The 144,179-nt window shown below is 45.2% G+C and overlaps 1 protein-coding gene across 2 annotated transcripts; it reads right to left on the bottom strand.

Moving 5' to 3' along the window:
* Positions 1 to 45,075: 45,075 nt before the first annotated feature.
* TBX15 (T-box transcription factor 15) lies at positions 45,076 to 143,774 on the bottom strand. 2 transcript variants are annotated; one of them, XM_045817246.1, is made up of 8 exons: positions 143,100 to 143,774; positions 86,753 to 86,966; positions 82,599 to 82,700; positions 80,735 to 80,906; positions 79,511 to 79,678; positions 70,407 to 70,471; positions 56,761 to 56,858; positions 45,076 to 47,531 (listed from the first exon to the last, which is right to left on the bottom strand). In XM_045817246.1, the coding sequence occupies exons 1-8, from the start codon at positions 143,302 to 143,304 to the stop codon at positions 46,747 to 46,749; spliced, it is 1,809 nt and encodes a 602-aa protein (XP_045673202.1). In that variant the 5' UTR covers positions 143,305 to 143,774; the 3' UTR covers positions 45,076 to 46,746. The 2 variants fall into 2 exon arrangements, with proteins under 2 accessions (XP_045673202.1, XP_045673203.1); XM_045817247.1 differs by lacking the exon at positions 143,100 to 143,774 and adding an exon at positions 99,477 to 99,763.
* Between the last annotated feature and the right edge of the window lie 405 nt (positions 143,775 to 144,179).

Below are 144,179 nucleotides of genomic sequence, written 5' to 3'. Positions count from 1 at the left end.
AGTTTCATCCATGTTGTCACACATCAAAGCGGGCTTTTAAGTGTATATTACTGTCACTCCCCTGCTTAAAACTCTTTAATGTGTTCCCATTGTGCTTAGAATATGAAATCTCATTCCCTTACCATGGTCTATGAGTCCCTGCACAGCCTGCCCCCTTCTCACCTTTTCCTCAATTACTTCTGCAGTGAGCCCCCTGCCACTGCCCCTTCCTCACACGCACTGGCCTTCCTTCAGCTTCTCGGCATGTAAAGCTCACCGCAGAGCTGAGGGGCTTGCCGTCCTCTCCATCTTCATGTTCTGCCCTAGCTTCTCACGTGGCAGGTCTTTTCTCATCCTTTGGGTCTCAGTTTCAGTGTTTCTTCCCAGAGAGGCCGTCTCTGACCATCCTTACATCTAAAATGTGACCCTCCATTATTCAATATAGCTTCACCCTATTTGATAGCTTTGTCCCGTCTATCTCAACTTGTATTGCCTTTATTTAGCTAATTTGCTTGATTCTCTTCTAACGAAGACTATTAGCAGCATGAGACCAGGGACCATGACTGTTATACTCAGCAATACATCCCCAGCTCTGTGTCTGGCTTATAGTAGATGCTCAAATATATTTGATGGATAAATACACTGATGAAAGAGGTAATTTCATAGCCAAGTAAATGGCCATACCCAAAGATTAGCTAACGGACATGTTTTTATTTTACAATGATGTAATGTAATAGGGTGTTTAAAGCAGGGAGAGAGTGGTATATATTAAAATTTTTTATCCTCCTAGTGCAAACTGAGGAAACACTAAGGGGCAGCAGCTAATGAGATGCTCCTGAAATCTTGCCATAGGTGTCTGTTACTTACCCTAAGGCCAACCCTGGGAGCCTAATTAATTAAATTAGTTAATTTAAAGTTTCTCCTCACTCTGTCCCTGTACAGTGCTTGGCCATATCCACAATTGGAGTTAACTAAATTGGCCACCAATAAGATGTATTGAAGTGAATAAAACAGCCATCAGGCGGGACAATGGTTACTGCAACCAACACTTAATGACCTGTGGCCTCCGTGTAGGGTGTGTACGGAGTGGGTGAGGCCCAAAGAGGTAGCTCAACTAAATAAAATCCACAGATGCTAGTGATCCATTACCTCGTCTCTAAGTTACTTCTCCCAACAAACTTACACAAGAAGTGTTGGCAAGGAGCCAGATGGGCTGATGGGAGTTCCACACCCACTCACTCCTTCCTGAGCCCAGGTCTCTGGCAGAGGCGCTAATGAGCAGTGAAAAGGCCAGAAGGTGATAAGGAGGAGGGGAAAAGAAAGCCTGGATTATCCATGACCTGTATAATCGGTCTCTGAGGATTTGGCTTAACTAGACTTTCAGAATACCCTTTCCACCCTAGAGCAGGTGAGAAATCCAGAAGAGATGGTAAAGTACCAGGAGTTGAGACCTGGCCTTGTTAAGAGTGTGCAAACATTGACACAACTTCCACAAAAATGTGAACTGTAGGGGACTGAGGATGGGGACTCAGTGCATGTCAATGGGAGAGCTCTGGCTGCGGAAATTTTTATGGCTCATTCAGTCACAGAAACTAGCATGACATTATTTAGACAAAGGTTTCTGGAAACTCCCTTCACCAGTCCCATCACTTAATTCTACGGTCTTCCTCTTGAGGGAAGTAGTTGGGAAAAATACAACATGCAAAGTGGTAAAATCAGGTCTCAAAGGGGACAAAGGCATTTGTAAGATTTCCACGGTGTAAATATACAGGATTTCAAACCACCAATGTGATGTCACTGAAGGCAGAGTTGGGAAGAGGTTGGCAGAATGGATAGTCACAAACTGGTGTGAGCTGCCTCCATCCTACCACTGATACACACGTGGGTTTTAGGAACCAAACAGATTAAGCCTCAGTGCCAGGTCTGCCCCTTACTAGCTGTGTGACCTTGGACGAGCTACTTAACCTTTCATATACTTCATCTTTTAAACACAGATAAAGCAAATAAAATACTTATGAAACATACAGATATGAAGAAAACAGTGCCAGGCATATGATAGGTGCTCAATAACTGATAGAAGGTGGGTTACAGATGATCCATAATCATTGGACAGAACTGATGAGAAGTGAGGGGCTCCATCTTGGAAAGACTCACATAAATTCCAACGAATCTAACTGTGGAGGCACAATGGTCACTAGACTGCCAGCATCTCTCCTGAGAAAGAATTGAAGAAGGAAAGGAAAGTGTAACTCTTCACTAAAGATACAGTTTGAATTTGTACAGCAAGGATCAATTTATGTTTTAAATGTATAACTGTTTTTCATTTTTAAGAAAAGTGATGGAGAGAACACTCCAGAAGCAACACTTTCAAAGTGGTAGAAATAAGCAATAAACTTTAAGATTGCCTGAGAGTTGAAAATTATATACAACTCATTTACCGTTATCCTTTAATATAGATCCCGAAAAAATTCCTGGAAAACTTAGAAAATTGAACCTGGGTGATGGGATACAGCAAAAACATAGGTTCAATGGAACCCCTGGAGGGAATTCCCACAGATTAATTGAGGGGATTCATCCTATGGAAATTGTAAAAAATAAATAAAAGAGTAATGATTACAAAACAAATTGAAAATGAAATCCAGTTGGAAAGCTACTCATAGTAGAAAAAAATATCAAGATAGTGCTGAGTGAAATACATTAACCCTCCTAAAACCACTCTTGACAGATATCCAGGTTTATACAGCAATAACTCATCAACTTTAGGGAATGATTTGTACTGTTTATACGGACATCTTACAAAAGGGAGGAACCAGGATGGTGAATTTCGGTGACTGAGGAATGTGACTGAAAGAAATTTACATTTCACAATGACACGGGCCCGGGGATTCCTGGACAGACATTTCAGTCGGGGAGTCAGATCATCATTTATTGGCATGTAAGCCACTGAAGGCTGATCTGGGGCCAGAAGTCAGCTCTGTCTGAGAGGTAGCACCGCACTATGGTGGTCCCTGGGGTATCCTGGGATGAGTCTGAATGCCCCCATCACCCAGCTCCTTCAAGACCTCCTGAGTTGCAGCGGCTCACTCAGGGGCCAGACTGGAAACAATGCCCCCAATAGGGTGTTTGGATATTTTTTGCCTCCCTTTCATCTTGGGAGCAGTGACCCCAAGACTCAGGTGGCTGTGCAGTCTCCAACACCTTGACCAGAAACCTGAATGATCGACTACCGCAGTGGAAACTCTGGACTTGGCCTTGTAAAGTATAGTTGACCCTTGAATGACACAGGCTTGAACTGTGCTGGTCCACTTATAGGCAGATTTTTTAAAATAAATACTTTAAAAACTAAATGTATTTGTAACATTTTCTTTCCTCTAGCTTACTTTATTGCAAGGGTACAATATATATTACATTTAAAATACAAATATATTTTCATTGACTATTTATGTTATCAGTAAGGCTTCCGGTCAATAGTAGCCTCTTAGTAGATATATTTTTGGAAAATCAAAAAATAATAGATGAATTTTCACCATGTGGGGGCTCGGCGTTCCTGTCACATTGTTCAAGGGTCAACTGTAGTAAACAGCTGGAGTTCAATGACAAGGGAGGCTGCAAGGAAACCAAGATGCAGCCTGACCCAGGGCATCGAAGTGAGTCTACATACTATGCTGGTGGGACCACTCTGAGAGAAGGTGAGATGTGGAAATCTCAATTGATTTGGAAGGTAAACCAGGACTTCATTACTCTTGATGCAAATTGTTCTCTAGAAAACTACTCAGAATATGCTTATTGTATGTATCCCATTCTCTGCTACTGTTCAAAATATGCTTGATTCACAAAAACCAAATCCATCTACCTTTCATTGAACATAGCTTTTGCATGAAGTTTAATGTAGGTCTATTTAAATGAATTTAAATACATGAAATGTGATTTTGGTTAATGTTCTCCTTGGATAATAGCTTGATCTGGGGCCCAACAGTTTTCATAAAGACGAAGGTCAGTTCTAGTTCACACTGATTCATTAGGAGCATCTCTATTTCTTTGGTGTGCATGTGGGTGTTTGGGGGTTTATTCTCTTATTGTGGAGGAGGCATCACTTCAGTTCAAAGTTCAGAGAGAGATTCATAGGTGGTTCCTTGGTGAGTTTTGTGATTCAGCCAGGGGTCCTGGTCTGGTTCAAGCCCACTCACCTACTTCTGCATTTTGTGTACAAGGATGTGTAAGTGTCAAGCATGTGCATGTGCACAAAGAAACATACCTTGATTTTTATCCAGGTTCATGTCACCCTGTCACTAAGCACTGAGCTTGATTGTTGAAAGACACCTCTGGGTGCACAGGACAGTCTTAAGCTTCACAGGGAGATGAACAGTTCCCTGAGTAGAAAGGCCTCCTGGACAGCTGCCTCCTGGGACAGCACCTCCCCACACACACGCATGCTCATTGCTTCCACAGTCTCTCAGGCAGTGTCCCACTGGCTGCTGCTATGCCCCCACCTCTGACCTCTTTCTAGAAGAGGGAAGACAGGGCAATGACCTCTATCAAATTTAACCATTCAGTAGAGAGTTGAGCATTTGGTGAGGCCAAGCCCTATGCCAGCCTCTGAAGACTCAACAGGAAACAAGGGAGGTACGTTTCCTGCCCTTGTGGAGCTCACAAGTGCTCTCTGCTGAGACACAGACTTCTTGACTTACCATAATTTTCAGCAGCGGGGCAAGGTAGGTGATATATGTTTGAAAGATAAGGGTTGCTACTATTTGGGATACACGGTTTAATCTTGCCTCTTGTCAGAAGTCCAGAAGGCCCCCTTACCTGGAATCCACTATTAAATGAGATGAATTTGAGATGAAAGGACCCCAAAATGCCTCTGAAATGCAGATGATCCTGGGCAGGGCTTGAGGTCTATGCTACTTTTATATCGAGTGTAATAATCCTTGCCTTCAAGAGTACTGTGTGTTCAAATTTGTTAAAATATCCATGTGAATAGATAGTACAGTGGATTTGGAGAGAAAAGTGACTTAAAAATGAAAATTTTATTCATTTATTTTTAGAGACTGAGGGCAAGGGAGGGAGAAAGGAAAGGAGAGAAACATCAATTGGTTGCCTCTCGTACACGGCCCGGCTGGGGACCAAACCCACAATTCAGACATGTGCCCTGACTGGGAATTGAACCGGCAAGCTTTAGGTTTGCAGGACAATGCCCAACCAAGTGGGCCACACCGGCCGGGGCTTGGCTTCAGTTTCAATGGTTCAGGTTGGGAGAAGACTGCAGAAGCATACAGATGTAGCTTCATTGAAGGCTCCATGGCAGTCCTCGAGGAAACGAAGGACCTGACAGAGGTCAGTGTTTGGCAGGACGTCCCAGATCCTCCCGTACGGTTCTGACTCGGACAATTGCCAAACCAGGTTTCCCTTCTTCCTTTTTTAAACTTTTTTTCTTGGTTACTTGTTAAACCCTGGGTATTCTGTGGGAAACTTAATCCATCTGTTTCTGATTCTTTCTCAGTTAACTTATCAAATTGTTATTTTGTAAGAACCTTGGGATAGCCAAGCGTCTTTCAGTACCATTTCAATAAGCCTTTTAAGCCTATTTACTTTGGAGCAGGAAGTTGCTGTTTTGCCAAAAGAACATGGATCTTGGGCCTGAAAATCCTATTTCAAGACATTCTGCCAATGTCATGGGGTTCCACACCTGACCGAAGTATCTCCCCACTCTGGTACTCCCAGTTCTGTGACTTTATAGGCAGAATTGGTCCAGTATTTTCTTGTGTTTGCCACAGAGGTCACCTCACCTATGAGATCAATCAGCTTCTTGGCATGTTTAACTTACTTAAAGCACCAAAGGAAGTGAGCTCAACGTGCAATTTTCAAGTTTCCAAATCAGATTTCTTCAAACAAGGTAACTCAGAGGAACATGTGGATACCCATCTAGAGGGCAGCTGCCTCTCCAGTTTCCCTCTGGGCATGATGTCAGCACCCACTTCTTCCTTATCTGTGCGTCTCCAGCATTTATCGCTGGGCTCCACCTAGGACAAGGGCTCAGGACACGTGTGCTGACTGACTGGCGGCTGGCCCAGGGGTCAGTGTGTGAAAACAAAAATCACAGAAGCTCTCTTCAACCGAACTCAGTGAACTAAACCTTCTTTTAAAAAATGTCTCAAGGGGTCCTTGCCTGTCTGGATAGTAAAATATGTTTCAGATCTTAGAGGCAAAGTTTTTACCTCTACTGTATAAAGAAAATAATTAGTGCTTCAATGAAAAGAATGCTTACCAGAATTCTATGTTTAATTTCCATGAGGGAAGATGGATGGGTTTGAAAAATATCACTGTTTTTCCTATGGAAAGTGAAAAACTTGTTAGATTGAATTGGTTCATGGTACCTGGTCTTAAGACTTTTACCATCATAATTCTGATTAGACCAGTTAGAACTTCTGGGGCACATGAGAGTTGGAGATACAAGTGCTTCCCATCTGAGGGAGCACAGACCATGAGCAAAGAGAAATGAGACATTGGTCATGGACAGAGGCATCAGAGAGAGGAGTTGGCCCCATAACACTGAGCTTGATGAAAATGGCATATGCTTATTAAGCATTTACTAGCTGTAGACACAGTTGCATGTGTCTAATTTGCAACGTTTGCTTTAATTCCCACAACAACTTTAGGAGCTAGGAACTATTACTTTCTCCATTGATCAGTGAGGAAAGCAAGACACAGATGCTGTCGCTTGCCCAAAGTCACACAGCTGAGGCAGGATTTGATCTCAAGTACCAGAATTCTAGAGCCTGTGCTCCTAATCCCTGCCTAGTGGTCCCTGCACTGCTTCCCAGCCATGCAGTATTGAGAAGGGCACTTGGAACTCTTTGACACCTGACACTCAGGGCTACAACAAGCATAGTACCAATGATAATAATAATGATAACAATAATTAATAATTGATTTGTCTACACGGCAGGATAATTCTCTGGACCATTTCAGGTAATGAATATGAAAACATTTCTAATAAAGCCTGAGACACAAGTGCCTATTCCAGAGTAATAGCTCAATAAATATTTCTTAGTAATGAAATGAGGAAGAATAGATTTATAGTAAAGTAAAAGTCACTTTTCACCCTGACTTGTGCAGTTTAGTTGGTCGGGCATTGTTCCACAAAGCGAAAGGTTGCTGGTTCAATTCCCAGTCAGGGCACATGCCTAGGTTGTGGGTTCAGTCCCTGGTTGGGGAGTGTATGAGAGGCAACCAATCGATGTTTCTCTCTTACATCAATGTTTCTTTCCCAAGACTTTTGGCCAAGATGGAGGCTTGGGTAGACACACTGTGCCTCATTGTACAACCAAGGAAAACAACAACAAGCTTAAAAACAAAAAACAACTAGAAATGAGAGAAAATCAAACTGTATGAATTCTGATAACCAGGGAGTTAAAGAAGCAATATTGATCCAGACCTGTAGGAGGGGCAGAGACCAGCAGCCGGGTGGGAAGGACTCAGGGTGAGGTGGCAGCTTGAGGGCAGGGGTGGGCAAGGCAGTGGCTGGAGGACCCATTGAGGTGGCAGCTAGCAGAACAGGCAAGGCAGCTTGCTGGTGGAGCAGGTGGACCCACATTCACATGCAGAGAAACCTGGAGGAACAACTTGGGAGCGAGACAGACTATGCAACCTGGCATTCCAGCGCAGGGAAAGAAAGACTCAAAGCCTCTGGCTGAAAAAACCTGTAGGGTTTCAGGCAGCAGCAGGAGAAACTCCCAGCCTCACAGGAGAGTACATTGAAGGGACCCACAGGGTCCTAGAATGTACACAAACCCACCCACTCTGGAATCAGCCCAATTTGCTTGTGGATATGGGGGTAAATGACTGAAAGCCTGCAGAGAGCTAAACAGGCAGCACTGTTTCCTCTCAGACCCCTCCCCCACAGCTCCACAGCACAGCAATGCCGGTTGCCCCACCCTGGTGAATACCTGAGGCTCCGCCCCTTACTACTAAAAGATGTGCTGAGGCAAAAAAGAAAAAAATGGTCCAAATGAAAGAACAGATCAAAGATCCAGAAAAATACAACTGAGCCACAAAGAGATAGCTAACCTATCAGATGCACAGTTCAAAACACTGGTAATCAGGATGCTCACACAATTGGTTGAGTATGGTCACAAAATAGAGGAAAAACTGAAGCCTATAAAAAGTGAAATAAAGGAAAATATATAGGGAACCAACAGTGATAGAAAGGAAACTGGGACTCAGATCAATGATTTTGACCTGAAGAAAGAAATAAACAGTCAACCAGAACAGAATGAAGAAACAACAACTCAAAAAAATGAGGAGAGGCTTAGGAACCTCCAGGACAACTTTAAACATTCCAACATCCAAATCATAAGCATGCCAGAAAGAGAAGAGGAAGAGCAGCAAATTGAAAACTTATTTGAACAAATAATGAAGGAGAACTTCCCCAATCTGGCAAAGGAAATAGATTTCCAGGAAGTCCAGGAAGTTCAGAAAGTCCCAAAGAAGTTGGACCCAAGTAAGCACACACCAAGGTACATCATAATTACATTACCCAAGATTAAAGAGAAGGAGAGAATCTTGAAAGCAGCAAGAGAAAAGGAGAGAGTTACTGACAAAGGAGTTCCCATGAGACTGTCAGCTGACTTCTGAAAAGAAACCTTATAGGCAAAAAGGGTCTAGAAAGAAGTCTTCAAAGTCATGAAAGGCAAGGACCTACATTTCAGATGACTCTATCCAGCAAAGCTATCATTTAGAATGGAAGAGTAGATAAAGTGCTTCCCCAATAAGGTCAAGTTAAAGGAGTTCATCATCATCAAGCCCTTATTATGTGAAGTGTTAAAGGGACTTATCTAAGAAGAAGAAGAAGATCAAATATATGAACAGTAAAATGACAATAAACTCACAACTATCAACAACCAAACCTAAAAAAATACAGACTTGGAAAATAACTAGGACAGGAACAGAAATACAGAAATGGAGATCACATAGAGGGTTATCAGTAGGGGAGGGGGAGGGAGAGAAAGGGGGAAAAGGTACAGGGAATAGCAACATAAATGGTAGGTAGAAAATAGACAGCAGGAGGTTAAGAATAGTAGAGGAAATGTAGAAGCCAAAGAACTTATATGTACAACCCATGGACATGAACTGGGGGTGGGGGTGGAGTGGGGGAGGAAGTGGGCAGAGGGGAATAAAGAGGGGAAAATGGGACAACTATAATAGCATATCAATAAAATATATTTAAAAAATGAAAAAAGTTTCTCTCCCTCTCTCTCTAAAAATAAATAAAATCTTTCTTTTAAAGTCACTTTTCTCTCCAAATCTACTATACTATCTATTCACATGGATCTTTTAACAAATTTGAACACACAGTACTCTTGAAGGCAAGGGTTATTACACTCAATATAAAAGTAGCATAGACCTCAAGCCCTGCCCAGGATCATCTGCATTCCAGAGACATTTTGGGGTCCTTTCATCTCAAATTCATCTCATTTAATAGTGATTCCAGGTAAGGGGGCCTTCTGGACTTCTGACAAGAGGCAAGATTAAACTGTGTATCTCAAATAGTAGCAACCCCTATCTTTCAAACATATATAGCCTACCTTGCCCCGCTGCTGAAAATTATGGTAAGTCAAGAAGTCTGTGTCTCAGCAGAGAGCACTTGTGAGCTCCATGAGAGCAGGAAAGGAATCTCCCTTGTTTCCTGTTGAATCTTCAGAGGCTGCATAGGGCCTGGCTCACCAAATGCTCAACTCTCTACTGAATGGTTAAATTTGATAGAGGCTATTGTCCTGTATTCCCTCTTCTAGAAAGAGGTCAGAGTTGGGGGCATAGCAGCAGCCAGTGGGACACTGCCTGAGGGGTTGTGGGGACACTGTGTGTGCGGTGGTGGTGGGGTGCTGTCCCAGGAGGCAGCTGTCCAGGAGCCCTTCCTACTCAGGGAACTGTTCATCTCCCTGTGAAGCTTAAGACTGTCCTGTGCACCCAGAGGTGTCTTTCAACAATCAAGCTCAGTGCTTAGTGACAGGGTGACATGAACTTGGATAAAAATCAAGGTATGTTTCTTTGTGCACATGCACATGCTTGACACTTACACATCCTTGTACACAAAATGCAGAAGTAGGTGGGCTTGAACCAGACCAGGACCCCTGGCTGAATCACGAAACTCACAGAGGATGAATCGGTGTGAACTAGAACTGACCTTCATCTTTATAAAAACTGTTGGGCCCCAGATCAAGCTATTATCCAAGGAGAACATTAACCAAAATCACATTTCATGTATTTAAATTCATTTAAATAGACCTACATTAAATTTCATGCAAAAGGTATGTTCAATGAAAGGAATCAATAAAAGAAAAAATTTGGAAAGAAAAATGCAGTCAAAGGCCCATTAGTTGTGTAGATCCATTTTGTAGTGTGTGCCCCGTGGACCAATGGGTCTAGGAGATTGAGCCCCATGCCCTTGCTCCTACCATCCTCCCTGCCCAGCAGGGAGGCCCTCACTGCCCCATTAAATCCCTCATGTCTCTCAATGCCCACCCTCCTTGCTTTGGAGACATTTTCCTGGACTCTCTTTCAACCAGGTCTACCACACAGGCTGACAACTGCACTTCTGTTAGTGGCTCCAGACAGCTGCCACTGAAGAGAAATCCTAGCTGTCCACAACCAAATGTAAAGCAAAGGCCAGTGAGCACTTCTCAGAACTAAGTCTGGACTCCAGTACTCGCCATTGCACAACTCCAGGGGACAGTGCTAACATTGTAGTTTATGAGAATGGCACCCTTTGTAGCAAAATACAACGTGTAGGATGCCTCCCGGGCTAAAAAGTCCACCCTGCTGTACTCTTTGTGGCCCAGCCTCCTCACACTTAGCCATGCACACTGATGACCACACTCCGCAGACACAGCAGAGACAGGAGCACACACTGTAGTGGAGAGAAGGTAGGACCCAGGAGACTCCACAGGAGAAACCAAGATGTGCAATGGTCTAATCACAAGGATAAGTTTTTATTTATTTTAGAGAGAAAGGGAGAACGGGAGAGAGAGGAAGAGAGAGAGAGAGAGACATTGATCAGCTGCCTCCCACACGTGCCCCAAATGGGGATCAAACCAGCAATCTAGGTGTGTGCCCTAACTGGGGCCAAAACCTGTGGACTTTTGGAGTGCGGGGCAACATTCTAATCAACTGAGCCACCCAACCTGGGCCATGTCAGTCCAGATTTGATGTAGCCCAGTGTTTCCCCAAAAAATATCCTGTGGCATGTTTTGAAGTGTCATACAAAAATAAGATTCTCTGGTCCAATTAATTTAGAATTTCTTCAAGATTTCTTAGCACATGTAATATGCTGTTTTGCATTGTGAATTTCCTAAGTGGGAGTGGATAATTGGGTGCAATGTCTCCCAGACTCATTTCATCAGGGGAACCTATTTTTGTAGAGCATCATTGTGGCTTTCTTCTTTTTTAAAAAAATTCAAGTAGAATTGGCATACGATATCCTATTAGTTTCAGGAGTACATCAGAGTGATCCGATATTTATATACATTATGAAATGATCACCACTGGCACCATACAGATTTATTACAATATTATTGACTATGTTCCCTATGCTGTACATTACATCCCCATGACTTATTTATTTTATAATTGGAAGTTTATAGCTCATAATTCCTTTTACCTATTCCACCTGCCCCCCACAACACTTCCTCCCTCTGGTAACCACCAGTTTGTTCTTTATATCTATGGATCTGCCTCTGTTTTGTTTTGCTGATTTGTTTTGTTTTTTTTTAGATTCCACATATAGGTGAAATCATATATTTGTTTTTGTCTATCTGACTCAGTTAATTTAGACTAATACCCTCTACATCTGTCCATGTTGTCACAAGTGGCAAGATTCCATTCTTTCTATAGCTGAGTAATATTCCATCTTTATGTAATATACCACATGTTTTTTATTCATTCATGTCAGTGGACACTTTGGTTGCTGCAGTGAACACAGGGTGCATATATCTCTTCAAAGTAGTGTTTTCATTTTCTCTGAATAAATATCCCTAAGTGGAATTCCTGGATCAGCTGATGGCTCTATTTTTAACTTTTTGAGGAACTACTTTCTATATTGGTAGCACTGGTTTACATTCCCACCTACACAGCGTAAGAGCGCTCCGTTCTCTCCACATCCTCACCAACACTTGCTATTGTTTGTCTTTGATAACAGGTGTGTGGTGATATCTCAGTGTGGTTTTGATTTACATTTCCCTGATGATTAGTGACATTGAGCATCTTTTCATGTGCCTGTTGGCCATCTGTATGTCTTCTTGGAAAAAAAAATGTCCATTCAGTTTGCCCATTTTTAATAGCTGTTCTTTATTTATTAACTTGTATATGTTTTTTATAAATGTTGGATATCAATCCCTTATCAGATGTATGATTTGCAAATGTCTTCTCCCACTCAGTAGATTGCCGTTTCATTTTCTTGATGATTTTCTTTGATGCAAAGGCTTTTTATTTTGATGTAATCCCATTTGTTTATTTTTGTTTTTGTTGTCCTTGCTAAGGGAAGACATATCCAAAAAAATTATTACTCAGGCTCTTGTCAAAAAGCTTACTGCCTATGTTTTCTTCTAGTATTTTTATCATTTCTAGTCTTATATTTAAGTTTTAATCTGTTTTGAGTTCATTTTTTAATATGGTTTAAGAAAGTGTTCCAGTTTCATTGTTTTGCATGTAGCTGTCCAGTTTTCCCAACATCATTTATTTAAGAGACTGTGCTTTCCCCATTGTGTGTTCTTGCCCCCCTTTACATAGATTAATTGGACATATGTGTGTAGAGCTATTTCTGGCCTCCCTACTCTGTTCCATTGATTTATGTGTCTGTTTACATGCCAGTACCATACTGTTTTGATTACTATAGATTTGTAGTATAGTTAAAAAGCCAGGGAGTATAAGGCCTTCAGCTTTTCTTTCTCAAGATGCTTTAGCTCTCTGGGGTTCTGTACAAATTTTAGGATTTTTTTGTTCTGTTTCTGTGAAAAATATCATTGGTATATTAAGGGAATTGTATTGAAACTATATATCATTTTAGGTACTATGTACATTTTAATATATTAATTCTTCCAATATATCAGCATGGTATATCCTTCCATTTAGTTGTATTGTCTTAAATGTCTTTCATCAATGTCTTATGTTTTTCAGAGTACAAGAATTTTACTTCATTGTGGCTTTTAGAGAAACACATAAAACAAGAGAAGATAGGGTTTCCTGCCTTTGTACAATATCCTGCCTCAATCTAACCACCTCACTTTGATCCCATAAGTAAGATAAATTCTCTACCAAGCTCCTCTTCAATCCCTTAGTGCAAAGCAGTGGGGGGTTGGGGGAGAAGTTTCTTTTATGACCAGGTAAATAAGTATGTAGAAACAAACTCAAGAACATAAATGTTTATTGTAATATTATCATCCCTTTGTCTGTAACAAGGTGAGTAATGTTCCTAATTTGGCCCAGGGTCTTTTCTAGGCAGGATGTGGCATTTCTACTTTGAAACAACTGGTTTGGCATTTAACCTCATGGTTAGATTCTGGTTTCCAAGGCCTTCACCTCACCCTCTGCCATTCCTCCAACGGGCTGGCTGGCGAGGGCATGGATGGCAAATCCATTGAAGGGGCCCCTGATGCCCTCAGGCACCACAGAAATGGGCCTCATTGTACAGGAAAAGGATCCAAGAAAAAATGAGGGAGTTCAAAAGATCAAGATGCGTTTTCATTGATCTTGGACTTGTAAGAGCTACACCATCAATCACAGTCATTTAAAAATTCGTATTAATGGCCCAGAGTGCTGGGGCTCCCATATGGTTTGTCTTTGTAACATTTGGTTTGGGCATCTCTTTGGAATCAGCATGAAAATCTGTCACTGTCAGATTCAGACCTGTGCTTACTGCTTTACTCCTAGGCAGCAGTGTAAGGGAAGAATGGAAGGCGTGTCCTTAAATTATGACTCAGGACAATGGATATCTGGGCTCCTGTCCAGAAGACCGGGAATCCTTTGTCTCTGGGAGAGAGCGGAAAGCTGATTGAGGTTGAGCCAGGCCAGGGTCCTAGAACACAGTGAGGAGGAGCCTGTCTGGAAAGGAATTCCGTCCCATCCCATCCACCCCAGAAGTGCTGGTAGTACCAGGGGCGGGGCTGGACCTGATGCTCCCGGGTAGAGGGCCCGGGGGTATTGGAGGAGCTTTGTGTTTAGGACAACTCAATAGGAATTGAGAGAGCACCGGCAGGCACAGCACAAAGGGCAAAGATCTTCCATCTTGCTCCCTCCCTGCCTCCACTGGCAACGCAGCGCTCACCAGGTGGACACGGGGAGAGGGGAGCTCAGCCCCACGCCATCCTAAATGGAAGCCACTAGTCACAGGTGACAGTGGAACACCTGAAATATCTAGTCTGAATCTGAGACATGCTGTACATGAAAAATACATGTCAAATTTAGAGACGTCATATAAAAACCATTGTGAAAACATAGCATTAATAGTTTTATATTGATTATATGTTAACTATTTCATTTTTTGGCTTGAGTCTTTAACAGCTTTACTGAGGTATAACTGATCAAAGGAAAATAGACTGTAAACAATTTGCTGAGTTTGAACATACGTGTGTACTCATGAAAGCCTCACCAAGGTAATACACATGTCCATAACCACCAAAGTTTCCTCATGCTTTGTCATGTTGTTGTTGTTTACTTTGTGGTAAGAACAAAGCACGAGAGCTACCCCCTTAACAAAAGATTTGGGTGTACCATACAATATTGTTAACTATAGGTGCAATGTGGTACATATCTCTACAATGTATTCATCTTGCAGAATTGAAGTATGTATTAAATAAAATATATTATTGAAATTAACTCACTCTCAATTCTTTCATGCAGCTACTAAATATTGAAAATGACACACATGAGTCACCCTGCATTTCCGTTGGACAGCATTGTTCTGGAGCACAGCTATCTCAGTTGCCTAGCTGCCACGACTCGCACCACAAACCGGGCGGCTTCAAACGACAGAAGGTAGTCTCTTCCTGCTGCTCTGCGGCCAGAGGTCTGAAAGCAGGTGTCAGCAAAGTGGGTTCCTTCTGGAGAGCTCTGAGGGAGGGTCTGCCCCTGTCTCTCTCCTAACTTTCAGTGGTCGTTGACAACCCTTGACATTTCTTGACTTGTGGATGCCTTGCTCCGATCTCTGCCTCTGTGGTCATGTGGCTTCTTCCTGGTGCATTTGTGTCTTTTCTAATGATAGCCCTATTGGACACAGAACCAGACCTACCCAGCATTCTTTCATCTCAACTGATTACATCTGCTAAGACCGTTTTCAAACATGATCACTTTCCAAGAAGGACATGAATTGGGGGGATAGTATTCAGCTTAGTATATTGGCAAACTTGTTCTTTTAAGGAAACAGGAGCTCACACCTCACCTCCATGGAGAGCACACTCATTACAGAGTGGTGTGAGTGTCACGTCCCCTTTCAGACTCACGCACATACCCTGAACCCTGACAGACCTGCTGTCTGGTGAAACATACTCTGGACTGGAAATCAGGAGAGTTGGGTTCTAACCCTGGCTCTGCCATTAACCGCCACAGTGGTCATTAGCAGAAACACTACTCAGTCTAAGAAAGGATAAAATAATGCCATTTGTGACAACATGGGTGGATCTTGAAAATATCCAGCTAAGCAAAATAAGTCAGATGGTAAAAAACAAGAACCATATGATTTCACTCATATGCGAAATATAAAACAGAAGGCAACACACAAACAAATAAGAGAAACAAAAACTCATAGACAGAGACTGCAGGACGGTGGTTACCGGAGTGGGAGGGGAGCGGGGGGAGGCTGGAAGGGTCAAGGGGGGTAAATTCATGGTGATGGCAGGGGACTTAACTTTGGGTGGCAAGCACACAGTGTGAAATCCAGACAATGTATTATAGAATCGTACACTCAAAACACATAACCCTATTAACCAGTGCCACCCCAATAAATTTAATACAATTTTATTTTTTAAAAAAAAAGCAATGTAAAACCACTCCAAGACTCAGAGTTTCTCTATATCTGCAATGGAAATATAGGCCCATACACTTCCAGATGCACGAGATAGCTGGAAAGATCATGTAGATAATTGTGAAAGTGCTTTTAAAGGTACAAATAATCAATATGCAAACGCAAGTCTATGCCGGTCTTTTCTCTGTAGCTTTGACAGAAACGGGAGAGTCGCTCTGATGTGGGAGGAGCCGGGATCGCTCAGCCTCTGGCACAGAAGGAGCCGTGACTGAACCCCACAAAGTCCTCCCTGCTGGACTCCCTGCCCCCAGAATCGCCCCTTTCAATCCAGTCTTTCTACTGGATTCTTCATTAAAAAAGAGTTATTCATTTAAAAAATGATAATAAGACAATGGTGTCAAATGGAAGAAGCATGGGGTCTGTGTGTCACTGGTATTGTGAAGCCTTTTACAAGCTTTAAAACAAAGTTCACCTTAGGTTGTCGTTTTTAAAATAACAATAATAATAATAATAATTTAATTATGTCACTTACTCTATGCTTAAAAGCTTTTACGAAAGAATATGCATTTAAATGACGAATTCATGAGTGACTCAGAGCTGGCCTGCTTCTGATCCAGGGAGAGAGGGAGGCTGCCATGGTCTTTCGCTGGACCCAGGACTGGAGTCCGGCAGAATAAACAGAAGATCCCAGCTGACGAAAGGTTTGAGAAAGTGTCTGAGGTAGGACGGAGGAAACGGGCACTGTGCTCCCTGGAATACATGCAGCCGGTCCAGAGGAAACCCAGGCCGCGGAAGCCAACCGTGGGCCAGGCCCAGTCGGCTGGGCAAGGAGCAGCAGCTTCGGCAAGACCAGGGCCAGTGGCCCATCAGGGAGAGGAGACCCAGAGGAAGCCTGAGTTAGAAACATTTGCCATTTCTCGTTAGGCCTAAGAAAGTTATTTATTTTGTTTTTCCCAGGCTGTTTTATTTGGCACATCCTGGGTGAAATGGTATCCTCTTTTCCCAGGGTCCTCGAAGCTGCTTGTTTGTTTTTGCGATTGGCCATTTTACAAGTAGGTGTCACGGGCACTCACACGGAGACCTGATGTCACGTGTGACCACATTATTGCACTGAAATACAGGGCTTGGACAGGGTCAGCCGAGCCGCAGAAGGCCGGGCCCGAGGAGGCGGATGCATTTCCCGCCTTCATTACGGATGGCTACTGTTTGCAGCTCTGCCAAGGTGCCTTCCAAAGTCCTCCTCCCTCACTGCGTACTGGGAATCTCTAAGTCTGCTGAATTTGCTCTTGATGCCTCCCACATTCTTGGCAACAGTCTCGATCAATTCCACCTCCTCCCTAAAAATTTTGGTGCTCCAGAGCCACATCATTCAGACTGTACTGGGAGAAGCTAAGCTTACGTCTTCTTAGAGTGTAATCAGACGTCCCCAGTTTACCTGAGACTGTTCCAGTTTGTACTTGTGCGAATGTAATAGTGCCCCCCTTTCTCTCAAAATTGGCTTGAATGACAAGTTATAAGGACAATCTCTTACAAACTCTATTTTCTAAAGAGGGTTCTTTTGAATGATTATTAGCAAAAGATGCCCAGAGCAATAAGTTTCCTTAGGCAATAAATTTCCCTAGGCAATGAGTTTGGGAAATACTACACAGCTTCTCTTAGTCACGGTTTATGTTTGCAAATTAAGGGCTCTGAGAAGTCCCTGAGGGTAACGGTCTGTTTAACTTTGTTTAACTCAATGTCCCCAATATTAATTAAACCACAGCCTTGATTTTTTTTAATTATCTTTTAATTTTTATTTTTATTTTATTTTAATTGTTGCTCAAGTACAGTTTTCTGCCTTTCCCCCCATCCCAGCCCACCCCCCAGCCCTGATTTTTAATAAACACCTGTTAACAACTTATTGGAAAATGCTCCTCTGAAGCCCTGGCTGGCATAGCTCAGTGGATTGAGCGCGGGCTGGGAACCAAAGTGTCCCAGGTTCGATTCCCAGCTAGGGTACATTCCTGGGTTGCAGGCCATAACCTCCAGCAACCGCACATTGATGTTTCTCTCTCTCTCTCTCTCTCTCTCTCTCTCTCTCTCTCTCTCTCTCTCTCTCTCCCCACCTCCCCCTCCCTTCCCTCCCTAAAAAAAAGAAAAAGAAAAATGCTCCTCTGAAGTGTTAGAAGCGCAGTGTGCTACTCCTCTCAGATACCAAGTTTCGAAGAGACCCTTCAGGGAGAAGCACAGGATCATCTGAAGTGTAGATGGTGCCCATTGCAAATTATCCTTGTTGGACATAACCGTATTTTTTGAACTGAAATTCAACACAATGGCATCTGACGCACAGTTTAAAAATGAGACAAGAGACTTGAAATCAGGACAGATCTGAATAAATGTGAGTTTTCTTTGCAAAGTCCTGCCTCCCTCCTCCATCCTGGTCAGCCACAGGACAGAGTTTCAGCCCCTCGGTAAGAAGCTGGTGAGACTGGTGCCACTAAGGCGCTCCAGCTCCTCTCGGAAGTTCTCCCAGGGCAATAGTGACCCGCCATCGCTTCTTCTTCCAGTCTCGCCTGCTGCACTGGGCAGAAATCAACCACTAATGAGGCCAACTGACGGGACACAAAGGGAGCTCACACATCCCTGCAGAAGCCTCCCTCCACGGGCACAGCAGCCTCCTCTCTGATTCACAGGATAGACATAGAAATGGTTAGATGTGACCCACCCACCCTGTAATCGTCGTCATGGAAACAAACCACTGACTGTTGTGCATCCGACAAATCTGGGCGTCTGAAAGAGCTACAGCCCGATCCCGTTGTGCAGTGACCAGCACATAAGAGACATCTGCAGACATTACAGGCTAAAACACTTACAACATGGAGAGCTGGGCATCTGTGTTTCCTTAGTCATAAATTTCGAGGTTTTTCTGCTTTTCTTTTACAGTCATGTCTTTTATTTCTCTGTCGAAAAAATCTACACTAATGAAATGTTTCTGGCTTTGAATAAACTTTTCCCGTTTGTTACAATCTTGGTCATGGTCTTACAGATTATCTTTACTGCTCCTCTGAAGTCTTAACTGATACCTAGGTGATGTGCCCGCGTTTTCCTCTTACAAAATGACTTTCCATGCCACTCCAAAAAGAGCGAGATTGAATGGACTCTGGACATTTCTCTGGCAACCTGCAAACTATTATCATCTGTGGAATTATTGATGCCATTGATACACCTTATCCTGGGTCTTAACGCATAGGTCCCCCTTTGATCTTTGGGGGAAATTTTTCTTGCCCAAACTGGACACATACTACCCTGGAGAACTTCATAGAGCTGGACACTTCTTGCCCTATCTGGCCACACTGACTGCATTCTGGCCTCCTGAATATCGAGGACTCAACCGGAAAAATGAACCCTGTTACTGGTACAACTCATTCCTGTAGAAATCTCTGGGAAGAACATTGGATGTAGCTGAAACGCTTGAAAAATTAGGCCTGTATGTAATTACTAAAGAGACAAGGATTGTTTCTCTGTGAGAGGAAAAGGCTGAGGATGATCTGTACTTTTTTATACAGAGATCATGTCTACACGTCCACTAAAGCCAGAATCAGAGAAAGTGAGACCAGCAAACAATTTGGTTCTGTGGAAGGGTGCTGGGAGAGAAACTCTGAATGGGCCGATTCATTCATTCTCTTCTTATTCATTAATCACTTACTGAAATTTCACTATGGTTTGGACACTGATGTCCTCAAGCTTATGGAGACCAGGAAGAACAATTCCAGTTCTTTAGATATTCATGGACTCATTGGGACAACAAAATATACATGAAAGATGAATGTATGAGTTAGTTTAAGAGGATGGAGCAAGCAACAGACATTTCTGAGCCACATCTTCCTCACATGGACAAAGTAGACACGGGTGTGTTCCCGGCCAATCAAGCGATCTCCACAAGAGGAAACCAGTGTAAAACAGTACGGCATTAGTTAGCACAAAGGCCAAATGGGGACGTGCTGAGAGATAAAGGCTGGCGCTCGATTGCCCAAAGGCACAGGGCTGGACAACTGAGGCCCCCGCCATTTAATAACGCTAAGATTCATGACTATTTTCCTCCAGGCTGTCACCAGCTTTTATGCCCCAAAATGACAGAGTAGCTCTGATTAACCATGTCAAAAGCTCAAAGCGGAAGGTCAGACCCAAACAGGAGAGGACAATGCTGATGGATTTCCCTGCCCAGTTTAAGAGGATCCGTATGCTCACTGGAAACCAACTGCACCAAGGACCAGGATGGTGAGCATATATACCTTGCACTGCCTACAAGGCAGCTCCTGTATGTTTTTCCAGACAAATGGATGCCCGACACAACCAAAGATACTCCCAGCCACTGGAGAAATCATACCAGTGTTTTGCCTGCCTTAAAATGTCATAATCATACCATATCCAGGGACCCTTAATGAGGCTGCCTGAATCTAAAGCACAGAACCATGGTGCCACCCATCTGCAACGTGGGTGTGAGTTTCTGCCAGGCCAAAAATAGGATTTGCCCCATATTTTGAAGAAAGCAGCACTGCCCTCAGGAGAGCAAGCTGTCTCAAAACTGAGCCCACAACTAATTAAGCAGGCAAGGCTTTATGGAGCCCAATGGGAAGGCAGCAGAACCTGTGCTTTTCCATGAACTTAAACTTCGAGGAGAGGCCCCAGATGTCTTTAGAAAAAGCCTGGGCATCCAGCACCAGAAACAGCGGAGATGGTAAGGAATTATAAGGGCACATCCTGCCCTCTGTCCCGTGCTTTCCCATACAGATTATTGCATCCCTTTGGCTCAGAAGTCTCTCTTCTGTTTGAAATACATGGTGATTTCTCCCAAAGATAGCCAGGGGTCATTTCTGCGGCATTAAGAGTCCCAGGGAGCCAGGAATTTTTGTCTACATTCTCTCTCTGAAAAACCAACTTCTTGATTTACTCCCCTAGAAAACTTCCCACCAGCTCACTTGGACTGCCCCTGTGTTGACAATGCTACTGTTTGCAGGGCTGACTTCTCGGGTCCCACATTCAGATGGGCCCACACTGGATTCACTAATTCTCTGCTGTGCCATCTTGAAATCTCAATAAATTTCAAACATTTCCGTTTTGCACTGGGTCTGCAACTTGCATAGTGGCCCTGACTGCAACCAACAGAAATAATACTATCTGGTTCGGGAGTGATGCTTTCTTACATTTTCAAGGTGACTTTCCGTCTGTTATCTCACTTAATTCTCACAATTAAGCAGCCAGAAAAGGTGAGAACATGATAGAGAAGACATAACCTTGAAGTCAGAGGAGACCTCAGTGCAAATCCAGACGCTGCGGTAATCCTGATTTAGTGATTTAATTTTTCTGACCCTCAGCTTCCTCTTCTGTGACACGGCAGTACTACCTGGCTCAGCAGAGCTGATGTGATAATTATGTAAAATAATGTATGTGACCACGTCTGGCACATGCTAGATACTGAATGTCTTTCCCCTCTTCTCTTCTAGCTCTGCTCTTTTCCCCCCAACTATCGCAATTTGGACATTTTAAGAATTGAAACCAAGAGTTTTAAATGATCTGCCAAGTGTGTTTTGCTGGCTCCTCTGAAAAGCAGAACTCGAACTTGGATTAAATGTGCAAAGATGTTACTAGGGGAAACGCCTGTGTGCGGCAAATGGGAGGGAGCCAGGAAAAAAATGGACGAGCCACCAGACCAAGTAGCCCTCAGACCAGTGGCAAGTCTGACCCTGAAAGAAAGGGAGAGTGAGAGAAAATGGGGTGGAAGTGTCCCAGGTTTCTGTGCAAAGGAAGAAGCATCAAGGCAACTGGGGAGCCCCTGAGCCAGTGAGTCAGCTGTCAACTGAGCCCCACGTCTCCCAGTAACAGTCTTGCCTTTGTATCCTAGCCATGCACAGTTATGAGCTACAGCAGCTCACGGGAGGTGTGGCCCAGGTGCACGCGAGGCTGTGGATTTCAGCGTGAAGTACTTAGGTCCTCGGTCATTATTCTCTCTGTATTTGGAAGGCTCTGAGATGCAGTTCCCTGGCTGCCACCTCAGACTCCACTTTGTATTAGTGCCAAAGCCGGATCTACTCCCGACTCTTACCTGCAAGGGATTCAATTAGTCCAACATCTTCCTGGAATGTGAAGGAGGTTGTCCTTGAGCCATTGGTGTCTGTTGGAATCGACAGTTCGGCCTGGCCCTGGACACCGAGCATCTGTCTGCTGAAGATGCCTTTGTCCTGTCTCTCAAAGAAGTGGAACGCCTCCACTGAATGCTTCTCTCACGGCTCAACTCCACTCTGGGCTTTCGGAGCTCAGGAGAGGAGACCCACCCAACACGGAAACATCGGTCCTCCCATGCATTAAGGGTCATTCTGGGGAAATTGTTCAAAAGTATCTTTTAGCTGCAGAGGCCCATGAAATAATGTTTAAAGAAATGGAGGGGAAAAAAAAACAAAGAAAGGGGATGGAGGTGAGGGAGGAGTAAAGCAACTTCTTACAAAGAAAGTTCACACACTCTGCATCATTGACCCATTACTCTGAGAAGTGTGTGAAGACCGGGAGGGTGATCTTATTATTCCCATTTTTAAAATATGGGAGTTTAAAGGTTAAAACTCTTGCTTAGATTTCCATAGCTCATGAAAGGCAGAGCTGGGACTCCAGCCCATGGCTTCTGCCCTCCTCCAGCAAGACTGGATCTACACAACACCAATAAAGTCCTTCAGATGACTAATAGCAAACATTAGTCATTTCAGCAAATCATTATTCTGCCAGTTCAATGCCCTCCCCCGCCTTCCTTAGGGCTCTGGAGCCCAGGATATATAACCACGGCCACCATTTGTGGGAAGAAAGGAAGATCATAAAAAAAAACCCAAAACCCCATAGTCAGACTTAATCAAAAGCAAGCAGATAGTGGACCAAGGAGAAGAGGAAGGAAGGAGAATAAGGAAGAGGCCTAGTCCTAATTAGGCATGAATCCAACTATAGGATATTTCCAAAGTAATTCAGTTTTACCTTACTGTTTTCACCTATGTGAAATTTTAGTAGGAATTCTTCAAAGATTTAACTATGGAAAGAAAATTGTATGTTTCTCATTCACTCAAATGGCCCTAATTCAGATGGCCCTAAAATTCAGTTTTTCATGCTTAGAACAGGGCCTCAAACTTGGTTTGCATTTCCAATACATATTAAGAAAGATGGTTTAGTGGAAGAAAAATACAAGAATAGTGGGGAATTTTCTATTAACTCCCTTGAATAAAAGATAAAAACCATTTATCCATTTATAAACATTGATTTAGTTGCCTGAAAAATGAACATACACAGTAACTTAGGCTTATTCACTAAAAACATATAAAATGAGGTAAGATTTAGCCCTGGCTAGTGTGGCTCAGTGGATTGAGTGCCAGCCTGCAAACCAAAGGGTCACCAGTTCAATTCCCAGTCCAGGGCACATATCTGCGTTGAGGTCCAGGTCCCCAGTAGGGGGCGCATGAGAGGCGACCACACATTGATATTTCTCTCCCTCTCTCCCTCCCTTCCACTCTCTAAAAATAAATAAATAAAATCTTTTTAAAAAATGAGTTAAGATTTAATTGAGTTAAACATTACAGGATAAAACCTAATTTCTTTTAAAATATATCCTTATTAATTTTTTATTCAAAGCAGCCTTCTTATATCCTACCTAGTTCCTCTTTACCACTACCCCCACAACTTCCCACACACATGCCCTTCGTAGTTCATCTACATTAAAGACATTTTACTGTGTTTGCATGGTAAATTTGTGGAAGCCTGTTTCCATCCAAGATGCCAAATGAGAAAGCGGAGGTCCATGGCAAAAATTTTAACTAGGCAGCGTGTCTTCTTTTTCCCATCTCATAAACTAATGGAACCAAAGCTTCTGCCCAGTTTGGGAGTCCCTTTAACAATATTCTTCAAAGATACTTCTTCTGTCTCCACGGGAACTCTCTAGGGTCAAAGAGCCTTTAGAAGCCATGCCAGGAGCCATGACTTTATAGAGTGACTTCAACCTCTAGAAAATAATTTCTTTTACTTCTTGTTCAAATCAACTCTTTAACTATTTGAAGATATTTATCCTGGCAACCATGTGCTTTTTTCTTTACAAGTTTTACATAAACAACTCTGCAAACTCACTGACATCTATGAAGAGGTTGGTCCTATTTCTTTGAAACATGTCACTTATCATTATTCTTCTCTAAGTATAATACACAGATCTGAACTGTGCCACACTAAATTGGTCTTTCCCATCTTTAAAATGGGGTTAATAGTGCTACCCACCTCTTAGGTGTGTGGTGGTCCAGACTATGAGTGCTGACCCGTAGTTGCGTTCTGTTCATCCTCTCAGACACGCAACTGGAGCACATGTTCCAGTGTGCCTTGCAGTTGGCAGAGGCCATGTGACTGAGTTCTGGGCAATGGAAAGTGGGCAGAGGTGATACATACCAGTTCCAGATCTATTCTCTTCCTCCAAAAAATATTCTTGTGTGACAGTTCTTCTCTTTTTTATCATATATTTTATTGATTATGCTATTAATCAAAAGTCCCAATTTTCCCCCTTTGCCGCCCTCCACCCAGTATCCCCCATTCCTTCTGGCAATCCCCCCTTAGTTCATGTACATGGGTTATGTATATAAATTCTTTGGCTACTCCATTTCCTATACCATTTTTAACATCCCCCTGTCTGTTCTGTACCCACCAATTTTTACTTCTTCTTTTAAAGATTTTATTGATTTATTTTTAGAGAGGGGAAAGGAGGGAGAAAGAGACAGAGAGAAACATCAGTGTGTGGTTGCCTCTTGTGCGCCCCCACTGGGGACCTGGCCCACAATGCAGGCATGTGCCCTGACTGGGACTCAAACCAGTGACCTTTTGGTTTGCAGCCACACCAGCCAGGGCCCAATTTGTACTTCTTAGTCCCTGCATCCTTTCCCCCATCCTCCCCTTTCCCCCTCCCAACTGATAACCCTCTAAATGATCTCCGTATCTATGATTCCACTCTGTTCTGCATGTGTGCTTAGTTCATTTTTTAGATTCAGTTGTTGATGGTTGTGAATGTATTGCCATTTTAATGTTCATATTTTTTATTTTTTCTTAAATAAGCCCTTTAACATTTCATATATAATAATGGCTTGGTGATGGTGAACTCCTTCAGCTCTAGCTTGTCTGGGAAGCACTTTATGTGCCCTTCAATTCTAAATGAGAGCTTTGCCAGGCAGAGTAATCTAAGTTATAGGTCCTTGCTCTTCATCACTTTGAATGCTTCTTGCCAGTCCCTTCTAGCCTGCAAAGTTTCTTTTATGAAATCAGCTGACAGTCTTATGAGAACTTTTTTTGTAGGTAACTATCTGCTTTTTCTCTTGCTACTTTTAAGATTCTCTCTTTATCTTTAACTTTTGGCATTTTAATTATGATGTGTCTTGGTGTGGTCCTCTTTGGGCCCATCTTGTTTGGGACTCTCTATCCTTCCTAGACTTGGATGTCTATTTCCTTCATCAAATTAGGGAAATTTTCATTCATTATTTTTTCAAATAAGTTTTCAATTTCTTGCTCTTTCTCTTATCCTTCCAGCAGCCTTATGATTTGAATGTTGGTACCTTTGAAGTTGTCCCAGAGGCTCCTTACCCCATCTTCGTTTTTTGGGGATTCTTTTTTCATCTTGTTGTTCTGATGGATCATTTTTCGCTTCCTTGTGTTTCAAATCATTGATCTGATCCTCAGCTTCATCCACCGCAAGTTGATTCCCTATAATTTTTTCTTTATTTCATTTAGCATAACCTTCACCCCTGCCTGGGTCTCATTCATGCTGTTTAAGTGTCCAGCAAGTTCTTTGAGGATCCTTATCACCAGTGTTTTGAACTCTGCGTCTGATAAATTGCTGATTTCCATTTTGTTTCATTCTTTTTCTGGAGTTTTGTTCTTTCTTTCATTTAAGCCATATTTCTTTGTCTCCTGGTTTTGGCAGCCTTCCCATGTTTGTTTCTATGTAGTAGGTAGAGCTGCTTTGACTCCTTGTCTTAGCTGTATGACCTATTATAGAAAAGCACATCTGTAAGCTGGATGGGGTGGAACCTTCAGTAATCACCAGGGTAGGGCAACCTGCATGAACCAGGCTGATGGAGTCTCAGGTATGATGTCACTGCTCTGTGGCTTTGTGTGACAGAGAGCTCAGAAAAAGGACAATGGCTGCTGCCTGGCCTCTGGAATTTTGTCTGGGAGAAAGCTATCCCCAGACACTTACCCTGATTCCAGACAATTTAGTTTCTTCCCCTATACCACTGATACCCTTCCAGCTGCTGCCCAGGTGCTGGACCCAGAGGGAGTGAGTCTGCATAAGTCCTAAGACTATTGTGGGCCCTTTAAGAGGAGATACCTGGGAATCCTGCTATTTTTCTGTCCCAACCCCCACTGGTTTTTACAGCCAGAAGCAATGGGGACTTGTCTTTGTGACACTGGAACCCTAGGTTGGGTGGTCTGGTGTGGGGCTGGGATCCCTCGCTCCTGAGATATCCTCAATTTTTATCCACCACATGTGGATATGGGACCACCATTCCATGTCTCCCCATTTCCTCATGTCTACCCCTCCTACTTGTTTGGATGAATATGATTTCTTTAATTCCTTGGTTATCAGACTTCCATACAGCTGGATTTTCTGATGATTTTGGGTGATAGATGTTTTGTAATTTAGTTGTAAATTTTGCTGTGATTGTGTGAGGAGGTGACAAACTACACCTCCATCTTGACCAGAAGTTTTCTTTTCTTTTTTCATCTGCCTATTGAATGAAGATTATTCCAAGTACCTAGAGGAAGATGGAACTACAAGGGAAAGAACTTGAGTCTTTGTGTGGCTGCATCCCCTTGCCCCCTCCCCCTGACCCACACAGCTGTGTAACAGGCAAAAATAAAACTTTATTATATTAAATCACTGAGATTTTAGGGGTTTTTTTCAGCCATTAGCCTAATACTGCTTTGCATGTTAAGCTAATTCATTCATGTAAAAATATGGTACCAGGTATAGAGAAAGTGCTTGATAAATATTAGCACCTAAATCACTACCACTACTCCAATTACTCCTATTGCAGACATAGTCTGACTAGAGTCCAATGTATTATCTCACTGTCTCACTTCAGCCTGAAATTGAATCCACTACTTTAGAAGTCACAACATACTTTGACTTATATTAGAATTTCCATCAACAACTCCAAACAGTAAGAGAAAACCAGATCTCTTTACATGTGCTTCTTTCACCACAGTTTTCCTCCTTTTTATACTTTTAAGGACTGAACGCTAAAATTTAAAACTCAAACTAAATAAGAACCTCTGATGAGTTTGCTGATTTTCATCAGAACCTCTGATGAGTTTGCTGATTTTCATTGGCCCATTGAAGAATAGCAACATATTGTTGGATCTTGATTCCTCATTCAGTATATTATTTACTCTTAGTTTTTATATGAACTATGAATTTGTCTGCCATATCATTTATTTTCATCTTAGTTGCTGATGAAGATGTCAACAAAGGTAAGACCAAGTAGAAGACCCTGTGGCATAGCTGGAGGGGTGGGGGAGCTCCTTCAAGAATTGAGAATGGTCTACTTATGAACAATATTTGACTTCTACAAGCTTGGACTGTGTTGTCATTCGACTCAAGCCTCACTATCTTAACAAAATATCTTGAAATCTTTGTCAGATGTTAAACCAATGGTGTGATTAGCTAATCCAAAGTGTTCTCCTAATTAATTAGCTCAGTAACTTTGACAAAATGTTAAAATGGGACTTGTTTTAGAATAACTTTTTTCTTAACAACCTTGAGCTGACACCTAGTAATCATTATTTTATTGTCTTTAATAAACCATCTGCTGTTTTTTTCTAAACCATTTTCTGTCTTCCTTTCAAACCATCTGCTTATTAATATATTCCAGAATGTTGTCTGGATTTGACAGCAAGTCTCTAGTATTTAAACTCTCTTCTAATTCCTCTTCCAAAATAATAACATCTGCCCTTTTTCAATTTTTCTAGGACCTTTCTTAATATTTGTGATTTCTTAACCATTACCAAGGATAGTTTCTACGTCTCATCTATAAATTCTTCTGGTATTCAGGGTCTGACCATCTGCATCTAAAGAATTCAATTTGCTGACGTCTGAAGTTCCCTCCTCAAGTCACAGAAAATGCTTGCACCTACAAAATACTGTAACCATGACTACAAATACTCCCAGAGATAGGTCAGGAAACCTAATATTATTTATGGAGCACTTCCAGTCTGGGAAACCTGTGTGTCTACTCAGCTGTGTGCTGAGGGTCTGCTATATGCTAGGCATTTAACATACATAACTCATTTAATCCTAACCATGAAAGCTGAGGTTCAGAGAAGAGAGCTGACCAAGGTTACACAAGTAGAATCAGGCTGAGTCAAGAGTCCAACCCAAGTCAGTCCAAGTCCAATACCTATGTTCTACACACCCACTGAGCCATACCTACCTTGTTATTAGGATTCTCATTCTGTCTTCTCACCTATCTTGGCCTTCAATTCCCTTCTAATTATATTTATTCTATACTTTACAGTATGAAGACATTCTCATTGGTGAAGAAAATGGAAACTTGTTAGAAACAGAGGTCTTTGCCCCCTCTCATGTCTACCATATATTCCAAGCATTCATTAAACAATAGAGCACATTAGCAAAAGGAGATTTATAATTTTTTCACCAGCTTCAGTTTATCTTGTGCTTTTGTGTTGATGCCAAGCTCATCCCCCATCTTTCACCTAAAACCCTTTGATCACATTGGAGATCCTTGGTTCCTGTAGGTCCTCAGAGTACCCATTCTGTTCCTCATCAGGAGTCCACATCTCTTGTATCAACACTGTCCTTTGGTTCTATTCTCCTAACCACCAGGGCTTTCCCCTGCCCAGTTCCAATCTTCAACTAGGAGATTCTTCTCAGTGTCCTGCCCACCCTCCTTCAGGCCCTTTCTATACCCGCCCCCCCGAGACTTATAAACTAAAGATATAGCTGTCAACTATGTGTGATTCCTCACTCAGTATACCAGCTGAACACTCCAAGTGTCCCTTTATCTAGAGGCATTTTCATCTTTGGAAGGGACTGGGGAAGTAAGGTATAGTGACTCTAAACACAGCTTCTAGAAAGACACTGCCTGGGTCCAAATACTGACTCTACCACCTACTACCTCTGTGACCTCAGACAATTTACTTAACCTCTCTGCCACAGTTTATTTATCTGCAAGAGAGAGATAACAAATCTGCTAGGATAAATGTTGGCTCTTATTTATCAACAAGTGAATCTTAATGCTGGCATTTTTGCCCTCTGTGTAGATAAAAGAAGGAACTATTTGAGAGTCAGGAACACTGCAGATTGCCAGTAAATTCACACTATGTGAGGGGTTACCTCCTCTACTTAGCAATACATAGTAACATAATTTCTGAGCTGTAAATGTCACCACATCCAAGAGAGAGGCCAGAAGTTATAGACACAAAGGCCAGGGGGGCAGACCTGATGAAGACTGTCAAACTGGAGAGCTCATGACCCTTCTGAAGAGCGTGCCACATGAAACTGTGCCCACAATGTCAACAGTCTTCCTTTATTTTTTTTCCCAAGAGATACCCAAAGTCCAGACTTTCATGTAAAATCTCCCAATTTTTAAATGTTGGTAAATAATTTTTTAAAAATATTTAGAATTTTCCATGTTTACTAACAACATACCAGCAGTTTGCAGGCTCTGGCCTAAAGTCTGAAGGCTGAAGCCCCAGAAAGGACTTGTAGCTACCACATGCTGTAACCATGACTACAAATAATCCCAGAGATAGGTCAGGAAACTTTATCTTATTTATGGAGCACCTCCAGGCTGGGAAACCTGCGTGTCCACTCAGCTATGTGCTAGAGTCACCCTTTTTTTGTCACAGATATTAATTTACCACAAGACTGCTCTTGTCAGATCCCCCAGAATCTCCAGGTCAAATTCCTGGCCCATCCCAAGATTCCAGGCACTCACCGGTGATCTTATTTATGGTGTCACTTACTAATGGTGCTGAGATTAAGAAGCTGGTGAGACAGATGCCAGGCAAGCTGTTGCTAAAAATTGTCTATGTATGGTTAGCAGGAGAACCCACCCCTGCCCTCCACGACTATGGGAGAGACACAGAGGTTGCCAGAACCAGCAGCCACTGTGTTCATGGTCAGGTCTGCTGAAGCCCACAGGATGGTCCATGTGGGGGTACTGGGGTTGGTGGCAGCTGTTGAGTAAGCCTCAGTCACTTAAGCATTATGCTGGAGATAAAGGAGCTTTCATAGGTCGCTAAGAGCCAAGTCTATCTTTGGAATCCAACATAATTTTCCAACAGATTCAACACACAAAGGCTATAGCTAGGTTAAGCTAAGATTTAATGCCTACAAGTGGCCAAAACATATATTTAAAATTTCCATTTCACCATTGTTTAGATTGGCATAATAGATAGATAGATAGATAGATAGATAGGTGAATAGATATATATGACCTATATGTTTATTTGTAGAAAACTGGATAAAAATTATAGTACATTTATCTATGAAACAGATACAGAAAGCTATGGGATGAATGAAATTAATTTTTAAAAGCTATCTATAGCCTTGGCTGGTATAGCTAAGTGGATTGAGCTCGGGCTGTGAACCAAAGGGTCACTGGTTCATTTCCCAGTCAGGGCACATGCCTGGGCTGTGGGCTAGGTCTGCAGTGGGGGCTAAATGAGAGGCAACCACACATTGATGTTTCTATCCCTCTTTCTCCTTCTCTTCCCTTCTCTCTAAAAATAGATAAAATCTTTTTTAAAAAAGTAAGAATTACTTTAAAAAATAAAAATAAAATAAAATAAAAGCTATCTATAGAAAAATGTGTATGATATTGTCACTTTTTGCTTAAAAACTTTTAAAAACAAACAGAAGGCAGTACAAACCTCTGTGAATGTATGTATAAGTGTAAGTAGATATATGAAGAGGTGGGCTGAATGGACTTAGAAAAGAACATGGAAAGACACATACCAAATGAAAAAAGCATGCCAGAAAAAAATATATTTGTATTGAACATATTCTGTAGTGTTACAAATAGCAGGAAGTCATTTTGTAAATTTAAAAATTGAATATGTAAAGAAAATATTGAACTCATATTGGATAGTCAACTCATAATTAATTTAGCATCTATTGTGACTCCAATATTGTGCTAAATCCCATAAAGAAAATAAAAGAGAACTTCTTCCCAAGATGGAGGTGTAGGTAGACACACTGTGACTTCTTGCACAACCAAAAGGACAACAACAAATTCAAAATAAAAAACAACCAGGACTGACAGAAAATCAAACTGTATGGATGTCCAACAACCAAGTACTTAAAGAAATAATCATTCCAGACCAGTAGGAGGGGTGGAGATGGGCAACTGAGGGGGGGAGGACCCATAGCAAGGCAGTGGCTGGAGAACAGGGGTGGGCGAGGCAATGGCTGGTGGAGTGAGAGGTACCACATTTGTGTGCAGATAAACCAGAAGGCACAACTCGGGAGTAAGACAGACTGCACAACACAAGGTTCAAGCATAGGGAAATAAAGCCTCAAACCTCTGACTGAAAAAACCTGTGAGGGTTGAGGCGGTGAGAGAAACTCCCAGACTCACAGGAGAATTTGTTGGAGAGACCCACAGGGTCTTAGAACATACACAAATCCACCCACCAGGGAATCAGCACCAGAAGGGCCCAATTTCCTTGTGGGTAGCAGAGGAAATCACTGAAAGCCTGCAAAGAGCTGAACTAACATCATTGTTGTCTCTGGGACCCCTTCCCCAAACACAGCTCCACAGTGCAGCAATGCGGGTTGCCTCACCTTGGAGAATACCTAAGGCTCTGCCCCTTACTACTAACAGGTGTGCTGAGACAAAAAAAAAAAAGAAAAAAAATGGCCAAATGGAAGAATAGATCAAAGATCCAGAAAAATACAGCTAAGCCACAAAGAGATAGTCAACCTATCAGATGCACAGTTCAAAGCACTGGTGATCAGGATGCTCACAGAATTGGTTGAGTATGGTCACAAAATAGAGGCAAAAATGAACCCTATAAAAAGTGAAATAAAGGAAAATGTACATGGAACCAACAGTGATGAGAAGGAAACTGGGACTCAGATCAATGGTTTTGACCTGAAGGAAGAAATAAACAGTCAACAAGCACAGAATGAAGAAACAACAATTCAAAAAATGAGGAGAGGCTTAGGAAACTCCAGGACAACTCTAAATGTTCCAACATCCAAATCATAGGGGTTCCAGAAGGAGAACAGGGTGAGCAAGAAATTGAAAACTTATTTGAAAACATAATGAAGGAGAACTTCCCCAATCTGGCAAAGGAAATAGATTTCCAGGAAGTTCAGGAAGTTCAGAAAGTCCCAAAGAAGCTGGACCCAAGGAAGCACACACCAAGGTACATCATAATTACATTACCCAAGATTAAAGAGAAGGAGAGAATCTTGAAAGCAGCAAGAGAAAAGGAGAGAGTTACTGACAAAGGAGTTCCCATGAGACTGTCAGCTGACTCCTGAAAAGAAACCTTACAGGCAAGAAGGGGCTGGAAAGAAGTCTTCAAAGTCATGAAAGGCAAGGACCTACATTTCAGATGACTCTATCCAGCAAAGCTATCATTTAGAATGGAAGGGCAGATAAAGTGCTTTCCCAATAAGGTCAAGGTAAAGAAGTTCACCATCACCAAGCCCTTATTATGTGAAGTGTTAAAGGGACTTATCTAAGAAAAAGAAGAAGATTAAAAATATGAACAGTAAAATAACAACAAACTCACAACTATTAACAACTGAACCTTAAAAAAAAGCAAGCAAGTAGAACAGGAACAGAAACACAGAAATGGAGATCATATGCAGGGTTATCAGTGGGGGAGTGGGGGGAAGAGAGGAGGAAAGATACAGGGAATAGGTAACATAAATGGTAGGTAGAAAATAGACAGTGGGAGGTTAAGAAGAGTATAGGAAATGTAGAAGCCAAAGACTTATATGTGTGACCCATGGACATGAACAAAAGGCAGGGAATGCTGGTGGGAGGTGGTGTGCAGGATGGAGGGGAATAAAGGGGGGCGGGGAATTGGTCAACTGTAATAGTATAATGCATAAAATATATTAAAAACAAAATAATACAGAGAATAAACAAAAAAAGAGAAAATTAAAAAAAACTCCTATCCTTGAGTATATAATTCACTAGGGGAGCATAAATATAGGTACGCATATATACATAAATATGTGTATACATAACATATATGTGTGTGTATATATATATATATTTTTTAAATATATTTCATTGATTATGCTATCAGTTGTTGAATTATCCCCCCTTCTTTTCCCTCCACCCTGCACACCCTCTCCCATCCACATTCCCCACCTTAGTTCATGCCCATGTGTCATAAGTTCTTTAGCTTCTACATTTCCCATACTTTTCTTGCCCTCCCCACGTCTATTTTCCACCTACCATCTATGCTACTTATTCTTCATACCTTTTCCCCCTCTCTCCTCCCCCCACTCCCCTGTTGCTATCCCTCCATGTGATCTCCATTTCTCTGGTTCTGTTCCTGTTCTGGTTGTTTGCTTAGTTAGTTTTTGTTTTTGTTTTAGGTGTGGTTGTTAATAATTGTGAGTTTGCTGTCATTTCACTGTACATTTTTTACCTTCTTTTTCTTAGATAAGTCCCTTTAACATTTCGTAAAATAAGGGCTTGGTGATGATGAACTTCTTTAACTTGACCTTATCTGAGAAGCACTTTCTCTGCCCTTCCATTCTAAATGAAAGCTTTGCTGGATAGAGTAATCTTAGATATAGGTCCTTGCCTTTCATGATTTTGAATACTTCTTTTCAGTCCCTTCTTGCCTGCAAGGTCTCTTTTGAGAAATCAGCTGACAGTCTGATGGGAACTCCTTTGCAGGTGACTGTCTCCTTATCTCTTGCTGCTTCTAAAATTCTCTCCTTCATTTTTACCTTGGCCAAGGAGTGTTCCTCCTTGAATCCAACTCCTTTGGGACTCTCTGAGCTTCCTAGACTTCCTGGAAGTCTATTTCCTTTACCAGATTGGGGAAGTTCTCCTTTATTATTTGTTCAAATAACTTTTCCACTTGTTGCTCTTCCTCTTCCCCTTAGGGTACCCCTATAATTCAGATGTTGGAACCTTTAAAGATGTCCTGGAGTTTCCTAAGACTCTCCTCATTTTTTTGAATTCTTGTTTCTTCATTCTTTTCTGTTTGATTGTTTATTTCTTCCTTCTGGTCCACTCCATTGATTTGAGTCCATTTTCTTCTCATCACTATTTGGTTCCCTGTGCATTTTCCTTCATTTCACTTAGCATAGCCTTCATTTTTTCATCTAATTTGTGACCAAGTTCAACCAATTCTGTGAGCATCCTGATCACCAGTGCTTTAAACTGTGCACCTGATAGGTTTGCTATCTCTTGGTGGCTTAGTTGTATTTGCTATGGAGCTTTGATCTGTTCTTTCGTTTGGGCCATTTTTTTTGTCTTGTCATGAATGTTACGTATGAGGGGTGGAGCCTTAGGTGTTCACCAGAGCGGGGCAACCCAGTTGCTGGGTTGTGACACTGTATGTGGGGGCGGAGTCAGAGAGGGAACACTGGTGCTTGCTCCCCTCTCTGTTGGCCTTCAGTCCCTTCTACCCCTTCCCCCAAGCAAACTGGGCCTTTCTGGTGCTAATTACCATGTGGGTGGGCTTGTGCATGTTCCAAGACCCCATGGATCTCTTCAACGAACTCTTCTGTGAAGTTGAGAGTCTCTCCCTGTGCCTCAACCCCCACAGGTGTTTGCAATCAGAGCCCCGAGGCTCTATTTCTGGGCACTGGGACCATGGGTTGCATGCAGTGCCTTGCTTCACAATCACTGCCTTGCTGGGTCTACTGGTTGCCACCCCACACCAGGGTCTTCCAGCTGCCGCCTGCCCACCCAAGATCTACCTGCTGCTGTCTTGTGTGCCTGCGATGCCTTACGTGCCCAGTCCCACCACTCTTTGTACCACAACCCCTCTCTGCCCCGCTGCCCGACTCCACCCTTCCTACCAGTCTGGATGAATGTGTCTATTTTAACTCCTTGGTTGTCCGACTTCCATACAATTCAATTTTCCGTCAGTTCTGGTTGTTATTCTGTTTCTAAATTATTGTTGTCCCTATCTTGGCTGTGCGAGGAGGCAGTGTGTCTACCTATGCCTCCATCTTGGCCGGAAGATGTGTGTATATATATTAAACATAGGTTTAAACCTACGTTTGCCCTACCTTGTATTTATACTACACTAATGGTGGAGATTACATACACACACACACACACACAGACACACACACACACACACATATATATATGCTTAACCAAAGTAATGTAGTCCTTCCCCTTTCATAGGTAAGAGAGCTACAATTATTCTTATTTTATAGATGAAGGAAACTGAAGTTCAGAGAAACTGAATGATAGCAAGTGAAAAAACTGGATCCTGGCTCTAAATCTAGGGATCTTCACCACTAAATGCTTAAAGATCAATGTCCTCTTTGGTGTTTCATATTTGTTGGAGTGTTGTGGCTATGAAGAAGCAAGGATATTTCAACACGAACTAAGAATCAGTTAGAAGTACTCAGGCAGAGATGAGACATCCAAGTTTCAAGTCTGATTTGTCACACAAATAAGATTTGTCAGGTTATTGCTGATCTTGCTTTTCACTTATTTCTTTAAGCAGAATCTACTCCAAAGATTGACCAAAAATCATGGGCACAACCCAGCTAGTTTTCATAGAGCAGAGACATTAGAAATCACCTCCTGTGACATCTCTCTTTTAAATACAGGAAACTGTGGCCCAGAAAGGGCTGAAGACCGTAATGCAGCCACCTGGGACTTGGCAGGGCTGGAACTTAAATCTATTACCCTTTGGGCCCATGCATACCACTGTCATCCTCATGAGCGACCCAGTGAGATGCCAACCTACCATTCCTAGGTAACCCTGTTTACCAGGCAGATGCGCCCACCAGGGTGCAATCTGATGTAGACAAGAGTCTTACTGGCTCAAAGCTCTTCAGATCAGCTTGAATGGAACCCGCAGTCACACCATTCTAATCATGTCTTGTTTGAAACAACTTTTGCTAACTTGTTATTTTCTATCAGGAAGACAGATGGATGAACACTGTCACAACCAGCATTTATCAAGTGCCTATTATACGGCCCTTATTGAGAGCAGGACTTTTGATTACATGCTCTTTTAACAATCTGGGAGGTGGATTATGATCCCCATTTCACAGCTAATAAACAATAGAATCAAAGGCTCAAATCCAGGCCTTTTGAAAATGTATCTAGGGCATGTTCCCTGTGTGCTGCCCTCCATGATGTGGCAGGAAAATCACTGGATATAGCCCAAAAACTATAGCTTCTTTAGAAGCAAAACCTGCCAACAAAACCTCTGCTTCCAGGGGGCACTCAATGGAAATTAAACAAGAGTGAATTTCACTCTGTCGTCTCCTGACCTATAAAAGTGAGTCAGAAGACCAGACTCTTGGAGAGTCGCTGCCTCTGGGTCCTACAAAAGTCTCTGCTCATTTCTTGTTGTTCCTGATTTCTGGGTCTGGCCTTCATGCTGGCTTCCTGCTCTCTTCTGATCACAGCAGCACTCCGTCCTGAGCTTGGACAGTCCGTGAAATCTGTGCTCCCTTGGAACCAATGAGAGGTCTTAGGCTTAAACATCCTGTACATCTCGTCCCCTGAGTTTCTGGAGGTTGGCATTCAGGAGATCTGAAGCCAAAAATAGGTGCTCCTCATTTAAGTCTAAGGATTACTCTACCACCCTCTGACCCCCTTCTTAATGTCTGCCAGTTCTGATCAGGTCTACTGCTTAATGCAGTGGAGAATAAGGGTGGTTTTGTGCACCACAGCAGGTCCCATAGGAACTTGTGATCCTGTAGCACAACTCTTTGCAAAGCATCATTTTTCCCTGAGATGATGAGCTGGAAGGAATACATCCCCTACTACTGATTCTTCTTTAATTATTTCTCTAAACAGAAAGAGGACTATGTCATTGAAAGTCTAAAATGCACCTAAAAAAATATTCTTCAGTAAAGCCCAATAGAATCAAGGTGTGACATCCCCAAGAACAGCCAAGTCACAAAAGAGCTAGTCATGCTGGAGGCCAAGTTAAATAACTCATAATTTTTGATCTCTGGGCTCTGCTAGCACTCTTGAGAGTGTGGACTTATGAAATGCCTGAACAGGCAAGACGGCCCCTGTTGAAGCTTGCTTGGCTTGGCCCTTGAAGGGGTAACTCTTCTGTGATTTGGCTCTCCCCACACATCTCACACCTTCCCACAGTGACCTTTTCACTCTGTGCTTGGCTTTTCTGTGGTAGGTTAAGTGCCTGCATACATTCTCATCAGCAGGTTCCTGGTGTGACGATGACATGGCCATACACGGTTTTGGTCTTCAGATATGCAAGAGGGCTGAAGTTCTGCTTGGGTTCCTGCAATCCTTTCTGGAATAATTATGGATAAAAATGACATAGCAAGATGATATGTGCCCCACATGTCTCTATGTCTCCATGACACGACCTCTTATATCTCCTTGAGCTAACCAGCACTTTTAAAAAAAATCAAACTGAGCTTCCACATACTTAATGGCACCTCATCCCTTGGACTCTAAATGTTAGAGTGCACACTGTCATTCCCTAGCTTTCCAGAGCCATTTCCTCTTACAGGAAGTTTCCCGGAATTCCACAGTCATACTGTCTTGTGTGGCAGTGGGCTATGCGTTTCTGAGGAGCATTACTGCAGGCCACCCTGGTCTTCAGCTTATCCTATGTCTCTGCTAAGCAGTCTTGCTTTTAACCATCATTATCTCCAAGAGGTCTTTCTCATACTCTGGATTGACCCATCTGTTTCTCTTTTTTGCTCCCACAGCACCCATGTTGCTCTGTATCATAGAATTTCCTCATGATAATAATTGTTTCTGTTTCTGCTGTCTCTATACTAGGCTGTGAGCTCCTAAATTATATGGGCCAGCTTTTACTTATCTATACATTACCAACACCTAGCACTATGTACTGTACAAAATATATGTTCATTTCGTGTTGATGAGCCACTGTTGCAGGTTTAGTTGACTAAGTGTGGGTGAATATTATTTCCAGGCCTGTGGATCAATTCTATTTCAGAAACTCTTTTTGCTGCCAGTGTTGCTCTGTCATGAAATATTGACTATGGCTTGTGTCGACACTCAAATAGAAGAACACACAGCTGGATGAAGTTGTCACCACGGAAAGAGTAATTAGTTTAACACTCAAAGGGTAACTTTATTTACCAGGTCTTGTGGAGGGCCACACTGAGGGGGGTGACTGACTCCCCTCTTGCTTTCACCTTGTAAGACACGAGCCATTTAGCAGCCGCTTTGGGCTATCCTTCAGTTGAGTCCACAGCTCACTACCGTCTGGCAATATCTTCCTTAAGCCCCCCCAAAGGGATCTGCTGGGCTTCGTGGGCATTGTCAAATCATCTGACATGACATATGGACCCCTCACCTTCTGTGTCAACTTTCCAGCTACTGCACAAGCATGTGTCTGTCTTAGAGACACATTGGGTGCCCCAGACGATCTTTGCCAATCTCAGCACCATCGGTTTGCTTTAGGGTAGCTCCGTTCAGCTACATGAGAGAGGATGTCTCTGGGTGATGAAGAGTCCTGTATCATGGTTGTTTAAGCAGACAACTGAGTCTTTCTAACTCTGGATCTTCTGGCTTTTTTCCTGATTATTTCACTGAGGCCTCAATCTGCTCTGCTTTTGAATGGTTAAGAAAGGCCTTCCCTGGCCTGCGTGAATGAGCCCATGCAAGGGTGACACTTGGAGAGCTTTAATGAAAAGACGTATGCAAGCCCATATTGTGAAGAAACAAAACCAGCACTGAGGAAAAAGTCTCCCCAGACCAGCAGACCCTGGAAGTGGGAAGTGAAACCTGTGGCAGTTTGCCCACGTGCTTCTGGGAGCCATTTCTGGATGAAGGGATTGCTGAACTCATTTGTGTGCTTCTCCCTCTGCTCCCTTGGTGGAGAGGGCCCGTGAGGATAGTGGAGCCAGGGAGGAGCCTGGTTCCCAGAATTACTGCTTGGAGAAGAGCCCCCTACCCAGGAAGCCCATGTTGGAGATGGGTGGGAAGGAAACACCAGTGTATTAATATGGGTTTTTTTCTGGTACATCATCTAGAAAAAGCTCAGGAGGGGCTTTACCTTTCTTTGGGTGGAAGAAGGTGTGCAGTGTGGAAATAAGGGGGGAACTCCAAGAATCCTCTTCATGGAGTCCAGAAACTTCTTCTAGACAGAGGAACTGCTGGAGGGTCAACTCGGCAATCCTCTGGCAGCCCCCTTTACCCCCATTTCAGCTTTATTGGGTGAAAATATTAAAAAGGACTCAAAACCTCTTTGCTTTTCTGTGCCTCAGCAGAACCTGTCATAAAGTCTAATAGAGGCAGAGAGTGTGAGCAGGAAGCATCTGAAGTGGGAAACGCCATTAGGCTGGCCCATAAAAGATGAGTGCTCTGGGCAGTAAAATGAACTAAGAAGGAAAGCTTGATGAATGCTTTCTCCGCCTTAGGCAGCAAGGTCCCCTTTCCCCAGCCCACGTGGCACTCATGCCTGGCTGCGGGGAGCAAGGGGCCATGTGCAGAGCTGGCCTCGGAGGGCTGCAGTGCCCCTCCCTCTGGGGCCCTGTGGGGTACAGGGGGTGCGGGCAGCTCTGTTGCAGGGGATTTAGCTTGACCATCACCTCCCAGTCCCTACTGGTCCTTCCCAGGGTGAACGTTCCCAATGAGACACGATGGAATCCTGAGCTGCCCAAGTTGCAAGGCTAAGACATCGCACATAAGAAGAAGGAAATACAGAGCCCTAGTGTTGGGAGCAGCAGGGAGAATTTTTTCTTTGTTTGACTTTCAGAGATTTGAGATTTGACTGCAGAGGGTAAACACGCTCTCCCCCAACCCCACCGCCACACCTCATTGTCCCACGTGGAGAATACTTGTCTAAACGGTGCTGCTCCCCACCCTCACACCAGGACACCCTCCTTTCTCTTCAGTTCATGCAGGTTTGATGAATTCTTCCCAGAAAAACTCAAGTTCAACCTTCTCCACCAACACTTCTCTCTTTATTACAGTCCCTATAAATCTAATTTTTAGAAGAACATAGGAGTGGAAGGGCTGGGTTGGAGCCCTGTCTTTGTTGCTCGGAAGCTCTGTGACTTTGTGTGCATTGCTGACCTCTATGAGTTTCAGTTCCCCCATCCATAAAAGAGGGGTTGAAATACAAATCCTACAAGGTAGTTGCAAGGATTAGAGGATAACTTTGCATAACGTGTAACATGTAATAAACACTCAATAAAAATGTGTTCCCTTCTAAAATTGTGCCACTTAGACAGACCTGCCTCAGAGATATTGCGGGTTTGGTTCCAGACCACCACCATAAAGTGAGTACCGCAATAAAGCAAATCACATGATTTTTTTGTTTTTGCCAGGTATATAAAAGTTATGTTTATACTATACTGTGGCTTATTAGGTGTGCAATAGCATTATGTCTACAAAATAATTACATAACAATTTAAAACTTTTTATTGCTAAAAAAATGCTAAACATCACCTAGGTCTCCAACAAGTCATAATTTTTTTGCTGGTGTAGGGTCTTGAGTCCATATTGATGAAAACCCAGCATCCGCAAAATGCAGTAACACAGAGTGCGGTAAGAACAGGTGTGCCTGCATGGTCTTTACCACCAATCTAGTACGTTTATTGTTCTCTGTTTTGTATGCAGAGACCTTGACTTCTTAACCAGGCGGAAATCTTCCTCAAGGTAAAAATTTTCTATATCCCCATAAAACCTAGAACAGTTCTGAGAAAATTGTAGAATCCCAAGCTGTAGTTAATATGTTTTCTTCTTAATTATTGCTCAGTAGTAATCTGATTGATATTCATTGGTTGTCTGCTTACTAGTTTTAACCTTTTAATAAAGTCTGATAGAAAGAATGATTTTCATCCCTCTGCCAAGGAATTCATAAAAATAGGACTTTATTAGGACCACGCAGAAATCAGGGCACAGAGGAGTCTATAAATAGCCCCAGTCCCAGAAGGCCAGCAGCAGGGCTTCAGTCAATATCAGCACCAGCAAGCTCTTGGAAGGTCAAAAACGCCTGGCCCCAGCCAATGCAAGACTAGCACAAAGCATCTTCCAGGGAGGGCGTGGCCACCCTTAGTGTACGTACATTCTAACATGATGGCTGCATTGGTAGAAAACTCTGTCTGAGTGAGCCATTATTTTTACTCCTCAATCACTTTCTATCATCCTATTATTTTTAAATTCCTCAACATGAATTTTCCATCTGAAATTACACTGTTCATTTGTTTGCTAGCGTACAGTAGTCCCCCCTTACCCAGGGAGGGCACATTCTAAGACCCCCAGTGGATTCCTGAAACCAGGAATGGTACCAAATCCTGTATCTACAGATGCTCTGTGACTTACAATGAAGTTACATCCAGATGAAACCATTGTAAATTAAAACATCATAAGCTGAAAATTTGTTTACTACACCTAACCTACCAAACGTCATAGTTTAATCCAGTCTGCCTTAAATGTGCTCAGAACACAATACCCAAACATGCTGGCAACACAGTACACTGTGGAGTATCAATTGTTTACCCTCATAATCTCATGGTTGCCTGGTAGCAGCTCACTGCCCAGCATCACGAGAAAATATTGTACCACATATCGATAACCCAGAAGATCGAAATTCAAAGCAGGCATCATAAAGTTGAAAAATGTAAGTTGAAACATTGTAAGTTGGGGACCATCTGTATGATGTTTTTTCCTATAAAGTTTAATATATAAAGTAGGCACAGCAAGAGATTAATAATAATAACTGATAATAAAATAGAATAATTATAACAACATATTGTCATAAAGCTTATGTGGATGTGGTCTGTCTCAAAGTGTCTTATGTGCTGTTCTCACCTTTTCACTTAAAGGAGCACTTTACAGCTTTCGTTTGGCATCCAAATTGCCAGTATCGGTATTTGGGGATCCTCGTGAAGTAAAATGGGGATTACTTGAACACCAGCATTACAATACCACGACAGTCAACCTGGTAACTGAAATGGCTGCTGAGTGACTAACCCGTGAGTTATGTACATGGTGTGGCAACACTGAACAGAGGGATGACTTGCGTCCCAGGCAAGATGGAGTGGGACAACATGAGGTTCCATCACACGGCTCAGAACCCCGCATGATTTAAAACTTGTGAATTGTTTATTTCTAGGGTTTTCCACTTAAGATTTTCAGACCTCAGTTGACCGTGGATAACTGCAATTGTGAAAGCAAAATCACAGATAAGGAGGGACTAATATATTCCATATCAGTCTCCCCCTGGACCGTGAGCTCCTCAAAAGCAAGAATGTGTCTAATGGTTTACTGCTTTAGCCTCATCCAACAGTGGTGCTTGATGCAGAGTAGGCATTAAATATGTATTGAGTTGAACCAGGTGAATCAGGAAAGCTGGCCACAGGCATGGCCCTTTGTGGAAATCAGATCTCCAACGGACCATCATAAGCAGATAAGCTTTGTGGAAACTTATCCTTGTGGCTGGGTGTCCTTCGGAGGTTAGCCTATTAGATGCAAAGCGGCACTGCAGAGCCTCTCCAGGTCCTCAGCCCAGCAAGGACTCCCACAAGTGGCATCTGCCACACAGCTCCGCCCGTCAGCCTCAGCCCTCCAAACTCTCGCTATCATTTTTCTTCTAAGCTTGACTTTTAAAATGTGATTTCATTCTTAGCCTGTTGTTCCTTACCTCTGCAAAAATCCTGAGCATCCTTCAAAGCTCAACCAAGTTCTGCCTCCCCAGTGACAACAACCCTGCCCTCACCTCTTTACACGGAGCACCTTCTGGATTTGCAGAGAGCACCTTCCAGCGTTTTCCTCACATGTGCGTGACCGCAGAGAAGGGAACCTTTTCAAGAAAGAAACAAGACATGTATTTGTTCTAACTCTCCCTCATGTGTAAGGTTGCTGGCAAGCTAGCATCTTAATGAAATTTACATTAATCTGTCAAAGAATACAGCATGAAGAACAATACATCCTTGTTAACTAAGACCCCATTAATTTGGAGTGAATGATAATTCAGCCACGCAACCACTTTGCACTATCCTTGAAAAATCAGTTTGGTTGATTAAACTCAGCAATAATAATTAACACATGTTGAGATCCAATAATAGGCCAGGAGTTTTCCTAGTCATTGTGGATGCAAAAGGAATAAAACAGCTTCACCTCAAGAAACATGAGTGAGAGTGAAGCACCTTAACTTATAGGTGAATAGTCCTTCTACAGAACTTGGTATATAATAATATCTAATAGCCCTTTGTATGTAGCCAGTGGACCAATTACAATGAATTTTCCCCATTCCATTTAAGAGAACTAATTGGATAGAGCATACTCTTGACAATTCTTTATTCAGTTTGTGTTAAAATAAATATTTTTATTACCTCTTAGTTACAGATAGAAACATATGCCATAATTCAGATGGAACCGATTTGGATTATTCTAATTCTGTAAATTTTCTGTGCCAAATACTCTTCAATAATTATCAAAATTCTTATTCTTACTAGTAAATGACAATATAAAGATTTCTAAGTCAAGTTTGCTACTCATTTTGATGATTACCAAAAACCTCAAACACAGACCCATAAACGATGTTTGGTGTGTGGTATGCTGCTGAATCAGAAGGAAATAACCGTAAGCTCCACATGTTAGGTCTACCATTGTAAAGTCAAAGGCTGATTAAAAGATTTCCAAATAGAAGAGTCTTTCCAAGCCTTGAGGCACAGCGTGCCCAGAGAGCCTACCGACCATGGCGGTCCCCAGTCAGCCATTGTCCCAGCTGTGTTGGCAGTGGTCTGGTGGCTCACAGAATTGACTAGCATGCCACTCTTTGAAGTTACTTATAACCAAAGCAATGATTAATTAAGGTTTTGCTCCCCTAAACCAATTTCCATTTCCAGCGAATGAGCCTGGGTGTCCTCAAGTCAAGTCCCCCAAATCAAGCTCTAGTGAAATGGGTCAGTGGGCTCCCAATGTAGCTGTCCACCGGGAAGCAGTCCAGGGCAAGGGTAAGAACAGGAGATTAAAGTCCTGGCTCTGCTGCTTCCCAGCCCTACTTAAATACAGATGTGTCCCAGTCTTCATAACCCCAGAGTCCCATTCACAAAACAATACTTCCTGCCCTGTCCTCATCTCATGGTTGCTGCAGGGTTCGAGTGAGATAATATGGGAACGTGCTTACATGTGGAAGAGCTATAGGCACACTATTAGTCTTTTAGAAGTCATCACTTTGTGCAAGACAACTCAAAGACAACAACTGCAAGACAGCACCCCGTGCTGTGGTGATACATTCAAAGGAGAGGGTATATAGTTATCATTAAACACGCGAAGTAAATCCAGCCACAGAGGCAGGCTTGGCTCCACCCCAGGATGGATGTGTCCTCCTTAGGATGTATCGTCCTTCCCAATTGTTCCTCATGGGGCTGACGGGGCTCCAGAGGGACTCAGTGTGAACTGCGGTCAAATTGCCAACTCAGTCACTTGATACCTGAAGGCCTTGGTCAAGAACTTAACCTTTCAGAAGCTTATTTCTGGATCTATAAAATGATGATGAACATAGTACCTATCTGACAGAATGGTGGCACAACTTGATGAGACAGTAATGTGATGTCTGGCCCGTGGCTCAGTTGAGGGCAGGTATCAGACGCATGAGAGGAGGGCTTCTCCAGCTGCTCTGCAGGTGAACGGCCCACTGCAAGGATCAGACCTGCTTTCAAGTTCTACTTCCCCCTCTGACAGGCCGATTCTGGGTAATTCGCTTGATATCTGCGGAGCTCAGTTACTACTCATAAAATGAGGACGGCAATATTTCCTTTGTGGGGTCTGAATAAAGATCATGGAAAGCGGAGGAGATGAGAGCTCTGTGCTCATCGTGAAGCACAGGACACACACACGGGCTGTTGTTCGGGTTACCCAAACAAACGAACACACAGGAAACAATGGCAAAGATTTTATTCAGCGGCTTTCTGTGCTTGGCACTTAGAAACAGAGTTCCGTGCATAAGGGCAAATTTTTATACACCTTTTCTTCATACATATTTTACATACCCTTTTTATTGCCCCCTTTTTTAATATTCATAATATCGAATTCCCCACTAGGCACATAAATACATTTATCTACAACACCTCAAAACCAAAAATCTTAATAATATCTGTATTATTTTAATTGGTATTATTTGCATTTCCACACCACTTAAAAAGTTTAGCTTGCACCAAACGCCACTTCCTTTTCTTATCATTAAAGGATTTGAAGGGGAAGGGAGAGATGAAGGCAAAAACCCAAACATCAAAACGCAATGAACTATCTGATAAAACTGGAGGTCTAAGGGCAGGTGGAAGGATGTAGGAGGCCCATTGCAATTCCCTGGAACATGACAGGATTTCTCCAGCCACAGGGACATTGGGGCAGTGGACCCAGGCCAGGTGTCTGGATCCAACACACAGAAGGCCAGGCCTCTATTGGTCACCTCTGTGCTTGGCTTCATGTGCCAGGCCCCAATCACTCTTCCGTCTTCACACCTCGCCCCCCAGCGTCCCTTCCCTGCCAGGCTGCATGCTCTGGAATCAGCTCTTCCCACGTGGTGCACCCTCTCCCGGATCACAATGGTCAGGGCTGTGGGATCAAGACGCGTTCCTTGCCCGGTCCCTCTCACCATTGCCCTTGACCATGCATAGTGTCCCAGAGATGTTCACGCCTCAACAACGCCGTGATCCTTTCAAGATCCTTTCAATAACCTGCAGGGGGGACAGGGAAAAACAAACCAAAACCAAATTTCCTTGGTGAATTGAATCTCTCAACATCGCTCACACCGCCTCTGTCAGTCTTGCTCTCCGCCTCTCTCTTGCCTTCTATTCTTTCTCTTTCTCTCTCTCTCTCTCTCTCCATCTTCTCACAGGACCACCGGAACATCAATGCTAGCTAGCATGCTGAGTGAGGACAGCCAAAGTTTAAAAGCAATCTTCTTCAAGAAGCCAAGTCCAGTTGTTGTGCTGATGTCTTTCCACCCTCACAGATGGGAAGGAGTTCCGAGATACACGGTTCATTCCAGAAACGGGGTAAGCTGCGGGGGTTGGAAAGCGGGCAGCTGCTGCTGGCCCGGTCCGTCTAGAGTTGTACACAGACATTGTCCATGAAAGCACCCACTCCGGGCCTCCCTCCACAGAGTTCACCCAGTTCTGAGTCAGTGTCCATGTATGTGTGTGTGTGGACATGTGTGTGTGTGTGTGCATGCACGCATGTATGTATGGGTAGGTCTGCATGTGTGTGTGGCAAACTTTTCATGGCTGCTAAATGCTAGCATCTCCTTTAAGATTATTATAAAATGATTATTCAGTTTCTTCAAAGGCCACTCTGGAGTAGACGATGCTTTATAAAACTAAGCTTTGGGAAGACAGGAGAATGGCCACTGAGTCGGAGATGATTCCACCGCAAGTATATTTCAGTGGCTTAAATGTCTCCTGTTGTTCTTGGGTATATGCTTTCCTCCTCCAGAAAAAAAAATACGCAGTTCCTGTGTTTCAAAGCCATTGGGCTCCCAAAGAGGAGGATCTGCCCATGGAGGCCCCGGGGCCTTGGCTGCTGGAGGCTCCGCGGTGTTCGGACTGGCCATTAAACCATGTGTACGGACATCTGGGAGGAGGAGCCCGGGACCGCCCCGTACTGCCGGCCATCACAGGTGTTAGCCGCCTGCTGGTTATTGGGTGAAGGGCTGATCATATGCATGCTGTGCTCCATCCCCGTGGGCAGGTACTGCCTCTCTCCGAAGGCCCCGTTGGAAGGCGAAGAACAAAGTAAAGTGCTTTGAGAGGCGCTCAGTTTCTCTGGGCTTGCAGCTAGCCTAGGGGAAGTGGGGAAATTGTATCCGTACAGATTGTAAGGGTTGTGGAGAGAGAAGGCATTGTAGGAGCTCTGCTGCATGTGGCTGCCCCCGAACATGTGTGGTGATGAGGAGGTGGAGGCTGCATTGCCTGCCTGCATGACATACTGAAACTGGGAAGTGGGGAAGGACCCCAGCTGGCCCCCGTAGGCTTCCATCTTGCTGTTGCTAGGCAACGAGGGCGGAGTTGGTATTCCTGAGATCAGGGATGGAGTCCTCTGAGGCATGAAGGTTTCAGAGGGCTGAGTGGCTGCAGCAGCACCACTCTGGAGCCTGTTGTAGCCACTGTCACTCAGCCCCGGGTAGCTCTGCAGGGCAGCCATGTTGCTTCGGGCACAGGGTGGGTAATCAGAGAGGTTCAGGTTACACAGCTGGCTCTCTCGACAGCCCACGTTGAAAGTGTTGGGGGCCAGATGAAAGGTTGGAGGAGAACAGGATGGAGATAAAAGATGAGAAGAAGCTGAAGGGGATGGTGTGCCAGTGCTGGAGGTGGTCGGGGAGGTGCCTGTGCTGCCCCCTGAAAGACAAAACATGAATTCCCTTAAGACAGAGGCCTTTTAAGTTGAGTCTGTCTAGGCCAGATGCAAGCCACGCCGGAGGTACCCTCAGATGTCCAGGATGGGCTGCCCTGTGCAGAACCGTTGCTTTCTCTTAACTCAGCAAACTTCAGCTAAGTGATTCCACCTGTGTGTGTGCAGCACCCCCTCCACAGCAGAGGACGGAGAGGGTGGCAGCAAAGAACACAGAACTCTTGTTTGTCTGTGAAGTGAGTCTTAGTGAGTCTTGTTTTGTAAAAATAATAATAATAATAAACCTTCTAAACTTTGCCATTTCTTGCCATCAACTTCCCCTTCCAGTACAGACCTCTGGTAGTCAGCATTAAAAGCCACTAGCTCAACTTGTCCCATTCTCAGCAGAAATGCATTAAATATGTCTTTTGACCTGGCACTGTTGCTTACTTCACCATATTTAGTCTTCCAGCTAAGAATGTAGGATACCAAGTCCCAGGGTCTCAGTCTCAGAGGAGACACAGCACTTGGGTCAGGGTGGCCAAGTCAAGGTTGAAGCCTGGGACGGCTGAGCCGAGGGGCCCAGGGGGTGGGGCTTGGGGGTGGGGTCAAAGTTCTGTCATATGAAAGATATTATGAGCACAATCACAGGAGCTAGATGAGGATAAAGCAAAACCAACCCAAAATGAAATCATTATGACCCGTAGGCTCTGCCAATCTCATTTATAAAAGTCCGCCCCGTCTCTGAGACTGGGACGGATTGTGAGTGGAGTCTTCGGGTCTGGGATGTTTATGTGGACAAGGGCCAAAGTGGGTCACGAAGGCCAGAGATCTGCGTTCTGCTCACAGCTCAGCTCCGTGAACCAACCCCGCCACCTGGCCCTGGGCACACAGCTTTCCCCTCTGGGCTTCCATCTCCTTCTAGAAGATGAGGACTTGAGTTTGATCAGTGGTTCTCAAGCGAGGAGAAGCTTTGGGCTTTAAAAGCTGTTCAAGTCCCAGAATCCCACCTCAGACCAACTACATGAGAACTTCTGAGCATGGGGCTTCCATGTCTGTATTGTCTTAAAACTCCCCCAAATGATTCTAATGTTCCCATTGAGAACCAATGGAACGAACCAAATTCCTTACTTCAAAGTACCCGAGTAGTGGCTCCTCAAGTTGAGCATGCTTGAGAATCACTGGAGGGCTTGTTAAACACTGGAATCCCTGACTCCGCCCCCAGAGTCCCTGATTCCCTAGGTCTGGGGCAGGGCCTCGGAAGTGCACTTCCAGCAAGCTCTCAGGTGAGACTGCCAGTCTTGATTCCAGGTTCGCCGGCACCCACCCAGCTCGTGCCCACAGGCCAGGTGGGCTACCTCTTAAGTCCTCTCATCTGTGAGGTGAGGGGCTTGAACTGATAAGACTTCAGTTTCTGTTTTTCTCAAAATCATATCTGTGTGTGAGGATTCAATGGATGCTAACGTGTCAATGACCAACAAGAAGTTCTTTCCAGGAATCTCAGTCTGGGAAGGGGAAGCTGAGAAGGATGAGAAAGACCCTCTCATGCATCTGGTCCTTCTGAATGCTCTGCCCACAGGGCCCAGAAGCTCGGGGAAGCTTGGGAGCTTGTTTTCTGCAAGCCTGCGGTTCCTCTTAGAGGCATTCTACACATTTTCCTTGTCTTTCACCCTAAATGGCATGAGCTTCTGTGAAATAAATGCTACGGCACAAATGGAGAAACCTGACTCCAGCTGTAAAGAGAGTTGTGTTTTATGAGCTACGTATCTGGTCTCCTCGCTTTGAAAGTCCATCCTCGTGCTCCCAGAGCGGGCGTTTACGCAGCCCCCCGGGAGACCCCCGTTCAGCACACCGTACTGTCCCGTCACAGGTCTGCTCCACCTGCGCTGGGCCTCGCTCTGCAGCAGGAAGTGCGGGATGGGGCAGATGACTTTTTACAACTCTAAATGGTTTTCTCAGATGGCCCATGATGGAATGAATGGTACTGATTTAAGGCCTCAATTGGTTTCACTACCCCCCAAAAAAATCATAATAATAAGGGAACTATTAACAAGTTACAGGGATTTCTGCTGAGCAGATGAGAGGCACATGTTAAAAAGTTTATAGTCAGCTTGCTTTGGCTTTTAAATGACACTCACTGGAAATGAGACTTGGTGGCCTGCTGAGCTGCAGGGGGTGAGAGCCCCCCCCACCCCATGAAGTAGTGTTTGAAGGGGGAGATAGCAAACCTGTGAGGACAAGGTCATAATGTTTCCATTCGCATTGAAGAAATGCTCTGATGTACTTGAAGTTCTCCATGCAGATAACAGCGAGTTTTCAAAGTCCACACAGAGAAGGCTGGGCTATGCATTTTGCAGAGAAGCAAACCGAGAAACTCAGAAGTCTTTACTTTCTTGTGATCTAACAACTTGTCAGCTGCTGAACAAGATTGGGAGTGCCAGCCAAGTGCTAAGTACGCAGAAGGAGGCAGGCTGCCCTCCCTGTGCATTTCAACACTTGGCTTCCTGGAGGCTTCTCCTCGCAGAGGAGCTCAGGCAGAGGGGGAGGCCGGGCCGCCTGACACAGAGGGGTCAGAACTGCCTCTCGGAGAACAGCACGCCTCCCTTTCCTGCGGCTCATCCCCTCTCTACCCACCAGGTCCAAGAGCTCAGGGTCTCCATTTGAACGTCATTTAATGATGAACGCGGTTTACAGAGTCAAGCCAACCCAGTCCCAATTCCAGCCGTTGTCCTGACCTTAGCAAATTAGCCTCTCCATATAAATGGAATTGTGAATATCTACCTAGCAGGGATTTTAAGGAAATAGATGAAATAATATATATTACAAAGTGCATATAGGCGTTAACTGTGTGTTTCTTTTCCTCCTCCCTTGTAGGAGTGAAGGGAGGTGAAGAGAATCTTGGTGTGTTTGGGCTCTGATGGGACAGCTGTCAGGTGTTGGCCTCTGTCCTGGGAGCTGAGCATCGTGGCCTTGCCACTGGTGAGCTGTGTCACAGGCGGATGCCCTGATGTCACAGGCTCAAGGGGCCTCTGTGGCCGGGAATGACAGAGCGCTGGGCACACGAGGGCTCTCTATGGGCCCACCAGGGCCATATTCCCAACCCTGTTTCCTCTCCGAACCATCTGCCCCTCCCCCCTCCTCTCTGCCCCTATGGACAAGATGCCCCACCTCTCTCCATCTCTCCTCAGATCGAGCAAAGCAGAACTCAACACAGACAGGCAGACTGCTCTCTTTCCCCAGGGGATTAGGACCACTGACCGTACTCAGAGGACTTAATCCACTTCTGAGAGGTGATTATTATGTAATGCCATGACTTATTTATTTTATAGCTGGAAGTTGGTACCTCTTCACCTTTTTTGCCCATCACCACCCCCTTGCCCCCAGCAACCATCAGTTTGTTCTCTGTCTCTGTGAGCCTTTCGGTTTTGTTCTGTTTGTTCTGTTTCACAGATTCCACGTATAAGTGAGCAGGGATATACAGCATAGGGAACATAGCCACTAATATCAGAATCACTTTGTATGGTGGCAGATATTTATTAAACTTGTCATGGCAATTACATTTGTATATGTGGTAATCACATTGTAAGGAATATAAATGTTGAATCACTATGTTGTACACCTGACACTAATGTGATATTTTTAAAAATATAATGCCCTAAGTAACCAAAACCTCTCTGGCATCCCGAGACCAATCCCCGACCTGCCCCACCCCTGCACCCTATTTTATTTGTGGACCGAAGTGACAAGGTGCTCATTAAAATTCAAATTCGACATCAATTTGCTCCAATATTCCAGGCTAACAGCCAAAACAACCAAAAAGAATACATGTTTGGCAGTGATTCCACACGAGGACAACAGCCTAGAATATCCTTGTGCACCATGAAGACAAGCGAAATGTGACCGTGCAAATCCTGAATAGCAAACCTGCTGACTCGTGCATCTTTAAGTTGATCACTTCCAGACTGTAATACAGAGGCTTTCACTTACAGCTTCCTTTTGGGTTTATTTTGTTGTGCTCCCCCCACAAAAAAAAAAAAACACTTGAAAACAGTAAAACAAAACCCCATCTGGACTAGTAAAGAATAAATTTCCATGTAATTACTCGGTTCCACGAGCCATACTCTTTTCTCATATGACATGATGGCATTTGTCCCTGAGGAGCGCTGACTCACTGTGTATCTGAGACGCCTTCTTTGCGGCTTTCGAACAGATAAGAGGTAAAAAGTCAGCCCCCGTGGACTGATTCCAGGGAATAAACCCAGTAGCCGTGCAGTTTAATGATCACAGCCCTGTTCGTACCAACCAAGGACCTACCTACCCTTCCTCAGCGCCCTTCTCAAACTGCGGGTGTGAAACGGTAGAGCGCTCATGAGAACTGGGTGGTCTCAGTCTTAGAAAGACTCTGCGTGCACCCTTCTGCCTGAAGTTCAAAGGCATGCATTGGCCCAAACCTCTTCCCTCAAAAACAGCTTTTAACATCACCGCCTGGTTCTGAATTTTCACTTTGGTCTCTCTGCTTCTTAGATGGCCCTACTCTATGCCCACCGCATTCCCTAAGTGGAGTGCCCTGTTTTCTTCACTTGCCACGAACTTGTTTCTCTGCCTTCCCTTCTGCAGTGTGCATCTGCTGTTGTTATAATTTAGACCAAATCAATCTGCTTGTGTCCTGGCGTTCGTACCTGGTTTCCCACTGAGTAACACCCTCTCCTCCACTCTCACCCCTTTGCCGGATCTCCAGGGAAAGAATGTGACACATGCCAGGACAAGCCAGGCATCGTGTTCCCTTCCCCCAGGGCCACAGCAGTTGGTTCAGGGGACTCAGTTAGAGTCAGTGAGACTCAGTGAGATTTTGCGAGAACCCTTAGGAGAGAGGCACATGACCTTCCCCATCAGAGTTACACCTAAAAGGATGCAGGTCCAGGGCTGCTGGCAGCTAAGTTGCCACCCTGTGGAGCCTGATCGTGAAGTCAGGTGAGAAGTGATGACATCTCAGAGGAGGGTGGTGGCAAGGGAGGTCAGTGATGTGGATGGACTTAAGGACTCGCAATGGCTGGAGCTGGTGGGGGAGAGGAACCTCCAGGCAGACGGAAGGATGGTGGTGCCATCCTTCCAGGAGAGGGCGCCAATCTGTGCGGTAATCCCTGGATTCAGTTTTGGACACATTGAGTTTAAGGCTTTGGGGACAAAATAGAAAATGTAAGGGATAACTGTCGGTTTCAGTGATGGAACTGAGATGTTCTCTAACCCCTGTCACGAGCTCCTCACAGGCTTTATTCCTTATCTCAGTGATAAATGAAATTGGCTACTTTGGAATCACTACAGTGACCACACAGTCATTCAGAGACTGCTATCCATTCAACTGCCCTCCTTTCCCAATCTCTTACTAGTAGGAACGTGCGCAGTAACTGACTCCTCTCTCGACCACCAACCTCTAATTAACGCCAAATCTCCAACCAGTAGAGACCCTCGTCATTCTCACTGTTAACTACCTGACAGGCATTAGAACACCCAACGGTGGTGATGGCTGTCTAGGAACAGCTGCTGCCAGTTGAGGAGAGGGAGGGCTTCTATCCATGGCGGGCATGTCCCCTACTTTCCGCGGGTGCAGACATTTGCCAGCTCTGGGGTCACAGGCCCTGGCGGGCTCCTTTTAGCACAGCAGTTGTCAGAAACACTTTGAGACACGGCTCACAAACACTCTCTCGGTTTTGGCTGTACAAGTAGCTCCACTGACCACATCAGCATAAGAAGAACATCTCAACTCCGGCAGAACAACAGAATGGGACTTGACAACTGGCCTGGGCTGTTACTTCTTTTCTTTGGCCTCTGTACTGTCTTAGCAAACTCCCCAAGTGTAACTTAGGTGGTTAGTTTGCTTTGTCCCTGTCACGAGCAGCATTCAAGCAAAGCCGTCCATGAATTATAATTTCTGTCTCCGACTCTCCACAAGTACAAACTCCCTTGCTAATTCTATGGGAATATGTCTGAAGATCAGACCATACACTTGACTTCATTAAAACAAAATATGGACCCATTTGGAGCTAATGCACAAGTTGTTGAACAAGAAACCACCAACTGGAACAGTCAACTAAATTTTATAAAGGTTATATTTGTTTATTTTTAGAGAGAGGAGAAGGGAGGGAGAAAGGGAGAGAAACACCAACGTGTGGGAAACACATCGATGGATGGCCTCTCGCGTGCCCCCAACTAGAGACCTGGCTCGCACCCAGGCAAGTGCCCTGACCTGTACTGAAACCTGCCAGGGCCAAACCAAAGTTTTTTTTCTAGAAAATTAAAGTTGTGCTAAGTAAGAATGGAGGAAGATACTGTGGTCTGGTGGAAACTGTCCTGTCAGGTAAGAGATCCACTTCAGAGTTCTCAGCTCAGTTCTGCCACCACTCAGCTGCAGATGCAGCACTAGGCTGCTCCATGCCTCGGTTCCTTTTTGTGCGGAAGGCAGAGGATAATGCATGCTTCCTATGAGCAAAAACAACTATATAGAACACCCATTCAATATGTCTTTAAAAACAGAGGATTTGGGTTTTTGCAAAAGTGTGGCTCATTCACCTAAGGGCTTTTCTTGGAATTTTATCAACAGATGGATCTTAATGAAAGAGAAACAATAATAATGCAAGGGCAGGATGAAAAAAGCATCCTTAACCTCATCCAAGCAGAGGAGCTCACGCAGCCCCCAGCAGCAGTGGCGCAAAACCGTCTTGAGCCATGTATTTGACATGCCAGACGGTCCTGTGCGTGAGACAATGAGGTCATATGGACACCTTGGCGAGTCAGTCCTTGAGTGGAGGTCAGGTTCAGCGCCACCCTGCCAAGACTCTCCTCACTAAAAGGTGATTGCTACACCATCAGTCTGCCGCTGAGGTTTCCTCTAGAAGTTCACCACTGCCTACTTCTTCCAAGACAGAAAAACAGGCCCACACAGATGGCTGCGCCTCTTTTCTTCATGTCATGAGTGATACTGTCCAGAGTTACTATAACCCTTAGTCCTTACGGGAAGAGGGAATGGGTATTGTTACTTTTACCTCCTTTGTTAACGTCAAGAAACCAAGCCACATATTTTTTAATAATGAGAATCTGGATCAAGTTCAGTGTATAGTTCAAAAATGTACTTCAATTATACTATTTAATAGGGTCTTGGCTTTTCCTCTAGCCCATCCCACTGCCATATGTATCCAATAATTCAAGCTCATTCTCCCCCTCCAAGTTGCTGAGTAAACGTGACGTTTTATTTCGAAAGTTCAGTTTCTCTTTAACCACAGTTTGCCAGGTTCCACCAGTAAGTCTTCATATCAATAAATTCTTAGTGGAAGCACCATGAAACCTGCGATATGTACACCTAAGCTGCTCCCACGCCTGCCCAGTGGCCCCCCGGCCAGGTGAAATGCCGTCAGCAGCCCCAACACCACTCCCCATCCACACCCACACACAGTGGGGGGTGGTGCCCCAAGATGTAATCACACAGTGACCCTGCCTCCCTGAGCCACAACGCCACCGTGTGACCTCATTCATCGTCCACTGGGTACTTCCCGGGTGCCAGGCCCTGCAGGAAGTCTTGGGACTCGGCAGTGAACACAGTGTTACCACCAGCACCTGTTCTCCGGAACTGCCAATATCTCTGCCAGCGCCTTCACACCAGCCTCCGTGATACAGATGCTGCTTAGTGAGAGCTCGGAGAGTCCATGAGGAAGGCAAAGGCCTATCAGCAAGAAGCCATCTCAGAAATACACAAGGTCAAGTGTGTGCGATGCATTTTCATTTATAAAGCATGTTTATATGAGGGGCCTCAGAAAAAGATCGTCACTTTTTGGTGGGTGGGGCAGCTGGGGCCCAGACACTGAAATAGCTTGCCTGAGATTACATAGAGCTAGTGACCACCAAGGATAAGGGCCCAGATCTCCTGACTCCCCATAAAACCTCTGCCTCAAAAGGGCCACACGGGCCTAAAAGTAATGCGCTGAATATTTACTCTCCTGCTTCTATCAAAGCTGTATGGGGAGCAAGTCACTTCATGGGGGGGCTTCCTTGTTTCTTCCACTTACGGAAAAAGAGGTAGAAATTCTGAATCATTTGCCTTACCAGATCCCAGTGAAGGTGAACGTTTTGAACAATCATCAGAAAAGCAGTATCTCTTCACCCTGATTCATCTTCCTCTTAGGTCTCCATATACAGAGACATAAGGGAATGAAGGTGATGGTGATGACGGTGATGGTGATGATGGTGACAATGACAACCACCGCTAGCATGTACTGAGTGCTTCTTATGTTTTTAAATGCATTATCTCACTTCATCTTCACAGGAATTCTATTCCATTTCCTCATTTTGCAGATGAGAAAATTAAGCGGCATAAAGGATGAGGAACTAGACCAAGTCCGCAAAGCTTGGGAGGAACAGCAATAAGAGCCTAACCCAAGTGCCTATGCTCTTCATCTCTATATTCGTCTTAATCCATGAACGGTGGCATTTTGGTGGAACAGGACAGGCTCAGTCTATCATTTTGACTGGTGTCACTTTTGAGTAGGACAAGACTGGAGAGGGGAACTCAGAGGTGCCTGACTCGGTGGGAAGCTGTCACACTGGTACCTGATGAACAGGGGAGTCACTGAGCCCTCTGAGCATGTGGCCACTGGTTTCCCAGCCTGCGCCGTAAGGGAAGGGATGTTAGAAACTGGGTGAAAAGCACGGAGCAGGGGCGCAGGGGGGTCTACCTAGCCCGTCACCTTGAGAGGTGTGTTCCCCTGAAGCGAAAAAGGAGAGAGCGTGAGTTACAGATCCAGGCGGGTTTACAGAGCCCCCTCCTCACTTTCAGACCCAGGGCGATTTATTCCCATGGTCCAAAGCCAAGTTTTTTCTCATCCACAAAACTAAGAAAACCTATAAGGCTGCCATGAGGAATGAATGAAGTTATCAGGAAGATCTCTTCAAACACCAAGGGCATTGTGAACGGTTGGTGATAGAAATGATCCTCTCCCCATCGTCCAAATCGTGCCTGCATAACCTCACTTTTAGGAAGGCAGAGGGAGTGTGGGGTGCCAGGGGAGGCGCTGCCCCGGAACTGGCCTGTTCGCACAAGTGGTGATGCTTTTGTTATTTGCAGAGCAACCAAGCTCTCTTCGTTTCAGGGATATCTGGCTCAGCTGAGGGCCAGGTGTGCTATATTCAGTTCAGCTCTCACTCCCTCCCCGGCTCTACTTCTGAGCAGAGGCCCTGCCAGGGCTTTACCTTGCTGCTTCTGCATGGTGGTGAAGTCCTCAAAGGTGAGTGTGCGCACAGGGGGTCTCCAGAACGCATAAGTCTCCATGATGGCTTCCAGTCCGGTTCTGCAGGGAGAAAAGCCAGCAAAGGAAGTTGTAAATAACCCAAAGAAATGCACTGACTTTTTTACCGATCCTGGGTGGTTTGTCTGGCATGTGGTCTGGTATGGAGGCATGAGAGACAGCACCACCAGAAAATGAGTCTGGAAGAGCACAAGGCACAGATGACATTAGGTGGCAGGAGAAAGAAGAAATGAACCCAATTCAGATGATCTGCAAACAAGTCATAACTACGATGGAACTTCACTCTGACCTTCTTCAAAGGAGGTCTGGTCTGCATGAAAGAGAGAACACGTTAAGATCAGGGTTGCTGATATCATGAACAGGGGTGAGCCCAGAGTAGCACAGGCCATCCCTGGCACAGGGCAATGCCATCATCACTACAGAGTACACTGACCCAGCCTGTCCCAGAGTCAACCCCGCCACTGCGTTCGTGGAGTCCATGAAACTGACAAGCAGGGCAAGAGAAATAAAAGGTGAGGTAAGCAATCAAATACACCCGAGTTTCTGTTGGAACAAGAAATACCTACCTGAAGGCAAAAAGAGGGATTGACCCCAGAAATTACATCTCAAGCAAAAAGACCGATCCACTTCTGCAAATATTTATCTGTATTTTATAATCTAATAATCAAGCTGAACTTTGAGAGTCAGATACTCGGGACTGTCAGACTTCAGGAAACACTCAGGAGTTTGCAGATACATTGCTTGAAGGCTTCTGTTTCATTGATATTGGAAACTCCGTTCATTGAACTATGCACGCACTCCTACTTTACCCTTCAATCAATTCTCTCTGTACCACGTCAGTGAGGTGTTGATGGATATCAATTTAACATAATTATCCAAGTTACCTCAGACATACTCTTGCTGATACTCCATATGGTCAAAACAGAGTATTATAGTTGGGGTTTCATGTAAAGCTTTGAACACATCTTCTGACATCTGAGCTTTCTTTAACATTAACTGCTTCCACCTACGTGGAGGAAGGGCAAGTTCAAGGACACTGGAGAAGGCTGGAGGAGGAGGGGAGAGAAGTGGCACAAGTCACTGGAATGTAACGTGGTGTCCTTTCCCGGAAAAGACAAGCTTTCACTCTTGAGATGAAACCTAGGCTGCCTTTCCAACTCCCTAGGTAATGCATTTCCAGAATTCTCTACAGTCTTGTGTACCGGGAAGAAAGTGAGAAGTTTTATTTTAAGTGAGAACAAATATTCTTTCCTTATAAATGACTCTAAGATCCCCCGAGGTTCTTCTCAGATGAGCTGCTGATATGCTGATTGGCTCTTTGTGTTGGAAAATCTCCTCTCTGAACAGGCCTTACGTGCACTGTTAACTTTCTAAAGTCTTCTCTGGAATCTTGGAGGCTTTAAATACACCAATGTTGGCAAATCGAACTCTGTATTTTTAGAAGAGGTGGAGAGAAGAGGGTGTTGCATGGTGTTTATTAGCTGTTAATCTGTTAAAAGTAGGAATAGAAGACATCTCCACCTAGTCACCCTACGTTAATGCTGAATACAGTAAATGAAACTATTTGTGGAGAGAAAGAGTCCCAGCAGTTAGGAAGTTCAGAATAATAAGGGGCTAGGCAGGTAAAGCCACACGGAGCCCTTTGTTCTGGAATGTTAGTGGCCCATGAGAGCATCTTAGGGGTCCCTTTGGGGGCATGGGAGGCTCATTGCCAATGGCAAGATATTTATTGTTCCACCTCCTATTCCATTCTTCCCAAGAGTATGCACGGATGATGGTGACAAAACATTAGCTCAAAGGCAAAGAACAGTCTCTTCTCATTTCATAATAAGGTGGCACAAGACTGCAAAGTACCAGTAACACTGTGATACCCTGCCAATATTATATTCATTAAAGAAAGAGAAAATGAACTTTGATTTCATTTTCATAACAGGCAAAAAGACTGTGGCAAATGTATTAATAATTTTATTTGAAGCAGTCAGTTCTGTATAGGAGAGTGACCATTTCCCCAAATCTAAAATCCAACTGAAAGACTGAGTTGTAGAATCATGGATTTAAAAAACAGAGATATTGGGTGTGGTCAACTTCTACTTTCCATGACACCATCTTGGGTGGTAATCTGGCCTCTGCTAGAGTATTTCCCAGGGAAACCATTCAATTTTTTTTACTATTCTATAAGAAAGTTTTTCCTGACTTTGGGCTGAAATCTCTAATGTAACTTTTACCCTCTGGTTCCATTCCCAGCGGGTAAACAGTGAGAGCACACAACACTCCCACGTCCTCCACAGGAAGACCTGCCTCGGCCGTGGAGAATGAAATGGATAACATGCCACACAGGATGCGCCCACGATCACGCAGTTCAGGGGCCTGTCACAGCCAGAGCTATTCTGAAGATGGAACTGAGGGGCAGGGGCCTTGGCTGCCCAGAAATACTGGCTACGACCACACATTCCTAACAATGCTTTCTGAATCCATGGTGGATCCATCCTCATAGATTTATCCTAGACTTTGGCTGAATCTATGTATTCAGAATGTATTTCTCCTTAGAAAAATTAATCATTTGTTTATAACATGCCACATCTTATTTGTCCTCAAACCACATTAAGCTTCATTGGCTGGATCTAATCATTAGCAAGGACCAGTTCTATATATCGGGACTCAGAAAAGCACCCTGGCGAGGTAAGTATTACATAATCCAACTCCCTCAGCACTCGCATGTCTGCCTGGGATCCCATGACTTTCTATGCCCCAGTGCTCAGCACACTGCCTGTTACATGGCAAGATGTCAATAAAGATGAGTCATTATTCCACAAACTTTAACCAGCATTCATGTTTCAAAGCCTAAAATTTAGGAAAACAACTTGATGTAAAATCAAGACTCTGAAGACAGAAGGAGTCCTCTAGTCCTGGGGACTTGGGAATTATTTCTATTGCTGATGGTACCTTTCTTGACTCAGGTCTCAGCGAGGTTTCAGTTTTCCTTTGGTTTCTCCCATTCTAGTCACAGAATTTCTGACCTTCGACAGAGTCTGAGTCCCCTGGCTGATGCCGATCAGTTCCACTCTCTGCTCTTACAAGAGTCCTTGCAAACCACCTATGAACACCTTTGGCCACTTGGATGTCTTTTGTAACCCACTGTTTGCTTATTCATCATCATTATCTCCTATTTTTTATCTTGAGGGTTTTAAATATGAATTCATGGTCTAACACATAAAAAAAAGTGGCCTTAGGTAACCACATATCATTAACATGCTCCACAGGGTGAGCCACTCCGGGTTTGTTGCACACCAGAGACCTGACGTCATCGCTGAGGTTTCCAATCAGAGATGATCATGCTGGCAAGTGTCCCTCTCTTGCTTACTTTTCCCTGTTTTCTCCAGTGACAACAGAGGCCATATCCAAACTGTTTTTGTTCAGCCCTTTGGCTGTAATCACCTCTTTGCTTTCCAGGCCTTTTCTCTTTAGACTTCTCTTCAGTCTGCTCCCTGGCCAAACCAACAGAAACTGCTGAAGAGGCAGGAGAAAAGAAAAGAGAAGAAGCAAGCCAAGGAACTCCTGCAAACTTGTGATGTCTTGAGATCAACTGATTGGGAAAAATAGCCAGACTATACAGAAATATTCTTCTAACCTTCTCATTCAAAAAATTGCTGGGACCATCCATTTGCAGTTCAGCAAATATTTGATAATGATAACAATTACAACTATGGTCATGAACCTATTAGGTGGCACACAATGCATGGTTCTGCTTCTTACTTGTCTTGAGATAGAGAGCTACTTTTATGTTTCTTCTGCTTATTTTCTCTGTAGTTCTGCCTCTTCCCCCATCTCTTCCCCTGTCCTATTTGCTGGTAACAAAGGGAACAATGCCAGGAGTTGATAAAACCATTGGTCATCTCTCAATAGAAGACAGTCAAGAGCTAAGGGAAGTCTATTGATCAAGATCTTGAAATCATAAGGAGTTATCTAACCAGGAAAACAATTATGCTAGGTTCGGGAGATATGAATGTAAAAAAGACACAAGATCTTCACCCTTTAGGTGTGTCCTATTCAACAAAAAGAGCACACGCAAATGACTAATTTCTGAACTATGTGATAAATGCTACACTGAAGATATGTAGATGCCATGGAGCACTGAGCAAGAAGTATTAAATACACCTGAAAACCCAAGGAACAGTCCATAAAGTCCAGTTAGTTAAGCTCCATATTAAAGGGTACTCAGCAGTTTTCTACACAGAGGCAGAAAGAACTTTCCTGGTAGAGTCAACACTGCATGCAAAGACTTGGAGGTATAAAAGAGAAGGCATGTTCTGGGAACTGAAAATAGTTCCCGGTGACTGAAGCTGTGGTGCAAGATGGGGTGGGGGATGTGGGAACATCACGGATGTTTATTCCACGTTAGCTGCTTAGATTTTATCCCATGGGCAGCACTGTGCCTCTGAGCGAACTTCCTTTCTCTTCCTGTTCCAACATCGAAAAGACATGAAACATGAATATACTGTCCTTTGAGGTCTCATTACTGTATCTCAACTGCTAAATCCTTTTCCTGAGACTGCCCTTGGACCACCAAGGTGAGGTCAAATCTTCTACACAGCCTTCTCCTTCGCTGGCTCTGGAATCGGCTCCTACAGCTAGATAGATTCCTCTGAGTATTTGTTGTCCGGGGATATTCTTAAAAGACCTCCCATCAGAAGGGAGCAAAACTGGCAAAACAAAACAAAGCAAGCCATCACTCAAAACTTGGTTTTGGATGGTACAATAAGTAAACCTACGTGATTAATTGGCTGTCACTGATGTGCTTTACAATGGTTCGGAAGAGCCAGTAGCTGTCCAATGGACAACGGCCAGGAGTTGAGTTGAAATAGCATCTTACGCAGTGATCCCAACTTGGGAACCCCATCCCTTTGAGCAAAGGCAGTCCATAAGGAGTTCTCACTGCCTTGGGAAGCACAATAAAAAGCCATGAAAACACAAAGCAGGCTGACTGAAATATTAAGTTTCGTTGCATTTGAATGGAATGGTCTAACTTGAATTTGGTGATGCTGACCCTGGACTCCAGTTGTCCTACTGAAGGAGGAGAAGCTCAGGGATGTCAAAATAGGGAGCTGCCAAGCTGGATGCTGATGCGGATTTCACCCTCAAAGGCACTGCTGGAGCGTTTCAAAGAGGTTACCGCTGGTGTCACAGCAAGTATGTCAGTGGGAAGAAAGAAGGCGTCCCTGGGGTTTCTACCATGCAGGCAGCTTCCGTCCCTTTCAGCTGCTGCCAGTCTTATAAGGAACTCAGACATGAGCACAACGTAAGTACCACTGAAGAGGGCCCAGTGTGGACTCCACATTCCTGACCATGACCTTTGCCCAGCACCGCTGGGTCCCTTCATATTGTAATTAACTCCTCATAAAAGATGACAGGTAAAAAAAGGGGGGGGGGTAATACTGAATCACATGAGGGGCACAGAGACCACCTTGGTTCAGAGGGTAGCCCTGCTGCTTATTAATGCCAACTCAGCCATGTGACGCAACCTTGGCACACCTAAGTCTCCTATCTGTAAAATGGGGGCCATGGTACTGCTTTCTTCTGTGACTTAATAAAAGCAGATTGATCGGAGACAAAATACACCAAAACAAGAGAGAAAACAAGGAAAACTTGACGACCACTGGTCTAACTGGAGCAAAAGAAATCCCTCCAATGGCTCAGGTGGTGACTCACAACCAGAACAAACACTCTTGCTTCACTGGAATCCGGAGCTGTGTCCGCCCTCTGGCTCCGGATCGGATGCGGAGGGATCTGTGTGTTACCTCATTCCGGTTCTCATTCTCTCCTCCAAGAACCAAAAACGTGTCCCTCAAGCCTCCGTAGGCCTCATTATCTTGCAGATATTTCAGACTCCAATATGTTAACCATTAAAAAGACGTCACTCTGTTAGATGACACCATCGCTGGGCAAGAGCCATAGATAATAAAACAGCTGCCAACCTTCCTTGGCAAATGCGCATGGCCAAAAGGACAATGGTGGAAAAGGTTCATGATGGAGGAGGGAGAACGAATAACAAGGCAGAGAAAAATGTTAAATACCGTAAGCCAGGGGACATGATGAACAGCTCTGGCCTGGATGCACAGGAGGAGTCTGGCAGGGGGCAGCTGCCTGAGTCCAGTACAGGGCCAGCTACCTTGAACTGGAGATGCAGTTGTGCTGGCTGGAGAGGGAGTCCAGCACTGATTACTCCCATAGCTCTGCTCAACGTCACTCGTGCCAGGGATAACAAAAGAGTATGCAAAATCAGCGGAGGCTAGAAAGATTGCCAGGAAAGAACAGGAGGAGATTGGCTGGAGAAAGCACAGCCAGTGGCTCCAGGGAGAACAAATGAAAATACAGAAATTGAAAGTGAGAGGCTTAGAACGTCGTGCTGGTGGAAAGAAGGCAAGTGGTCAGCTCATTGGCTCTACGCTGGCTACCTGAGCCTTCAAGAGTGACAAGGAATCCACGGTGGATGAGGGCAAGGTTTTCTGTTTACTAGCAAGCTGTGACTAACAGAGGAGTGTGACATCATTCTCTGGATGCTGTCCCTGCTGGATTTGCAAATTCTGAAAGCTACTAACTCACTGTTCTCAGTTCTACCATCCGTAAAATGGGCACACTGATCCAGTACCGATCAGCTCGGAGATGAAAGTGGATAACTTGGACCGCAGATACTATATGAAGTGATTATTACTCTTATTTGTATACTTACAATTTAAATGACTAGAAATAAATACCAGGTTAAACTGTATAAAATTACTGCCATTTTATCATTTAGACCTACAAATATAGTAACTTTTTATGTTCAGCTTGATAGATAGATAAGGGTGTAGACAAGATTTCAGATACTTGGTTATAACAGAACTCTACTAACTGATTGTAACTGAGATTCGCCCTGCACCCTTTCACCCCTGACCCCAAAGAAACGTCATTTCTTGTGGGATCTAAGCAAAGATGAGCTGGCCCAAGGCCGATGTCTAGCTGACTTTCCTTTTTCCTATCTTTGAGCTCCAGCCACTCTGCTCCCTCATCTCACAGGCCTCTCGCTGGCTGCACACTCCTCTCCAGGGGCTGTTGTGAGGGGGGGCTGGGCCTTAACTGGGGCTCCTGTCTGTGCCCAAGGAGATGGTTTCTTCCTCCATGAACACGGCCTTGGGTTAACAGCTGCTTAAGACGGAGGCACAGAAACGTTCTTTACTCCCAAGTGTTTTCCCCACCACCAGTAGAGACCCCTCCCTTTGGGTTACATGTGAGTCTCGTTAAGCAACCTCACCCAGCAAGCAAATCCATCCATTCCCGTAATGCAATTAATGGCTCCATTTTTAGATCGCCACCCCCTAAAACGTTATGTAACGGGATACCAGGCACCCAGAAGGGCTGCCACCCGCCACGCTCCCTGCAAATGGCAGTGCTGGTTGATGATCAGCTCAGGCTCAGGTCGATTCCTACACTGCATCCTTTGGACCCTATTGTTGTCTCAGTGAGGGGCGACCTAGTGACACTATTAGTCCATATGAACCAACCCCGCCATCATTCAGGGCCTGCCACTGGCTCCCTTCTGATGGTTCTAAGTTGCAGAATTTAAGTGTCCCGGCTCAAGCCTGCAAGAGTGGGCTCCACAGAGAAAAAGATGCCTTCATGAAAAGCTACACCAGCTCCCTGAACTACAGAAGGGCCACTCCACCTGGGACCTACCATGAGACCACGGCAGTGGCTTCTGGGGCAGCATGCCTGCTGGGAGCATGGGGAGGAAGGCACATCACATGGGACAGTGCCCCTAGCAGTTATCTTAGATGCAGTGAGGCTGGGAGTCAGGGGGAAAGCCCAACGTCAAAGACCAAAGTCATACGCTTATGACACTTTTAAAACAAGCTCATAGAACCTCTCACTCCTCACACAGATCAAGTTTTTAATCCTCTCCTTTTCATGTATGTGTTTGCTTTGGAGGAAGTCCCTGGGAATTATATAAAATTTCCCAAGCTGACTTGGGCTTTCTCTAAAATCTTGGCAGCCACCCCTAACAGGAACAAGGCTCTCACACTAGATGTGGGCCAAGGGCCCCCGCAGAGTCCGCTCCTCCGGCTGCCCCTCGCAGTGCAAGGCCCGCGGTCGGAATGCTCCCTCTAGCTGAGCACGGCGGGCTGTCCAGGCGTGCGGACGGTGCACCTCCGGGGGCTGCTTCGTGACCACGGGACGCAGTGCAAAGACTGTTGCTTCTCTCCGGCTTCACCACCTTTATCTTCTCTTTGGCACGGGTTCTCCATGGGGGTGGCACCGCAAGGATGTAATCTTCCCTCTCAGCCTGCTATGGAGTGACCTTTCTCAGCCAAGCCTTACTCTGCTCGGGCTCAGCCCCTGAGACCCCTTCCTTCCTGAGGCCCCCGGACTCTGAGGCAGACTGGGCATCCTCCGTGGGGCTGAAGGCTGCGTGTGTCTAATCCGCAGTGAGGGTGAATCGGTGTCGCACAGCAGCAGTGTGGCTCAGACTGGGCTCAAAATTGCCTTAAGTCTTTCAAACTAAGCTTCTTTATAAACTCACTCCTTTTTCCCTTTTTATTTGGAGTCCAACACTAACTCCCCACTGTTGCTGTACCTGACTCGCCCTTGCTTGGGGTAAGGCTTTCTCACTCTAGAGTTCTGGCTTTTAATTTCTCTGCTATGCCCTGACTCTGGTTACTGTTCTGTAACTAAACGAACAAGTATTATTTTACTCTGTACACCTAGCACTATAGGAAAAAAGGACCTAAAAATCGAAACCTGAAAAAGATATAGTCCCATTCCCAAGAGCCTATGTTCTAGCCGGGCCGGAGCCCCAGGACACGGACCACAAGGCAGAAAGTCACCTCAGGGTGAGGGGATCTATTTCCCCAGGAGCAGGAAGGTGCTGCTGTGTCCTCCTGGCAGGCAAGCAGCTCCCAGAGGGAACTCTGGGTACTGTGCCTGATTAAAATCTGATTACAGTAAACATGCAGTGACCTACTCCCCAACCAAAGCCAATTTTGGACCACATCATTTTTCTATCCTCGCCCGAGGACATATTATCATCGTTTTTAGAGAGAGAGGAAGGGAGAGAGAGAAATATCAATGCAAGAGACAAGCATTGATTAGTTGGACCACATAATTTCTGAGATATCTAGAAGGAGGAACAATTTCCCCCTCATTGCAAAGACAAGGTCTGGAAGCAACATCGGTCAGGGTTTCCACCCCAAAAGGCCCGGGTGTCTACCACTCTTCCCACATACACACTCACATACATGAACACAAACACATACATGTGAACACACCCATGCATTCTCTTCTGGTGGAGACTTCTGATCAGGGACATAGTTGCATGGAAATGAAACAGGTCAAAGCTCCACAAGTCAAGTCTGCAGGGTGGTAACCTCTCACACTGAGGCATGTGAGCGACGTTTCCTAAAGAAGCAGGGAGAACTGTGATGGGCTGGGATGCTGGTGACGCCACAGGGCTGACACTGTGGACTCACTGGAGCTGCTGCTGGGGTTCTGGAAGGCCCCATAAATAGCATCTCTTGTCCTTATTTGAACGCAGAACAAATTCCAAGAGAGACCTAGGAGCCTGACGCAGTGGAGACCAGAACACCAGTGTGTCTACTAATGAAAGTGTCTGGAGACTACGGCACAGGTATGAAGGCTGAGCGAGTGGGCCAGAACTCCCCTGGAATCAGCGGGCTCCCCCAAACTGGGGGCCTCCTCTGCCAGGCTTACCATACAGCAGAGAGGGCCCAGAAGGTCAGCTCTCTGCAGGCGAGCAGGTCCTGAAGAAGTCCTCCTCCCAGGCTCAGCAATGAGATCAGTCACTCTGGTTCCCCTTGAGGGGAAGAGAAAGTGACGGGGCCAGAAGCCAGGAACATTTCTCCAAGGATATCACTTTGCATTAAAATAGGAAGAATGGGAACTAAGCATCCTCACCCCAGCCACCCTCAGAGGACACCACCATCAACCCAGCGGGAGAGGGCTGGCACTGCCTTGACAGGCTCGTGGGCCAAGAGACTGACAGAGGGCATCTAAAGAGACCGCTGTGGGTGGCTGTGTCCTCCCCATCTGTCCCCTCACATGCCTCCCTGCCTGGATCACGCCGGGGTAGATTGAGATCAACAAACCTGAACGTGTTTTGGTTTGAGGTTTGGCAAATTCTGTAACTCCAAAGTATTCCACGAATGTTTTGTGTTCTGCAAAACCAAAAAAACACCAGCCAAGTGCTTTCCCCCCTAATTTTTAAGCCCATGTGTTTAAAAGGAAATGTAATCCGTATGTTTGGGGTACATTTATATGCAACTCGACAAACCATGCTCATCTGTATGAGTCATTTGATGTCTAACAGGCAGGGGGAAGATCACAGATTTGTAAGAACTCGATTAGCGGGAGAAAGGCCATAGGCAAGGCGCTGGTTGGAAGGCAAGGAACTAGGCTCTGATGCTGGCACAGAACCACCAGGAGATTTATAGACAATCCTCTACATCCCCAATCCTTCCCCGATCTGCGAAATGGCCTTGATAATTCTTGCCCTCATGAGACCCTGCAGGCAGCTAGCAAGGATTAAATTGGGATAGCCAGGTAACGTGCAGCTTTCCAAGGAGAAAATACAAGGGCCACTGTACTTGCACCAACAAGTTTATTTTAGCCTGGCTTCCTGGAGGCTGGAGGATAAACTGGCTTATACCTTTAATGATCCATCCTTGCTCCATTTAGTGAGACGGGTGACTTCAGTGTCATTGTTTTGCCTGTTAGGGAAGTTCGGCCTGACTTCCTGTCCCCCACTTGGGAACTCCGTGTTCACAGGGGTGGAGAGAACGGATGGCAGTGTCCTGGGCAAGTGTGCAAAGACAGGCAGAGAATATTCAGGTGGTTTTATTTGGAAAATAGAAGGTTCTGGGTACTTGAATCATATCTTTAAACAGATGAAGGATTTTTAGAGAAAGAATCCTGTTCTCTATATCTGTTGAACATGAAGTAAGTCCGGTTTAAATTGCTGGCACGATAGAGCAGGAAGTGCTCAGGCTTTGAAGTCAGGTGGCCTGGGGCTCTGGTCCCTGCTCCGGCTCCACTGCGTGACATTAGGGAAGCCGCTTAAGCTCTCTGAGCCTCAGTTTCCCTATTTGTAAAATGCAGGTTGTTTTGAAGGTTGGAAGGAATAGATGTAAAAGGTCTAGAACACAGTAAGTGTTCAATCTCAGATAACTTCAATAATTACTAATATTACTTAAAATAGCCTGCAAGTTTTAATAGGACTTAATGAGGACTTTCCACACTCTCAGAAAAATAACTAGATAAAGCGCTGAAATGGGCTAATGGGGATCCAGAGTTCTACTTCCCTGGAGTCCTTATGAAGAGCCATTCACCAGGCAGGACAGAGTTGCAGAGCCCTAAGCTGTTCATTCACCAGCCTTAAGGGCAAAAACAGACCAAGGCCACAGGATCTTTGAAGGTCCCTTTTGCCCCCTGAGAAGACAGGAGGACCTTGGGGCTTGAACGGAGATGTCATGACAACTTCCTAACCAGAGGCAGATACTTCAGGATACATGACCACATTCTCAAGTCCATTAAAATGGGACTCCAATTCCCACAGCAGAGCTCTAGTGCTGGTCCATGCAGCCGGTCTATTTTAATTTTCTGTTCCAGGCCATGCCTCTGCAAAACAAGGACTCCAGTGGGAGAGTAAAGCAAAGAAAAAAAAGAAAAGCTTTGGTGCATCAAAAAGAAAATAAACACTCTAAACGCCACTGGAGAGACAGGAGAAAAGAAAAAGAAAGTACTTGAATAACTAAAGACAGCAGGGCTGGCTGGCCCCAGGACAAACAGAGTTGGTGTTGAGGGCGGAAATTCTTACCTTCTAGTCATGGACCTTGTTGACAATCTGAAGGAAGCTACACAGCTCTCCCTAGGAAATGCACACCTGCTCACCCACACACAATTTTACTTACAATACCTGGAAACTCACAGAACCCCTGAGACCCATCCCTGGACTCCAAGTTAAAGACCTTAAACACCCTAGAGGCTTCTCTTCGAAAGCACAGCTTCTACGGTGGCCCCTATCACTAACGAGGTCCTCGGTGAGCCCGAGTTCCCGTCCTGAAAAGGGAGCAGCAGGAAACAGCTCACAGGCACACAGAAACTCCTCAGCACAAAGAGGACTATCCCTCTGAAATGAAAGGAACAGCTATTTGTTCTTCATCGGCTAAATTCTGAAAGCAAAGGCTTTTGTCTTATTTAAACAAAGAGTCGTTGAACAGGAAAGTATTTGGCCTGGAGTCCATATGCCCGAGTTCTCATTGAGCTATATCACCAACTAGTTGCTTGACCTAAAACATATTATTCAATTTTGTCATCTGCAAACTGGAAGTTTAAGTGGATTTTACTTCATTCAATGGGTGTGACCTTAAAGAATTCTGAGGTAAATAAAATTTTATAGACATCTAAACGTATTTGAAATATACAATAAGGGCTTCATAAAGAAGTGCCGTACTTTCATAAATCATTTTGTAAAGGAAATGATCACTACAACCAATTTTTATCAAAAATCTGGATTCGAATATAAGGGGCCACAGTTTATGAAGTGATTCTAAATATAAAACTAGTTTATCGGAAAACTCTTGCAGAGAAAATAGCAAAGGTAACTCCTGACAACCTGGGTCATTCCAATGTAAAGAAATGCCCCCAGTTTGGAAAATGTCTTAACACAAAGTAAATAGTTCTCACAAAGCCTACACCTTTGTAAGAATTGTATGTCACCTTTGCTATTTCAGAGTGACGTATGTAAAATTAAATTTTCTGATTGAATAACCTTGGATCAATTTTGTGTCCCTGGCAATTCTGGTTCTCTCCTAACTCTCCGTGGGGAACCGGTTTTACATGTAATTTTAGATAGAAGGGATTCAGAGAGAAGAAAGAATTGGCTAGAAAAAACACTCTAGTCTCAAAGGCCATTTGCAACAGGAGCAGAGAGTTCTATGCATGGCAGCAGTTCCTAAGGGTCTCACTGTGCAGCCACCTACTCATGATGGTGATGTTAGGTCACCCAGAGGGTGGTGCTGTAGAAACCCTCTTTACTAAAGCAGAAAACATCTAATATGTTTTGGAAATATTTCCCAGAAAAAATGGTTGTTTTTTTAAACAAAGTTATAGTTCTCAAAGGTTAATAATTTTGTGAAAAATTTTACTTGTCCACAATTACGTGTTTTCCTGATAATGAGATACCACTGTAGGTGCTGTAGGCACATAGAGATGCTTTTCAGGAAAAGTAGCAATCTTCTGATGATAATAAATCACATCAAATGTGATTTAAGCAACTGGATTACCAAGTATGATATAGAGGGGAAACTACCATGAGGGATTTGATCTGCTAGTTTAATTTAGTGTGTTAAAGAACCTGGATAATTCAGCCTTTGGCAGGAGCGGCTTTTTCCCTCTTCAGTCAGCTGCCTCTTTCTCTGCACAGTGGCTTGACATGCAGGTGTTCTCCAAAAAGCAGGAACCTAATGCCACCAATGGGATGTGGCACGGATCATGTCATACAGAAAAGAAATGCCCATGAGTCTCTGTCCCAATTGTTCTTACCTGTTTCTTCCAGAATCTCTGAATCCTTTAGCAAAAGGGTTCCGGTCAATTTTTAATCTGGTGATCTGGAAACCAACAAAAAAGCACGAATTATATTTTCATTAATGGACTTCCTTTTCAGTTGCTCCTTAAAAAATAACAACAATCACTCTAGTAATAACAGCTAGTGTTTTTATTTAGTTTCTTTTTAGTTGGAGATTTACATTGAAGTTGATACAGGACTAGGGCCTGGCACACAGATGTCCGACCCACTTGACCCGCATCGCCCTAAAAAACAAGGTTTTCCCAGTATGACTCCGTAAACTCTCTTTTCACTCACCTTTCTTGCCTCAGATGGTGATAAACAAAACAAAAGCATTGAAATAGAAAACTGGGTCCATGGTACATGACACACAGGAGGTCCCTGAAAAGTGTTTATTGAATGAAGGAGTAAATAAGTGAGTAAATAATGAATGAATGGATTCAGCCAACCCAATCAGGTAGAATCACCATGACAACCTGCTCACCTAAAGGATCCAAATCATTAACTGCATTAACCATTTTACTTCAATTGTGCCATTCCAGTAACAGACCTCAAATGGTCTCATAAAAGACACAAGAAGTAGCTATTCTTCTGTCTAAAAATGTGTGACTAGATTGGGCAGAATGCAGCGTGCCTCTTCCAATCTCCAAGGCTCACAAGAGAATCAGGAGAAATGGAGGGGCAGCTTCATAAGGCTGAGCAAACCCAATGCAAACTGCATGGTCCAGCTTAAACAAGTCCTTATGAGCCATCTGGTCAACCTCCACTCAGTGCATAAGTACCTATCTCATCCTATCCTAGCTCCGTCAATCTGCAGTGTCTGCACATATTATCCTGATGTCTCTAAACTAGAACAAGCCCAACCAACAAATTCCACATGCACTCTAGTGTTTCTACCTTCAGTCTTGGTCATGGGACACATTTCAATAACTTCATGTCTAAACCTGATATAAATGACTTACTACATTCAAGTAATAGATATTCAAGCAATAGGGGTGGGGGCTAGGGAGCTCAGTAAAGAAGGGAAGGCACTCTCAATGAAAAGTAATTCTACGAATAAAGGAATCTCCTTATTTGAGATCATCTTTTTTCCCCCAATAATTGCAGAACTTATCACTAGGATGTTCAAGTTCTTTCCAATGTTACAAATCTTCCATCAGAATGGAATTTCCCAAAGCCACAGTCTTTAAAATTCAACATGAGATTCTGATAAACAAACTTGAAAGGACCAAAGTTATTTTCCCCTCAACATTCCTTGACTCTAGAATGGCATACTAATAATGTAGCACTAATAATGCAGCAAAAGCAATTTTACATCTATTTTATAGACCAGAGCAGGAGCCTGAAGCTTTCCAAAGTCCACTGTCTGCCACGTGGATACTGAATTGAGTTTAAAGACTGTCACTGTGTTCTGTTTTTGACTTAAAATCAGTTCTTTCTCCATAATCCACAGCAATAAACCCCACACCACATTTTCTTTTCAAGTTGGGGTTATAATATTTTATTTTCTCTTTCAAGTTGGCTTATCCTGTCTGTCTCATTTATGATAGGGGTTTCTGATATATGATTGTGCTGCTGTGTTTCAGGGGCCTCCTAAGACCCTGTAAATATAACGACATTCTATATCATGGGTCTGGGAGAAATGGTTGAAACCCCATTTCCCACAATTCACTGGATCTTGGGCCAAGGGGCCTGCATGGAGATTTAATAGGCAAATGCCACCAAATGTTAGGAAAAACAACACCTCTATACTTGTTTCAAAGCTTTTAATGTGAGATTCAGAAAACTTTATCAAAAGTGTTGTTCTAGTACTCATTATGGATTTATTATCAAGTGTCTTTTGTGTGCAAAGTAATGTGATAGGTGGCACAGCTGGTGGAATGGTGGACAGTCAGTATGTGGTTGTGTATTGGCTTTCCTCCCAACCCAAGAAGCTTATAATCTAGAGGAGAAAAGCAGACATAGACACTAATAATCACAATGTAAAATAGGAAGTGATTAGGTTTGCCATAAAGGCAGAGTGCCATGGGAGCTTAGAGAAGGTAGGGATTAGTCCAGGTTGAAGGGCGCTAAGGTCTCACTTTGGAGGTAGCACACGAGCTACATTTGAGCAGTTAATTTTCAACCCTACCCCATAATTATGTTTATCAATTAGACCCTAATATGCCTGTCTGTCTCTATCTCCCACTGTAGACCTGGTCACCACCATCCATTGACTAAACTACTCTAAACAACCTTCACACTGATCTCCCTTCTTCCACTCCTGTCCCTGCCCAATCTCCTCTACACAGCAACCAAGGTGGTCTTTGTTACAAGTCACTGGACCGTGTCATTCTTTTCTGTGGCTACCGTTATGCTCAGAATGCAGTACCTGACCTGGCAGGACCAGCCTGCCCTGGCTCCTGCCTACCTCCCTGTCCCCACCCACATTCCTCTGTCTCTGGTTCATAGGCTCCAGCCCACCTGGGCTGCTCTCAGTGCTGGAATACGCCAACCTCACTCCCTGCTCAGGCCCCTCACACTCACTCTCTCCAGACAAAAACATTCTTTTCTATGCTCTTCATACAGCTGACTCCTCCTCTTCCTCCTAAGTCTCACTCTAAATGTTACCTCCTGAGAGAGGTCCTCCTTGAACACCCCTCCAAAATAGCATACCTCTACTCTCTTGAACTGCATCCTCTTTAATTCCATCTTGTCTCTTAACTCAGTTGGCAATTATACATTTATTTTATTGCTCACATATTTACTATTTGTCTCTCCCCTGGTCTACTGGTAGGAAAGCTGTCTATTTTATAGACCATTTTATGAGGCAGAATATAATATGATGTGCTATTTATGCTCCGTAAGTATTTGTTCAATGAATGAATAAGTAAAGGATGATGTAGGAAGCCAGGATCACCAATCCCAAAGCCATATCAAGCCTTAGAGACTATACACCAAACAATTCCCTGAATCCAATTTGCTTTCACCGTAGGCAATACAGACAAAAGTCCTAAATGTCCTTCCAGTGAGAACAAGGTCTATTAGTAACTCCCTGTGCAGCCAAAGCTTTTCTACAGGAAAACCATGCTGAAACTGGGTTCAATGATAATGAGGAGACATAGAAAATACAGAGTTTGTGAAAGTATTTTTCTTCACTAGTTTTATTTCCATAACCTTGCACTGATTTGTATCATCTGACTTATTGAAGACTGTGACCTGTGAGGGGGTGCTTGCTGGCCTGGCACCATTCATTTTAATCATTTTCACTGACTTTTTTGCCTACTAACATAGAGGCAGTTAATAAATGAGATATTTTACCCCAGAATGCACAATGTAGACATAAATTGCACAACCTACAAAGAAAATGAAATCTTGAGTATGATTTTACAGAACCAAGGATGCAAGGCTCTGCCCTAATAAACACTCTCTTAGTCTTACTTTTTACCATATTGTTTGAAGAGTTTAAATTCCACTGGAATTTAAGAAACCAAACCTTAGCCTGTGTGGAAAAAAAAAGTTTTTACACTGATTTGATTGGAAAGTTAGGGTGAAACTGGCTCACTAGTTTTAGATATAATGAGTGACTCAGAAATCCTATTAGATTTGCTTACACAAACCTGGCTGTGGTTGCTGACTTTCTAGCTGGTTCATGGAGCCAATTCTCATCAAGAAATAAGACTATGTTACCTGAGGAGAATGGGGCTGTATCTTTTTGAAATCTAGTTTCCTGTTTGGGGGGGAAAAAAACCCTCAAGGTTCAGCAGGTTTTCCCCTTAGAGAAGACAAAGATTCTGTAATGGAAATTTCCTGCTAATTCCAGGAGGACATGCTGGCGTCAGCCTCTTCCAAGAAAAAGCATAAAGTGTGGAGTCACCTTTATTCCAACTTCTACCACTTTATTCTCCACGATGAGATTCTGGGCACAGTGTGCCCTCCTCTCTGCCGCAGGCTGGCCAAGTTGGCACTCTGAGAGCAAATAACAGTAATAATAACTTCAGTATGCTAGCAGCCCCAGGAGTCCATGGGTCAGTCAGCAAGGGTGGGAAGAAGAAATGGGAAAGGGGGAAAGAAAAGCATAAGATGTTTCATGAAATAGAAAGTCTTTCTTCACACTTCACTATTTATACCCAAAAAAGCAGAACCACAGATACATAAAGAAACTACTAGTAGAAGCGTGTCAGCTACTCATTCATTCAATCATCTTCTAAGGATATATCCAGAGCTCTGCACTATGGGACAGACACAAATGTCTTAGAATGAAGGAGATGAAAGTGTCCTTCACCTTGACTGGTGGCTTCTGGGCTTCAAAATTTCATAGGCCAGCCCTGGGTGGTATGGCTCAGTGGACTGAGCACTGGTCTGTGAACCAAAAGGTCATCGGTTCAATTCCCAGTCAGGGCAAGTGCCTAGGTTGCAGGCCAGGTCCTCAGTTGGGGATATGCAAGAGGCAACTGATTGATGTTTCTCTCCCTCTCTTTCTCCCCTCCTTTCCCCTCTAAATAAGTTAATAAATCTTTAAAAATTTTTCATAGGCCAATTCTACTTTCCCCCTTCCAATTCAAATATCTTCTAATATTTGAAAGATCAACATTGATATTCCAATTTTTTATTCTACCAAGTGAAGAGAGTTAACACCTACTATCTCCTGTCATCATTAGTCCATAAGATACATGAAATTTTCACATCAAAAAAGTAAAAAGGGCAAAATTTAAAAATGTAGGGTCTACTAAAGTGAATGTTTGCACATATAAAATGTTTGCATCTATCTATACTGTCTTTATTTTTCCTCATCTTTTCAGTGGACCATAAAAATCTTCCTCATTGACTGGTGACCAAGAAGCTCTGACTCAGACCAAACCACCAACTCACAAATGAGAATACTGAGGCGGGGGGATTTGTGAAAGGCAATACTCCCGACCTGGTGTTTCCCACTATGTCGCACTGTTTTTTTTATTGAATGTGCAACCACTGTTTTCAAAAACCTTAAAACATTGAGAGGAAGACTGGACACACACAGGTCAGCAAGTGAGAGGGTCATAGGAAAGGTACCCTCACTAATGGTTCCACGAGGAAAGCTCATTTGCAGCTGAAAATGTAAGGAAGGTGGTACGGGATTGTTTGTGCACCAAACTGAAAGAACAGAAGGAATCTAAACAGATAAAGAGGAAGGGGACCGGCATTCCTGCAGAGAAGACAGCACACACAAAAGTAAGGCAGCTACGAAGTACAAGCAGTAAGATTCGAACAAGACTGCTGAACTCTTGGGGATGCCTAATGAGAATTACTGAAAAATAAGCCTAGACATGTAGTTGGTAATCAGCCACAGAGGACCTTAACTGATAGGCTCAGGATCCTGGTCTTGGCTCCCAAGACACCGAGGATTCACTGACAATTCTTGACAAGAAATGATGCAGTCAGAGCTGCACTTTTGGAAGACCCAATAGGCAATGAATACATGTGATGGCTGGTGAGACAATAAGCTTGCAGCCCAGGTGACTCTGCCGGAAGCTATTGCAACAGCCCAAAGTGGGCCCGGGCCGGAGGGGTAGGCCACAGGATGGGGAGGTAAGGTCCAGAACAACAGCAGAAGCAATGAGATTAGAAAGGAGAAAACATTCCATCAGTAGAAGAAGCAGAGTTTAATGGTAGATTGGATGTGGGAGAGCCCGGTGTCCAGCCTGGGTAACAACATGGAAGTCAAAAGGAAACACAGGCTTCAACAATGGAGAGGACTGGGAGGAGTCACAAATGAATAGTATAGTTTGGAGTATTTTGTTTACCAGCAACCAAACACCATGTCCCCACCTCTCAAGTGTGGACTCACTAGAACTGCATTGGTCTAGGGTACTGTAGAGGTTTAAACAAGTGTACAGACATGAACGCTCGTGTAATTTTCAAGTAATTTTCAACACTTGAAAATTATGTGTCAACTACCTCTGTTCGATAACAACATACTGCTCCCAACCATCATTAAAAAGCATGCAGGAAAAAAGGAAGGAGAAATGATCAATTCAGAGCTAATGGAGACCTTAGAAAGTATAGGCCAACTGCTCATTTTCTTGAAGAATAAATCTGAGCCCAGAAAGAAAACATGACTTGCTCAGAGGGACACAAGTAGCCAGTGGAAAATTTAGGACTAAAGCCCAGTCTGCAAATGTCGGGTGCACTGCTGTGTGCGGACAAGACTCTGCCCTCCCTTAGGAAACGGTAACCTTGCCCGCCTGCCTCTGTTGTCCTTTCTTCACTGTGTTCCTCCAAGCAAGCTCCTGAGAACAATGATCCGACCACTGGCGTTTTTCCTCTTTACTCTCATAGAACTCCTACCCACCCCCCTAAAAAGCCATATAAGAAGTAAACAATTTTGCCATAAAATATTAATTGTCCTCATGCTAGAAGGTTGAGGGCAATGAAACCACAGTAATCGGTGAATATAGCTCACAAAAGAGAACAGTTTATGCTATCTGGCCTCTTCGAGACCAGCCTGAAAATGATTGTTTAGCTCACAGCTCTGACTTACAGGATGCAGGCCTCGAGGTTCCTGGGGGAAAGAGCTGAGGTTAGTTTGCTTTATTACAAGTCACTGCATTACATTAAATCATATCTGCACAGCCAAAGGGAATGTTAAACAATCATGCAGGTTGATTTATCCAGGGACGGGAGGCTTGTTAAGCAAGCTGTTATCTTGACTTCAAAATGGGCAGAACTGAGTATGACTCATCTATTTTGAATGTCTCCATATCATGAATTCACCAACCTGACATGAGAACGGAGAGATCAAAGTAGTTACCTATTGATTATAATTTCTTCAAGAGCCAAGGCGGCTCCTCCAATTCCCGACAATCCCCTTTCTCCTTAATGAGCAATTTCTTTAAAACGGCCTCTACTCCCCGCTCTCCTTCAGGTCTGTGTGGACCTGGTCATTTAGCAACGTCAGCTGACTGCCACTAATTAGATGCCAGGCTGGTGTCAGTGACTTTATGCATGTCCCCTTGTCTAGTACTTGTGGGGCTGGGACATTTCAGACCAGGAAACAGGTTGAAAGGGGGTAAGAAAGTTGTTCAAGGTCATATAATTCATCACTAGAAAAGTCAGAAATCGAACCAGGTGTGTCTGTTGCCAAATCCCATGATCTTAATCACGGTTGCCTGCCCCCAGAAAGCTGCCATGGCCCCACCCCAGTCTGGGTATAGACAAAATATTTATACAACAAGAATGTACTCAGATGCAAGAAAATGCCTATGGGAGAAGGCTGAGGAAGAGAAAGGGGTTTCAGGTACCCACGTGTGGTTTTCTTTCATTGCCACCGTGAGCTGTAGCTTTCTAGGTTCAGCCTGAGTTGCCCTAGAGACCCTCCTGGCCTCTAGAACTGATCTCAATGAGCTCACTCATCACTGTTCTAGTTTGTCCTGCAAACTAAATTCTAAAGTTGTAGAATTTATTGCCACATCTCTGCCTTTGGCAATAGTCTTGGGATAAAATCCAGTCTGTTATTCAGAGAACTGAGACTTGGACTTTCCCTCTTCCAACCACAGTTAATCCCAAGGTTCTAGTCACTCCAAAGACCGAGTCTATGTTGCCGCTATATCTTCTATCAGAGCCTGAAACACCCTGATGTTTGAGTTTTCTGTAAGGATCCTCCACAGCCTCTGCAATTGTACCATCTAAGGTGTTCGAGAGTATTCAATGGTTTTTAAATAGTGCCCAAAGCAAACTAAAGCTCTTCTTATACTTTAGATCAAACATGGCATTCACAAGGGAAATCTGAAAGTTGGAATGTGTTAGAGCTGCTGGGAAAACTTAACATTTACCAGGCTAAGGGGTGGTTGTATTTCAAATTCCTCTGAAGGTAAGAGCATGTAAGGACCCTTATTCAGACATATCATGAAAAGACAGAAACACTCTTCCTGTATGAACCCACTATATAACTCGCCTTCATATCGTAAGCACTTGATAAATACTCAGTAAATAAGTGCTTTCCTCTACTTCTTTCTTTGTCAGAGCACTACACAGAGTATTAAATACAAAAGGGAATGAGTATCACAGTGTGATTTCATTTGGCTCCAAGCAGGTGCAAAATAAAAGTATGCAGACTTTCAAGCAAAATAAGCAAAAACATTTGTTTCAAGGAAAAGGATTCATTGCAAGATCCTATTAATTAGACAATTTGCCAAAAGATGAAATGCAGTCTAATTTACAAAAATGACATTCATATGCATGTTTCAGGGAATTGCACTAAGTTAGATCACTTGTATATCCAAAAAAAATCATTGTTCAGAATGCCCAATAATTCCAGACTTGGTCTCTCTCCCCCTCCCCCACCCACATATCCCCTACCTTAGTCTGGCTAATTCAGAAATATGTCTCAACATTAGAAAAAGCATCAGCTCTTCCAGGAAAACTTCCCTCATTCTCCCCCAAAACAAGCAATACCCTGTCTACATCTATTGTTAAATTATTCTACTGTATTATCATTATGTACATACATGTCTTTCATTCAACTAAAACTCTGTTTAGGGAGAAGTCTTAACCTGCTCAACTTCTCTACTAAGCGTGGAGTATTATCAGTTCTCACTCAATATTTGTGGAATGAACGGACATGTTACTGACATTAAAACATACAGATATTAGGGTATAACTGGTGATCACACATAAGTAAATTTAGATTGAAAGTGCAGGTGAAGCTGTGAGTCTTAAATAGAATTTTAGAGGCCTGGTGAGTTTAATGCAGCCAGGGGCAGACATCCACGAAAAAGGGAAGGAAGGAACCAAACCCCAGTACTAGCCCGTGATGAAGAACACGTGCCAGGACGTGGCAGAGATTGCGAACACGGGTACGAGTACAGAGAGATATGAAGATGACTTAGGAGGTTTGCTCCTCTTGGGCAAAGATCTTGTCTCTGATCTAAATCTAGACCATGCCAGCTGCCACTAGGCATTCCTGCCTTGTCATCACCAGTGCCTTGGGAGCGCTGCAAGCCCGCTGTCTCTCATTCCCTGCTCCTCGGTGCCATGGACAAGGACTAAGCATTTCTTACCAAAAGTCTGAATAAGCTCATTTAAGAGCAGATACAGCAGGAGACTCTCAAAGGCAGACTCTTACCTGCTGGTTCTGATAGGCTGTGACTGTGGTGAACACAGTCTCGGGAAAGTTGAACGTTTTCACTCCATCCCCAACGGGGACAGGTTTGGTGGGTGAAAGGTCGCTGCTGAAATCCTTGCGAATCACATGAACTCGGGGCTGGTATTTGTGCATGGAGTGCAGAATGATCTGAAATGAGAAGGGGAAACATGAAGCCAGCATTGGCTCTGAGGTCCCTTCATCTTTTCAAGCTCTCATGCAAATAAAATCACGGAAAAGAAGCATTATACAAAGAGCACAGATGGGGGGTAAAATGGACAGAAAACCAGAAACCGGTGTACTTGCCCACGGCAGGAAGGACTCAGTGAGCAGGGGGCGTTGCATGGAGCCGTACAGCACAGCATCCCGATCATGGGATGTGGAGGCAATGTTTGCTTTACCTGAGTAAATACCGAATGACCGTTCTGCTACCCGTACACATCACTCCACTGAAAGGTCTCAGACCCTCCACCACATGACAGTGACTCCCTCCTGCTCCGAGTTTGCAGCACGGGCTCATGCTATCTTTAAATTCCATGGGCCATTATTTGCACTTTGTTAGTGAATGAATAGACAGTCCCTTAGGTCAGGCGAGACTGAGCACTGTGTGTTCTTCCTCCCTCAGAAAAATGTCCTTTTCTTCCAGAGAGGAGCCGCGGTTTTAGCTGCCCCGATCTTCCCATAGGTCCCAGTGTGGACCCTGTCATTCAGTGAAAAGTCAGTGGCTGTTTTACTGCAAAACGTAAATTAGTAGCATCAGGTGCTCCAATTATGCCTGGAAAGCCTTAGGGCCTATTCCTCCCTTATAAATGCAGCCAGAATTGATCAATTCTCTTGACAGTCAGCCAGAACTGTCACGTCAGTTGTTTCCCTGTGAATTGTTCTACTGCAGGTTGTGCTTTCCTCCACCACTCTCTGATTCGCCCCGTGTTTCTGTCCCCGAATGCCCCCCTGACTACACCGTCAGTGCCGGGAGCACAAGGCTCCTATCTGACAAACACCACCTGATGCGTAGCAGACGTTTGCCAAATGTTAGATGTGTGATGAATGAAATTTCATAGGAAGCAAAGAAACACTGATGCTTACTTTTTAAAGGTGACTCAATAAAAGCTTTTATTGTATCTGTTTGCCAAAGCCTGGGGCCAGTCAACTCTAAAGCAAAAAGGGGACGAGGGAGGAAGAGGGAATTGGGATTCTTTGACTCACATGTCCTTGATCATCCAGTTCATTGTTGGTCAGCTTGAGTTTGTCAAAACTGACCACCTGTCTCATCCAAGTGTCTCCAGAAGCTAGAGAATCGGGGTGTATATAAACTCTCGGAGGCACGGGGGAATCGGCGTTGCCGGCCACCATCCACTTGGAGCTGTGATACACGTATCTGAGAGAGGGAAAGAGGAGAACTCAGACACATATGCAGAGAGGGAACAGGAGCCCAGGAAACAAGCAGGGACAGGAGAGAGAGGACAATGAGATGACAGGAATGGAGAAGCAATGGAGATGAAACAGAACACAAAGGAGAAAGAGAGAAGGGCAGGTCACAAGGAAAATGAGACAGAGATGGAAATGGAGGATGAGGTGGGGCGGAGAGAGCAGAGGCGTGTTGTGGTTAATGATCAAAGCTGCAGCTCTCACAAGGAAAACATTCTCACAGCCTTGTTCTTTCTTCTCCCTCTCCTTGCCTTGCACCCCTGTGTGCACACAGGCAGCCTGAACCCACGTGGCCAGCTATGGAAATGGTATTTTACTGCAACCTTTCACCTTTCAAATGCAAACCATATAATCTGTTGGCCACTTGTTCAGGATTTGGTTCCTTATTAAAAACATCTTCCATATTGTCCTATAAAACACAGCCATGTGCAGAGACCCTCCAAGCAGCTCACTTGTTAACCATTTCCTGGCTGAAGATCTCAATGTTGAGGCATTTCTGTGAACGTGGAGGGCCTTTGCCTTAGCAACCACCCCCAGAAACACCGCCAAGTCTTCCCAGTGAGTGTTCCCTTTGATGAACCTCATTTTGAACATTGTCATCCACCATATAATCCCCCCGCCAAAAAAAAAAAACACTGGCAATGTGATGTTGTTGGTAGCAAAGGAGGTCAGTTTTCCAGACTTTGCCAATTCCCCTGTAGTTCTGAAGAGTGCTCTCCATGGATCTGACCCACCCTGTTTTTCAGCAAAGGGGCACACGGGCCCTGCACCCTGGCAGATGGAGGCACTCGGCCCAAATCCCAACGCCCAAGTTCCTCTAAACCAGATTAGAAACCTCTCTGCTCCTAAGTCTTGCAGTCAAGGCCACTCCTCTCTTGGCCAGCTCTCTCGCCCCAGCACGTTAGCCCTGGTCTTCGCCATCCACCTTTCTCCTCCAAATTCATGGGTTTAAGGCCAAATTCTCAGACACTTCAAAAATAAGCCATGACTCATTGTTCAGACTGAGATCTCAAGGCATCAATTAAGCCACAACTTGTTTCAAACAAGGACTACATATAAGCCATCCGAGAGACATAGAGGCTATGTTGGCTTTTCATGACTTTGAAGGAAAATTCTTTAACAAACTCATTCACAACCCGTATTAATGAATAATAAATCACCCTAGTTAGATGTTCTTCTTGACCAATTCTCCTATTCTCCTCCATCCTCCACAGGATAATCCACCAGATACATGATTGAATGTACTGCACCGGTTCACTTCTCCTGCCCCTCTTCAAAATAAATCCTCTTAACTCACTTAGAATTCATAAACCAAGTCATTCAATATGTTAATCACTTTGATGTTAACTGAATTCATTTTAGCCTTACAATCCATTTGATTTTTGCTACCCTGGCAGACACTACACAATCCCACTCTCCCCAGTGGGATTCCAGACTCACCATTACTGAGTCCTGATTTCCTGCCTCTTGTGAATTTTCCTGCCCAGTGCTCTGCCACAGGCCATTGGGATGTCCTCCATTCTTATTCCCTGTACAGTGCATTATACAGTGCACTGGTAAAATGCTCCATCAAATGAGTTTAGGGGATAGTTATGGAATGTTCACGATACCCACAGTTCCACATCCCAGAGCCCTTCATTACCTGTATCTTTTATTGTCCACAGGCACAATGTCCATTGCTATGTAGTACTGCTGGTGTGGATCCAGACCGGTGATTTTCACTCTCATGGCAGGAAACATCCTCCTGTGCAGGGGAACACAGTAGGAAACTGAGCAATCGGAGGGCAGCAGTAGCAGAAGTGAAAGCTCACAAAGTCTCTTCTCATTAGGCACTTTAAGCACAACAAAGTCCAATGGCCTCTGTTCACAGTGTAGGCTGTAGGCAGTTCACAGTGTAGGCATATTTTTTTTCACTTTGGAAATTATCACTATAAAATATGCTGAGGGCTTAACTTACATTGACCTATTTGATGATTCATACACTCAAAGGGCTCATAACATATCCTGCTTTGTAACTGTGATTGGGTAGGCAAGTAGGTAGATAGATAATGTTGTATATCCACCCATACATTTCCTATTAGACTATAACATTCCTGAATATACTTATACTCTTATACTTAACACACTTGCATAACTTATAATCATCTTACTCTCTGAATAGCTAATCAGAGTTGATTGGTTGATTGTTGCTGATCATGAAATATTTCTGGCTGATTCTACTTGAAAATGACCACTCTAAAAATAACATCTCAAGACAAAGAAGAAGGAAGGCGCTACTAGTTTCCAAACAAAAGGCCATCGAAGGCTTTTTTTTAATGCATAAAACTGTAGAAAAATTTCTGCAAGTTCTCAGGCTGTCAACATGTGTGTCAGAGGAAGGACCCAGTGGAATAGGGAGCAAATACCAAAGGAATTCTCGTGGCCTCTGGGCAATACCTTGTTTCTACCACAATGGCTTGTTAAACTTGCCAAAGCAAGCAAGGTCAGGATATGGCACTTTACAACTACTCTCATAATTGAAGAGGGAGCAACCCCAAAGAGGTATTGTGTTTCAAGGAGGCTAGAATAAATTTCACTGTTCTTCTTTAACCGTAAGAAAGAAGAAAAATATCAAGCTCCTTTCTGAATGTCATTCATTTAGGAGCCAGACATAAAAAGTGCTTGGTTCAAAAATTTGGATTGCCCTGAATGTTCTGTAGGGTACTTGTACACAAAATGCTATGTTAAGCTTAACCATCTGGGGCCATTTAGTCGAGCTGGGCAGAGCATGGTGCTAATGAGGTCAAGGTCACAGGCTTGATCCACATACGGCCTAATTGGCTTTGCTCCATTTCATGGCCGTAGACCATACCCTAGCCCCAGACAGCCATCTTGCAAATGTGCACTGGTTGTTTATATGAGGGGCTTTCTGTGCTAGTCACACATTCCACCAAAAGCAACTTAAAAAGCAAATGCCCTCTATAGTAGGTTAGTGCCATCATAATCATATTTAGGGACCGCACAAGAGGGACTATAGACCTTTAATAAGGATGGTGGCTAATTCTTAAACATTTACAAAGAATAATATATAACGATTCCTTCTTTCCCACTTTATAACTTTTCAGAGGCTTCCATTGGTATGCTATTTTAGATTTTTCCTTTTACCCTCACAAGTTTAATTAGAAAGCCTTATATTTTAGTCTTATGATGAGCTAATGAAATTTGATGGTGGACTACTCATAACTGCTAAATCTAACATTTAGGCATAGGTTACATACCTTGACCCACTAATTCTTTACAGAAATTTGAGAACCTTCATCTATAGATCTAAATATAGATTAGTGATTCCTTTCTTAATAGAAATGACTTACAATTGCCCAGTATGTATAATGGTTGGAGAGCATTTTGCTAGGGATGGAGAGAAAGTCCTCTCACTTGCTATCTGAGATAAGAAAATGTGGTTCCTTTCATCTGTGGAGGTTTGTTACATTGAAAGACATCAATTTCTTTGCTTGTTGACTTCAAGAAAAGGGATTAGATGTTTTTAAGTAGGTAATCTGTTTTGTCTGGAACATTTATGTAACCTAGAGTAGAAAAGGTACCTGTCTCTGCCCAGTACCCAAGTTCTAAAATGAATGAGCTATGTGACTTTGGATAAGTCATTTAACCCAATCACCTACAACACAAATGCAAGGAACTAGATAATCTCTGAGGTGCCTTCTTGCTTCAAGATTCTAGGATTATATTTGAGTTCTTTTCTTAAAAATGTATCAGAAATTGTTTTTTTTTCTTTTTGTCAGTATTTTAGCCCAGAATATCAAGTGAAGTTACAACACCCTGGGGAAAAATTAATCTTCCATATTTACAACATGAGACATGTTTGGTTTTATTTTTCTAACTAAATTTAGGCCAATTCTTTTGTCTTCCAAACCCATTAATCTGTACAAGCACCTCTGTCCATGGTGCTGATTACACAGATTATGTTGGTATATTCAAATTAAGGGCTTTGTAGACAGCAGTGGTTCTGAATCAACAGGATTGCAGTTTGAGGTGCGACACGTAGATGGTGACTCAGCCCTCCTGAGCCACAAAAGAATAGAGAGTCACACATAACTGACGTTAACTAAGAACATGGAAACTGGAATTCAAATTGAAAAAGACACTACATAGGAAGGAAAAGGAGGTGAAAAGGAAGAAATCAACTAGGGGAATGGGGCGGGGGTGAACAAAGTTCACAGAAGGGAAAACCTTCTTTGCATGTTTCTGAGTTGTTCCAGAGTGACTTGAGCAGAGTTACGTGTAGCAACAACAACACCTGAGGCAATCCAATATGGAAACAAAGAATGGGATTTCTAAACCTAAATAAAGGAATATGACTCAAGAACAAACTGGATGTCTGTACTAGGAATATCTGGATATAGAGAGTAGTATAGAGAGATGAGAGTAGACTGAAACCCAGGCAGCAAAAAGGAGATGGTATTGAAAATAATGCTCCTTCAAAGTTGCTCCTCCTAAGAAGCCTTTTAATAGCTTTATTCACTGCAAACACTTAGAGAAGGAAGAGGGTGCTAGAAGAGAAAGAAAATGAGTAAGATTTCAGGTTCATTTTAACCTTATGTTTTTACAGTGTCTTATTATATTGAGAGGTTTCTCTATATGCATCCATGTGCACTGGACCTAATCAAAATATTCTTTTACTTTAAATGTCCATGTTCACAAAGACAGCTTATGGGCACTGAGGTAGGTCCTTCTAGTCTCCATGACACGAGGCTGTGTAGGTTGGCTTGGAAAACGGGAAAGCCACCTTACTGTTTTAATTTCAATGAACTACCCCTATCGACTCAAGAAGCACAGCCCCCATTTACCTTTATTTAGATCGCTTTTATTTTAATCCAAGGGGCAAAAACTACAACCGTTTCCTAACAGTGGAGAGTTGTAAGTGGTTGAAACCATGGTTGTAGAGCCACAGAGAGTTGTGTAGAATTCTGGAGCTGCCCTTTATTGCCCATGTGGCCTCAGGCAAGTTAATTAGCTTCTTCTGGCCTTCGCCTCCTCATCCACCTACGGAATGATCCTCTCCTACCTCACAGGATTCCTGTGAGTTTTACATAATGCAGTGTATGTTGTGAGTATCCAGCACAAACAGATACCTAACAAAACAGTGTCTTTCAAGGAAATTAAAAGATTCCAATGAAAGAGGAGCTTCATGAAAAGTTTATTTCAAGGGAAACTGTGTTTTAAAAACTTTTATTATGCTATATAAATAGTTTTGCAAGAGTTTCCACCAGGTTGCCATTAAAGTTTTGTAATAATCTCAAGCCCATGATAAAAAACAATGGATCAATGAGCGGGGCTCAGAAGATAAACCAAGGCCAATTCTAATCAAAAACAAAATTCTTACAAAAGCGTCTGGCTGCTTTAAACACCTTAGAAGGTGCAAGCGGCTGCATGGGAGCAAACTTTTTCTATGTTGAAAACGGTGAAAACGTTGGATGGCCAAGCAACACTTGCTCTGGAAATTGGTTTGGCTGTTCCACACCACAGACCTCCAGCATTAACTGAAGTATGTTTGTAGACAAAAAATGTCTGCGAGAGTGGAAGTGATTTAGGTTCCAGTGGCCCTTGGAGGAAAAATTGCAAAATCACAAAAAGCACAAGATCCCTCTGCCGGGCTGTCCGGGTGTAAAAAATGCAAGTGCATGTGCCTTTGGCTTCACTGATGCTACCTACCACAAATGAGCAAAAAGAAGCAGTATAACAGCTCCAGCTTTGGCCTCTGTTCTTTGATGGTGGCCATTCAAAGGTACGTGTCCTTACCTGCCTGCTTTGGTGATGATCATCTCAGTGCCAATGTCATGGAACCTCTTCCAGAGGTCAGCACACTGCAGCTCCACCTGAATCTCCTCCATGGAGGACATGGCGGCAGGCACAGGGCCCGCGGCCCCAGGGCCCAGGTCGGCGTGAGTGTCAAAGGGGCAGGAGGTCCGCTCGGTGAGCACCTCAGAGTCTGAACCAGTGCTCTGCTCGGAATCTGCAAAACAAACCATCAGGCCTCAGGTGAGAAGCTGCCGGGCACCCCCACAACACCCGGGCCCGAGAGGACGGGAGGCGGAGAGAGGGGCATTAAGGAGTGGGCGAGAGGAGAACAAAAGGAGACTTGGAGCTGGGAAGCTCCAGAGCGCAGCGCTCAGGGTATTTTATTATTTTTTTTATGGTTTGTTTTTGTGATTTATGACCTTCTTTCAGGTTTCGTGTTTCCAACATGACATCTGGCATTTTAGTAAGTTTTAGCAACAGCTGAAGAAAATTGGTCCGCAACAGGCAATATAAAGAGTGCTAATATCACTGTGTTGCAGGGCTCCAAGCCAAACTGAGGCAACAAAATAAATAAAGGCCATATTTTAACAACAACAACAACAACAACAACAGACTTTAGCTCCAAATCTACATTAGACTATTTCACTTGGGGTGGGGGTGGGGGCTGGGGCAGATTCAATGCTAACAACAACGTGTTCTTGAACTCCATCCTACTCAGCATCTCTGCCCATCAGTCAGTTACTTTTAAGCACAGCAATTTTCCCTCCACGTACATATATCCTGGTCATCAAAAGTAATGAAACGTTGTTTGGGATCTTTAGAAGCATTTTGTTATATATCTGAGTAAATGGCTTTTCCTAAGAGTTCAATCAGGCCATTTTGGATGGAAAAAAAAAAAGTCCATTGTGAGGCAAGGATATAAGCATATGGAAAAAGTTACCCAAGAAGGCGGTTGAAACAAAGGGAATAAATGAGTTCAGGAGACACCTTGATTGGTTTCTGAAGTATGGGCAGAGGGGAGGGGTGATCCAAACAGGAAGGTAGGATTGAGAGCAACCAAATAAAAAGCTGGCATGCTGGGCCAGATGGTCCTTTCCGCCTGTGTCTTCCGTACTGCTGGAGGGGGAGGGGTGGAGTGGGTAGACTGATGAAGGCCAGCATCAGATCTACCAGAGAACTTTCTGTAATTTTAAAACTTTACTTTCAGGGGCCTAGTGCCAAGAATTGTATCTCTTAAGATTTTCTAAACTTGGATTAGCTAGGACAATTTTCTTAGGTCACATGATACTTCGAGACAAGCCTAAGATCCTGTTTCTCTCAGTCACCCTTAACATCTGATTGCTTCCCCCGGAAACAAGCACATTCATAAATAAAGGTTGGAAACAGCAGTGTCCTATGCTGACACCTGACTTTTCCATGCTGTCAAAGGTCATGACCTCTTGGGCATCAGTCCTGGACACCAGCAGGGTGGGGGAAGGGTGGCACAGAACGCCAGGCCACCTGGCTGCCGTGCTCACTTACCTGTAGCAGGTTTCCAGGGCTGGGGACAACCTGTCCCACAATACCTTTATTTCTTTTCCCTTCTGGCCCCGTGAAACCTAGGCCGCATTTCTGGCAAGAATCTCCTGCAGCTTCGCCAAAGCCCACAGAGAACAGAATGCCATTCTCTGCATCCTCCCCAATCCCTCGCCCTTCACTTCTGCAGACATTCGGAGGCCTACAAGAAGGAACCAAGCTCCCAAATAATAAGGAAGTCTCCGGCCACGATCTTTAGTGCATCCACAATCACTAGTCCAGCCACCATCTCCACCAAAAAAAAAAAAAGTTTTATAACTTAGTTTTACGTGTCCAAGCATATAATCTTATACCCTGGACTTAACAGGAGCTACTAATTTTGGTCTCCTTCAGGCGAAAGTGGAGCTACTTGTCCCTGAGAGCTGCTGCGGAGGGCCCGAGGCCTTCCTAGCCAGGTCGCATAAGCTTTTCAATGGCAGAACCATGACATCATCACGCGCCCGGCCAAGCACAGTGATCCCTACCCTCGGCGACGTGGACTCCCAGATCCCATTTTGTTTCTGTGATATGCCAACAGCTCTTCACTTATCACAAACATTGTGAATATTAAAAAATTGCTCAGCAAGAATTTTTTAAATAGGCTTGTCCTACTTTTTTCTTCTTTTTTTGGCTATGAAATCTCCTTGCCATGGAGTGCTATAATTATGAAAAAGTTGGAAACAGACATGGTCAGTGGGGCCCAGTAGAAATGTTGGACCTTTGATTTCCCCACTGTGTGTTTGGGAAAGGGGAGGGGAGGGAAAGATACCACTGCACTAATGTGATAAATATTTAATGGTAGCCAAGCAGGTTGGGGTTGGAACCGGGGCTATGGCTGGAGAGCTAGGAAGTAAGAGGCTGTACTCTGAATTCACTGTGTCATCAGGAATAAAATGGACACTCAAAATGTAACAGTAAACAGATGAATGAATAACCCTGGATGAGTCCCATAACCCACAATGGACCTATTTCCTCTTCATGCAACTAGAAGGATTGAACTGAGAAGTTTTCTAATCTCTTCTACTTCTGATGACTAGCAGAGCTATGAATCTTCTCTAATGCAACTTTCAGTCATAACCCGGGCAACCTCAGTTAGAAGCATCACATTTAAAACTGTTTTGGCCAGATGAGTTAAATGAAGAAAAAGACTAAGGGCCCAAATTCGCATCATCATAGGAGTTAAAGAACTGAATGGATATTCTGGTTATAGTTTCAACCAAATCAGACAATAAGCACCTATCAGCATGTGGCCTCTTATGAGGTACCGTGTAGGTAATTTGAAAGAGAATCCCAGACCTTGAGAAGTTTCCCAGTTAGTGTGGGTCAATTACATGTTTACTGAGTGCTTACTATGTGCCCACTACTGTGCCAGATTCTGGGAAATATCAAAGTACACGATAAGGACCAAGAGGAAACTGGCCACACTGACAAATAATCAGAGACAAGGACAAATACTATCATACAGTTTTCCACATCATTACATATAATCTTGTAAGTCTTATAGGAATTGAGGAAAGAGACGGACCCAAGAAGACTGGAACAGTCCTGGGCACCCGTGGTTACTGGGGAGGAAATGGACAAGTCCATGGAGGCACAGGCAGTGTCTGCCCACGAGGAAGATTTCCAGAGACAGTTATCTGTTTCCCAGGAAATACTCTGTGCTCCTAGCTTCTCAATCCCTCCCAAAATAGAGCCCATAAGTGACTGTTAGACACAAAATACAGGCAACAGCCCACATCTGCAATAACACGAATGCACCATGTAGTGTTCCATTCTCAATTGTTTCTTAGATATCATACTTTGGAAATAAAATTAATATCATATTTTATACATTTTTTAAAACTCCCAGAGTAGTTAGGGCTGCTGTGACAGAAGCTACTTACAAAAGCCTTAAAATAGTAATCTCAGAGTCAACACCCACAACTTAGGTAAAATAAAGTTTATAGAAGTAAAACACATTTCTAAATCAGGGTTTCATGAAATATTTAGGCTAATCAGATCAATTATTTCAGCTATCAATCAGAATGTATAATCAAGTAACCTACGTCATGAATGTAAGAAATGCACAGCAGGTTATTTCAATCAAATTGGGGCATCTACTCAGAAATATAATCAGTCCCTCGAAGACCAGAAAACACTTCTGTGCTTTCAAGTTCTTTTATTCTGGGCAATTTGTGACTTCCTGCCTTCAAAAAATAATCATTAGGAACTCACTGGAATGACCTGGAAAGACTTCTTGGTTGTCAGATGTCTCCTGTGAAAAGTACTTTAACAAGGAGAATTTCAGAAAATCAGGAGCATGAGTGATAACATTACACTAACTAAAGAATTTCAAGGAGAAAACTTAGGGAACCGGCACTGCACCGGTTACAAGTCACCAGAGGGCATCGTGTGACTCGAAGGGTCAAACCAACATATTTATAGCCATCAAAACAATCCCTAAAAAAGAGATTCTAACCATCAGTTCATAGTGTCATTCATTTTCTACCCCGACCTATCTGGTATGATTAGAATGGATACTCAGCTCCCACAGAAAGTGGGGTTTAGCTTAGAGCAAGTTCAAGTCTCAATTCATGCAAAATACTAGCAATTATAAAATAGTTTAATTTATATCTTATACACTATCTAATATATCATTCCATTTGATGAAGTAGACGTGGCATACATTTTTATGTCCATTTTTATGTCCATTTTGTGAATAAGAAAACTGAGATTAAGAAAAATTGAAAACAAGCCCTGGCTGGTGTAGCTCAGTGGACTGAGCGCGGGCTGCGAACCAAAGTGTCGCAGGTTCAATTCCCAGTCAGGGCACATGCCTGGGTTGCAGACCATGACCCCCAGCAACCACACATTGCTGTTTCTCTCGCTCTCTCTTTCTCCCTCCCTTCCCTCTCAAAAAATAAATAAACAAAATCTTTTAAAAAAATTGAAAACAGCATGGTCTAAAACAGCGATTTTCTACCTGTGTGCAGTGGCACACTGGAGTGCCTCAAGAGTTTTTAAAACATACAATACCTGAACATTTAGTTGGGGGCACTGACCTACTTTCCCTTGCATTGTCAAGTGAAAGAAATGTCAACAGTCCACACAACGAGAGCCATGCAGTGCAAATGAATCAAAATTATACTGATTTTTTTGTCAGACTGGCAAAAAAGTTGCATTTTTTTTTAGTGGGCCACAGAATTTTAGTAATTAGTTTATGTGTGCCATGAAATGAAAAAGGTTGAAAATTGCCAGTGTAGGAGGTAGGGCTTCTGTCTCCTGATCCCACGATCAGGTCTCCCCGAGTTCACACGAGGCTCAACCCTCGCCAAAGCAGCCAGCAATCCTTAACGCTTCTCAACGAGTTTGACCCTCCTTACAACTGAAATGGCTGAACATGTTTGACCTTGGCCAAGTCACATAGCTATTCTGGTCCCCACATTCCTCAAGCTTTATAATACAGGACAAGCACATTTAATTAGGGGTGTTATAAAGCCCCTTCTCAGTCTAATGTTTAAGCTCCAAGACCACCAACTCTAATAGCAGTGGACAATCCACAGGAAATTGACCTGGTTGACATGTATAGAAAATGCCTTATATATACTCTAATATCAAAATTAGACATTATTAAAACTAATTTCACAGCCTTCCAGATGATTTTCATCCCCACGTAACAAATAATTTTAAAGAATCACTCATTATGACAGCAAACAGCACACACTTCCTCCAGAGGCCCAGCTTCCTCGCCAGGCTTGGGAAGACACTTCACGAGGTCTTGGTTTCCTTGCCTTTACTATTTACTTATCTTTAATTCTATTCCCTTATCCTTACTATTAGGGACTAAGGGAAGCTATCTTCCGGGGCAAAAGAAAACATATGTTTATGTCTTTATGATAAAATGGAACCTAGTGACTCTGTTGATAACAATATGAGTGACTTTGGACAGGAAGATGAATATGAGCTCACAAGAACTATCTCAACCAGAGTTAATGGTCGGTATCTACTGAGCGTTTACTGTGCATCCGGCACTCTAAGACTTTCCATACGCAACATCATTGACTAGAACAAATCTAAGAGTTGTTATTATTTCCATTTTATAGATTACTGACAGCCAAATCCAGATTACATCAGTTCAGCCTCCTAAGGATTGAATACAGGCATATGTATTCTATTCTATTTTTATTTCAACAAACATTTCTGCTTTGTATAGATCAGGTTATATGGTAATAGACCAAGACAGATATAACAGGTATTTGCTCTGAAGGAGCTCACCATCTTGTAGGAGAGACACAAAATAATTAAAGACCAACTGTAATAGGTGCTCTGACAGATGTAGGAGTAAAGTGTTTATGAACTTTGAAGAGCAAGCAGTCAGTGATGAGAGGGTCAAGAAGACTTCACAAAGTGACATTTGAGAATAAACTTGAAATGTAAGTTCAATATGAGCAAGCACAGAAATTATGAGGACAGAATTTAGGATAGTGGAAATAGTATGAGTAAAGATTTGTCATTTTCAATAAACACCAAGTGCTGGTGGGGATGTAGAGAAAGGGGACCCCCTGTGTGCTGTTGGTAGGAATGCAGGCTGGTGCAGCCAGGGTGGAAAGCAGAATCAAAAATTAAAAATGGATCTGCCTTTTGGCCCAGCTATTCCACTTCTGGGAATATATCCAAAGGACCCCAGAACACTAATTTTAAAGAACATAAGCACCTCTATGTTCACTGTAGCATTATTTACAGTTGCCAAGGTATGGAAGCAGCCCAAGTGTTCATCAGTAGATGAGTGGATAAAACAACTATGGGGCATTTACACAATAGCATTCTACTCAGTGATAAAAAAGAAGAAAATTTTTCCCTTTGCAACATATGCATGGACCTGAAAAGCATTATGCTAAGTGAAATAAGCCAGTCAGAGAAAGACAAATATCCTATGATTTCACTCAGTTGTGGAATCTAATGAACAAACTGAACTAACAAGAAAAATGGGGACAGACTCATAGATGGAGATCAGTTGACAGGTAGTGGGGGTGGGACGTTAGGGGGTAGAAAGATTGAGCAAAAAGGAAGGACTCATGGACATGGACAGCAATGTCGTGATTGCTGGGGGGAGGGGTGTATAAGGGGACTAAATGGTAATGAAACAAATTCAATAAAGATTAAATAAAAAATAAAAATAAACACATATGTGTATATTTAAAAAACAAGATGTGTCATTGTTAGGGAACTAATAGCACATTGATATGGCCAGAGCTTAAAACACATAAGGGAAGAGGAGAGGTGAGATAAGCAATGAAGGTGGAAAGTCATGTTTGACTCAGCTCAATGACTACTTAACATTTACTGTGTACCAGTTATTCTTCTGGATTTTTGACACATCATCAGGGATAAAAACAATAATCCCTGGCCACATGGAGTTTATATTCTAGGAGAAATTTGGGCGTCATAATATGGAGTCTAGACTTTATTTTCTTTATACCAAAGTTTTCTTTTAAGTAAAACAGATGATATTTCTGTCTTCCTTTCCAGCCATGAGTTCCATAAGCTGAGTTGAATGCTTTGTCACATGCCCTGAATGATTGACATATGATCGCCTGGTTTTACTATTGAAGATGGGTGATGGAAAACGACTGTAGAGTCAGATAAGAGATGGAGAATTATCTGAGATTATTAGATGCATAGTGCCCCTTCCATAAGACTGAACCTCAGCATCATTCTTTACCCCGAGGAGAAAATAGTTTGAAACCAGGGAGAAAGACCCAACCCACATGATAAACAAACAGTTGTGGTGTTTTTGCTCATTTGTGTTTTTTGCCGGTACCTGGGACCTGACCACATTGAGTGGTACTTCCTATCTGACATGGGTAGGACAAACACTCCTCTGTCTACTTCCTAAGTCCCAAAGTCTCTAAGCCAACACCCCCATGGCCATCTCCAGTCTTCCCTTCACACCTGGACAGACATCAGAAGCTTGTACCCAGACAGTACCCTCCATACCAGGTTCAAGGGAACTCCTCTTTCCAGAGGACCTCTGCAGTGGAAATTGGTTCTGGAATGTCAGATTGTATCAGGGAGCTTAGAGCAATCGGGTGATGAAAGTTTTCATAGAGTAAGTCTAAATATGGCAGAAGCAGAGCATTTGGCATTGACCTGAGTACGGACTGAGCCCAAATTTGATACTCCATCCAGAGCTTCATGGGCATGAACTATAACCCAGGTTGGATTAAAATAAAATTATGATGATAGCAAACTCTCAGATGAGCCTGTTAGATGATTAGTAATGGAATGAAGTCTCTGAGTTCTCCATGCCCTCCGAGTTCTATTTGGGAAAAAGGGGGAGGTAACCTGAAGCCTTCAATTCCCATGCCAGTAAGCCAATTAAGGGGAGTAAGAGCACATATCTCCCCACCTGACAACCAACACCTCTCTCGATGACACACAGAACCAGAGGTAGGGCCCAAAAGTCATCCCCAAGGTCTAGAAAGAGGCTTTGCAAAGAAGTGGCAGCAGTAATTTTTATATCTATTTCTGTCGATCAGATGACTTAGCATCATTAAAGGGTCAGCCTCTAGAGCTCCAGCATGCTTTGAAGGTGGAAGCAAAAAAAAGGGGGGGGCAGGGTAGAAGCAACAGGCACTACACCAGACAGTTATCCCCGTTGTCTCAAGCAGTTTTCACAGGAACCCCTAGAGCGTGGGCATCATGCTGCCATTTGAGAAATGAGGACACGGGTGCTTAGCGAGATGAAGGTGCTTTTCTCACATTACATAGCTGGGAGGTGTCAGGGTGGGACTGAGTTAGTCTGACACTAGAGGCGACGCTCTTGCCACTGTACACTGTTGCCCATTTTCAGAACCAGATCTGCAGAGCTGGGTGCTCCACTGACTCTGAACTTGGCAATGCAGAACTAATGTTTAGGCTGCTCAGTCAGAAGATAGCTCTATCGAAACTAAAACACTGTCAGTTTTTTGGGGACAGGGGAAACTTCAAACCAAGGTCATATGGGACCTTGTCTTTCTCAGTAGTGTGGTAGTTATGTTCGTGAATCATTGAGGTCTCTTTGTAAAGTTAACATCATTTGTAAGTAAGTATGGTAAAGACCCTCCTTTGCTGTATTTCATTTCCTGTCCCCAGGTCCCCCTGGGTAAAACATTCAAATGTGACAGATCACTGAAGATCACAGTCAATGTCAAATCATTCTTTTGCTTTATATTAGACCATAAGCAAAATAACATTGGAAGGTACAAAATCACATCGGAAGATGTTTGCACTTGGAGAAGTGTGTAATGACAGCATTGAAAGACACAAAAGGAAGCTGAAATACTTCCTACTTGCACAACATTTAGTTTGTTTAGGCTTAACTCAGGTCAGAGTTCAGGGCCCAAAAGTTGTTGATCATTTTAAATGGATATCTGTGCTTGAGGAGAAGTCACCTGATAGTACTGTATGTGAAAGTACTTTATAAACAGTCAAGTATCAAATTAACATATAAGGTAATCTGCCAATAATCAAGTTAATCAGGAAGACTGAGAAAAATTGAGGATACCTGTAAGTTCTTGAATTTCTCAAATGGTCCTAACTTCAAATATTTTATTTCCTTCTCCCCGCAAAATTAAAATTCTTAAGATCAACCTTTGGTTCAGAAAACATTCCTGATGGAAGCACAGAAAGTAAATAAATGGAGTAAACAAAAATCGGTCACAAGCCACATGGCAATATTCTGTGTAGATACCTCTTGCACCAGAGGTCCTCCAAAAGTCAATGCTAATGGACTGGGGGGTCCTCAAGATTTACCTGTCAATTTCAGGCCAGCAACTGTCAACACAGGCCCCTCTTGACATTTTTTTCTGGAAGAAGTGACACGTTAGCTCATCCCCAAGCCAGTGCTTGTTTGCTCTTTGCGAGCACAACCACTTGCAACCTCCCAACACCATCCCGACAGCCCCGCCATCAGACGTCGACCACAGTGGTGCTTAAATGTCCATGAAGTAAAAAGGACTTCTATCGCCCCCAAAGGCCATAGAAGAACTTGCCCTACGCCTTGTAAGGATATTCTCACTGTGCACCAATAAATAAACAAATTCATGCTAATAACCTAAAAGGAAGAACTAAACAACCAATTGCTAAGCAATAAGTGTAATTTAACCATGACTTCTGGAGGCAGTCCCCTTTGGGGGTGGCAATTTCAAACATGTAAGTAGGACATTCGAGCACAGCCAGGAATATGCAATGCCTGTCAAATTATTACTCCGGGGACCACCAGCTGCAAGTGGTTTAAAATCCACTCAATTCATGAAGGCAACCCTTGAGGACCATCCTGTTTAATGACTATAGGAGCTACATGGCTGGCAACTATATAACCACCTCCCCAGGATCTTTTCAATTCGTCCACTCAATCAATCATTTATTCCACAAATATTTACTGATTATGTAGTCTGGGCCTGGCAATGCATTAGGTACTGTAAGGGGCACTACACTGAATAAAATATGATCTATGTCCTCAGGAACTTACAAAACCCACTTAGGAGACAGCACAGGTCAATAAATAAGCTAAGGAAATTAGAACTGCCAAAACCCAGCATGGCACATAGCACGTTGAGGGTCGAGTTCTAAAGAGCGCCTCCTCTTTCCAACGGTTTAATCTTGAACAAGTCAATGCGTTTAAGCCTTAGTTTGATTATTTGTAAAATCAGATGAGTATTTCCACTTTGTGAAATTTTTATGAGTCCCTAACAAAGGATGTGTCTGTGTATTTATATAAATACTTTATCAATAGGGAACATGTATAAAGGACCCATGAACAAAGACAATGGTGGGGAGAAGTGAATGTGGCAGGTGGGGGTAAGTAGGGCAAGGGCGAATAATAGGGGGGAAATAGGGATGACTATAATTGAATAACAATAAAGAAATACCTTGTCAATAGTAAAAGGACTATATGAATGCTAATTTTCATGTATCATTATCTAAAAGAAGTATCAACAAAAGGCTATGGGAGGGCTCCTCTTTCAGCCCAGGGCCTTCTCTGGGCCCGATGAAGGGATGTCTGCAAGATGAAGAGGCAGAGGTGGCGAAAGACAGAGAAGGACCTTCCAGGAAAAGGGAGTTTTACAGCAGAAGCGTGGCAGTCAAGTCTACCAGATGGGTTTAGAGAACAGCAAGTAATTCAGACCACGTCTGTGTTATTCCTCTTGTATCCTCAGCACCTGTGACAGGGTCTGGCACCTTTGTGCACTCAATAAAATGTTGTTTTTGTTGAATGAGTGAGTGAATGAATGAATGAAATACTGAGTGCTTGATCAAGCAAATTAAGAGGTGTAGATGGAGAAGAGCTGGGAGGGAGGGTAAGCTGAGCCAGATGACGAGTCTGCAATGCTATTCTTCTTCTGACCTTCCGTAGGAGATCAATACATCCCTAATAATGAGGTGTCTTCACTGAGTGCCATGTTCCCAGTAAAATCCCAGAAAGGTCACCTGCACACGAAATCTAAACTATTAGAATCCCACTACCCTTTTCTCCCTCGACTGGAGTTGTGTTAAAACTGATTGGCAGGGTCTGCCCTGCAATCTTTCAGGGACGTCAAACAAGTTTCAGTGAATTCCATCACTTCCATGAGTAGGAGTCAAGGCCAATCATCTAGAAAATTCTCAGATAGGTGCCTGTGGTCCTGAGGATAATTTGGACTTTCTCCCCGAGTGCTAGAGCTGGTGATGCCATCAGGGAGGTGTCAGAGAGGGTGGCGGTGATGTCCTCTCCTTCAGAAACACAATGATGCTGCACACTCTGTACCCCAGGTGTCCCTACTGTCTGCAGGGACGCTGCCAGGAAGGGGAAAGAGCACACAGCTGTGTGACTCTGGCCAAGTGATTTAACCTACCTGAGCCAATCTCCCCATGTAAACAATAGAAATGCTGACGGCTCGCAGCAAAGCCCCTGGCACACAGTAGGAGCACATTAAATGTTTGCTCCTTCCACATTTGAAAAGGAAAGTAACCACAGGGGTTAGATCTTTCTCAGTCATTTTTCTGTCCATATCTGAGCGGGAAAAAGAAGATTTGTGTTCTTTTAGTGGAGAAAAGCGAATCTTAATACTGAAACATTTAAAGGTGGAACAGGAAAAGATGGTATGCTGAAAGAAATAATTAAGGGCCTGGAGCAAACACTGTCAAAATTGAGTGATGTTAGAAGGAGAAACAGAAGCAAAAACATAGTGAAAATGGCAGCTAGGGACGCTTGTTCGTGTGTGGGTCTACTTAAGTGACGCTCTTCTGGCTCATGGCGGCTGCCACACGGTATGAGAAGGAAAATGAGTAGAAACTACAAGAAGAGAGAACAGGATGGTCCACTGAAAAAAAAAGCTGTATGTTGGATCTTCAGTGAGGAAATGGGGCCAGGAAGCAAACCCCAGCCTTGAGCAGAGAAGCAGAGAGATCAAGCTGGGCGGATGAAGCAGCCCAAGAACCCTACTCCGAGAGAGATGGGAAAGACGGGCAAAGAGCTGGGAGGCTGCAGGGTCCCCTGACTCCAAATCGACAATCTTGTCAAGTGCACTCACCCTCTGGCTCAGGAGGAGGCAGAAAAGGTCTAGTACCTAAGGGAGTCTCGGAGAGCACGAGGGTGAGGCCTGACCGAGAGTCGGGCGGTATAACCCTATTTGACAAGTGAGATCCTTGAGCCTTAGCCAAGATAACATGCCCAGTAACACCCACCTAGAAGCATCAGAGAGAAGAACCGTGGTCTTACTCCAAAGCCTGACCCTACTCACCATCCCACACCACCTTCAAAAACCCTGAAATCAAATGCTTTGACAACAGAAATGAACTCACGTTGGGGGCACAGGGAAAGTGTTGAGAGTGAAACAAACACCCGGGATGGACTGTATTCATAGCAGTGTCTTTCTGTTTACAAATCACCAACCCCAGCTTGGGACGCTTGCAAAACTTAAGGCTCCCACCCTCACGTCCCATGTCACTGGACCCTTCCAGGAAAAGCCCGCCTCTAGCCTCTCCTGCCTCCTTCCTTTCTTCCAAAGCCCTCCCCAGAAGAGAATGAGTTGTCCAAGGAAACCAACGCCCAGGCAGATTTTAGGTGATGGCCAAAAAGAAAAAGGTGGAGCGTGGTAAGAGATTGCCTAGCACTGTCTTCCACGTAAAGACTGATCTGGAGATCCCACATTCCACATGTCACTCCTACCTCTGCGCCTGGAGTCATCATGGTCAGCTCACGTACTTCCACTCACTCCTCAGCCAGCACCGTGGCCACAGCATGACTCTGTTTGTCCCCCGGGCCTACCTACCTTGAAGGGTCAGAATGACCATGGAAGAGCCAGTGTCCTCCAAGTATGTCAGTGATTCAGAAACTGATCACTTCTAAAACAGCTGAAGGGCGGTTGGGTGTCGGCCGCCTTCCGAAGGAGTGGCGGCGGCGTTGCCGAAGCAGAGGGAGTTCCTTGCCAAAGTTGCTCCTGCCCTCCTCCCCATAAGGCTGTGCACTGCCTTTGCCTGTCCCGGCTCAGGAAGATGTCGAGGCCAGGGGCTGTGGCATTTAAGCACTGTCACAGTTCCCACTTCGACCCCTGTAACAGTGCCAGTTCAGCATCTGTCATGATGACCCAGCCTGAACTGTATTTAGAAGCTTCGGGCATGGCACTGTGTCCCGGCCCATCTCAGAATGACAGGAGATTTCCTGAGCACCTGGGCTCATGCAAAAAATCCCCGCTTTTCATAAAGCTTGCAAGGCAAGTGAGGATAATGGGAAAATCAACCAGAAAATGGGTTTAGTGCTCTCGGTTCATGGCCTATTCTTACAAAGATCAATTTCCCTGGAGTTACATCCAGAATCTACCAGATACCACCAGTCAACAGAACACAGCCTGCCTGTGACACTTGGCTTCCAGTGGGACAGTGCAGAGTAACTCCCTTCGTCTTGGCAGTCCCTATGCCAGCCTTGAAAGTAGCTTGCTGGAGGCCAAAAAAATTGATAAGAGATTCCTGGTTAGGGGTGAAAAATAAAATAAAACCCCATTCATTTGCATTTTAAACCTCCACCCACCCAGGCAGACTGACAACCGCACAACACCAATGGCGTGGGCTGTCTGTGTGAAGGGGCACTGCACACAGTGGGTCTAGGGTCTCGGCTCTGTGGACCCCAAGAGAAAGAAGGGCTTTTTCCCAATCGACCCTCCACTCTCAGCCCCACTGTCCCTGACCCAAGCTCCCTGCAGATCCCCTGTCATGTAAAAGGCACCAGTGTTTGGCCTCTCCCCATTTCTGGGCAAGGACCCAACATTCAGAGAATGTGGTTTTAGGATCATGGCATCTAATCCATTCAAGGATTATTTTCCCCCTTACTGCTCAGATGGGTGTGTTAATCATCACCTCCCTTTGTTCTGCAATAAATTCAGCCCCGCTAATTCCAAACCTCTATGCATCACTGAAGTTTAAAGATGGCGTTTTGGCAGGTCAGATATTTAAAATCAATAGACCACCAACCAGTCAAAAATCTTAAGTAGTTTTAGGAACATGTGGAAGTAATTTTTTTTTTCCAAGAATTCACAAGTCTGGAGGATGAGATCTTATTGATGGCGTGTGGGCCATTGTATATGTTAAAGTATTACTTCATATACCATAGTCTACATGTAATCAAAATGGACTTAACAGTGAAGGCAGATCTTCCTTATCCTACCAAACGTCACTCGTGTTTCAGATACAAGTTGCCGTGGAGGACACACTACATAGCATCTTTAAAAGAACCTCCAAAAGACTGAGAAAAGTGTTAAGTGAATGTACAATAACTATATTTGTAAAATGCAAATGTGATAGGCTAGGGAATGACACAGAAATCAGAACTTTTGTGGGACACTGGCTATATACCTACATCTTCAATTAAATCATCTCACCTGCATGCCATGAAGCTTTTGGAAAAGGAAAAATTATTCTACAAAATATTAACTTTTAATTTTTTAAAACAAATTGCTTATTAACCTGAAGTCAATGGATGGGCTTTGGGAGTTTCTAAGTGCCCTAAAATCCTAAGTTACATTTATAGGAGCTGGCATCTTGCTGGGAAGAGGATTACGGTGTTCCCGGGGTTCTCAAAGGAATCTCTGACTTGAAAGAGGTGAGAACCACCGGCTGACGAGGTTTCCTTCAGCGGGACAAATGTCCCCTCTCCGGGCTCCCTTTTGCTCTAATGTAAAGCATTTCTCCTCAGCCAGATATTTCCCATGGAAAAAAAGTAGTCCAAAGAATACAACACAGAATATAGTATTGTATCTTAATAAAAATATATTCTTTGTCTCTTTCAAGAAGCAAGAGGCTGAGTTTTCCAGCGGGTGTGAAATGGTGCTAGCGGACCACCCAAACTGTCTCTGTGCGCTCTCTCAGTTCCCTCTCATCTTCATTTTAACCACATATGTGTGCATGTATAAATGGGCTTGGTTTTTTACTATAATCCATAGCAAATCATTTGGGGAAGTAGGGGGTTGTTATTACTATCTATAATCACTAATGAAAATTATTCATAGTTATGGATATAAATTATCTTGAAGTGAATGCAAATTGCTGCATTCACTCTTCCTGACGCCCTCACCCTCCTTACCCCTGCCTTTCAGAAAACATCAGCGGCCCAGAAACCTGGGGCTTGCCGGGCTGTCTGTCCCCATGTGTGAAAGAGACGTGCAAGTTGGCTATTGAGGACACACAGTGCAGTCCCCTCACCGGGGACGTGCTCTCGGGTCCTCTCACCTCCCACCTCCGCCCCACGCCAGGTCCTCTCGGGCAGCTCCTCGGGGAAGCTGGGCACAGTGAGGAGGTGACGCCACCCGCGACAGGACTGCCAAGGCTTTCCTAAAGGCCACGCCACCGAGCCTGCCCTCGAGAACACTCTGGTGAGCTCAGTTTGTTTGCTACTGAGAACCTCCCTGCCCGCAGTCTATTTTTATCACACTGTGATGCCCAAGCCTCTACTGTCATAATAAATAGGGGAAACACTCTGTTATCTATCATTCTATGGTGAAAGGAACCCTGCATTCGGAATCACAAGGTAGGAGTTTGAGCCCCGGGGCTGACCTTGGTCTGACCTTGAGGAAGCCTTTTAATCCAGCTGAGTCCAGTTGACGCATCTGTGGAAAGTGTTTAAGGAATCCTACTGCTTACCCAACTCAATGAGTCCTCAGCAGGGCGAAATTACGGAGATGAAAGCACTTGGAAAACTGTAAGTGCCTTAGAAATGTATGTTATCAGCACTACATTTAATCATTCAACCCACAGAGACTCCTCCCTGTGCTCCAAACATCATGCTAAACCCACACTTACTTCACGGCGCCCATTAAAGACAGGAAGCTCAGACACACAGAAGCAAGTGGTGAAGTGAGAAGGCCTGCCTGCTTGCGGGGAGCCTGGATCCTCTCCCTCCCTCCTCCACGCCTCCCCACAGAGCTCACTTCATCTACTCCCACTGAGCAACTACTGCCTCGCCCTTAAAATGAGGGTTATAGCCCTGGCCGGGTGGCTCGGCTGGTTGGGGCACAGTCCTGTACACAAAAGGTTGTGGGTTCGATCCCTGGTCAGGACATGTGCAACAGGCAAACGATTGATGGTTTTCTCTCACATTGATCTCTCTCCCCGCTGCCTTCCTTTCTCTCAAAAATCAATGAATATACCCTTGGGTAAGAATTAGAAAAAAAAACATTTTTAATGAAGATTATAATCCCTAGTTCTTGTAAGGCAAAGAGCTAGACAAAATGGCCTCCCCAGCATCTCGTTCCATGACCTATGATTCTGCCAGATGTGACCAAGGTCACGGGGCACCTAGTGGTGAAGTGGGAGCTAGCACCCAGGTCCGCTGACCAACTGGACGCCATCGTGTCATTGCTGCCATGGCCTGAGCACCTGCCCAGCCCCCCCGTGGCAACCCTATGGTATGACAAGATCCTCAATTATCAATGAGACATCACAGAACAATTAGGGTATCTCCCCCATGGTAAGTGCATTTTACTGTATCCTGATTCTCTGTTCATTAAATTATAGAACATCTTTTCACTGAGCAAGCAAAAGCACCCATCCCCTAATGGTGGAGGCAGATTCATTCTTTAAATGGTCAGATCTCAGTCCACTCCCAGAGATCTGCCCAATCACACACCCCTCGATATGGAGGCTACTAGGCTGCAGGATACTTAGCCAAATCACTTTAATCATTACCAGAGATGGGAGGCTCTGTTCAATCCCATGGCAAAATGCTTTGTGCAGGCCCCTGGAATTCCTTGGCCTTCTGCTCCTTGGGTGTGAAATAAAGGCTGAGCCCAGCAAAATCTCGGGTTTCCCATCAAGTTACTCATTGTCCCGAGGGTCCGACATTCCTGTCTCGTCTCCCTCTGGGCCTCCGTGTAGCTCTTCTCTCAGCGCTCACCTCACATCTCAGCCCCACGGAGTCGCTGCCATGGAGGGACTCGACCATGTATACACCTTCCCTGAAACTCTACAGGGACACGCCTGGTGAAGACTGCTGCCGCTGGTGTTCCCCTTAAAGGACCTTCTGAAGCAGGCTGCTTCTTGTCTCAGAGGAAGTGACTTCCCTTCCTTTCCCCGAGACCCTCCCATGGCTGGGGCTGGGACTACACATCTGGATCCAGTTCTCACAAAACTGCTGTCCCTGGAGACAGCTGTTCTGCTAACTCAGCGCTTAGAAGAAGGAATGGGGGCATGTTTCTTGTCATGCTCCCAAACCAAAGTACCTGTGAAGGACTTCCTTTGTGTCATTATTTACAGTTCAATTATGAGCCAATATGGTCCAAGATATGTCCTCTTAGGCAAAGAGACTGAGTTTTAACATATATGTCAATTCTGGTCATCTGGTGGGGACAGCTGAGAGCACAAAATTAGAGTATGAGGACCAATCCAAGCTTAGAGAGAAGAGTGCCGGATTGATTAGTGATGTCTGCCATGGGCACAGGGGTGGGGATAGCACCCTGCCTGTTACATACTCACTACCTGACTCTTTCCAAGGTTCTGCTGAAATGCTGCCATGCATGAACTGCTGCACTGTCCCTCTTACCTGTTTTAAGGTGATAAAAGCTATTGTGTCGCTGTTTATGTTTTGTGCCATTCGTTGCAAGTGGGTCAGGTTCTCCAGAGGCAGCAGGGAGGCCACTAATCTCTCCCCTCCAGCAGTAAGGTCATCATGTTCGCGGACTTCCTCTTCTCTGACACAGTTGTGGTTTTAATGGAGAACTAATGTCTTCATCAGTATCTGTGCTATTTCACACTTCATTTCCTTCCCCAGCTCTTGGATGAAAACCATGCGGTCCTGGTGATTTACTTTGTGAGAGTTTCTTTCAAGTTTGTTCCCTTCTCTAGCATGCCACGCAAGTGTTTTCAGGGCTCCAGCTGGGGAACACCCAGCCTTGAACCATCAGTGTGTGATCAAGTCACCCAAGAAAGCCCAAGGTCTTGGCAGGGCCCTGGCAGGAGGCCTTCAGCTGAGGCCTTTGCGTCTGAGGGCCACAGAAGCAGGTGCTACCTTATCTGCCTCTCAGTCAGTCCTGGTTCAGTGGCTCAAGGTGGTCCCAGGACCCAGAGAACTGGCAGCAAATGGGAAGAAAACATAGACGCTTTGAAATTGTGATCCACAATTGTGATCCATCTCCAGATATCTCCCTGAGTTTCACAAACAATCTCAAAGTAAGGACGGTCCTAAACTTCTTTTATACATCCTGGAGTTGTAGCAATCACCCAACCCCGATTCTCTAAGACAGCCATCATTTCAAATATTCCCTTCTGTGGTCCTTGAAATACATTGGCCTTTAAAAGATATAGACAGGCCCTGGCTTGTGTGGCTCGGTGGATTGAGTACCGGCCTGTGAACCAGAGGGTCACTGGTTTGATTCCCAGCACAAGCCAGGGCTATGGGCCAGGTCCCCTGTGGGGGGTGCATGGGAGGCAACCACATATTGATGTTTCTCTCCCTCTCTCCTTCCCTCCCTTCCCCTCTCCAAAAATAAATCAATAAAATCTTTTTTAAAAAAAGATATAGACAAGAGATGATATCCTAATATCTTGCTTGAAATACCATCCGTTAGCATAAGTATACAATAAATGCTTCTAATTTAGTATATTCTGGCCACACAGCACGACTGGAAGAAATGAATAGGGAGAGAGTAGGAAGAAGTGTCATGACTTCAAAACAACTGTAGAGGGCTGTTCTTGTGGGACAGACACAGAAAGTCACCCTCCACGGTAACACTCAGCCTAGGGGCTGGGCACACGTGGCTTGTGACGGAGATTTCCTCTCCTGGTCTCAGCTCTGAGGTTTCATCAGGGCAGGGCTCTATGTGACTTGTTCTCCTGTGACTGTCAGGGGACATGCAGGGACTGAGGACGAAGGACCCAGGATGAAGCTGGCTGATGCAGAGCCAGGACCCACAGGTAGAGAGAGAACCTCCCTCTTCCTGTATCCGTGGGGCAGAAGCCCCCATGGTATGGTCTCCTATTTTTGGCCTTAAACCTGGTTCAGGTAGGACTACTGAAGCACATGCCAAGAGCTGTAAAGGAAAATAGATAAGCACGTTCCATCAGAACAATCTCCAAACACAGGGCCAAGCTGAGGCCTTCCAGCCAAGACTGGTCAGCCAACTGGCCTGGGCTACATGAGCTCCGATGTAGCTTCACTGTTACTGTTTTGTTTTGTTTTGTTTTTAATGAATACCTGATATTTATACCTTGATAATGAGGGATTTGCTTTACTCAGAATACCAGGGAAAGCTCAAACACCACTGCCAAGAAAAGCAGGAAAAAGAACAGCCTCAGTATCTCACAGCTTGCTAGTGGGAAAGCACGTGTGACCCCGTTTCTCAGGGACGGGCAGGTGGGTCAGTCTCAACATGGGCCCGAGACCTCTGCTCCTCGTCAGATGAGACAGGGAAAACACGCAAGCCTAGTGTGTTGCCGTGGCACTCGAACAGGAGCTGGCATTCATGCCCCACAATGCAGCACACGTGAGCGGTTTTCATTCTGTGACAAATGTCAACTTTTAAGGACAGCATCACGACCAGTTCAGAGGTCACAGAGCCTAGTGATGTACAGTAAGAATAGAATACTCCAGAAAACAAATAACTAGGGGGGAAAAAACCCTCATCCGTGAGATCATAAAACACCTCATTTGGAATAAATGTTTCCTTGACAGCAAGAAAAGATTCTCCTTCCCCAAAGTTTAGAGATGTCCAAACTGCAGCTGTCAGAAGGATAACAAAATGAGGGGGAAGAAGCTGAATCTCCCCACAGTAGAGGTGCTGACCCCAATCAGTTTGGTATTCCAAATTCTTAGCCGAGTCCCATGCTGAGTCCTGTGCTGAGCACCACACAGGCCGTTGCCAGGGTGCCAGCCCACCGAATCAGAGGCAGGGACACGTGCCTGCTCAGGAATAGCAATACACCACACCACTCCTGCATCTCCCTGCTGGAGAAAGGCCCCTGGAGGGGTTTCAGTAGCAAACCTAACAGTCACTGGCTCCGAGCCCCGGGCAGATCTGTGGAATCCCAGGCCCTGGTCCTCCCCCGTGGTCTCCGAATGACGCTTGAGCTCTCTTTGGCTGTCATTAAAGTTCACCTGCTGCAGCCACAGGTGCCGTTTCTGCTTTGCCTCATGGCCTTGGTTGCAACATCCCATTGTGCCTGATCCCGGTGCTGAAACCTGAAGGTCACCACTGACCTGGGCCAGAGTTGCTTCCTGCTCCCCGTTCCTGCCAATCTGTACCACTCACCCTGAAGGTCACCAGCCTGAGGTCAGTGTCCCCTGTCCCAGCACTGGCCTTGCTGCTTCTCCAGGCCTATGGCCTCCACAAGATTCCCTTTCTCTCCGTGCCATCCCTACCGCAGATGTGAGAGGCCCCTGTCCCCACCAGGGTTAGGGATGTGACTCTAGCAGGGCCTTCAGCTTATAGGAATGTAGCGCTGGGGTGGAAGATGCTACAAGGGCACAGCGAGGAGTGTCATTTTTAAAACTATCTTTCTGTACTTAAAGTAAACCATGTCTCCCAAGAATTCCATTCTCGAATCCTTTCAGTGTGAGCTCTCTTCTCACCCAGGGCCCTCACTGATAGGCAACGGTCTTAGACTCCCTCTTTTTATAAGACTTTTACAACCTTGGAGCTGACCATCAGCTCCAGGTGTTTAACCCCTCAGTCTCCTGAGCAGCCTGCCCTAATACAGCCTTAAACACCCACCAAGGCCCAGACTGGGCATGCTGCACTTCCGCTGGGTGGCTGTACTTCCCCAGCGGGCTAGCCACAGGAGGCTCAGCAAAAGAATCAGAGCTACTCTTTGGCTATGGGTGGGGGGAGCTAACTAGGACCTTTTCCCAGGCCAAGAACCTGCATTAGAGCCCACAAAAGCCAGAAGTCAAGCACTTCTTCTACTTGAAATCCTGCTGTCTCAGAAAACTGAGCACAGGAAACCACCAAGAAAAAGCCATTAGCATTTGAAGGAATAATGCATCCTATATCTAAATCCACACTCAGTTTGGGCCTCTTAGAGCAGCCTAGAAATAGAGAAGGCAGCCACAAAAGGAGGCTGGAGGAAAGGGAGGTTTTGGCGGGGGTTTAATATACGGACCCGACGCTGACATATTTTTCTATATGGCCACGGCTCGTTTGTGGCCTGTGGACAGCTGAGGATATTCTCTTCTGAGACTTCATTTTGTGACAAAATTCATTAAGGCCACTGATTCTAATCATAACACATGCTTAAAATGAATTTTCATGATTTCACAGTTCACACAATAGGATCTCAGGTGGGAATGGGAGGTGCATGAGAAAGGCTGTGTGCCCGTAACGTAGATAATGCCACACACACGGGAACTGTATCTGAAACTCACATCCACTCAACCTGGCACGGACATTTTACACACAGGGTTTCTTCAGGTCCCCCCCTTTCTATTTCAAGTTTATTGGTCTGCATGCTCAAGAAAGTCAATAACTTTCCTCTTCACTATGTGAAAAATGTTTCAGTGAATATTTTCTTGCCCCCTACAAAGGTAGATATTATGTCAGCAGAGCTGAATTCATTCTAAATAAACCCTCTAAAATCAACAGGGCCAAGGAGCTGTCTTTATTTGGAATAGGAGTAAACTTCCCATAAATATTGGAAGTTGTCTATATTGGCTCTTGCCCACCCTTCGAAGTTCTCATAACCAGGAAGACCAAATAAAGCCCCAGTGTCCTATCCCTCAAGAATGGTCACATGACCCCAGGCGATGACTGAGAGACATACTGATCTTCATATGCTCGCTTGGCAAAGCCGCAGTCTGATCAGCTACCTTCCAGTAGACCGTCAAGTCCTTATTTTTCTTCCACCTACAATCAAATCAAACTACAATCTGAAGACTAAATGTCACAAACTGACAAAGTCAGGTGAACCTTTGGGGACCAAAGAAAGCTAAGGAGTTCCCCTACTTGGCTTGCCAAGGAAAGGATCAAAGGAATCAAAGGAAGCTTGGAGTGGGTGCAATATCACAGGCCTGGAACGGAGGTCAGGTATTTGGCCTTTTCCCGGCTTCCAATGATATTGAATACAACAGATAAATTAAGATCAAGGCACACGGCAGTTCTAAAAGCACCAGCCTGTCCCCAGGAGATCCCAGGGGAGAGCCGTCATCCACCACGGGGCAGATGTTGTCGTCACTTGGAGGGATGCCTGTTCACATGGGGATGGATTACAAACAACAATGTCTAATCAAAGCCCTACAACCCGATCACAGAAGGGAGCAGACGCATCATGAGCATTCACTTGGCCAAGGAAGAGACCCTAACACAGTGCAAGACAAAGTCGACAGACTCGCTGTGCTCCGGCTCCCGATGAAGCAAATGTGTGTGGAGAGGTGATTACCCAAAATAGCAAGAGAGCTCAAGTGCTTACAGGAAAATCCAACCCCTTAACTTAAGGCAAGCATGGCCTACCGGCAAATCTCAAAGACAGGAAATATTTCTGGGCTTAATAACTCAAACCGATATTCATTTCAGGTTGGGGGATTTCCTTAATCCAACTGTTGGTTTACACAAGCAATGCTCACCAACGTCCCAGCTGGGAGCACCGCGTGGGTTGATGGGTCCAGCGCAGCCTTCGAGTTCCGCCTGCGTCTACCCCCACCACTAGGAGAACAGAATTCCAACACCTCCTGAGCTGGAGGAATTACATGAAGCCAAGCTTCTGGCATCTTCAGGCCCAAGAAGAAGGCCCAAGATGGAGTGTGAGGAGTGTAAGCCATCTTTCCAGAAGGCATCTTCATGGGCAGCATACAAATCACTGACACAGTGTCCTTTTAGGGTGGCTGGGGAGACTTCTCTTGCCCTAAGTCTGCTTTCAACTCAATACTGGAAATTATCTAGACTATGGTTTTATTTTTATTTAAAAGAGACTTTTCAAGATATAGAATCCTCCCTTCTTTTAAAAGGTCATCTGTTTTTTAAATAAGAAATCTTGCAGTAAAAAAAATGCTTAGGAAAAGTAAGGACTGGAACTGCTATAGTGATTTTGTTTCTACAAGGAAAAGCCTAGAGCCACTCCAGGGCTATAAGGTTAAGCTAACACAGCAAAAGCTTTGTACTGATACAAGTTAAAGAGAATCTCATCACTGTATCTCCCATCCCACACACCCCAAAGAAGTCAGGGTTATTGCACAAAACCGATCAATCAATGAGCACATACTTTGGGGAGGGGCGGTGCCAATAGGTAAATGCCTCGAAGGCATTTACAACCTAGAGTATAGACATGAAAATATAAAATTGTTGAGCCAGGAAGAAAAAAACCTGGCACGCTTTCTGCAAGGATCTGAAAACACAGCTCACAGAGCAATTTTACAAAGAGTGAGCTCCCTACTCTAGCACCATCAGGGAGTGAAGAGAGGCAGAGAATCACATGAGGTCATGCTCTCTTGTTCCTTCGAGACCCTGTTCTAGGCTCTAAGGAATGCATGTGTGTGGACATTGAGTGAGGCCCAAGGCTTAGTTACAGCAGCCCACTGTGCCCTGTGTGTGTCCCACTAGATTTATAGCTCGGGGGTGAAAGGCGACCTATAAGAGTTTCTCTTCCCAGACAAGATAAATGGGCACAGAATTCATGCGGGTCTGCAAAGGCCTCCTCTCCCAACTGTCATGAGCTGTGGGGTCCTGCCTGTCTTCTCTGTCTCCACCCACAACCTCCTGCTCAGAATTGGTAGATGCACTGTTGGCACCCACAGAACACGGTGATGCTTTATACGCTTTCATGTGGTATTTGCCATGGCTGAGTGTGGTCTTCTTGTCTTCCTTACTAGTATATAAAACTTCTTGAGATCAGGGACCATCTTTCATGCTTGACAGAATCAACAAGGTCTAAGCACAGAGCCAACCATCAGTAGACAGAAGCTGAAGTTACCTGGGGTGTTTATGGCAGTTCTTAACAAACATACCCAAACAAACCCATCGCCTAAATATAAATGATACACCCAGCACTTTTGTGAATCATACCCTGGCTTGAAATGCCAAACCAAAGGAGAACAATGAATTCAAAGAAGATTAATGGATGACACCTTTTCGCAGGAAATGCTGATGACATCACATGGAGAATGCGCTACAAAGTACCGTGGACGCAACAAATAACATCCAGTCAGGATTCCACATCCAAACAGCATCCTCAGGTAGAATACTTCCCCCCACAAACAATAATGAATTAAAATTTAATCATACTGCTTGAGTGGTCAGGCAAGAAAAGTACAAGACAAACTTGGAACACCTTGCTGCATCGGAAGGTAAGAAGGAGCTCAGAAATAATGGGAACATGTCAAAGCACCTGGGGTGATATGAGCATCAAAATAAATAGTGATAAGAACAGATGATAATCCATTAAGAATAATAGGTCCATGAATCCCTCAGTCCATTTAAAGAGATACCTAGTTTAAATAAATAGATAAAAATTTTAATTAGCTAAGGAAATTAAATGCTCCTCCTTATGGTAGAAGGTCAACTAATAAATATAGAAGGGATGACAGAGACAAAAATACCATCCTCCATGGACTTTCAGTTTCAGGTCCAGCATGCGAGGAGCTCAGGCGTCATCGCTCCATCTGAACAACAAGCAAAAACCCAAGCAAACGGAGAAATCAACAACTGCTTGCAGCCGTCCCAGAGAAGTGAGGCCACACAGCACAGCGAACAACTGAAGACCGACAGTCAGGCGGATCCGGGACTCCCGGACTTCCTGGAGTGGAAACCCAGCAGCACCAACCCCTGCGGGAACCAGAGCCGGGCGGAAAATCTAAACTGCAGCTGACCAATCGCTACAGGCTCAGCATGGACAAGTCCAAGAGTTACAAACTCTAGGGGGACTCAGTCACAGGGGGATCCCAGACTTTGGTGAGTTTTACCTGCAGGAGCTCTTCACAGTCAAAATTAGACAAATCCCCTCATGCTTCCATCCCCCCCCCCAAAAAAAGGGAGGGGAACAATTTTGAAACATGCCAGAGCATACCTCTCAACCAGACCTGCCCTCAGAAGAACTACTGACAACCGCCTACCATACCCTATCAGACCCCTCTCTAGCTACCCTGTCCCACCTGAGTGGGAGGGAGGAGGCAATGGAGAAGCTCAAGTGAAGCTTAGAGCCCAGGAGCCCCGCTCACCTGGGCCGTAATCACGGGAGTACAGAATACTTTCCCCACCCCCACACTCACCCCACACACCTTACCACCACATCACCAAATGCCTGTTTTACCGCAGTTCCTTTCACGGGTACATCGTGCCCAGATTCCAGTTAAAAATTACAAAGCGAGACTTCCGGCAAGATGGAGGCATAGGTGGACGCACCATACCTCCACGCACAACCAAGATTAAAACAACAACAATTTAGAGGCAGAATAACATCCAGAACTGATAGAGAATTTATCTGAATGGAAGTCAGACAGCCAAGAAGTTGAAGTAGACTGGTTCATACAGACTGGTAGGAGGGGCGGAGACAAGCAGCGGCCAGGCGCGGGTCTCGGAGCAGGGAGAACAGGGAGAACTGGGCGCAGAGGGCAGCTGTCAGAACGTGAGCCATCCGTAGGCCATCCGGGGCGCACAGGATCGCAGCGGGTGGACCCTGAGTACGCAAGCGGCAACTGGCGGACCCAGTGAGGCTGCGGCTGAGAACCAGGGCAGAGCGCGCAACCCAGGATCCCAGGGAGGGGACTGGAATCCGAGGAGAGCCGAGCTACCTCCATTGTTCCCTCCCACTCCCCCCCGCCCTGCCCCCACATATGACGTCACAACCTAGCGACCGGGGTGCCCAGCCCCGGCGAACACCTAAGGCTCCGCCCCTCACCGAAACAGGAGCAATACGTCTCAAACAGAAAAACAGATCAATGCTCCAGGGCTCATTCTTTTGAGTGGCCAAGATATTGCCAGTCTATCAGATGCACAGTTCAAAACACTGGTGATCAGGAAGCTCACAGAATTGGTTGATTTTGGGCGCAAATTAGATGAAAAAATGCAGGTTACCATAAAAGAGATGAAGGAAGATACATGGAGAACCAATAGGGATGGGAAGGAAACTGGGACTCAAAACAATAGAGTGGACCAGCAGGAAGAAAAAAAAAAACAAGCAGGAAAGAATGAAGAAATAAGAATTCAAAAAACTGAGGAGAAGCTTAGGAACCTCCAGGACATCTTTAAACGTTCCAACATCCGAATTACAGGGGTACCAGAAGGGGAAGAGGAAAAGCAACATATTGAGCACGTATTTGAACAAATAATAAAGGAGAACTTCCCCATTCTGGCTGAGGAAATAGACTTCCAGGAAATCCAGGAAGCTCAGAGAGCCCCAAAGAAGTTGGACCCAAGAAGAAACACACCAAGGCACATCATAATTACATTAGCCAAGGTAAAAATGAAGGAGAGAATCCTAGAAGCAGCAAGAGATAAGGGGACAGTAACCTACAAAGGAGTTCCCATCAGACTGTCAGCTGATTTCTCAAAAGAGACCTTGCAAACAAGAAGGGGCTGGAAAGAAATATTCCAAGTCATGAAAGACAAGGACCTATATCCCAGATTACTCTATCCAGCAAAGCTTTCATTTAGAATGGAAGGGCAGATAAAGGGCTTCTCAGATAAGGTCAAGTTCAAGGAGTTCATCATCACCAAGCCCTTATTTTATGAAATGTTAAAAGGACTTATCTAAGAAAAGAAGATAAATAAAAAAACATGTATAGTAAAAGGACAGCAAACTCACAATTATTAACAACCACACCTAAAGCAAAACCAAAAGAAACTAAGCAAACAACTAGAACAGGAACACAACCACAGAAATGGAGATCACATGGAGGTTTAGCAACAGGGGAGTGGGAGGAAGAGAGAGGGGGAAAAGGTACAGAGAATAAGTAGCATAGATTGTAGGTTGAAAATAGATAGGGGGAGGGTAAGAATAGTATGGGAAATCTAGAAGCTAAAGAACTTGTAAGTATGACACATGGACATGACTAAAAGGGGAGATATGGGTGGGAGAGGGGGTTCAGGGTGGAGGGGAGTGAAGGGGGGAAAATGGGACAACTATAATAGCATAATCAATAAAATACATTAAAAAAATTACAAAGCAACTAAAAGGCAAAAAACCCCCCACAGTTTGAAGAGACACAACAAGCCTCAGAACCAGACTCCAGGGCAGGGATTTTGGAATTATCAGACCAGAGATTTAAAATAACTGTGATTGATACACTAAGGGCTCTCATGGAAAAAGTAGACAACACTCAAGAATATATGCATAATATAAGCAGAGATATGGAAGTTTTAATAATAAAATTTAAAAAATGCTAAAGATCAAAAATACTGTAACAAAAATAGAGGATGCTTTTAATGTGCTCATCAGTAGACTGGATGTGGTTGAGAAAAGAATCTCTGAGCTTGAGGATACAACAACAGTAGCACCTTCCAAAATGAAAAATCAAAGAGGAAAAACAAAAAAAAACCCCAGAATATTCAGGAACTGTGGGACAACTACAAAAGTATAACATACATGTAATTCTGTCTCTCTTCTCCAGTAGACCAGGAGAAGAGAGACAGAAATAAAAGCAATAATGACTGATATTTCCCCCAATTAATGTCAGACGCCAAACTATGGATCGGGAAACTAAAAGAACACCAAGGAAGATAAATGCAAAAAAAATAATAAAAATAAACCCCAAACATACAAACCTGTACCTGGAAATATCATATTTTAACTTAATAAAATCAAAGATAAAGAAACATTCATGAAAGGAACCAAGAGGGGGAGAAATATTACCTATAAAAGAGCAAAAATAAGAATCACTCCTTACCCTGGCTGGTGTGGCTTAGAGCACTGGCCTGGGAACCAAAGGGCTGCTGGTTTGATTCCCAATCAGGGCACATGCCTGGGGTGCGGGCCTGATCAGGTCCCCAGTGGGGGCACCCGAGAGGAAACCACACATAGATGTTTCTCTCCCTCTCTTTCTCCCTCCCTTTCCCTCTGTCTAAAATAAATAAATAAAATCTTTTTTAAAAAAAGAATTACTCATTTTTCTCAGAAATCATGCAAGCAAGAAAAGAGTGAAGTAAAATATTTAAAGAGTTGAAAGAAAAAACAACCGACCTAGAATTCTATACCCTGCCAAATTATCCTTCAAAAGTGAAGGAAAAATAAAGGCTTTATCAAATAAAGCATGAGGGGATTTGTTGCCAGTAGACCTGCCTTATGAGAAATGTTAAAAGAAGTTCTTCAGAAAGGAGGAAAATGACCAAGGTCAGAGACTCAGATCAACATAAAGGAAGGAAGAGAGAATAAATAAATGAAGGTAAAATAAAATCTTTCATTTTTCTTATTAACTGATCTACCAGATAATAATCTGTTCAAAATAATAATAGCAACACTGTATTTAATTATGTACCTTATATACTTATGTCTGCTTGTGTGTATACATATACACACACATAAACACTTATGTGCATATGCTTATGTATGCTTATGTGTATATATACATGCATAAGCATTCATAAGCCACATATAAGCATACATAAGCATATATATATGACACACACAGAAAGCAAATAAAGCAAAATATTAACAATTAGTGAAACTGAGTAAAGGATATACAGACACAAGTTCCTTGTACAGTTCCTATAACTTTCCTATGAACTTTACATTATATCAAAATCAAAAGTTAAAAAATGTTTAATTTGGTGAACATATCAAAAGGACTGAAAAAAGTCACTATATTATCGGAGAGCTGAAGAAACATTCATAGTCTTTAAACCACATTAAATCTGCTGGCTTGCCCAGAGTACAAAAGTCCTCACAAAAGTTTGCCTTTCAAAGCTGAAGTTTCCAAATGGGTTCTCCGGTTTCTGCCTATCTCCATTCATGTGAGAAATTTAGGATATTAGACTCAATTATGGAATACTATATTTGAGTCATGGCAGCATTGCTAGATAAAATGCAAAGTACTGTGAAACAATGCAAATAATTAAGTGTTGAAAAATGCCACCAAATACTTGACAAAAATCAAGAAGGAAGAAGAAAATAAAGGATTTGGTCAGTGCTGGACCCACCCAGTGAGTGGGCAACCTCAGTCCTTTAGCTGATGGTGGCACCGTGGCCCAGCGCTGCAACCCCACACCCAGGAGCTGGGGCTGCCCTAGGGCAGGTCTGGGACTAATGCAAAGTGAGTGGCCTGGAGCGAAAAATTTAAGGAGGCATCAAAAAAGTCAGTAATTGAGATAAATAATATTGAAGTGCAATGCTTTTTAAAACCAAAATTCATATAAAAATCAGTGAACAAAATATCAAAATATTAAATAAATACAGTGTTATGTCCTAAAGGTTTGTGTCCCCTAAAAAATAAATGGGGCATTTGGGAGGTAATTAAGGTTAGATGAGGTCATAAGGATGGGGCCCCTCTGATGGGGTTAGTGCCCTTATAAGAAGAGACAGCAGAGAGTTCCCTCTCTGTCTCTCTGTACCCCCTTGCTCTCCCTCCCTTTCTCCCCACCCCTCCTCACCTGCTCCCACGATGTAAGAGCACAGTGAGGAGGCAGCCATCTGCAAGCTGGGAGGAGAGCTCTCACCAGAAACAAACTCTGCTGGACCTTGATCTTGGACTTCCCAGCCCCCACACTATGCGAAAAAAGTTTCTGTTGTTGAAGCCACCCACTCTATGTGTTTTGTAAAGCAGCCCAAGCCAACTCATACAGACAAGATCAGCACTGCTCACTTTCCCTTTTGCCTCAGGTGCCAATATCGCTCTGAATTTTTATATTTAGTTAACCGTGGATTATTTTCACATTAACCTTGTTTTTTTAATATTCCCTATCTTGATTAGTGAGGAAGTTTTGCCTCCCCCTAGTCCTGGACCTGCCCTAGGAAACACAGTCTAAGGCCTACTCTTCCGCTCCCACCACAATACCCTCCCCCAGCAAAGGGGCCACATCCCCATGCTTTCTGGTCTGCGTTTTACCAATGTCTTGCCTTATTAGGCAACTCCACCGGGCCTGCCCTGCCTCTTCTGCTTTCCAATGGCCTGGTTCCAAAGAAGGAAAATATTAAGCAGATGTTGTAGCACAGAAGAGACAAAGATAGAGGTGGAACAGTAAGTGAGATGGCCAGAAAGTGATAAAGGGTGATAGGCCATGGTTGGTGTCTCAGGACTGCAAATACTATTTAATAGGGAGTCTAACTCAGAGAGACGATGCCTTACCAGACAGCAAAAAGCATAACATTTTCCATTATATATGTAATGGGAAATTAAGTGCAGGGTCTGGTAACTTTCCCTGAGGGAGAAGGTAGATTCCAAATGAGGAATAAAGGGAAGGTAGGCTAGAGGAAGGAAGGTCAACAATTAAGTGCCTGTTCTGCACCGGGATCGCTGCTCAGTGCTTCTTCCACGTGACCTCAGAGCGCCGAGCTTCCAGGTGAAAAAGAGCACATGTTTATAGATGTCTGCAAGGGAGCCCATCAGCTCTCCCCACTGGAAGGCAGAAAGCTGCAGCCTGCCAGGTGTGCAAGGCTCTTGCATCTGAATGGGAAATGTACAAAGTGCCTGGGCCGGTGCCTGAGAGATAATGATCCTTGAGACTGCCAGCACCTGACCTCTGTCAGCACCCTGGGGGCTCCCATCTCTGTGGCCGCAAAAAAAAATAAAACACGCCACCCCTGCCAAGCTGAGCCCAGCGCCCCTGGAGCTGCTGCTGCCACAGGACCTATTTTATTCCTAGTGTGTTTTTCCGGTCTCCTAAAACCTCCTGAGCACTCTGAGCACGAGCAAAATACAGTTTCATTCTCCAGAACTGTGTCCGTCCTGCTTGAGTCCCCCAGTTCATTGTTACATTATCAAATAGAGAAGGGACTCAATTCCATGTGTGATGAGAGAGCTACCTGTAGACCAAATGAGAAAGATGAAGCCTGACTTCCAGACAAGAATAAGCACAAGTATCTGTAGTAAATTCAACACATCTAAAAACATGGATTACAACTGGAGTTGGGACACAATTTCCCCTCCTGTACCAACAGCTGGACCCCATTGCCCTGGGGTGGAGCAGAGACGCATGCTCCCTGTGGCTTCCCAGAGAGGAGCCCTGCAGGAGGAAACCCTCTTGTTGCCTCTCTCCAGCACTTCAAGAAGAGCCCCAGCTACTCAGAGACTGCAAGACAACTGCAGCCTGTGGGCTAGCTGGCGAGTCCCTGGAGCAAAACAAAAGCTGGAGAGAGAAAGAGGGGAGGCGGAGTCAGGCAGAGGCGTGTCTGGCTGGGGCTGGTGGGCTGGAGTGAGGCAGGCCAGGGACCCCTCAGCGGTTTCTGCCTTTGCTTTGGGCGGCCTCTCCATCTCGCTGAGTTTACGGGCCTGATGTGACTTTCTACCCAAGTACACTCGCTGGGCTTGCGGACCATGAGCCTCCTTCCACACAGTTCACGTTTCATCTGATTCACACCAGAAAGCTCTGCTTTCTAGAGCCCAACGCATTTTTGCTTCTGGATGGAAACGACGACGCAAATGAGACCTAGAGAACACCTGCAGCTCCTCGCTGCACTTGCCACCAGCTCCCCCATCTAACCTTGCAGATGACTGACTTGAGTGACCAGAGGCAATGACTGACCTTCTTCAGGCTTCGGTGTCCACAGCTGCCAGCTTCCCAGGACCCCAGAAGAGGGAGCCAGTTCCAGAAGGCACCCAAGTTTGTGCTACAAGATAGGATGACCAGGAGGCCTGAGGGAATGCATGTCAGAGCAGGAAGTACAGGGGTGTCATTTATAGGACATGACACGGCCTCCCAAGCAGGCTAGCGTGTGAGCCGGCAGGCCGTCCCTCGGGATCATGCCTTGGTGTTCCAAAGCTGAGCAGGTGTGAGGAAGCAGGGACAAGTGGCCGTTCTGACTCAATCATACAGAATTTTTGCTACTCATTGCTTTGAAATCGGGGTTGGGAAGGGCAGAACCAAGGTCCGGTCATCCCAGCAGTGGCTCAAAGTGCTACTGCATCATCCTGGGCTTGACCCACTCCTTCCTCTCGGTGTGAAGCAGGGGCAATTTGTTACTGCTGTGGGCGTGGACACTGGGCAGCCATAGCCAGAGACCCAAGACAGCAGCAGCAGGAGAGGCCACTGGGCAGTGGAGGCAGCAGGAGAAGGGTGACAGGGACTGGAAATTCAGGCCAGGTCTTCCTTCACCCGGGCCCAGCTTCCAGGAAACCTGGTGGGAATCAGGAGACTGAAAATCATTTCGTGGCTTGTTCCCAACCCAGACTGGGTCAGGTGTCCTTGCTTTGTGCTCCCCCAGGCTGTCCATACCTTGTTGGAACACTCATCACCCTATATTACATTGGCCTGTCTACATATCTGTCTTCCCGAGAGCAGGGAGGTGTTCGTTCACCTTTCTGCTTCCCAGCACCTAGTAGCCTGTCTGCCTAGGTTAGTGCTTGTTGAATGGGTGAATGAACTACTGCTATGATAAAGTGTAAGTCATTCCCTCCACTGAAACAGGGGTGTTGCTGCTGCTGTGTTGGGGTGCAGTCCATGTTTGCACAGCACAAATTGGGGCACAGGAGCATCGCCCAGGATTTGCCTGTCACAGCAGCGTGGCCTAAGCTATCCTCACCAAACTGTGATCATCCCCTTCTCATCTTGTCTGGTCCACACTCCATCCTCTTAGCTCCTACTGTCACGTGGCTCTTCCTGAGGCACAGCCCGCAGGACAAAACATCTACTAACATTATTTAATCACTAATTATGGGTGACTTTATGCCATTCTCATAACAAACCTTTATAGATGAGGAATTGGAGTCAAGGAAAGCTAAGTAACCGGCCCAAGTTTTCAGATCCAGTAAGGGACAAAGTCACAATTCAAACCCAGTCTAAGCTCACGTCCACCATCCTCCTAGAAATCTTACAGGGGCTCCAAATACCTACCTACTCGTACTGTGTGTGTGTGTGTGTGTGTGTGTGTGTGTGTGCGCGCGCGCCTAGATTTCAAAGTCCATAGAGCAGAGGCCATCCCTTACTCGTCTCCACAGTGTTAAGTGTTCAATGAATAGTTGATGGATTTAACCAAATGGACTATTTGTCTTAGGCTTCTTGTGAAAACCACCAGAAGAGCTGGTGCATGGGACAAAAATGGCTTGAGCCCTGGGATCAGTAAGCAACCTGGATCGTCACTGCTTTTGGCCCCTCTCTGGAGAAGGTGGGCCCTGTCCTGTGGGAATCATACTCTGGGCCCGCCCTCCAGGCCTTCCCAGCGGTCCCAGTTCTGTCCTACTACAGGAAGGGATAAACACCCCGCATAGATTTCCTCTCACCCCCGACTGCAAGGAAAACAGTAACACTAATTAGTTGTAACAGGGTGTTCATTTCACACAGTTCTCAGCAGGTTGCCCTGCTGTTCTTTGAAATGGTCTGGAAACAGCCTTGATTTTAAACATCTGAAGATAATTGAACCAAAGTTGCGCCCAGAAACCCTGAGTGACATGCCTTTTATTCTCTGCCTCACTAACAAGAACTGTTTGCTGCCATGTCTTATTTACTCAGGACCTTGAAAGCCTCCGGCACCGAAGGCTTACACCCTAGGATCCTAAACGAATAAGTTAAAGTAATGATTGGTAATAAATGGAGGAGCAGGGAAGCCTGAGAGATTAAACAAAACCCTATGCCTGTTTAAAGGGAAGAAAGAATTGCCCGCACAGACCCATAAATGTGAGCTCTGTACCTGGAAAGTGCAGGGACGTGGAGGTAGAGCTGTAGAGAACTTATGACAAGATCAGTTTTGCAAACATTTGTCAAAGACAAGGACAGTAGTTAGCAAAGGTGGAAACATTTTCTAATACATTGTTGGCAAGTGGGTGGGAAGATAGGTTGTCATACCCTGCGGGTGGACATGGTGTAAACTGAACAGCCTCTTTTGGGGGGAACTTGGAACATGCCTCAAAACTTTAAATGGCCTACCTTCAACTGCACTACCCCACTTCTAGAATTTATTCTATAAATGCTATCACCGACGTGTCCAAAAGTAATCATGGAGCTCTATTTATAGAAGCGAATGCTTAAAAACAACCTAAAGGCCCATTAAAATGGGTTCCATAAAAGTTATGATAAATCCACACAATGGAATATTTGGTGCTTTTAAAACAGCAGGAAGCAGGAACCTATAAGTATGTTGATTTAACAATCTCCAGTATAACAGTTTGAAACTGAAGTCATAAAGTCCAAAGTACTATGTTTACTATGCCACAATTTGTGTTTTTAATTTTAAAGTCTGTATGTGGATATGCAACGGCTCATGCGCCCCACATATGTCTGGAAGGAGGTGAAAGAAACCAGTGATGGCGGTTCATCCTGGGACGGCACACTGGGAGACCCGGGTGGGAGGTGACTTCTCAGTGCATGCTCTTCAGTGATTTGTGAACTGTTTATATATGTACAAACTGTCTGAGTTTTTTAAAAGTTACAAGCAAAAGAGGAGGACACGTAACAACTGTCAGAACTCTTAGAGGATGGAACCTCACAGGTCAACATGATGGTCCAACACGCAGAGGTGGGCCTGGTACCTCAAGGGGAAATAAGAGAACCCACCTGGTGATTCTGGGTTTAGTCTTTCAGGGAAAACCTATGACTCACTTGCAGAGTGGACAGCGATTTAACAGGTGTAGAGGTGGCCAGAGGCACATCCCCAGAAGGAGGTGCCCAGTGACCACTGTCACTCAGCAGGGACCTAACTAAGAGTGCAGGACAGTGCTCCTGGGCCCAGTGGGCAGAGTGGGGGCCACGTACAGCAGACATCCTGGGTCTAGGAACACTGGTTCCTCGGAAAGAGTAAAGGGAACCTCCCCAGTCTCTGCCACCCGCCTGTCGGCCCAGCGCTCGGCCAGACCTTTGTAGAACAAGAGGAAAACCCACTGCGCAGTTGGAGGCCCTCGGAGCGTGAAACAGTATTCCGTCTTCCACCAGCCCACCACCCTCCCAGCCACTACTTGCCCAGGGCAAGGGAAGTAGGGTGTCCTGAGGCTGGGGCAGCGGGAGGTGTTAATGGGAAACCAACAGTTCTGTGAGGTTTGTTCATACCTGGCTGTGATTTGGGGGCAATTTGCTTCATTTGTTTTCCTACTTCTGAAATAAGATGACTATTGGCTCCATTTGGTATGGTTTTGAGGGAATCAAATGAGATTATCAACATGATACTCCATCCTAAGACACACGGTGCTTTGAAAGAATAGACTGCTATATAGATGTAAAACATTAGCAGTGTTACACAGGTGACCTTTCCAATAATTGGACTAAATTGTCCAGTCCATTGGTTCAGCTGTTAAAAGAGTCATTCTGAGAGCTCAGCACAAACCCAAAGCTATGATTAATCCATGCATTGCCACACACATTTATTGAGCACTTATTAAAAGCCAGGGGCAAGGTGAGGATTGGAAATACAGAGACAGAGAAGACAGACTCCTGACCTATAGAAAATGCCAGGTCTGGTCCAAGGGACACATGAGCAGATAACTGTACTCCAATATCATCGTTACAGTATGCTATTAAAGGTACGAGCAAAGTGCCACAGCAGAAAAACAAGAGGATTGACCCCGTGATACCTGCAGTATCAGCTTTCAGATGCAGGTTCACCAAACGCCAAGGCATACAGACTAGTAAGGAACAGCTGTTTATTAAACTGTACACTTGTAAAGAAATCTGCGGGTGGTTCGTAGTAATGTTTGTAACAGCATATTAACCAACATATGTATTTAGCATTGTTTTGATTGAGTCAATCCCCTCGTTGAGTAATTTCAAAACCAAAGGACCAAAAGTGACCCCATAATTGGTGGTCATTTCAGATTTCACAGCAATGGGAACACTGGGTAATTAAAGAAACGACCTGTACACGGCTGCATTATGGGGCGATGTTTTAATCAAGACAACTTTACATACTATGTTCACCACCACCAAGCTCGGGTTCGATGTTCTCCTCATGCCAGACAAACACGGGCTACACGCCCTCACAGCACCAGCACAGTGGATCCCACCCACCCACCAAGTGGAGGAAAAAGACAAGTCAAAAATAAAATAGACAAAGCAGTTGGTTTAAGCCATGTAGACAAAAGAAAAGGTTAATGAAATGTTTTCCATTTAAACATGTGTTTTATTCAAGTTGGTGTTTCATTCAGGTTTCAACAGCAGTCTGAGCTGCAAATGTTAGGCAGGGCTCCCTGAGTTAACCTGCATAAAATTAAATTTAATTCCAATTTAACTCACTTCCAGAATGGTATTCTGTTGCCAATGTGAAAACCCTGGAGGAGTTTCATTTTCCGTGACCCCTGTGAAATAACAAGTTGTATTTGCCACAACCAGAAAAACATCCTGAACCTCACTTGCCTAGGGAGCCAGTCATCAGGTATTACCTGTTGCCCCCACGTTATTTCAGTCGCCACAAGTCATTCCCATTAAAGCAAAAAGTAATTTTCTGACCTTGCTACAATAAGGAATGTTATCTGTTGTGACATTTTTGCGGGTGCTGGTAGAACTGTTACAATAATTTTAAAATACAGGTTCCAAAGCATTCTTATCATATGCCAATCTTGTACTAACTTGCCCCTTGTCTCCCAGGCATTCCTAAGGAAAAGACAGTGGTTTCCTGAACCCGGTTGCTCATCAGAATCATCTGAGGACTTTTCTAAAGCACAGACTTCACCTCCCCCTTCCTGTGCAGGCCTCCTGAAAGGAGCTGCTGGGATGGGGCCCCAGGATGCATACAGTAAAGTACCTTCAGACGCATCGGGCAACCAGTCTAGCATAGAACCTTGTCTGGTGCGAGGCATCCTGGAAAGGTGAGCAAATCAGAGGAGACAAGTTGGTGGCGATGAGGGCCTAACAGCCTGGGAACATATCAAGGAAACTTGAACATGGATTGACTAAGATGATATCAAAGAATTGGTATTAATCACATTATATGTGATGATGACATTGTATTTAGGTCAGAAAATGACCCTAAGTATTTAGTGATGAAACGACATAAAGTCTGAGGTTTGCTTTAACATGCTCCAGCAAGCCCTGGGCAGTGTGGCTCAGTGGGCTGGGCATCATCCTGCAAACCAAAGGTCACCAGTCTGATTCCCGGTCAGGGCCCACGCTTAGGCTGCAGGTTTGGTCCCAGTCGCAGGGCATAGGAGAGGCAACCAATCGATGTTTCTCTCCCTCCCTTCCCCCCTGTCTAAAGCTAAATAAATAAAATCTTTAAAAATAAATAAATATAAATAAAACACTCAAGTGAGAGAAAGCAAGCAAGAATACATGAGGCTATTATGGATGATGGCCTTACAGGTGGATGAAGCGGTCCACCAGGGGTCGTGGTGCTTTCTTGTTGAGAGATTTTCATAGGAAATGTTGTTTAATTGTCTAAAAGAGAACAGCAATAGTAACCAGAGCCAGTCTCTGCCATACAAGGCTACTTTCTACCACCTCTGAGAGGCGGCCAGGCTGCCTTCCCCCCATTCCCATGAGAAACCAGGATGCAGAGGATCTGCCCGTGTCGCCGGCCGCCTGATGCTGGCAGGTTCCTGCCATTTTTCTCTTGTAGGACTTCCCGTTCAGAATTTCACTCTGCAGATGGAATCAGGGCCCTTTCCCGAGCAACAGCTTAAGCCATGTTTTAGAAGTTGATCTTTGTTGAGTCTTGTGAATTTCTCTTTAAGAAATTCCCTGAAACTAGGTGCTTTGGTTTTCAGTGAGGAATATGCCGAAGTGATAGAAATTTGTCTTCATTTTATCAGTGGAATTTTTTTTCTGGCCCTAATAGTATTTCATGCTGGAACAACCAAAGGGTTTATGCTGTGAAAACGGTTTATCACCAAAGAATCGATGTACATATTTGGTGAAATTTTACATAATTCCAAAAAGTGAGGTGTAGCACACCTAGCTCTAAGTCCCACTGGTTCAAATTAAGTATAAATTTCTTTACAGAGTCTACTCAGATATCAAAAGTGATGGTGATAATATTTTGCACTCGTGGGTACACAAGCTGTTTCAGAATTTACCTCCTACCAGATAAAGAAGGAAAGACCCGGATGTTCTAAGCCCGGGACCCCGTTGGAGGGGCTGGAGGTTCCAGGTCGGGCTTCTGGAGGAGGCGTTGGGGCCGCACTTCCCTTCCACAGCAACGCATGTGATGTGGGTGTTGGCTTACAGTCTGCAGTGAGCACAGGCCCTGAGCCAGGCACAGGAGCTTCCCTGTTTGACCGGACACAGACACCAGGCTTCAGGTGCGATCTTGAGGACCAGGTGCTTCAAGATGTTTTGAAAAGTAGAAACGTGGATGAGATTAGAAAGTCAGTTTTGGGGTTTTCCTAAGACAAAATGGCCCGGATGTCATCATCACTACGGCAAGGACCGTTAGCAAGATCTGGGCTGAGCTATTTTACAAGTAATGAAAGGCAACAGGCACGGTGGTCAGAACATTTCTTTCCCCGGCAGATCTGTACCAAGTTCCTCGGCATCCTGGACAAAGGCACTTACTCCCTGTACCTGGCGAAGCTCAAAGGAGAGGCTTTTCCCAGTATCCTGCAGCTCAAGGTCATCCCATGCTGTCCTTCACTCAGTAGGGCTCACGTCTTCGTGAGACAGAAGAGAGTCGGTCTGTGTGGCTATCTATCACAGGGACCACGAGGCAGTGACCTTCTGGGGTGACTGTCTGTGGTGGTTATTGATTCTGACCTTGTAGAACCTGGGGTCAGGTGTGCAGCCCTCTGGACTCACATGGCAAGCAGAGTTCCCAGATTTGTCCTAAACTCAAGGTCGTAGCCCAGCTGGGTTGGGGGAGCATGGAGGCAAGGCTATTGGAGATCTTTCTCCTACTTCAGAGAAATGTGTGCCCCCAAGCTGCTCCAGCACCCTTGAGATCTAAATTTTTATACTGAATATAGATTAGAGGAATTAAATCAGGTGACATTTGGCTGCAAAAATGTGTATAAGCACTAGCTTAACCTTCTTACATTTTGGTATAAAGCTGTAAACTCCATCACTTTGAAAAGCAAGATATAAAGCAAATACAAGAGGAAAATACTTTTACTAATTGTTAAATAATAAAAGATTTAGGGGCCCACAAACTCATCTTGAGGATGTATCCTCACAATTCAGGACCAAAGATAATCTTAAGAGAGAGAGAGACTCGGAGTCACCCTGGTTGTTTACTTACATGGTGCAGAGAAACTCTCTCCTTGCTCAGCTTGGAGCTCAAGGCACTAACTCACCCCCATCCGTCAGCGCCCCTGTAAGTTGGTCTCCATTCTGCTGTGTTTGCAATTTAACTTTGGCTTGGAAGCCACCAGCCCTGCAGAGCACATGACAGCACTGGGTGGGGCTCAGCCATCAGCCCCTGCTGTGGGCTTGGTAGCTGAGGGCCCACACAAAGACAAGTTTGGAGAGCTTTCTCCTCCAAAGCAAGTTCCAGCTGCACAGAGCAGCAAGGCAGGCCACCAGACAAAGGACCCCAGGAAATAGCCAACTGAGGTTCTTTTTCGCCTGGACCACCTGAGCCAGACCCAGGGCAGTACTAAGGATTTCATAGGTAATTTGACAGGTACCTAATAGTAACTAAAACTTTGTGTATCTCGGTCCCTGGCTCTTCTCTGTGACTGTGATGTTCTGCATGCATTCCCATGGGCTGTCCCATCTTCCTCAGCCCTCCGTCCTGCTCAGAGATTACCTTGTGTTTCAGAGGGTTTTCTCTTTTCAACAACATGCTCGCTCCCTCATCACGGGGCTGAGCCCTACACTGGGACGCCCCACACACACACTCACTACCCCCCGCCCTGCCCCCACCCCCAGTCAGTTCACTCACATAATTCCCACTGCTCATGGGAAGGCAAGAAGAATTTCTATCCTTCTGCTTCAGCTTAACCCAGCTCCATGTTCTTAGGCAACCTCAGGCAATCTGTCTTCCATTTAGAGATATTTCTGCACTTCTGTTTAACACTGGGGATTTTCAGATTGCCTTTTACTCTATTTCTTTTTCTCCCTTGCTGGACAGAAAACAGAGGCTGCCATGAACATAAGATCTGAAACAAATAGGGAAAGATGGGGTACAGTTATTCCCACAAACTTACTGCATTTCTAAATGCAAACACCTCATTAGGAGAGAGCTTTGAAAAACTCCTTGTAGGAGGCATTCAGAAATTTGTAGCTACAAAAAATGCCTTGTTAGTAGTATCACTGGATCTCCTAACCTTCTTCTTAAAATCCACTGGTCTTATCTCCATTAAGATAGAGACTTGAGAGTATAAAGATATCAATTGACACGTCCAAGATCACACCTAGAGGTAACTGGCAGACACCTCCTGCTGGCCTCCAGGACCATCCTGAAGCCAAATCATCTGTAAAGTGGCTGTAGAGGCTACAAAGCCCATCACTAACTTCTGACAACTACTGGTTGAGTTTAACAAATGTTCACAGGGCGCTCACAGGGATTCTAAGATGAGTAAGACACAGTGCTCTCCAGGGCTCCCCAGTATCCTCAGCTTATAAAACAAATGCACCCTCCGGAAAGCTTTCACTCAAGGCAAAACGTGGTCCACGTCATGAAAAAGGTACAAAGTATTCATTTTTATAGGCTTCACCTTTACCCATCCTTCGGTGAACAATTTTTAAATGCAGAACAGATTGATCAAAAGCACTGCATGAGTCCAGACCAGTGTGGCTCATTTGGTTGAGTGTTGGCCAGCAAATGAAAGGTCGCCGGTTCAATTCCCAGTCAGGGCACATGCCTGGGTTGCAGCCCTGGTCCCCTGTTGGGGTGTGTGTGAGAGGCAACTCATCAATGTTTCTCTTACACAATGATGTTTCTCTCCCTCTCTTTCTTCCTGCCATCCCCTCTCTCTAAGAATAAATAAATAAAATATTAAAATAAATAAAAATTAAAAAACAGCACCATGTCAGCTTGTCTGTGCGTGTACATATGCACAAAGGTGGCCTCGGAACAGAGTCAGTCAAAGTCACTCTCTCCTTGGCTACAGGCCTCGACTTTCCAAGAGCCTACAGGTTAATGCCAATCTAATAGGCTGCAGAAGACAACAGGTGTGTATCCAGCCAAGGAAATCAAGGGCTAAAGTCAAATTCCTAATCTGCTGCTAATATGAAGCCTTCAGGAATTCTATGAAGCTCAGGGCAGGACAGGAGCCTCGCTCAGAAATAGTCTACTCAGGTTGCTGACCGAAGACCTCCTCTCAAGAGGAGCTTCTGGTGATGGTCGTCTGCAGGGCACCCCTGTACTTTCACCATCTGGGCTACACCTTTGAGCATCACGGATTACCTAGCTGAGACTCCCTTGTGACTCTAAAATCACAGAAGCACACCTGGCACCATTTTCAGAGGAAACCATAGACCCCCGCAAGATCTCCCCCTAGCAGGCTCCCAGTGAAAATAAAGTTGGTGACAACGAGAACCTTCTCCCATCGCAGCAGCAGCACCCCAACTGCATGTGAGCTCTGCGTGGGCACACACGGGTTCCTTTGGAGTCCTCTCGTGTTTGACTCTGTACATCCTGTCGGTTAATATTTCTCCCAAATTTCCCTTTTTCATCTTGGGATATTGCTGTCACATTGGGTGCGTAACATCAGTCTTTAAAATACGATAAACTTTCTTCAGAAGGAACTTAGGGGAGGAGAAGGAGAAAAGTGCTCCCAACAGAAGGAGAAGCAGAGGCAGCTGCGTGGAGGATGATGCAAAAGTCATCCAGGAAATGAAAATGGGATCTTGAGCTCCCATGTCTATTGCAGCATTATTCACAAGAGCCAAAATATAAGAGTTACCTGTGTCCGCTAATGGATAAATGGATAAAGAAGATGTGAGATATACATGTATGAACACACTCATACACAATGAAATATTGTATGGCCATGAGAATGAAGGAAATCCTATCCTTTGTGACAGCATGGTAGGCCTTGAGGGTATTATGCTAAGAGAAGTAAAGCAGACAGAGAAAGACATATTCTGTATGGTATCGCTTATATGTTGACTCTAGAAGAGCAGAACTCATTAAAACAGAGCAGAATGGTGGTTGCCACGGGCTGGGGTTGGGGAATGGGGAGATGTGGGTAAGAAACACAAGCTTGCAGTTGGAAGTTGATGCTACGTTGTACGCTTTAAAGTTGCCAAGAGACAAGGTTTTCAATGTTCTCACCATAAAAGATGGCCATCACATTGTCACATAGGAATGTATTGAATCAACACGTCGTACACCTCAACCTTATACAATGCATCTGTCAATTATAAAAAGTGTCAAACTGTGTGAGAGGATGTGCTATGCGTAGGCCATCAGTGGAGATGAGCTAAGGAGGGTAGTTAGGGACGATCCTGTGTCTGACACTCACCAAAAGGTTTCTCGTCACAACACTGAAGGGTGTCTGAGTTTTCTCAGTTTACCAAAAGTATAATTACAAGCAAGGTAGACAGGTGAGGACACTGGGCACTGTCTATGCGACTGGTGCCACACCGAGCACTCTGCTCTTCGTTCTCACGACAGCCCCGCAGCCGGCATCGGTGCCTCATTTCCTATTCTCACGACTGAGGCCCAGAGTTCACTCACCTGCCCAAGGTCACACAGCCAGAACTACATCGGGAAAGCCTGACCCGGACCTCATGCTCTCTGTTGTCCCAGTTTCCCACCCCAGCCAGTTTCTCCTGCTTCCAGGATATGCAGGACCATCTGCTTTCTATAACAAGTCATCCTCAATCCCCAACAGAGGCCATCCAGTGCAGGGGAGAACTGGGACTCTGCCAACAAGATGGACAGAACAGGACTCAAAGTTCAAGAAAGTTGCTGGGTGAAACCCTCTCAGAAGTCTACCTAAACGCATGCCCCAAAACGGCCCCTAAAGCCAGATCTGTCATGCTCAACATTCACCAGCGATGAGCCCCACAGCTGTGGAGGCCTAACAATTTGGGCAGGAAAACAGGCAAAGAAAAAGGAGAATGTAGTCAAGCCCCAAGCAAAAAAATGTTAACATCCGGAACCAATTCGCCCACGCAGGCTGGGGAACCGTTACACCCAACCCTTCATAACACGCCTCCCCCCGCCCTCCCTCACACACACACGCACACACACACACACGCACACACACACACATGCCTGGGCTCGGTTTACCATTTGTTCACCCCTACAGCAGTCAAACGGTCTCGTGTCTGCAGGAAGCGCCTCCTGCGGTCCCTACCACCCAGTCAGAATATCAAGGAGATGTCTCAAATCTCTATGGTGTCCCGGGGTAATCTGGGTAATGCACCGTTGCAGCAGATGAGACCCAGCGTTCCCAGGATTACTGCTGGGCGAGCAGCGAGTGCTCTGAGCACTGGAGGGAAAACCAACGGGCCGGGTCTGGCTGCTTTCCTATCTTGCGGAATCTACATTTCTAATTGGACAGATCTCCTGGGGAAGATCCAGTAAATCACCCTAGATTGCAGCATTCACCTCATCCTCTGCCACACTCTATATTTCAAGAGCTTGGCTCCACCTGGGTTCTTTGGGAAAGGAAATGGGCCCAGAGATTCATATGCTTCTGTTGCTACAAGAGCTTATCAAATCCCATCAATCGTTGCCTGCACAGAGCAGGGTGGGCAAGAGGAGAAAGCAAAGATTTAAAACAGACATGGACTTTACATCTTATTTCTCTTTAGTTCTAAAAAGCCACTCTTCTATCACTGGGCACAACAAACATGAATATGATAGACTTCACAGCGCGAGAGCCAAGAAACACATTAATGCTCAAGTCCACCCACCGAAAGCTGCGGGTTTAGTTTTTCTCCAAATCCCTGCTGGAGACACCAGACTTCCTAAGAGAGGAAGGTTGGTTGGAGTGGGAGGAAAACTGATGGAAAGACAGTGAACAGGTGGACCCAAACCCCCTGAAAACCAATGTGCCCCACAACTCACTGCCGGGATCACATCCACTTATGGCATGTCAGGAGAGCAAAAGCACATGAGCTGTAAGTGTTTAACGAGATGAGAGATTTCTGCAAATAACTGATCCCATACCAAACAAGGCCGCTCTCAATAGAGCTGTTACAAAATAAATGAATCAGAGTAGTCACTCAGAGGTTAAAGTCAAAGCCGCGACTCTGAGAGAGGGTGTACTTGCTGTGGGTCCTCAAGGCAGTTTCCTAATCCTTGGGCATTAAAAAGAAGCCACTGTGGAAATCAGAATCTCTTCCTTTGTAAATTCAATCCATGGCAAAGGGATTTCAGCTGTGATTGCTGAGTTTGGAAAGGAAAAAAAAACAACAACCCAGCAGTACTTAGAAATGCACGAATTGCTCGTCACTGCAACTGATACATTTCTAAGCTGTTCCATTTTGAATCAATTACCAATCAGATTCTTTCCATCCCGTCGTGAATGGAGAAGGGAATGGGTAAAACAGAGCACGCTGCATTTCACTGTACAAGGGGATTTAGGATGAGGAGGTTTTAGATCAAATTCAATATGTGGCCACCGCATTTCAGACACTGAGATTTCTGTGCATTCAAGTCAGGGAAAAGCGAGTCACGCTGCGGGGACTGCGTGCGCATGCGCCATTCCAAAGCCACAGCTTAGAAACTCAACCCTGCATGGCTCCCACTAGCTGGTAGGGAGAAGGCACCTTAGGATTGGAGGGACTAAAAATAAAGGGAAAGGAAGATAGAGACCCAGAAACTGTAACCAGCTCTCTGACATTTGTGACTTAACAATTTCTGTTTGGGAGAGCAGAATGAACAGCAAGCATACATTTTCAACCAAGAAAGTTCAAAGTTCCCCCTAGAGCCCTGAAGAGCCATCTGCAGGGCGAGGCAAGTGGTTAAGGACCTTGACTCCGGAGTCACAGGGAGCTGCGCTTCAATTCTGGCCAGTCCCCTTCGAGGGGACTGGAGCTGTGTGTCGGTGGGCAAGTTACTCCATCTGTTCGAGCCCCAATTTCCTCACCTGTAAAATGGGGAAATAATTACCTCATTTTGAGGACTCTTGGAGGGATGCAATGAGAGAATGGGAATGAAACCATCAGCGCAGTGCCTGGTTCAGGGTGCACCCTCAGAATGAGAGTTCTCATGCCGGTTAGCATTGTGAGCACTCTGAGATAAGATGATGCTGGGCAAGTGTGGAAACATCTGTCCTGGAGATAAAATGTGGGGCAGAGAGGCTGTTTCGAACCTGAGGCCTGAAATCCAGCTAAGACAGAGCATCCTCCTCCCCCTCTAGATGGGCAGGCAGGGCCTGAACACTGCTGATGACGTGCCCTGGGCTCCTGGAAGTGGGGAGACCTTGACAGGAACCCTTCCTCTGATCCTCTTCCCCAGGGGATGCACCTTCGCCCTCACAAACAACACCTACAAACCTTTTTACCGCAGCCCCAACTAATTGGTGCAACTGGCTCATCTTGCCCAGAATCCTGGGGTCCATACAAGTCCAGGCCTTACAAACAAAGGCCTTATGCAAATGAATCTTCCTTAGTTCCTAGACCTGACTTTTGGGGGATTTCTGGGCTTTAGGTATAAATATCAGAAAGTAACCACAAAGAAACATGCATGTGTTCTTTTACTTTCCTGCATTCAGAAAGACCCTTCTGTCTTCTGCCAGAGCCCAGCAGGGGAGCTGGTAAAGCTGGGGCTCCCCAGCACCATCCCCTTTTCCTTCCTTATGCCAGAGGCTGATCCCCACCCTTAGTAGCCTCTCTCCCTCCCCCAGGTGCTCCCTGGGGTTCTGGCACCTGCCTCAGTGAAACCCTGAGTAGCAACGGCTCTCAAAGTTCTATACATTTGACCTGATCAGCACGAGCACTCAGATTCTGCCTTCTGCGTCTAACCACAGGCTGCACACCAAGGGGGACCCCACTGCTAGTCCAACATCGCCTTTAAAGCAGAAGACTGGGGGCGAGGGTGGGGGCCCCTGTGCATCACAATCTGCAGCAGCGTCTTATGTCTTACCCAAGGTGGTCACCGCGGTGAGTAATCACAATCCACTCAACTGACAGGAATAATAGGCATGGCGCTAAGTCCTCTGTTTCTTTATGTCACTAGCTCAGTTCATCCTCATGACCACCTTTTGACGAATACATTTTTTAGTACAATTTCACAGATGTAGAAACTGGGCTCGGGAGAGATTTAGTAGCTTGCCCAAGGTTGTACAAGTAGCACGTGTTGGGACCCAGCCTCAGACACGAGCAGTCTAACCCCAAGAACCTGAGCCTTCAACCACTCTATCACTCACTCATTCATCACACCAAATAGAATGACAGTAAGAGTATCTATTTCATTAGCATGTTTTAGAATTTTATGCATTATTATAAGTAATTACATATACAAATATATAGAATTACATATTATTTGAAATATATAATTGTTGCATACTATTATTTAGATATATATCATATAGATAGATAGATATTTGGAATATATATAACAGCCCTACATATAACTTAGGACAGTGGCTGGCACATAGTGCTCAATACATGTTACTACTTGTTATCATTGTTTGTGTTGTATGACCACTGTGTTTTTATTACTTACTTACTAAGTGCTAGGCTCTGGAGATACAGAGGCAATGACGACAAGGCCCCGGCCCCACAGTGGTTATAGGGCAGCAGTGAGAGTGGATGACCAGTCCATCCACAAGCTCCACGGTTGACAGAAGTGTGCACAGGGGAGGGGGCATCACTGAGGGGCCTCACTGAGGGTGGGGAGCTGTCATTAGGGTGTGAAGCCCAGCTGTAGAAGTCTGCAAGGAAATAAAGTCCCCCAAGATAGAAACCTGAGAAACCCTCCTAGGTGAGTGCGGGGGCCCAGCTTTTTTGTCTGACCCTGCCTTCAAGTTCAGCAGCTATGAATAGAGGTCTTGAATGCTAAGCTGTCTTCTGATCTATCTTGTTGACAAGCGTTTTGCCTGTTACTAAGTCATCCTTTTAGCATTCTCGCATCTCTGCCAGATCCAGACCTCGGCTTAGCAGACTAGACATGGAAAATAGTCACCAGTGCTTTCCACTGGGCTCACATAGTAATGAGGGGCAACTGATCGTTTGAGGGGTGGGCTTCCACCAATTCAATTTACCAGTGATGAAGCTGGCTTTTCTCAGTCTTCGTTTTTCAGATCCAGAGTTTTTCAGCTATTTGTGGGGATGGCACAAAAAACGTTCAGAGCATAAAATAACCTATAGTTCCTTTAAATCCACTGATGCCATAGAATTGTTTTTGGCAGTAGGGCCCTGGGCATTCACACAAGCAATGATAGGTTACATCAAACACAAAGGACTAGAAATCACCAATTCAGGACTTCTGAACATGTGATATTAATCTAAAAACTTTTCAAGAAAAAAATCTGTTTTGTTTTTTTTTTTTCCTTCTGGCTTTGTGTTGCTGTACTGTTGCTTTCTACCACTGCAGGAAAGCTTCCCTCGTGCCAGCAAAGTGCAGGATGAGACAAGGGACGGCCAAGGTGCATTAGGAGAAATGGTTATTTTTAAAAAGTTTACAGAATCAGATTCTTACAGCTAAAGGGGCCTCAGGTGTCATTTGAGCATCTGCCCCTCATTTCACAAACCAGGAACTGAGACCCTAATAGTGCCCACTAAACAACTTTAAAACATTTTTTTCAATATTTGTCTGCCTTTAAAACAAACATCCCTAGTTCCAATATGAATGACAAAGCTAGCGCTAGAATCTAGGTCTCACTTAAGCTGGGCCAGCCCTGTTCCCACCGTCATACATGGATATAATCTAGAATATGAAGGCCTGTGTGGAAAGCTTTGCAGTAAGGACTCGTATCCACATGAGCAGTTAAGGTTTCTGAAATGTTTTACAATTCACTATTCCTCTGCGAGCTTGCTTATACAATTCATTTTCTAACTAAACCTTTTTTTCTAAATAGTACATAGATTTATAGTATTTTATATATAATATATCCCTTAGCTTTGCCGCCAAAAATACATACAGACACACATACAGACATACATACATACATACATTGTTAGGCTTCTGAGTGAAGGAAGCTTTGTCAAACCCAGAGACAGAATCGCTGTGTTTACCATCACTCATCGGCACAAACGCCTGCCCCTCCACTGGGAAGATCAATTATTTGCTTTTCAGAAGCTAGAACGGAAGCCCTGAGCCACCCAAGTCACCTGGCCCCCAGGTTTCAATTCTGGTGTGATTGACGCTTGAAGCGAGGATGCCCGGGGGCAGGACTTCCCTCCGAGCTCACGCTCAGCTCTGGAAGGGAAGCCAGTCCCGCCAGCTTCTGGCCATTTCTCAATTTACTTAGCAAAGTTGGGTGGTTTCTTTTCTTTCCTTTTCTCTTTTAAGAAATGAATCACTACATTGTTTTTCATCTGCAGAAGAGTGTGAAGGGCGATCGTTGGCCGTCCCTTTGTCTCGGGGCGCGATGCCGGTTTCTGGGCGTGGGGCGCCTCCGCTGTCCGGGCCCCAGCGCCCGGGGATCCTCTGCGCGTCTGCAGCCGTCAGCACGACTCTCCTTCCTAACGGGCCGGCTGTGATACTTGCGGACGTAGAATCACCCATTTGGAAATGGTTAGGGATTAAAAGTTCCTCAGTCCGAGGGATTCTTAGTTCCTAATTGCTAATGTTTGAAGTCGGTCTGATTCCTCCAAAATTTGTTCAGTCTGATGAAAGCAAAAGCTCAAACTCCCCTCCGGGCGCGAGGTGTAAGATCCACGGGTTCCGTTCGGTGTTGGGTTGGTTTGGGGTTTTTCTCCCCCGATTGTTTGGGGGGTGTGGGGTGGGGAGAAGGGGGTCTTTCACCAAGGCCTTCCCGATCACCCCTGGGTCTCTGCATTTCGCCAGGGCCGAGGGCGCCGCGGCCCCGGTTTCAAGGCCGGGCGGCCGCACAGACCCGCAGAGACGCAGCGGGACCCGGGGCCCAGCTCCCCGAGGCCGCGCCGCGGTTCCCGCCGCCAGACCCCGGCGCGGGCGGAGGGCGCAGGGCGGACGCGGCAGCGACCCGAGTCGGCGACTCGGGAAGCCTCCCCTGAGCTGCCCGCTGTCCCCAGGCCTGTTTCTCGGGAAGAAACGTAATCCCGATTCCTTCCTCGGTGAAACGTCATCTGAAATTTTTTCGAGATTGGGGGGGAAAAAAAGGGGGCGTTTTCAATGTGTGCGTAGGAGGCTGGGGGAAGGGACCCGGACAGGATGTCGAGGTGAGGGGAAGTGGTGGGGGGGGCGGTGCGAAGAGAAGGAGGGTCGGCGGCTTTCAGAGCCCCGCTCCGGGGCTTCGGCAATCCGCTCCGGGCCGCGGGGCTGCGAGGGCCCGGCGGAGGGGGTTCGGAGTAAGGACTTCGATTCACCTTGTGGAGAACTAGGCGCTGAAACTCCAAGGCTGCTGGCTGGGTAATGACAATGACCTCTAGCGATGCCCTCCAAGGAAACCCGACTGTCGTCTCTAGTGTTTTGATTTTTAAAAGCAGGCTAAATTAGGCTCTTGGGTGTGCAATCCAGAATTAAGGGTTTGTTTGATTCTTTTTTTTTTGAATCCTCTAAAGTGTGTGGCCGTTTGGTAACAGCCCACTGGAGCCTCAGCAACTATAGTTTTGCATATGTTGCCTACGTTCTTGAATTATATTCCCGAATCACAATGTTTTACTGTTACTTCTTCTATTACTCGTAATTATTATCGCGGTTTCTCTCAATGAGTCCCTTAACGTGGGAGGACATGAAGTTAATTACTCCGCAGAACACAAGGCAGCATTCCGCCCATCCAAAAGGAAGATGGCATTCTTCACAAAATTAAATGCCAAGCTGAGTTAAGAAAACTCTCACTCTCCCTGTCTTTTCAACTAAATCTGTGACATCCCTGTTCTCTGCCAATAACTGGAATTTTCAAATTTGGGAATCTCTTGAATTGTCAAAGAATGTCTAGCGATGACAGCTTTTTTGACCCCCAAATTTTAGGCATTCCCAATTTGTTAAACTGGCCACACACACACACACACACACACACACTCAAGGCCGTTTCTTTTCCCTGAAATATTCTCTGCATCCCATTTCAGAACCTGGTGTCCCCACACAGACTTGTGCATAAACACCTGCACTCGTGTACACAGTCTTTAATGCTTCGAGTGCTCGTGCACAAAGGGCAAGGCTCGACACCGGCTGACACGGAGCACAGGACGAGAGGGAGTGGTTTCAAGGCCTGTTTTCACCGCTGGTATCCAAAGCTAGTCACCAGTCTGCAGTCAGCAAAACGTCCTGCCCCCAAGTGGAGCCATTAATGGCACGGAGCAAATGTCGGTTTGTCGTCACCCATTGCGCGAATTCTCCGCCTCTCCCCATTTCACCTCCGGTCCTCCCTGCTGAGTCTCCTTTTCCAGCCTGACACTTAGACCAAAGGCCTCCCTTAAATTAACTAATGATTATCCTTGCCCCCCAAAGTGTAAACAGACCCTAATTTATAAATTTGCTAATTGCTGTTCCCAGTACAGACCCTTGGGTATCTCAGTCAGGCACATATAAAATTCAAAGCTCGCTGGAAACCAGGAAAATGCACAGCAAAAATAAACCACATGGAGGAAAGAGAGATTCCACATTCCACCAGTTCCCTGCTTCTCCCTGTGGAAAAGTATCCCTAAAGGTCAAAACTAGAAAACCACTTAAATAGTCTCTCCTGCTGAATGATTTCATCTTTTGGGAGTAAGAAAGCAATAACCAGCTACACCCCAGAATAATCATTGGATGGATTTCTGTATTTCCAGAAAGGAAAGCGAAATGCCAGCCTGCTCTTTATCCTGGAATTTGCAGAGTTCGGCCTTGCTTTAAAAAAAAAAAAAAAAAAGAACCTACAGTCCTACAGTCACATAGAGAAGGAATGTACAGACTTCAGAAGTAATGCAGTCATTTTCCTCCCTAGTACAAGAAATAAATTTTTATCAGAGTCCATAATCAGACTCTCAAAAAATGTTCTCATCTTCTTAATATTATTTTTTGGCAATAGAGAGGATGATTGTAACAGAACTGGAATATTTCACTCAGTAATATGAGCAATGCTCTTGGAGATGCTTGGAGGAATAAAATGCTTCGGTCTTGGGATCCAGAATGTCCTTGTTCCTGTCTCCTTGTGACCTAATAGGAAGGATTATTGATGAGGGACTTGCTCCCATTAAACTCTAGTCCACACACACGAAGGCAATCATACAAATCAATAGGGGAACACGAGCCACCAACCCCCATGATTGCAGTTTTGGCCCCCAGGTTAGGCATCTCCTACCCTTCTTCAGAAGCTCCTCCTGTGCAGGGCGTGTTAACTAAAGAGATCTCAAACCAGTTTTCCATAATAATTAAAAGACTCGTGTGAAGCCATTTGAAGTAACTGGTATGGGGGGCAGGAAAACGACAGCGGGTGTGTGTCAACATAATTTCAGTCCGAACTCCACTTTAAGAAATTGAATGTCCCTGTCTCCCTGCGTAAGCAGCAAGCACCTCGTGAACTTTACTTTCTAGGAGTTTTACCTGTAAAATCAGAAAACCCAAAGTGGCCAGCTCTGAAGCCCCCAAAACGTGTCTGATGAGAAACAGCGTTGGGTGGGGCGGGGGAGATGTCAATTCAGAATCGTGGAGCGCCCGGCCTGCGAGCTGCTCTGTCTAGGACAGCCGTGGTTGCCCATTAGGCTTGCGGTCTTCGGACGGGGGCAAGGTGGGTGTCGTGGGAGCCGGGCAAGGGGCTGCCCTGCACTTCGTGGCCAAAAATCCCAAGACTGTTCTCCCATGCTCCCTTGTTACGGCCACACCTTCCACGCCCATCGCACAGGTTTCGAAACACACCTGGGGGCGATGGGGGGGACCTAAGGAGGTGCAAACCACAGCACACTCAACCTTCTTTCCACTGCAGTCCAAACTCTGGCCACCATGGTCCTGCCTCCCCATTGCCTGTCCTTCCACTGCCCTCCAGCACTTCGCTTGGTCTATGGGATGGAGGGGGTTAGAATTATCTCCTTCCTAGTGGCTGCTACTGTGCCAGGGCCTCGGTGTTATACAAAACGTCTCCATACCCTCCCCCAAGCGCTCAGGCCACGGCGGTGCATCCCTGAACGTCCCGCACATCCAGAGGTCGTCTGGTTTAGCCACTGTCCCACGGCTCGCGAAAAAAATCGTTTGGCAGTCATCCCAAGAGACCACCATCCTTGCCGGTACAGGACGAATTCAGCGTCTTGCTTACCCTCCTCTCGCTTCACACAAGATCACTTACCAAAAAAACAACCGCCGCGGAAGGCCTTTCGGACCTAACAGGCGGGAACCTTGCTCACGTTCAGCAGGCCCCCCCACACTTGGCTTGTCCGCGGGGCGCAGGCCCGGCACCCTGGAGGCCTGCACGGGTGCAGGGGCGCGCGCAGCACCCGGGAACCAGAGTTTCTTGTGGGGGATTCTATCCCAGGCAGACCCTTGCGCGTCGCTGCCCACCGTTGTACCGTGGTCCCAGCCGGACCTGCGCCCTGGCGGGTGCTGGCCCCGCACAAGCACATTCTCCCCACCGGTTTCCAACTCATCGCTTTTTCTCCCCTTCCTAGAACGTCAGTAAAGAGTCACTTCCTCCGTTTGACCTTGTGTTTCCCTATTGGGGGTTGGGGATGGGTAGAGGGGTGGTGTCAAGATGAAAATCTCGGAGCTCCACTCTGAGCACACAAGCCATAAACGGGCACATTAACTCTCGGGACCAGCTGCTAATGCGAGAGAAGAAAGTGGCCTGGGGCACTGAGGCAGCTTTTCTCGTCTCGTTTCACTAGGGGTTGCGTAGACCGGTGCGGGGGAGACGCGAGCGCCAGTTCTGTGCGCACGTGGGCGCGGAGTGCCGCCCTACCCGCGTGTTCCTGCGTGTGCCGCTTTGTGTGCCCACCCGCGTACTTCGCCACCTCCTTAGGCCGCCGGAACGCGCGGCTGCAAGACTCGAGACCGCGGGCTCTGTTAAGGGGAAATGCCCCCGCAGAGGGTTTAAATTATTTCGCTCCGCGGGAGACCCGGCCTTAGCCGCACTCGAATGTGGATTTGGGCAGCAAAGGCCCAAACCCGAGCTGGGGACCCGGGTGGAGACTGGGTTGCGGTAGGAGCACCGTTGGCGCCGCCACGTGCCTGAAATACACTTTCAAGGCCGCCGCAGCCCGAGCAGCTGTTCCCGAAGAAAGTTGCCTCAGTTGCTTTGCGGGAGAGGCGGGGGCGAGCGTGCCCGAGAGCCAAGCTCCTCCAAGACGGGTTTTGAGACCTTCCCCAGCCCGCGGACGCAGAGTACTGGCGGCCTCTCCAAAGGACTCTGAGTGCCGGCCCCGGCGTAATAATGAGGGCACCTCGAAGGCTCTTCTCCAAGGCCCCCGAGGGCCTCAGGGAGTTTTTGAGACCACCAGGCTCGTTGGAAAACTTTGAAATACATACTGTGTGTCCTCTGATGTGTGAGTGCCTACAGTGCGCAGGCCGGGCTGGTCCCCCGCTGCTGTGGGTTGGCGCCCCAGCCTGCGGGCACTGGGCGCCGGCTAAAGCCAGCTCAGTCCATACTCCGAAAGAAAAACGGGCTGTGGAAAAGCAAAAGGCCACGACTTTGAACAGAAGCGAAACATTAAATCCGACCCGTGGATGGTCCGAGGTTCCCGAAAATTTGAGGCCAGGGCAGGGAGGGCGGGGGACGGTGGTACCAGGAAAAGGGAAGGGATGGGGAGAAGGATGAATACGGTTGCGCTACGCGGTTGTCCCAAGCGTTTAATCCCTCCCCAGCCCTGTGACAATCTGGGTTTTGTTGTAGTTTTTTTGTTTTTTTTGTTTTTTTTTCTTATTTTGATTTGCCTTCTGTTCCTGACTCTTATCAGACTCTGTGGGCGAGCAACGCAGCAGCCCCCACCCCCCTCCGATGCTAATTGGGAAGAGAGAGTTCAAGCAGAATTGCGAGAGGCCCAGCCAGGCAGAGACACGGCTCCGGGCACAGCGCAGTGGCCGGGGCCCCACCTCCCACCTTCACCATTACACACACACCGTTAAGTGTGGCCCCGTGTGCGTCGGTCAGGGTGCTGTTATCAGAGACAAAGAGAAAGAAAGACACGCAGAAGACCCGAGCCCTGGCCCTGCCTTCCACTACCATTCCCGGGCAGACTGAGCTCGCAGCTCCGCCTCCTCCGCTCCCGGGTCTGCCTAGTCTCCAAGCCACCGCGCCCTTTTTTTGAGAGTTGTTGTTTTTTTTTTTTTTTTCCTCATCCAGCGCCCGGTTCCTACGAAATCATTGGCCACTGCGAACTCCAACTTGGAGATCTCCAAGGGGACAAGATCTCCCACGGGGGTCCCCTCAGCCTGCGACGTGGCCAGGCCCCGCCGGCAGCCCGGCTCCGCAGAAGGCCCGGGAATGCTCTACGTCTCCGGCTTCTTCCTCGGCCCCAGTGCCCCACAAACATATTTCGTTTTCTAAAAACCAAATGCCCATTTTTCTTCCTTAAAAAAATGACGAAGGTAATAAGGCCAGGTCCACCGAACTCTCTGGTACGTAAAGTTCTGTTAGGTCGTCACTCTCTCCCCTCAAACTGCAAGAGCGAGGGAACAGCATTCTGGACACCAGGTCCGCTCGTTCTCGGTCTGGACTGGTCTCCCCTTGCCCCAGGCCCTCACTGTTCTCTCCATGCTTATGGCTGAAAAGACCGGCCTAAAGAAAACTTAGAGCTGAGTTTCTGATCGTGACCCTGCGTGTTGGTCCTTTTTGAGCGTGCGGCCTTCGGACGGCTCTGGGAGTCCTGGCCGTTCCCTAGAGAATAGCACTGGGTACCGGGCATCTGCCGCGCAGTTAAATAACGTGCGCTTTTTCCACCGCGGGGAAAGTAAAACAGACCCGCTTCCCGAATCGGGAGTTGTCCTAAGGCCTGGAAGAACTTCCACTAAACTGTGTGAAGGCCCGACTGAGATGCTGACAGCAGATAAACGCGGCGAGGAAACAGGGTCTGGCCGGAGGTGGGGAACACATCAACCACGCGTTCCTTTCCCGGTCGCCCACACAGTGGTCCTTGTGGACGGGCACCCCCATTCCAATACAGGGGAACACTCGAGCGGAGGAAATAAATCTCCTTTTCATTTTCTTTTCATCGACTAATAAAAATAATTCCCCAGCACTAAACCCAAATACCATAACGGGCCACAAGAACACGAATTCATAAAACTGTCTCTGCAGGTCACCCGCTAATCGCGTTATTATTAGCCTCGGGAGCATGGAAATTGAACTGTCACTGCCGAAAGAGAAAATGTAAGCGACAGCTGTCCCTCCTTGGGCCGGCCAGTTTTCCAGCCCCCAAGTTCCTGAGCGCAAGGCCTCCCCATCTGCGTGCAGGCCGCCGCCCCCACCCGGGCTGGCCTGCGCGCTGACCCAGGTTTCCTCCCCCAGGCCTAGCAGGTCAGAAGGAGCACCTCCAAAACAGTTTTAGAAGTCTTGGCTGGAAAGTTTCTGAAGCCGATAACCTAAGCTGCAGCCTCCTTGTGTGTGTGTGTGTGTGTGTGTGTGTGTGTGTGTGTGCGCGCGCGCGTTCCCGCAAGATTCCTCCGACAACAGCTGTTCCCCCGGACTGTTTTGCACTGTTGAAATCTTGGCACTTAATACAAAACGCTAAATTGTCCCCCACCCCACCCCACCCCCCGGATTATGCTAAAATACTGACATCGACACCCTCCCTGTGTATTACGTGTTGTGTGCGTATAGATCCAAGATACAAATTAATTGCACCGCTTCACCCCCAAATATACAGACATGTGGGCCCTGACGGGTAACCCAGGGAGCAGGGTGAGGGGTCTAACATACATTCCTCTTTCCATAAACGCCGACAGAGTGGAAATATGACCGTGCTCTCTCGTCTCTAGTCGCCAGAGGAGAGGAAATTCAACAACTTTAGTCGCAGAAAAATTGGTGGGGGAAGGGCGAGGGACAAGGCTGAAAGCAAAATGGGGTAAACGGGACATTTCTCTAGGCGGGGGTGTCGGGCCAAGAGCACCACGCTCGTCCTCCGGAGCTCTCGGAAGTCAGTCCCAGACATTCTGCTCTCCAGTCGTTGCCTGCGACTGGCGCCCCTCCTAACCCCAGGGCCCTGCAAGCCCCTCAGCTGCGGGCACCAGGAACGCTGCGCTCTGCTCCCAGAGAAGGGGATGCGAGCAAGACCTCCTTGCTCGAGGTTGGCGACGAAATGCAAGGCTTGGGCCAGTTCTCCCAAATTGGTTCCGGCGAATTTGGGGGAAGGCTCGAGGCATTTGTGCAAAGGAAAAGAAACCCGAGTTGGAGCAGGGCAGGGCGTGGGCGGCCAGGGCCTCCCTCCGCACCACTCGGCCCCCAGGCTGGCCGCCCGCCTCCCGCGGTCTGGCCCTACGCACTCACCCGGGTGAGGCTCCAGGCCGTGAGCGGCCGCGTCCTCCGCGTCTCCGAGTGGGCCCGCGGGGCTCAGCGCCTCCATGGACAGGTCCAGCCCCTTCTCCTCCCAGTCTCGCAGTTTCCGTTTTTTATTTGAGCCGATCAAGGCTTCAACGGAGAAGGCATGTGCTCGCGAGCTCAGGGCGACTGCAGATCTTCTCCTTTCACTCATCTTAGCCGCCCGCACCCCAGTCCCCGCTCGCCCCCGCTACTGAAGGAGCAGCCCGCGCCCTCACGCTCCGAGCGCCCGCCGGGCCGAGCCCGGAGAGGCGGCGGCTCCGCGGGTCCTTGGCACCCTCCCTCTGCGCCCTCCCCCGCCCTCCGCCGCCGGCTCGGACCGGCGCCCCTAGCTGCCCCAGCGGCTACGCACGAGCGCCCGGAGCGCCGCCCGCTCGCAGCATGAGCGCCCGCGTCCTGCTTCCCACCCACCGGGGCAGGCGCTCACAGGCTGCGCAGACTGGACTTCATCTTTTTTTTATTCTCTCTCTCTCCTCCCTCTCCCTTTCTCTCCTCCCTCTCCTTCTTCCTCTCTCTGTCTTCCCGTCCTTCCTCTAATCCAAACTTCTGGGAAACTTTTTTTCTAAATTCCTCCCTTCCCGAGGAGCTGGGGGCAGGCGGTGCACTCCTGTCCTTGGGGCGAGGGAGAGGGAGGGGGGAGGACGAGAAAGACAGAGGGGAAAAAAAGCCAGCCCCCGACCAATGGCGAGGAGGGAACAGGAGAAACCCTGAGAGCGCGAGCCAATGAGCGGAGGGGAGAGACTGAGGCTCGGGCCAGGGCTCAGCGCCCGTCGTCCCCGGGATGCTCCCGGGCCGACTTTAACTCCTGGCTTCCCGGTGCCCCGCGGGCTCCTGGTGGTGGGGCGAGAGGGGAGCTGAAGGTCGAGGTCTGATCTGTGCCCTTACAAACGCCTGCCAGTCCCCAACCCGTACCTTTTCCTCCCAAATCTTCTGGGTTTCAAAGAAGCTGCAAGACCAGAGTCATTTTAATCACAGATCTGGAACTGGGGGGCTAAGACAAAATGACAACCTGTCCGAAACGCCAGAGGA

This window comes from Phyllostomus hastatus, unplaced genomic scaffold (genome assembly GCF_019186645.2).
Source record: "Phyllostomus hastatus isolate PE091 unplaced genomic scaffold, TTU_PhHast_1.1 phas_scaffold_216, whole genome shotgun sequence".
Lineage (NCBI taxonomy): Eukaryota > Metazoa > Chordata > Mammalia > Chiroptera > Phyllostomidae > Phyllostomus > Phyllostomus hastatus.
Note: the sequence above shows the minus strand (reverse complement) of the source record. Positions and strands in the feature narration are given on the sequence as shown.

Bases quoted from the DNA above. Each gene is read 5' to 3' on its own strand.
- TBX15 (XM_045817246.1), bottom strand. From the start codon at position 143,304: ATGAGTGAAAGGAGAAGATCTGCAGTCGCCCTGAGCTCGCGAGCACAT. The intron at 79,679-80,734 runs GTGAGTCAAAGA...TTCTCATTTCAG, and splicing joins AACTGGATGATCAAGGACAT to ATCATTCTGCACTCCATGCA. The intron at 47,532-56,760 runs GTAAAGCCCTGG...TTTGTCTTTCAG, and splicing joins CACCATGCAGAAGCAGCAAG to GGGGCAGCACAGGCACCTCC.